At 32.8% G+C, this 124,113-nt stretch overlaps 14 protein-coding genes across 28 annotated transcripts in view; 4 read left to right on the top strand and 10 right to left on the bottom strand.

Annotated features, from left to right (window-relative positions):
* Positions 1–7,389: 7,389 nt before the first annotated feature.
* On the bottom strand, positions 7,390–17,380 carry LOC133318006 (uncharacterized). Of its 7 annotated transcripts, XR_009752414.1 has the most exons (15): positions 17,220–17,380; positions 16,439–16,523; positions 16,000–16,051; positions 15,894–15,914; positions 15,756–15,809; positions 14,652–14,702; positions 14,385–14,447; positions 12,593–12,658; positions 12,368–12,406; positions 11,915–12,037; positions 11,700–11,792; positions 10,995–11,194; positions 9,830–9,952; positions 9,117–9,741; positions 7,391–8,050 (listed from the first exon to the last, which is right to left on the bottom strand). XR_009752414.1 is itself a non-coding variant. In XM_061519933.1 (13 exons), coding segments are annotated over exons 1-13 (936 nt in total). In that variant the 5' UTR covers positions 17,308–17,379; the 3' UTR covers positions 7,398–8,049. The 7 variants fall into 7 exon arrangements, 2 of the variants coding, with proteins under 2 accessions (XP_061375917.1, XP_061375916.1); XR_009752413.1 differs by having other exon boundaries at positions 7,390–8,050; positions 9,103–9,952; XR_009752415.1 differs by having other exon boundaries at positions 7,390–8,050; positions 9,117–9,952; positions 16,434–16,523; positions 17,220–17,268.
* A 3,997-nt stretch (positions 17,381–21,377) lies between these two features.
* Positions 21,378–25,124, top strand: LOC133318003 (uncharacterized). 3 transcript variants are annotated; one of them, XM_061519928.1, is made up of 6 exons: positions 21,378–21,512; positions 21,857–22,266; positions 22,727–23,034; positions 23,124–23,180; positions 23,420–23,853; positions 24,659–25,124. In XM_061519928.1, the coding sequence occupies exons 2-6, from the start codon at positions 21,881–21,883 to the stop codon at positions 24,902–24,904; spliced, it is 1,431 nt and encodes a 476-aa protein (XP_061375912.1). In that variant the 5' UTR covers positions 21,378–21,512; positions 21,857–21,880; the 3' UTR covers positions 24,905–25,124. The 3 variants fall into 3 exon arrangements, with proteins under 3 accessions (XP_061375912.1, XP_061375911.1, XP_061375913.1); XM_061519927.1 differs by lacking the exon at positions 21,378–21,512 and adding an exon at positions 21,549–21,613; XM_061519929.1 differs by lacking the exon at positions 21,378–21,512 and adding an exon at positions 21,549–21,613 and having other exon boundaries at positions 24,663–24,869.
* Positions 25,125–25,487: 363 nt separating this feature from the next.
* Positions 25,488–27,708, bottom strand: LOC133318002 (pentatricopeptide repeat-containing protein At2g44880). The gene has a single exon (XM_061519926.1). The coding sequence runs from the start codon at positions 27,706–27,708 to the stop codon at positions 25,879–25,881; it is 1,830 nt and encodes a 609-aa protein (XP_061375910.1). The 3' UTR covers positions 25,488–25,878.
* A 3,202-nt stretch (positions 27,709–30,910) lies between these two features.
* On the bottom strand, positions 30,911–32,734 carry LOC133317986 (uncharacterized). The gene is made up of 4 exons (XM_061519908.1): positions 32,701–32,734; positions 32,506–32,620; positions 31,666–31,726; positions 30,911–31,429 (listed from the first exon to the last, which is right to left on the bottom strand). Exons 1-4 carry the CDS (start codon positions 32,732–32,734, stop codon positions 30,911–30,913), a joined length of 729 nt encoding a protein of 242 aa, XP_061375892.1.
* A 2,355-nt stretch (positions 32,735–35,089) lies between these two features.
* LOC133318010 (ranBP2-type zinc finger protein At1g67325-like) lies at positions 35,090–43,297 on the bottom strand. Of its 2 annotated transcripts, none has more exons than XM_061519938.1 (7): positions 43,115–43,297; positions 42,964–43,009; positions 41,323–41,435; positions 40,494–40,695; positions 37,096–37,209; positions 36,154–36,260; positions 35,090–35,549 (listed from the first exon to the last, which is right to left on the bottom strand). In XM_061519938.1, exons 1-7 carry the CDS (start codon positions 43,127–43,129, stop codon positions 35,415–35,417), a joined length of 732 nt encoding a protein of 243 aa, XP_061375922.1. In that variant the 5' UTR covers positions 43,130–43,297; the 3' UTR covers positions 35,090–35,414. The 2 variants fall into 2 exon arrangements, with proteins under 2 accessions (XP_061375922.1, XP_061375921.1); XM_061519937.1 differs by having other exon boundaries at positions 35,091–35,549; positions 40,494–40,698.
* Positions 43,298–44,441: 1,144 nt separating this feature from the next.
* LOC133318004 (uncharacterized) lies at positions 44,442–47,981 on the bottom strand. 2 transcript variants are annotated; one of them, XM_061519931.1, is made up of 5 exons: positions 47,811–47,981; positions 46,721–46,836; positions 46,027–46,317; positions 45,474–45,501; positions 44,442–45,172 (listed from the first exon to the last, which is right to left on the bottom strand). In XM_061519931.1, the coding sequence occupies exons 2-5, from the start codon at positions 46,826–46,828 to the stop codon at positions 44,643–44,645; spliced, it is 957 nt and encodes a 318-aa protein (XP_061375915.1). In that variant the 5' UTR covers positions 46,829–46,836; positions 47,811–47,981; the 3' UTR covers positions 44,442–44,642. The 2 variants fall into 2 exon arrangements, with proteins under 2 accessions (XP_061375915.1, XP_061375914.1); XM_061519930.1 differs by lacking the exon at positions 45,474–45,501 and having other exon boundaries at positions 44,442–45,200.
* Positions 47,982–52,534: 4,553 nt separating this feature from the next.
* Positions 52,535–54,037, bottom strand: LOC133317985 (zinc finger BED domain-containing protein RICESLEEPER 2-like). Its single transcript, XM_061519907.1, has 5 exons — positions 53,800–54,037; positions 53,391–53,633; positions 53,227–53,306; positions 52,959–53,120; positions 52,535–52,879 (listed from the first exon to the last, which is right to left on the bottom strand). The coding sequence occupies exons 1-5, from the start codon at positions 54,035–54,037 to the stop codon at positions 52,535–52,537; spliced, it is 1,068 nt and encodes a 355-aa protein (XP_061375891.1).
* Positions 54,038–60,347: 6,310 nt separating this feature from the next.
* On the top strand, positions 60,348–62,670 carry LOC133317984 (F-box protein At3g07870-like). The gene is made up of 2 exons (XM_061519906.1): positions 60,348–61,792; positions 62,526–62,670. The coding sequence occupies exons 1-2, from the start codon at positions 60,348–60,350 to the stop codon at positions 62,668–62,670; spliced, it is 1,590 nt and encodes a 529-aa protein (XP_061375890.1).
* A 6,464-nt stretch (positions 62,671–69,134) lies between these two features.
* LOC133317983 (pentatricopeptide repeat-containing protein At4g19890) lies at positions 69,135–71,255 on the top strand. The gene has a single exon (XM_061519905.1). The coding sequence runs from the start codon at positions 69,135–69,137 to the stop codon at positions 71,253–71,255; it is 2,121 nt and encodes a 706-aa protein (XP_061375889.1).
* Positions 71,256–78,553: 7,298 nt separating this feature from the next.
* On the bottom strand, positions 78,554–79,168 carry LOC133318015 (ethylene-responsive transcription factor 1-like). The gene has a single exon (XM_061519947.1). It carries the CDS (start codon positions 79,166–79,168, stop codon positions 78,554–78,556), a length of 615 nt encoding a protein of 204 aa, XP_061375931.1.
* An 8,056-nt stretch (positions 79,169–87,224) lies between these two features.
* Positions 87,225–87,908, bottom strand: LOC133317982 (ethylene-responsive transcription factor 2-like). The gene has a single exon (XM_061519904.1). The coding sequence runs from the start codon at positions 87,906–87,908 to the stop codon at positions 87,225–87,227; it is 684 nt and encodes a 227-aa protein (XP_061375888.1).
* A 3,752-nt stretch (positions 87,909–91,660) lies between these two features.
* LOC133317981 (MDIS1-interacting receptor like kinase 2-like) lies at positions 91,661–96,411 on the bottom strand. The gene is made up of 2 exons (XM_061519903.1): positions 94,620–96,411; positions 91,661–92,182 (listed from the first exon to the last, which is right to left on the bottom strand). Exons 1-2 carry the CDS (start codon positions 96,409–96,411, stop codon positions 91,815–91,817), a joined length of 2,160 nt encoding a protein of 719 aa, XP_061375887.1. The 3' UTR covers positions 91,661–91,814.
* A 1,420-nt stretch (positions 96,412–97,831) lies between these two features.
* On the bottom strand, positions 97,832–105,978 carry LOC133317972 (COP9 signalosome complex subunit 7). Of its 4 annotated transcripts, XM_061519885.1 has the most exons (10): positions 105,612–105,978; positions 104,888–104,963; positions 103,244–103,332; positions 102,059–102,148; positions 101,372–101,416; positions 101,174–101,244; positions 100,564–100,699; positions 100,249–100,268; positions 98,682–98,810; positions 97,832–98,280 (listed from the first exon to the last, which is right to left on the bottom strand). In XM_061519885.1, the coding sequence occupies exons 1-10, from the start codon at positions 105,771–105,773 to the stop codon at positions 98,259–98,261; spliced, it is 840 nt and encodes a 279-aa protein (XP_061375869.1). In that variant the 5' UTR covers positions 105,774–105,978; the 3' UTR covers positions 97,832–98,258. The 4 variants fall into 4 exon arrangements, with proteins under 4 accessions (XP_061375869.1, XP_061375871.1, XP_061375872.1 ...); XM_061519887.1 differs by lacking the exon at positions 100,249–100,268 and having other exon boundaries at positions 97,833–98,280; positions 98,682–98,773; positions 105,612–105,977; XM_061519888.1 differs by lacking the exon at positions 100,249–100,268 and having other exon boundaries at positions 97,833–98,280; positions 98,682–98,790; positions 105,612–105,976.
* Positions 105,979–116,941: 10,963 nt separating this feature from the next.
* The window catches only part of LOC133318000 (leucine carboxyl methyltransferase 1 homolog), a 13,190-nt gene continuing 6,018 nt past the window's right edge, over positions 116,942–124,113 (top strand). Inside the window, exons 1-6 of one of the 2 annotated variants that reach the window (XM_061519923.1) lie at positions 116,942–117,086; positions 118,463–118,551; positions 118,649–118,791; positions 120,098–120,145; positions 120,384–120,465; positions 123,134–123,236. In XM_061519923.1, the coding sequence (XP_061375907.1) occupies positions 117,007–117,086; positions 118,463–118,551; positions 118,649–118,791; positions 120,098–120,145; positions 120,384–120,465; positions 123,134–123,236 (545 nt within the window). In that variant the 5' untranslated portion in view covers positions 116,942–117,006. The remainder of the gene's footprint in view (positions 117,087–118,462; positions 118,552–118,648; positions 118,792–120,097; positions 120,146–120,383; positions 120,466–123,133; positions 123,237–124,113) is intronic. The other variant, XM_061519924.1, reaches the window with a different exon arrangement.

Genomic DNA, 124,113 nt, shown 5'->3' with positions numbered 1-124,113 from the left:
TTGAGATATATAGTCTCACATTGGTGGTATAAGCAACTACTGTGGAGTTTACAAGGCCTTGGGCACTCTCATTCTTTGAGCTAGTTTTTGGGATGGTGTATTCAAAGTATCATTTTAAGTCAGAGAAAGAGATAAATCATGAAAGAGAGAATGGGAATTTTTTTTAAAGATGTGAGTATCATCTCTTTGTAAGAGTGAAATGATGTAAGGTGTGTCATTTAAAATGACACATATTTTTCCATTTTTTTAATTACATAATTGTTATTGATATGTTTATAATAAGTAATAAAGCTTTTCAGTTAGAGACGTTATTTTTTTATTTTTAATTTACTTGAAATATATTCAAGATGTAATGATATTAACTATACCTATTATTTTAGGGTACAAATCTATTAATTCATAGTCTAAATGGAACATAAGAGTTGAGCCGTTAAAGATGAGAGCATGTATTTAATTTTTTCTTAATATTATTTTAAAAGGGTTTAAAGTCTTAACATGAACTTGTCCCAAACTCTAAATTAGTTCATAAAAAACTTACGAAATTAGTGAAGGATAATCTAAAAAAATAAAAAATCTAAGAAATATTGCATGGAGGATCTTTGAAACAGTAAATCAAATCATGGTAGTTAAGAATTAAGATATTGAAATTGTGGTATCCATTATACAAAGAGTATTAATTTGAATAACTAATTGGCAAGAACCTTTCCATTATACGCCACTTCATTTTTCAAAAGATCTGAGCTTCTAGATATGTTACAGGTCTCAAATCACCTTAAAAAGAAAAAATAAATAAATGAATATCGGTTCTTGATTCTTCTACTCAGGAAATTATAAAGATTTTGATGTACGACTAGACGACTTGTTGCCATAATTGAATCCCTTAGTGGCAGACAATAACAGATTAGGGTGTCATTGCCAACCTAAATCTTTGGATGTTTGATTCTTTGCAGCCATCCAATAATGCTTCGATTATATTATATTGAGGGACAAAAAACCATTTTGCTGATGTGCCTCCCGTAAACTCCAAGAAAATATGTAACTTTCGCTATAAAAGCAGGACCAAAATTTCAATTCCGTTTACAACAAGTAACAAAGTTTAGCCATATATCAGGAAGAGTGGCTATTTTTTTCTGGCAAAAAGATTTATGACACTGTGATGGTAACATTAAATTTTATTAAAATACCATGCGATATATTTCGCTACACTGTATAGCAAAATATGTTTGCATATAATTCGCTACACGGTATAGCGCAATATGCCATGTCAGGCTACACAGTCAGCAAAAATGACACGTCTCAAGTAGGTAGAATCCAAGCATAATTCGCTACACAGTGTAACGAATTTCTGCCTGCTTGACACGTGTCATTTTTTCTGACTGTGCAGCCTGACATGGCATATTTCGCTACACTGTGTAGCGAATTATATGCAAACATATTTCGTTACACAGTGTAGCGAAATATGCCGCGTGACATTTTGACAAAATTTACTGTTGGCGTGACAGTTTGGTAAAAAATTTTGTCAGGTGTGGCAAAATGGTCACTCTCCCCATATATCATATATGCATATATAAAAAAAGGGATATGTATTTATCATGTTACATGAATAAAACTTTTTTTTTTCTTGCAAACATAAATTTGGATGGGAGTCATTGATTTTTTTTTCTTCTTATTTTCACTTTCTTTCTCTTCTATGCTTGTGTCGCAGGATAAATTTTTTTGTTCCTATCACATTATAGATATATAAAGAAACAACTCAATAAAGTAGCTTTGTACAAACTTAAGTTAATGATTGATATTCATCAATATCCACATTATTTTTTATTCCAAATTTGTTGAAGGGATCATTTGTAACTGTAGATCAACAAAATCACTATTCAAAGAACTTTAATGTAGGAGGAACGACTTTAAATGTCTTTTGATGGAGATTGTTGTTTTCTTTTCATAACCCTCCGAAAGTAATGGGAACGGTTTTGGAGGAACAAAATCAAAAACAAAAATATTATTTCAATGAAATATTTGTATGAGAAATATAAATACATATAAAAACTATCTATTTGATTTTTATTCATGAGTAATTGCTGCTTAGCATTTTTTTCCAAAGCCCAAGAATTCTAAAAGATCCATTTCCTTTTTTTTTTTGGCCACTTAAAATAACCCAAGTTACATTTGTTATATATACTGCACGAAAAAGGGAAGTGAAAAATAAAATAAAATTTTATATAGAGTTTCATGTTTTGTAAAAAATTTATTGGGTCAGAATTATTTTATATACGTATAAGTTATATTCTTTATCTTATATGTTGATTTAACTTATAACTAACTTTTAATTTTTTATTTATGTAAGTCATTAGATACAAATAGGTTAATAACTAAGAATGAACATAAATTTTTTTATTCTTACATGACAATCTATCCCAATTTCATTCCTTTCCTTATTTCTCTCTTAAAATTATAATATCATATTACTGTTGGTTACTTCTGGATAAATGAGCGGTATCAACTACTTTGATTTATTCAATAACTATCCTTGAACCAACTACTATATTCTTGCCTACAATACGTAGCTTACGCTTACCATCTTACCGGTCGATCTTACAGGGTTTTTACTATATAAGTGGTGGTTTGGGCAGGTTGTAGGGATATTTATCAACCGATCAAAACTAATTTAACTCCTGGTGTTTGAATCGAAAAATCAATAATCAAATAAATCAAAAACTGAAAATAAATAAATAAAAATAAAATCGCAAATTTTAATTGAATTGGATTAATTTTCGATTTAGTTAATGAAAATTGATCCAATATATTAATTTTTCTCTACCTACTTAGCATTTCTCCAATCATAGCCCAAAAAATTTTAAACCCAAGACTCAATACCCATCAACTAAATCCAATAAAAAACCTAGTCACATCTCATTAACAAAATTTCATCTGTGTATAACTTCATATCTCATTGTCCATAAAAAAACTATAGTATCGTTTGCTAATACTTTTGTATTTGAAAAAAAAAAAAACTTTATAAAGCCAATATATACAAAAGATATGTTATTTGCACAATAATCATTAAACAAATTTTAAACTTTTCAAAAAAATAAAAATCAATCCAATCCAATCCAAACCGAAATTTTTTGGATTGAATCGAATTTGAAAAAAAAAAATCCAAACCGAAAGGATTGGATCAGATAATTTTTGCTTCCAAAATCGATCCAATCCAAACCGCAAACATTCCTAATAGTTTCTATTAGGTTATGCATTCAATTCCTCCTTATATCAAAAAAAAAAAAAAATCTTCCTTTTTAAGTTTGAAAGATAAGTTGTTAGGCTTTTTCACCCTTTTACCCCTTATTAATTAATTAATAACCATTTTGCCCCTGATTCGAAACTATTTATCAATCTGCCCCTCTTTAGTCGACTACTTTGCATTTTTAATCGACTAAATGGCCAAAACAGACAAAAAAATGGCTGCTGGGAGATTTAGTCGACTAAATCTCCCTATTTAGTCGACTAAATCTCCCTATTTAGTCGACTAAATCTTCATATTTTACAAAAAAAAAAATAAGACAGTATGATTTTAATCGATTAAGTATAGAGATTTAGTCGATTAGATCTCCCAACAACCGTTTAGTCGATTAAAAATGCAAGGTAGTCGATTAAAGAGGGGCAGATTGGTAGATAGTTTCGAATCAGGGGCAAAATGGTTATTAATTAATTAATAAGGGGCAAAAGGGTGAAAAAGCCTAAGTTGTTATCAAATAACACTTAAAGCATTTTTCCAATTTATCCAACTTGAATCTTAAGATTTACGTGTAGTTCCGGGTCACTTTGTATAATAGCTTCAAGGCATGAGTACTAATTTTTCATCTTCATGCCATTGCTAACGTAATTCTATCTTAATTACATAATTATTATCGATATGTTTATAATAAGTAATAAAGCTTTTCAGTTCTGATGTAGACAATTTTTTTTTTATTTACTTGATGTTTAAGGCAGATATGCAAAAATATATTCAAGATGTTTAATGTCAGTGGGCGGAGCTAGACTCTAATTTGAACCCGGGTTAAAAAATTATGTGTATTTTTTTATACAAGTGAAAATTAGACACATAACCTAACATAACTTATCCAAATCTTTCACTAAAAATATTTTAAATTTTACACAGAGCCAAAGTACAAATTGTAGTCCGGACCAAATTACAATTTTAATCCGGGCCAAATTATAATTAATTATATAATTATATATAATAAGTATAATTTGTTAAAATTTAACCCGAGCCGAAGTCACACCCACGCTAGACGTGGCTCTGCCACTGTTTAATGTTATTAATTATCCTTAATTTTTTTATTTTATTTTGATACAATGATGACACTGAGATTTAAATCTATAACTTTATGCAAATTATCCCAACCCCTCTACTAGATCAATCTTAGTAGCTTTTATCCTTTACTACTTTAGAGTACAAATACCTTCAACAGAGTACAAATACATTCAACATGTTCCCTGCTACTCCATGATTTCTACCTAAATCACATTAACCCACATGGGCATGGGGTCTATAGCTTTACATCTTCATGCTGAACCCGTTTAATATGATCCGGGAGCATAAACTCCCATGTTAAAAGTAGAATTTTTTTTGGATTTAGATGGAATTTAGAAAAAAAAAAAAGAGTATAAATGAAAGAAAATTTTCCTTTTTAAGTAAAGGACCCTAGAATAATGTTGTAGGCCTGGAGCATATTAAAAAAATCCCTTCATGTTGCTCTATGATATTCGAGTGAGAAGACTGTGTCCATAGGATAATAGGGCTGGTCTAGGGGCAAGAAGAATGGGATTTTTTCTCTCAAAATTATGAAATATATTTAATTGTTGTTATTTCATAGTGGGAGAGGAGGGGGTTAATTGTTTTGTTTGAAAGTGTGGGTGGTCTTTTGAAAAAGACCCTAAATAGAAGGTGGTTTTATATAATTTGCTCTATTTGAAATATCTATTGTGAAGACCGTGGAAAAACATTAATTATGAGGGGAAATATTATAATTACCATAATAGTGTGACACTTTCGAATTTACTAATAATATATATAAAAAGTTTAAGTAATTAATTACATTATTTTGAATTTTATTCTTACTTTTTATTTTATTTTATCATGCTTCATGTAAAATTACTTACAGATTTTAATATATTAGGAAAAATCATTGATACTTTTAATTTTTATGAGTTTATTGATACCATTAATAATTAACGATATATAATCACAAATGTTCCTTTTAAATAAATGAGTTATAAGTACAAAAATAATTTATCTATTTATATTTGTAATAAGTAGACAGATAAGCAAATATTAATTAGTAATTGTTAAGAAGATATGAAAAAAAATTATGGATTATTTATAAAGAAAAATTTTAATTATATTATTTTACATATTTTTAAATAATTGATGAGTTGAACTTAATAGAGAATATCAAATAATCTCTTAAATTTTGTCCTTCTCTCTCCCTTAATTTATATTATGTATGCTTTTTAAACTTGTAACATAAATCTAAATAAATAATAATAAAGAGATTAATATTTCTCATACGAACCTGTATAAAGAAGAGAGACAAAGTAAAAAAGTGAAATCCACATACGTTTACTACTTTTATAAATTATCTTCAATTTATCGGAGAAACATTAAGCTGATAAATATATGCGGTATAGTTTACCAAAAATAAATAAATATGAGTATAAGTTTCTCTTGTTATTGGATAAATTTTAAAAGTTGTGGGGCTCATCAATTAAAAAAAAATGTCTCTCATATGTAGGAAATAAAAGTAACTTATACACACACATATAAACTTTCAAGCAGTGTTGTGACGCATTTAACTTCTACAAGCCAGTAATGCACGTTAATGGCATTACACCCACCTATATAGCAAATATAAAGGGACATTATGGATCATTACATTACACAATGAAAACGATGAGGTCCTGCCACCGGCTTTTGCTATTGTAGAAGATTGGACCTTGAAAGTTTGGGAATATTTTTTGGTTTCCATATGTCTATTTGTCACATAGAAAAAGTATATATCTTATTTCTGATCAACATTTGAGCATCTTATCGGTGTTTAAAAATATTCACCTTGGCTAGCAACCCCCAAACGTGTATCATGTCTTTTTTCCTCCACTATTCTACAAGCAACTTTAAAAAAATAAAATAAAATTTCAAGAATATCAAATTGAAGGAGGACTTGAAGAGACTAGGTATGTAATTAAATTTTGGAAAATGTATCTGTGCTGTCGCAGGAAAAAAATTTTGTTTCCTGCACAGACATCGAACTATGCGCTTTCTTTCTGTTTAATTTTATTGTTTTTTAAATGTATGGAGCCCACTTTTGTGTCTCAACATGACAAAATGCTCTAGTTATGTTACATGACCAAATGTAATCCCTTAAATTTTCACTAATTCTGATTGTATAAAAAATTGAGTATGCTATGTATCTCAACACTTTATTTTGTATGTAATTTGTGCGTATGAAGTGGACAGTTGTCGATACAGTCATAGGATAAATAATTGTTTGAATGCGTAAATAGCATCTTCAAGAGATCACGAGAAATGTCAATCAGTGCTATCGTCACGCATACATATAGTAAACTTGTTCACTACTTTGTCAAGAGAGCGCAAGAAGCAGTGTGAGTGTAAATAGTGTAGGAAATTGACAACACACAAATCGAAAACGGAAAAGAAAAAAGAGAGAGAATAGACACAACGATTTACCCTGGTTCACCCAATTTAGGCTACGTCCAGCTTGTCTGTACTATATTCACCTCACCGCCACTCGTTACAAGTCTCTTGGTTTACAAGACAAATATAAATAAGATTACAAAACTGCTATTCATGGACCCAAGCCCAAACTGCTAAGAAAATTACAATAAAACAGAAGCCCACAACAGTACCTAGCCTCTACAGGCCTGGGGCGCTGCCCCCCGGACCCCCGCCCGCTCACCTAAGAGCGGAACCCCAGTTGCCTTTCTGCTGACCCTGATAATTAGAGCCTTCATCAACATGCGAAGTATGAACCATACCCAACAAATAGCAGTGCTGGTATTCTGTTTTGTCATAAAATCATTCTTGCCATTCGAAGGAACCAGGAATTTCCTTTTCGCACATTGTTCGTGGGTACGACGTAGAGTCAACCATTTTTTAAGTGGAAGAGGCATATGACCCACTTACAGAGAGGCAAAATATATATCAATTGCAAGAATATATGTCATAAATAAAAAAAAACATTTTCCGTAAATAAATAAACATAGTCTATAAAATGAAATAAACATACAAACGAAATTTAAATCAGCTATCTAGGAAACACAAATACATGTAGAAAGAGAATATGTGCGTCTACTTCTTGTGATAACAAAAGTGATCACAAATAGATGCTTCATAATATTACTTAGAAATTTTAATTCAGTGAACATTATAAACACCGGAACAAAAAAATCATCACGATTCTATCCAAAACATTAAAACACAATTGATCCAGCAACACTGGTCCGAATTGAGTTTAAGAAGTTTATACATACATACATTTTAGATGCCTCAGAAACAAAATTTTATGAAGTTTTCTCACAATTCATGCAATCCAACTTGGACAAAGTCTTTACCAAATGGTGGCAGCATCAACTTCATCTTGAATTTTGCTTTCTGCAATTGACAACTATAAATAATTCTTGAACTCTTCATTCATGAGCTGCTGCAATGAGATTTCACCCAAAGGAATGCTTAATGGTTTTGGCTGAGTTAGAAAACATTGAGACACGTATTTCATTGTTGGCCGAGAGCAAGGATTGGGATTTAAGCATGCAAATGCTGTAATGGCAACACGAACTACGTCTGGTAAAACTTCCATATCTGGTTGTGGAAGGCGTTGATCCAGTACTTCACAAAATGTGATGGCATGAGTAGATGCTGATTGAATTGACGACAGTATTTCCTTAGGATGACTTCCCACTAAAGTTTCAAGTGCCACCATTCCAAAGCTATAGACATCACATTTTTCATTCACAACCATACTATAGGCAAGCTCTGCATTGATCAGATGAACATAAAGCATGTTAAAGGATCAAACAGAAAAAGAAAAGAGAATAGTTGAAATTTGACTGGTTTAAATAAAAATCTTTGATTTCTATAAACTCATCAGCATGATAATAACTCATAAACAACGAAACTTCCCCTGGAATAATAATAATAGCAAATACGGTAACAAAAATCAAAATTGGGCAGAAAACATAAACACAAGATCTCCTCAACTAAAAAAATTACGATGAGAATAATCAAATCATGTAAGTGACTTAAAACCACTCCCCGTCAAACCCAATTAACGAGTGTGGAGTGGAGGAAATCCTTGTACGCAGTGGCGGATCCAGAAAATTAATGAAGGGTGGGCACTTAATAAGTTCCGTATATATAAATTTGGATCTGAACGCGACTTGCGAGCAGCTGCTTACTAACTGTGTCTTGTTTAGATCTAGATCTGAACAGATTGCGACTCAACTGGATCGATGATGGAAGAAGAAACAAATGTTCCAACTTCCAATAATGGAAATTGAGGTTTGAGAGGAGATAAATTAATATGTAGATGCAAACGAAGGTGGAGGAGAAAAAAATACTCCCTGAAAAAAAATAAAATAGAAGTAGAAAAATTAAATTGAAAAACTTAAATTTTAAGAAAATGACATTTTCCTATTTTTGGATCAGATTTAAGGGTGGGCACTTGCCCCCCTTCTCAACAACCTGGATCCGCCTCTGTTTGTACGCAGCCTTACCCTTGGATAATTGCAAAGAGACTGTTTCTTGGATTCGAACCCATGACCTTTCAGTCATGAAGGAACAATTTTACCACTGTTGCGGTTCGCCCCCTTTTAAGTGACTTGTAATCCGTGTAAGTGACTTGCTTAAGGAAAATGGGTTTGGCCTCAAAAAGCAGAGAACCAAACCAACACAGCATTACAAATTAGTCCAGCTGCCTGTTATATGTATATAATAGGCTTCGAATCAAGTAAACACAAGGGCCTAGGGAAAAAAGGAAATGGAACTAAAAAGAAACAAAAATGGTAAGAAAGCTATGAATAATTTACATGGAGCTATATACCCAATGGTTCCAGCAACTATAGTTCGATAGGATGACTCATGTTGGAGGAGTCTGGCCGTGCCAAAGTCAGAAACACTGGGCTGCCACTCCGAATTCAGTAAGACATTGCTGCTACTCATGTCTCTATGTACTATTGGAGGGGAACGATCATGATGAAGATATGAAAGAGCATTTGCAATGCCTTTAACAATGTTAACCCTCTTTCTCCAATCCAATTCCATTGCTTCAACGTCATCATACAGCACAGAAAACAAGCTTCCTTTCTCCATGTACTGATAGATCAAAAACATGATTCTTTTGTGCAAGCAGAATCCATGAAGCTTCACAATATGTCGATGCTTTATTTCTGATAACACTCTCACTTCATTTCTAAAACTCTCATCAAAAGCCGGAACCTCTGCTTCAAAACCATGAAGTTTTTTCAAGGCAACAACCTTGCCACCAGGTAATTGTGCTTTGTAAACACTCACATACCCTCCAGTTCCAATGCAATACTTCATGTCAAAGTCCTCTGTAGCTCTAATTAAGTCTTCACATGCCATGCTTCCATCATAATTCCATATACAGAAGAAATCACCATTCTTAGTTGCTGCTGTGTTTGCATGTTTGTTGTTTGTAGCACGTACTTTATGCAGTTTCAGATACACAAGCAGTAAGAGGGCAACGATTACGGGAGGAAGGATGGGAAGAACTATGAGCAGATGATGTTTTACCTTTATGCTTGTTTCAGACAGACAAGGTTGAAATTTGAATGCCAATTGGTAATTCGGAATGTCGCTACATGCATCCTTGTTGCCTGTTAGCGCATCAGGTTTGAAGCCATCTGGAATTGGACCCTTCAAATAATTGAAGTAAACATAGGAGTAAACATAGCAGATCCTCCTAACTCGAATAATGGAGTAAACATAGGAGTCACACTCACACTCACACTCACACTCACACTCACACCACAAATAATAAGAAAAAAGGCTGTCCATATTTCTTGCCCATGCATTGTGTTTGCTTTAATTTGCACAGACACCTAAATGTTTAAACTCCTACTTTTATAAGTAAGACACAACCAACTCCAACTTTGTTTATCAGTTATTATTGTGTTTATGTATCACAAACTAAACTTGAATGTTATGTGACTGACTAAACTGCTCGTTGGTTGGTGGTGACTCTTTTATTCTCAGTCACACCCCGCTTGACTTGTACAACACGCGTCAACGTAGGATTTGAGGCATTGCCACGTTGACTGAGCCTACTTGTATGTTACGCCATTGCTTGACTTAGCGTCAACCCTGAAGAATTTTAAACGCAAGTTTCTCGGAGCATGGAAGTCTATGTGCGTGGGTGGGTCTCCCTAGACTAGTAGCAAAATATTTATTAGTATTTTTGTAGAGTTGCTCGAAAGCATTTCTGTAGTGAAGTAATTTGTTTGAAAATTAGTATCTCATATATTGTACAAATATTTTTACAATTAAGTAAAATTTAAATAGTATAAATAAAATAAAAAATATTTGAGATAAATAAATTTTAAAATTATAAATGAGGTATATATATATATATATAATTAATTCGGATGTAATCTAAAAAATATAAATTATAAAAAATTGAATTAAAATTTCTATAAAGGAAAAGTAAAAAATAACAAGTAAACTAAAGATAGGAGTGGATAATAACGTTGAATGCCAAAGCAAGAAAAATTCACTTGAGACCAAACGGGCTTTTTAAGGCAAGAATCAAGTTTGGAAACTGTACCTAACAAACAAGAAAAAAAATAGGCAAAAGCGTGTTTGAGCAACCAAAAGCTCGTTTGGTCAAATACACCCAAAAATACCAAGAATAGAACAGTATTCCACAGGTTAATAACTATTCTACTTCATTGAGACCAACCATTCCCAACCATCAGAAGAAGGTTCTTCTATTTTAGGCCTTGTAACTCTTGATGTCTGGTCCTTCAAGTATGGCACTATATAAGTTTTCATTTCATTACGAGAGATATCAAGATGATCTCCTGACACGCTAACGTATTTAACTTTCCCAGCTTCATCTAGAGTTTTTAAGCCAATCCAGTCTTCAGTGTAGAGCTTAGTCTGCATGAAATAAAGCATGCTATTGATATCAAATACCTGAATATGAAAAATGATATAACAAATATATGTGAAACGATAAAATCGGCTTGGTGGAATGCACTAAAATTGAAAAATAATTAACTGCCTCAATATATACCATGACAAATAGATGGATGATAATGTAATTCAATCACTTGGTAAGAAATTACTCATGTGATCATCCTATTACTGCTTCTAAGCATCATGACCTTCAGGTAAAATATGTACTAGTAGCTAAGGCAAAAGAACTTTAGTTTACCAACAATATTGGTTCAAGTGGGAATGAATTTGTTTTTCTTAACCAGAGAGCTCGAGTTTGAATCCTAAGAATGTAGAAAATGGTATTGGGAGAGCCTCACTTTACATGGGTTTGACAGTGCTTGAGCCGCACTAGTTAGGTTCCGATGAACCAATTGAAAAACAATAAATACAAGGCACACATATCATCTTGCAAGAATAAACTACAGATATGGAATTCTTAAATTACCTGTTGTACTGGCAAAACAGGATGGAAGGCCCCATCTGGATAATAACCAAACCAGGATGTTTCTTTTGGTATTAAAATTGTATCTTGCTCAAACTGGTTTCATTGCAGACGAGACAGAGCAAGATGGATCAACCAGATTGACACAATAGTTGTAAATTGGACAAATCCAAATTTAACAAGAGAGATTAGAGGAAGATTATATAGTTCTAACGCACCATGATAAGTACCAAATTCTGTAAGCTAGCAAATCGTTGCTTGTAGGTAGAATTCCTCTTATTGATAATTTCATTATTAAGCTTAGGAAGGAACCTACACCCCTTAATGTAGTCAGCAATATCCTGAAAAAGATACAAGAACAGATTATGTTTCCTTTCATCTAATTTGAAAGCCATGTGTATTTGATGGATTTGCTGCAACCGAAATAGTTTATTAATGTGTCACATGCGATTAGACAAGCAAAAGGCAACTTATATCAAATGATACTTCGGTAAAGTGAATGCAATTGACAAAGGCAGGTCAAGACTGCATTGTGATCCAGTATAAAGAATTGCATCTCCAAAATCTCCCTATATGCATGGCTGAAATTGTTTGAATATTGAAAAAGCAATCTCGATGAAAATATCATCCAAAACAGAAGTACATGAGAAAAAAACCAAGATCATACTCACTATTGGTATTTTAACATATCCACTGGGAGCCAGATGTTCCTGCACCAACGCATTGGGCAAAGAAATAAGGGAAGTAAGCCATCTGTTTTAGGAATGGATTGCAGAAGGAAAATATTTTCAAAATGAAAGTAAGACTTAAATAGGGACATGCCAACATCCATTTTGTAAATGACCAATAGTTATCATCTCAAAACAATAAAAAGAGTGAAAAGTCAAAGTCAAAACCTGGACAAGGCTGCTGTAGACCTCAAATTTGATTATATCATCAACAAGGGTGCATACCAACTCAGACTGAAAAAATAAAAAAATAAAAATAATGTTACACCATACTAAGACAACTCTTTATAACAAAATAACAGATAAATTAGCAGCTTAATTATTTAAATGTTTTAACTCAAATCACAGATATGACATGTTAAACGTTCAGGATCAAGGTCTCATGGTCTGCCACATGTAAATAAAATAATTTTGATAATGAGAGTGTTATACCAACCAATGGCTAGGGCATATACTTATTATTTATTGGCATACTATAATAAAATGATAATGTTTATCACTTAGGGATATAATCAAACCATTTATGTTCCTTCACCAGACAACTTGAACTTTTGGGAGAGTTGGTTCGTTACATCAAATCAGAGCTTCTTCGATCAAGTGGTCTAGAGTTCGATCCTTTTTGCCACCCATTTCCATTCTTCTAATAAAAAGTTAAATTTCAGCACTAGATAAAATAGGTTTGTGCATTATCCACGCTTCAAAGCTCAAAGGGTTCGTGAATGAAGAGGCGTGCAAGTGATATAATAAAATCATTCATGTGCCTTCACCTAACAACTTAAATTTTTTGGGAGAGTTGGTTCATGACTAAAAGTTTGAATGATTTAATAAAGGAATTGAATTGTTAGATGCCCACTTATCACTAGGGTATATGATATGAAGAAAGGGAGGGACAAGAAATTACGAGTTCACATGGGCAGTGAGGGAAATGTGAGAGATAATCATCATGGGGGGATTTCCAAGTAACAACCCGCAAACATGGCAGGAAAAGAATTGGCTGGAATGAAGGAGTGAGTTGAGAGGAGCAGGGACAGGAGAAGGGTAAGCAAGTATTCAGTGAGCGGAGGAAAGGGAGTATGGAGACCTCTTGAAGTGTCTGCAGTGCCTTTATTTTCTTTTCTGTTTTTGTGTGTGTTTTTCATCAGTCAAAAATCTCCCTCTGATAAGGATATCACCTTAATATCAGTATAAGGGAAGAGATTCCAGTAGTGTTATCAATTAAACAATGCTCTGTTTTCCAGTTTTCTATCATGAATCAAGATGGGAGATCCTTTGCAGCCTAATTAAAGAAAGGCAGTGAGATGTGTGGATGGACTTTGGTGTTCCAGTGGATTAGGAACCAAGGTGGTACAACTTTGGACAGAAAAATTGAGGCACTAGAGAATGGGCAGGCTATGAGAAACTAGCTTCAAAGGGTTTGGTTCCCCTGGTTTACGGGAAAAGGGTTTGTACGGTGCAGGTGGCAATAACCTAAGCAACTGCAGAATCGAAGAAATGCAGCTCAACAAAAATCAAGAGGATCCGGACTCATGCACAGACTCAAACTTTACTCTAGTCTTTTTATTGTTCTATAATCATGATTTGATTTGATCCTTCCAAAGGACCTTCAAAACAAGTATATCTTCCCATTCTCTCTGTCACTGCATGCATTATCATTGAGACCAGATCTAAACTAGCAATTTCCTGATTCATTGCAATGTCTACAACAAATAAAATAATTTGGCAATTGCTATTTATTTATCTGATGAGGAAAATATGTTTATTACACCTTCAGTAAAGGCAAAGCATTTTGCCCAAAGAATGTTTCATTAGTATTTGCACTTCTATATAGAAAGCCAACATCAGGTGGATCAAGTTCAAGTTCATCTACAAAGTTTACCGATCTTAACATTAACAAAAGACAAATAGTATCCAGAGGAATAACAGAGACTTTCTAAGCGCAGTAAGTAAAATAAGCACATACTCCACAGAGTGGAATGGAAGCGGTTCCAGCATGTGGACCTCCCACTGATACAAAATTCTTAACCTGCATCACATACAAAAAATAAAAGTATAATACTCTACATTAAAATATTGTTACAAGTAGAATAAATAATAAGAGCTAAAAGAACATGTTCAAGGAAACAGATGCGCACAAAAATAATCAAACATTCAAATTCAATGTCAGGATTTCATTTTCCTTTACAGGTAATGAAAGTACAATATCATAGATCATAAAGTTAATTCTTACAGGAGGTCCTCCATCACAAAATTCAATAATCCCTCTACCAACCAAGTTTCCCTGAGAACCAAAAGAACTGATATGTTGTTAAGACAATCAAAGTAAGTCAAAAACTGAAAGTTCAGGAAGACAATATTAAAACAAACAGAAGAAAATCATACAGGAGGAGGAATATCAAAATATTATGAGGTGCAATGAAGATATTTGAGATATTTTTCGTATATTCTAATAGATGAGTACTACTTTGAGGGAAACGTGAGAGCGGGACAGAAGGGGGATTTGGACTGTAAAGGGCTCTAACAACCTTGCCTATGTGGCAAGGAGTGTGGGAAAAGGAGGAAATTGGTGAGGAGTAAGGATAAAAGGGGGGCAAGGAAGAGACAATTAGGCAAGAATTGAGCATGGTAGAGAGGTTTTGGAAGGGATGGGATATTCTCGGTGACTGCAGAACTTCCCTTGTTATTTTCTTTCCTTTCTTGCATTTTCTATGTGCTTTCAGTCCCAACAAAGGGCTACTTCTGCTGGTATGGAGCTAGATCTCCATTATTTCTACTCTAATTCCAGGTTCCTATCACTATCATTTTATTTCTTGAAAAAAAAATACCCAGGAAATATTAGAACATGAAGGTTGAATGAGATGGAAAAAAACTTCCATATCTTGCCAGTTTGATTGCAACTCTGACCCAATAGGGTGAACTGGCCTGATCAAAGGTCTGCATCACTAGTTAGCAGTAATCAGAAGGTCAGACCAGGTTTAATAACTATGCCTATCGTATTACAAAAGGATTTCATAGCTCATCTTCCTTTACATAACTACCATTTATTTCAACTGTTAATTCAACATCAACATCAACATCAACAACACCTTTATCCCAAAATTAATTGTTAATTATTTATACAATTGTTTATACAAAACAAATACACATAAGAATCTGCAAGGTCTACAAAGGTCTACATATAGATACATAAATATATACATAGATCTATGCATTTAATCTGTAAATGTTACATTCTTGCAAGCTTTGAATGTTCCACATACATATATGAGCAAAAAACATATGCAATATGGCATCTTACAAGATGTTTTTTTTTTTTTGCATGGAATGTACTCACCTGAGAAAGTCCAACAATGTTGTAACCCTGACTTAGATCACTCATCTTCTTCACCTATAGATAGAAACAAACACTTGAAGCAAAAAGAAATTATGAATAAACTATCGGGACAAAAAAATTACCAAACATCTTCACCACCTTCTCACAGGCAATAGCTGTCTGCAAGGATATAGAGTAAATAAATGGTTACTAAATTTCAAACACCACACATCTGAAAAATGGAAGCACTTCCTTCAATAGTCACCTGTTTTAATAGGGGCATCGTAAAAGAATCCCATGATCCATTTCCGATTTCTCTACAGATAGATCAAGCACATATAACGAATTAAGGATTTATTACATCCCTAAATTCTTTTTTTGTGTGTGTGTGTGTGTGTGTGTGGGGGGGGGGGGGGGGGGGGGGGGGGTGTGTGGAGGGGTGTTTGTGAAAGAAATCCATATGTAAAATATCTATTTCTCAGGTTATGAAAGAACAAAAAGGGGTAACATCTGCAACAAACCCTCTATCTCAATGATTTTCAGGCATACTGCAAAAGATTTTGCACAACTGCCTCCACCTATAGCAGATTGGAACCAAGATTACTTGGCCCTTGGATTATGCTTTAGGATAAGGATTTACAACCAAACAGTAAATAATGCTCAAATGAGTATAATAAATATCAAGAAATTTAGCAATACCATACAAGCAATATCCTTGAGAACCGGACCAGTCACTTAAAAGCTTAACGAAGTTTTGGATTCCTCGATTCTTGCATTTATCTCCAATACCTGACACAAAGTTCAAACACAAAATCAATGTATTATGGCAGAGTATACAACAAATTTGTGTAGATAGATTCGTTCTTGCTAAAACATGCATTGAACTGTAAATACTTCTCTCTCTTGGCTTATACAAAAAAACACCATTTCTTGATTACTCTTTCCTAGGTTCATTTCCTTGATTACTTCTTTTCAAGATATGTTCGGCCCCACCCATGTAACCCCCTTCCCAGGAATCAAACTTGAACAAGAATCCTTTCCCATTAGAAAACTTCACATCCATATTCTCTCCCACTATTAATTCGTTAACATAAATAGTAAACCTTTTCTTAGAATTTATTTTCAAAAGGATAAAAGTAAAACATGACGTCTTTTTCACAGAATATCAAAAGCAGTAAAATATGCAACAGCCTAAGCAACATGCAGTCTAATGTCATAAATTCAAATATCCTAATCCATATGAACTCTGGAAGCAAAAGGTTTACGACAGTGGAGAAAAGGTTACACAAATCCATTGGAAATCAGTAACTAAATGCTCATTTCAGTATGATAACAAAATCAGGCATCAACTGAATCTACAGTCAGGAATTTAAAGTTTGAAACCCATTATCTCATTGTCCACCACTTCTGACAAATCTAGACAAATTTTTTGTTTGCTGAAGAGAAGAAATAGAGGTTGAGGAAGAAGAAGAAAAAAAGGCGTACCGTGCAAAACAATGAAGGGAACAGATTGTGCCACTGTGATGAATGCGATAAAGAAGAGCACAAACAGCACTCTTGTTGGGTTACCCATTTTAATCCAAAGTGACACAACCAATGACTGAAATCCAATGTTCAAGATTTTATGGTTTTTGTGGGTCGATTATTCGATTTGTTCGATGGCGTTATTTTATAAGACAACAACCACTGGAAATTGAAAAATTGACATCACTCGTTACCACCTGCGAGTCTCCTTTGACTTTCGGTTTGGATCGTATCCTTCTGTCCCCAATTCCTTACTCTCATTGGCTGCCCTTATTTTCAAAAATTAATTCCCTAAAGTAATTATTCTAATTTTGCCCACCTTTGTGTGTGATTGCGGAATAAAAAAAAAAAAGAGACAAAGGGATAGAAATATACTTTTGGATAATTTTTTAAGATGGTTTTTTTTTTTATCAAGGTGGTTATATTCTTTTTTTTTTCTTTACAGTCTCTCACAACTAAGTTTTATTATTGTTGTACCAAAATAAAATTAACAATTACAATATGATATCAAACGATAGCTAACAATTGGATTTTGATGTAACGATAACAAAATGGTTGCAAAGAAAAAAAAAATTATAACTGTAATCTACCTCTTTTATTATTGTATAAATAATTATATAGAGCTAACTATCATTACCTCATAATCACTCACACACACATTTGAAAAAAATAATGTGTGGGACACGTACGGACACTTGTCCAAAATGTGGTTAATATTTTGAAATATATGATCAATGTTCTGACACACGATTTACATTTTTTAATACGCAGTCAACATTTTCTGACACGCAGTTAACATTTTTCGACACACGGTCAACATTCATACAAATCTATATTTTATTTTATTTTATTTTTTTACCTAAACATAAAAAATTAATTTATATATCAAATATTTTTTGTTATGAAATTTGACAAGGCATGAAAAATTATTTTTATTTTATATTTATGTTATGAAATTTGAATATTTAATTGATTATATGACTTATTATGAGCTGCTATATATATTATTATATTTAATATATTAAAAATATTATTTAATATCAAAATGTGTCTTAACGTGTCGAAATCTAACATTTTTTAAAATTAACGTGTTGGTGTGTCATGTGTCGTGTCATATCTCGTATCGCGTGTCAGTGTCGGTGCAACATAAATCATTACTAACCGTTTGGACTCTCCTAAATTGAAGAAGCTGACCAAACATTCTTTTAGAGAAATTATTACCAAAAAATATTTTATGAAAGAAAAGAAGAAAATTCTAGATGGTGCTTAGAGATAAGGGTGGCAATTCGTGTCTCGTGGATCATATTTGTAGTGTGTCAATGTGTAACAAGAATATGAGTACACTTAACTTGAATATGACAATAATTGTTATTTGTGTCGAGACTTTGGACACGAACATGACATGCTCATTTGGCAAGTTAACTTAACACGATACAAATAATTTGTTAGCTTGAAAGAGTCTTGTTTGTTATTTGAATTGACAAAATAGAAAACGAATAATATGTGTACTAAATAATTGTTGTACTCGCCCTAAATTGTCTAATATATTTTTCTTTTTGTGCTATATATGAAGGGGTAAGTTATTCTACCTACCTTTGTCTACCACTCTCCAACACTGTTAGATCAGAATCTTAACTAATATTTTTTTTCTTTTCTTAAGATTCTGATTTAATGGTATTAGAAAGTGGTAGGCAAAGGTAGGTAGAAAAAATTGTAGGTAGAATAATTCATCCCATATATGAAATGATGGTAGTTATACTTAAAAAAGGCTCTTGTATACAATTGTTCTTGAATTGTATGCATAATTATATCTTAATTACATAATTGTTATTGATATGTTTATAATAAGTAATAAAACTTTTTGGTTCTGATGACATTATTTTTTTATTTTTTATTTTCTTGATATATATTCAGGATGTTCAAGGCATATATGCAGAAATACATTCAAGCTGTAATGATATTAACGATCCTTACTACTCTAGAGTACAAATATGTGATGGAACTAGGTAGATATGTTGTTGGGCATAACATAGATAGAATAGAAATTCTTTTTCCACTTCAAGGTGAAAAACAAGATAAGAAGAACGAGATAAGTTGATTCGTTTCAAATTTCAACAACAAAGTAGAAACGTCACGGTAATCGTGGATTAATTCAAATGAAGGGTTATTCGTAATTTTCGTTTTTTTGTAATTTTGTAGTTTCTGCTGTGTTCAATTATATCAGATTCAGGAAATTTTGAAAATTGTATTTATCTAACAGAACTATCATGCCATTAATCATTGCATAGATTTAGATTCAAATATAAATTCAGGTTGTAAATTATGTAAATCGATAGAGAGAAAGGGGAGGAGAGAGAAAAAATGTGGGAGACAATGAAGAGAAAGAAAGAGAAAAATAATTTATTTTAATATGAAACTCTCTACTGTTGGATGAGATTGTAATCTAATGGTGTTGAGAGAGGTAGGTAAAGATAGGAAACATAAGAGTAGACACAATAACTTATCCCTTATTATTTTTATAAATTATCCCCAACTTATTGTAAAAATATTATGCCGATAAATGTGACATTGGAAATATAATAGGGAAAAAAGTTTCCGATGCTACTTTAGATAACTTTATCTAATGTTCATCGAAACGACGTTGTTTTGGGTTGAAAAATTAAAAAATTAGAGTGATAAAGACTATTATAACCCTGAAATAAATTAAAATTACAAAAATACCATGATTTCCGTCCCAAAACGACGTCGTTTTGATGAACATTAGATAAAGTTATCTAAAGTAACATCAGAAAAAACAAACCCAATATAATAACTCTTCCTTTTAGGCATCTCTATACACATATAAAAATAGGTAGGCTCATATAAGTACATTTTAATAAATTAATAATTTTAATTTTTTTTAAGTATAATATATTATTGTTACTACTTACTATGGATTTTTTTAATGTGCTCCATGAGCAAAATACAGGTTTGTGATCCTTTATAAAAAAAAAATATTTTCTTATTTATGGGTTTGATGTATGTCATTTTAAATGACATAAGTTATGTCATTTTAAGAAAGAGATAGACACAGAAAAATGGAAATCACGGAAGAGAGAAAGTGAGTAGTTTTTTTTTTTAATTTAAAATTTAAATAATTTTTTTTCTGCGTATATCTCTCTCTTAAAAGGACATAATGTTATCTCAATTAGAATGACAAACACTTTTTCCTTTATTTATACTCCTCGTTCCTTTTAAATTTTTAATCAATCATTTTCCTCCTATGTTTGAAAAGAGAGCACAAAAATTAAGCCCGATATTGTGATGTATATTATATTATATATTATACGAGTTTAATATATCTTAGATAATTTATTTCTATTGAAGTGAAACGATGATATTTTGAGATTGAAAAAAAAAATTATTTTTATAATCTAATTTATTCTATAATTATTTAATTTTTATTATTATAATTTTTAAATCTTTTGCTTTTAAAACGACATCGTTTTGAGTTGACTAAGATAATAACTTTTCATATTATATATACGAGGGGAGGTTATAATTATTACTTCTTTTTTTTACTATCTCTTATTACCAAATCTTAACCGTTGATTTCTGTCAATCTAAAGGTTGTAATTTATTGGGTCATACTTATTAATTAATTAATAATTTTTAATAAACTATAACAATTAAATTGACGAAAATTAACGATTAAGATTTGATATAAGAGATAATAAGAAAAAGAGATAATAATTATATATATTATAATTATTAATTACAATATATAATAATGATAATATATATATATATAATAATTATAATATCCCAATATATATATATATATATATATATATATATATAGGGAAATGTTATACTTACTACCTTTTTTTTTACTACTTCTTACTACCAAATCCTAACCGTTGATTTCCGTTGATCTAACGGTTATAATTTATTGAAAATTAATAATTAATTAATAAATGTAATCCAATAAATTATAACCGTTAGATTGAAGGAAATCAACGGTTAAGATTTGGTAGTAAGAAGTAGTAAGAAAAAAAGGTAGTAAATATAACCTTTCCCATATATATATATATATATATATATATATATATATATAATATCTGGTCAAAAGAAACGTAGGGAACATAGTACAAACAAGGCCTGACGGCTGACGCAGAGTGTTTGTGTTGTGAATACTACGCAGTCGCAGCTCATTGAAGAACAATCCTACTTGGCTAAGGAAAATCAACCTCACTCACCCTTCTCTCTTCTCTTGTAAGTGTTTTTTTCTCTCTCTCTGTGTCCGGTGGTTACATTTACTCGATTGATTCGTGGGTTTGTGTTGAATTTGGGGGAGAAGTTTGAATTTTTTGTCGGTAATAAGAACCCCTTTAAGATAAGATAAATTTTTTTTCTTGCACTAACCCAGTTCTATGAAGATTTTACTAGTTTTTTTTTTTTGGGGAAATTATTAATAAATTTTACAACTTGTAGCATGCAATTTCTTCTTATGTGTTTGTGGGGCATGCTGATTTTTCAGTAAACTGGGTAGGGGATTCATATGCTTGCAATTCCAATCATAACGTTGTGGTCTGTTCAATGCTATGATCTCTGAACAGGGAAGATTGCATGATTTTGGAAAAATGGGCTCAGACTTGGAGATGAATGACAAGTCAGAAGAAGCTGCCCTAGAAAAAGAGAATATAGCTGTCCCTGCCACCGCGTTTTCAGAATCAGAAGAACAAAAGGTGGTTCTGCGGCCTGGAACTAACTGTAAGGGAATTGAACAAACTCCTGTGTCCTGTGGGAATGAGGAGGATGTGCAAGTTAATATTGTTGGGAGTGGGTGCATAAGCTCTGGTGGCAAGGTGGTGGAAGATGCCTGTGATGATTTCAGTGAGAATGAGTCTTCCAGTTACAGTTCTTTTGGTGATACTGATACAGGTTCTGACGTGGAGAATGCCTCAGGCTCGGCATTCAGCAATGCCGAAGATGAATTGCCAATGTTTGATGTGCCACTTCAATCGAGGTGTGTTTCAAACTCAGTTTCAATTCTTCCTGTATTGCCTGTAGAAAGCAAGAAAACAGACTTAACAAAAAAAATGGAAAAAGAACTCACACCATGCAGAAGAAATGTGAATGTACATTACAGTTATCATTAGATCTTTCCTGCTATCAATTTCCATGTTTTTTCCATAATAAAATGCATCTCTGAAGCCCTGACTCAACTCTTGTTTGGGATAATTTCTAATAGGCATTACAGAAGAATCATGTTTTAAATATACTTTTTTTATTAATATTATGTAATGCAGTCTGCTCAAAAATAAAAATTTTAAATGTATCGGCTATTTTTGTTGTCATGATTAAAGTTTTGATGTGTGTTATGTAACTTATGTTTGTATTCCAAATTACTTTGGGTTGGTTGCTATGTGTTTGATTGGAATATCAATTGCTTGTGTGTATAACAACTTACACTGTTGACCATTCAGAAAGAAAAAGGTGACAGATCATTGGAGGAGGTTCATTCAGCCAATTAGGTGGCGCTGTAAGTGGTTAGAATTGCAACTGAAGAGACTGAACTCTCAAGCACAGAAATATAATAAAGAGCTTGCGGCATATGATTATAGAAAGAAGCTCGAGTTTTCGAAGTTCACAGTAGATGGATGTGGTGTCAAGTCAGTACCTATATCTGATGGTTTTTGTACGGATAAAGTTATGAAGAGAAAGAAAAGGAAGAGAGATGAAGAGTGTGATTTATCATCGTACTTGTCAAACCATAGTATATTCTCCTACTATGGTATGACGTTTCTTTGTTGGTTATATTAATTTTTGCCAATGTATTTCTCCTATATAATAATTTTTTTTCTCTCTTCTTTCATTGTCCAGAGAACAAAGACCGTGCTCATGGTGCTTGTTTGGAAGATTTTGGTGGTGTTGCCACGAGTGAGTAACAGTAATGTACATAATGGTGTTTTTGTTGATCACCTGACTAGTGAAATTTGTCTCATTTTTAAATTGTGAATTGAATAAGGTGAAACAATTACATAAACAAGTTTTCATCATTATTTTAATGTGTTAACTTTTAAGTATATGAGTATAAACCATTTTTACCAAACAGGTTTTAATCAATTGTTTCCACTTTCCATGAGATTCTAAATTTTTAATTCTACATTTTGTGTCAGTGAAATCAGGAGATAATGCCGATAATTTAGATGAGTTCCAGTTCAAGGCTTTGTGGTCTTCGGTAGATCATGAAGATAACAAATCCTTGGATGACATCATTGAAACAATTGAAGCAGTGATGTCACAAGTTCAGAAATTGAAAACTCGGGTTGATAATGTGGTTAGTGAAAACCCAGGAAAGTTCTGTTCTGTAACTCAATTGAGCATGATTAGGCCATCTAATGGATTTAATCATTTTGGTCATAATTCTGCTACTTTTGCTGGTAATGGAAACACAATGCCAGTTAGTTTTGTCCATGCTTCATCCCAGCTTAAATCTGAGCCATACATGGAAGATGTGCTTACGACTGAAAATACACTATCAACTCGGGAAGGGATAACTCCCTTTATTGAAACCACCAATAGGCCGCTGCGTGAAGTTCCATGGGGAAATGTAAGCTTTTTTATACGAAAGTAATTTCAACTTGAATGTATTGTATCTTCTATTTTGCTTGTGTAAATTTATGATAATTATGAACAAGTATATGTGGTTATGCTTGATGTTTTCTACCTTTTTAACAATGGAATTTTTCACTGCTTGCATCATGCTCTTGGTTTTGCAATTGGTAGTGCCATTTATTTGAGTTTCGGTTACATGATCTATCCAAGAAGGAAAGTTGGTCACAAGAATTGAGATGCCAATGAACTTTTATAGTGCAGCTTATGGTTGTTTTCATTTCTTGTTATCCAATTCACAACAGAAAATTGAGGTGTATAACTTTTTTTTTTAACCTTTCAAATGAATGTCCTTGGTGGTTGATTTTAAAATTTTCTTATGCATGTAATGGTAAAATGTTTGTATCTGAACACGCTTGATTTGCTGTATCCCTGCCGTGTTGTATTTCAAGGATTATATATCCTCCTAGTTCTGCCATGTCATGTGCCTAATATATATATGTGCGTGTGCGTGCGTGCGTGTGCGTGTGCGTGCTTCTTGGAAGTACTTTTTGGTACAAAATTGCAGTCCTCATTTCCTATTGCAGGATAACACTTGTTAATGCTATGTTCTTTGATGTCTATTTTTATTTGAAATTTTGAGTTGATAACAAGAAATTTAAAATTCATGGATCCAGACATCCATCTACTAAGGTTGTATGTTGGAAGGGCAAACTTTGATCAATCTCTGAGTCTCTGTGTTTTAAGATCATTAGAAACATTGTAAATTTGTAATGTTGTCCTTTTCTTGTATGCAAAATCAGGCAGCTAAGGAAGAGCCTCATGATTTTGAATATGTTGGAAATCAGCTTGTGGAGGAAGCCGAGGAATCAGTTGAAGATCTGAAATCCATTTCCCCTGCACAAGTTTCAGAACCTGACTTGTTCACTGAGAATGCTGCACATAACACACATTCTACTTTGAAAGCATGTTCTACATCGAGGTCAAATTTTCCTAGGAACACAAGGAGGGGAAGGAAGAATTCTGGCCCAAGTTGGAGCCGGAGGTAATGATTATTTCTGGAGACAGCTGGAGGAACTTAAAATTTATATAAAAAAAATGCTGCAGCATAGTAATGTGTAAATTCTGGTTATGTCATGAGTACTTTTTCTTACATCAAGAAATGAGTCCAATTTTCCATGACGTGAATATACGTAGGATGCTCTGTCTTCATAGGAAGCTAGTTTATTCGAGGATTCTTATTCAAGGGAATAATGTTTCATGATTATCTTGGGGATAATGAATGTTTTTTCTTTTTGCTCCATATAGTCACTACATATCCTTTATGCATCTTGACAAGAATGATCGTGTTCTTTTCTCTGAACTCATTGTTGAGACTGAGCCCTCGACTCCTCTATAGAGCCTGGATATATGTTTAGTAAAGATGCATCTTAGGAATAAACAAAATAAGACCAACATGTGAGGCCCACTCAAATCTGACTCAATTAAAATAGTAATGCAATAAAGTGCAAAAACAAGAAGCCAATGAATGAAATTCACGAGCATTCCCATTATGTTTTGCATTTTGTCAGTAAATACTTCATCACAAAAAGCTATCATAAGCTCAATACATATTGCATTGTAGAAGGAAAGGGTCTATAAAGAAGATAGTATCAGTGTATGGTTCTAACTTCCTACGGAGTCCACTAGAAAATAAAAAAGGAACCCTGTGTAACTCAAGTGAAGACATAGTAAGTAGGAATGAATGAAGAGTCATAATTCTAGCATAGCCATATAAGTCCCGCAACTAACATGTAATTTGGGTGCCGGCTCTAGTTAACAAGGTAAACTTCCAGATTTGTTTTCAAATCTTGTCACCGTTTACCTGCCAGTCTATGACCAAAGATTTCTGGTTGAGTTAGGAGCCATGATCTTGAATGGACCTAAAATTTTAAAGGGATACAGAAATACACATGTTCTTGTAATTTTTCCAATTTTCACTTCCTCTAGACCCCTCCCTCTTTCAACTCTCGTGTTTCAAAATTCAATATATTATTTCAACATTCATGTGCTTCCATAACTGCTCCAAGGTTAACTGAATAACCTCCCTATACGAATGCAAGTAATCACCAGCCACAAACTCTCTAAAGCTACCATCAACCTCAACAACACTGCAAGCAACCTCTTTACTTGATTCTCTTTTCTTCATCATTTGTTTAACATCCTCCACATCTGTCCACCTTTGTTCTGTAGCATACAGATTTCTCAACATCACATAGTCTCCAACACATTCCTTCTCCATTTTCACCGCCTCTTTTAGCACTCTTTCAGCCCTTGAAACATCTTTGAAGTAACCACAAGCAAATAAAAAAGAACTCAGTATTATCCCATTAGGATTGTAAGGCATGGTCTGAATCAATTTTTCAGCCTCATCTAAGCATCCAGCCCTTCCTAGAAGGTCAACCATACAACCATAATGCTCAACCTGAGGTACAATTCCAAACTTCTCCATTGCTTTGAAGCATTGTCTTCCTTCCTCTACCAAACCACAATGGTTGCAAGCAGATAATGCACCAATCATTGTTATCTCATTTGGTTTAAACCCTTCCTGTATCATCATTGCAAATACCTCCAACGCTTCCTTTGCACAGCCATTGACTGCAAAACCATTTATCAAAGCATTCCAGGAAGCTATTTCTTTTTCAGGCATCTCCTCAAAAAGCAATTTTGCTTTATTAATTTCACCACATTTTGCATACATATCAATCAGGGCAGTACAGACACGAACAGATCCATCAAGCTTCTTCCTTTGGGCAAACTTGTGAACCCAACGGCCCAAATCCAAAGCACCCAAATCAGCTATAGCAGGAAGAACACTCACAACAGTCACTTCATTTGGTTCCACGGACGCACTCGACTGCATTTCATGATACAACTTCAATGCCTCATGGGGTCGTTTATTTTGGCAATAGCCCCCAATCATTGCATTCCAAGTAAACAAGTTCTTTTCAGGCATAAGATCAAACATCAACCTAGCAGATCCAACATCACCATTATGGCAATACCCAGAAATCATACTAGTCCAAGAAATTACATTCTTATCAGTCATCTTGTCAAACAAATCCTGAGCATAACCCATACACCCCAACTTCACATACCCATCAATCATAGCATTAAAAGCAGCAGCATCCCTATCAGGCATCTCATCAAAAAGCTTCCTGGCCTCACTCACATCACCACACCTAGCATACCCGACAATAATCGCTGTCCACGATACTCTGCTTCTCTCAGACATTTCATCAAACACTTTCCGCGCACTACCCACAACTCCAAACTTAACATACATATCAACCAACGAAGTAGCCACATACAAATCTAAGCAAAACCCATTTTTTACAACGACCCCATGAACCTGTAGGCCTTCTCCGGTGGCCATGCAGGCGGTGCAACCCTTTGCAAGGGCGGTGAAGGTGTAGCCACCAGGTGTGAAAGCAGTGGTTTTTCCCCTGCAAAGGTCCCTGTAGAGGGTGAAAGGCTCAACGAACTGGCGAATGGCGAAGTGGGTATTGATCATGGAGTTGCATAGGAACTCATCGCGCTTGTGGGTGGCGCTGTGGTCGAAGAAGCGACGAGCGTGTTGAACTATGGCAACAGCGTTGTTGGGGCGGGAAGCAGAAGCAGAGGCAGCGAGGGAAGCGCAGGTAGTGATGAACTTGGTGAGAAGGTTGAGGTTGTTGTGGATAGAGTTTCGGAGCATAAAGGCATGAACTTGGAGGAGAATGGTGATGCTCTTGTTCTTCCTTTGAAGCAAGTAAAAGCATTTTCTTTCTGCATCGCTCCACAGGGTTCGCTGAGGTTGCGACTCATCACCCATAATAAACCTATTTAACTAAAAATAATGGCTGAAACTCAAAGTAAGGTTATCGGATCACAATTTAAATTGTGAATCAGTAAGTTGGTTTTAATCGGAAATACTAAGTATGTGTAATGTGTTACCTTCAAATTAATCAAAATGGATATAGATATATGATTTGATCACAATCACTTATTTAAAAATTATATATTTTTTTCGGTATAAATATATATTTGGATATTTGGAAGGGCGGTGAATTTTAACCAAGTTCCGAATTAAGATTATTAGAGATTAGTCCTAGATTTATAGTAGGCATGTCCGGAGGGAAAAAAATTAATATATTATTATTTCAATAAAAAATTACAAAAACATAATTATCTTAAATTATTTTATAAATCTATTACAGTAAGTCTTGCCTAATTTGGATGAATTCCTTTTGACAAACTCGTCTTTTTTAGCTAGATCACTCTCGTTTAATTTGGGCGAGACCAAACATGTAACATCCCGAGCGTTGACGAGGGCGAGGAGTGATCGCCGGTGCAAAGAGGCACGGACAACGAGCTGTTCTTGACAGACTTCTAGCGGGGGTTACATGCATGATGAATCGAATCGACACCCAAAAGAGAGGGATTCTAATGATTGTGCAGGTGTGAGACTGCACAGTTTGGGATAACTTATAAGAATTAATTGGTACTACCTATACTAACAAGATGCATCTACTTTTCGGTAGCTCGGAACGGAAGAACTCCATAGTTAAACGTACTTGGGGAAATTCTGGGATGAGTGGACTCCTGAGAAGTTTTCCTGGAAAGTGTGCGAGTGAGGAAAAAACACACTGAAAAGTTTCGTATTAGTATGTGGGGATAGTCATCGCTTCTTGAAGCGGCTGGACGTTACTGGTGACACGTGATATAAAAAATGAGTATTTTGACCATAAAATTTCAGAAGATCATAACTTTTAAATTGGGTGTACTAATCAGGTATTTTTTTTATTCAATATAATTTTTTGAGATCTACACAATGACATCTCAATTAAAGGAATTTGGTCACATATTATTAATTTTTTGTGCCACATGTCACAACGTAAATGACATTGGGTCTCGTCCAAATTAGACAATAACAATATTGCCTTTTTTGGATGAGTTCCTAGGGAGAAACTCGCCTTAATTGGACGAAAGTGGTCTTGCCTTATTTGGGCGAAATCCACTCCAATATATTCGTAAAATAGTTCAAAATAATTATATTTTCATAATTTTTTATTAAAATAATAATAATAATATAATTTTTTAGCCCGATAGTCAACTCGTGGTAATTAGGTCCATATAAAAAAAATTAGAGTGGATCACGTTAGTCCAAAAGCCAAAAATTATAGAAACACAAGTTTTTCAAAAGAGGAACGATTGCCTGTTTGAAATATATTTTGAAAAATAATTTGATTTTCAGAAATAAAAAATAAAAAACCCCATTTGATAAGTCATGCTTTGTAAAAAAAAAAATTAAAAATTAAAAAATAATTTTTTTAGAATCAAATTTATAGCATATACGAATTATTTTTAATTTGTATTTTGACTTTTATGTTTCAAAATAAAAAATACCTGTTTTATTTACTATTCTGCAAAATAATTTTAAAAACAAAAAAATCAAAACACAATCAAACACACCCACTTAAAAAAAAGGATAAAAATTAGAAGAGCAACTATATATCACGAATGAATTTTTTGAAATGCATCACGAATAAGATGCGTAGAGACACAAGTTGCTTTTTTTTTTTTGTAAGCTACTTTCTTTTATTTCTTAATTAATCGAAATTTAAACCAAAAAAAAATCTAAATAAAAACTTCAGGCATTCATACTCGTTTTGCGAATTTCGCAGAATTCATCAGTTCTTAAAAGAGAATAGATGTGCAAGGTCAAGCAAGGATATGCACTATGTTCCACCGACACCGTCACGGGATACGAGATACGACACTCTGATACGTTAATTTTAAAAAATGTTAAAATTTTGACACGTTATGATAAGTTTTGATATTATATAATATTTTTAATTTATGTAGTGTATGTTATATTTAATATTCAATAATTTAACAAAAGAATAAAGCTAAACTTATAATACCCATCAATTTTGCAAAGAAACATAAGATATCCCAAATATTTATATTAAACTCAATAAAATAGTAATCGTAATTTAACAAATCTAATAGTTAGAACTCAAAATGCAACACTGTTATGGACCAGAATGAGGCCCATGGTTAGTAAGGCCCATGGTTAGTAAGGCCCATGATCAGCACAGGCCCACAGGTAAGCATTATAAATAGGAGCTAAACGCTACAGGTATGACCTAATCTCTTTTTACCTATGTACGCAGCCTAGATAGTACACACACACCTCTCCCAAGGCTAAGGCCATCAGATAGTGTGTGATCTGCTGTCCTCAAGATACCTAACTCATAGGTATCCAGAGAAGACACTTGAATCATAGATCAATCATCCAATCCTAATTGGACACATCTGCCTAGGGCAGAACAAACACAACATAATTTTTGAACTTTTTTTGAGTCTTTGCAACGAGTATTGGAGTGTCAGAATGTCGAGAAGTGTCGGACACGACACATCAAAAATTTTGAAGTGTCGCTGCTTCATAGGATATGCAAATCAAAAAAATTAGCATAATATATATATATATATATATATATATATATATATATATATATATATATATATATATATATATATTATACTCCTCCTTTTAAAGAAGAATAGCCTTATTATGTTATAGATATGTTAAATGGTGGAGTTCACTTCAATTTTTTTCTCTCACTTCTTCTCCTTCTTTCTCTCTTAATTATTGTGTCAGCTGCAAAATAACAACTCTTTCGGCAACACGAGAAGTTGTTATTCCTATATATACATATATATTGAGGGAGGTTTTTGATATTTTGTTTTATGATTATAATAATAGGAAATATCTAAAAATTAATCTTACATACTACATATAACCAGTGACTAATAAATGTTCAAGGTATCAAGACTATCCGTACATAGTAAAATGAATATGGTAATGTAAGTCACTTATAAATATCCATATGATATGAAAGAGAGTTAATAAAAAAAAGAAGAAGTAACGTTTTCTTCTTTTTTGATGACATATTTTCTTCCAACATGAAATGATAACAATAAAATAACATATATACATAATGAGGCACAGGTATATATGTGAATGTTTTTCAATGGTATTTTTCGCAAAGTTTACACCAGGTATTGTCCTGGTGGGGTGGATGTGAAGGGGCAGTAGCTTGTGGAACAGGTTCAATTTCCAATATTACAGGTTCAGTTGCTTGTGGAACAGGTTCAGTTTCAAATATTACAGGTTCAGTTGCTTGTGGAACAGGTTCAGTTTCAGGTACAGTTGCTTGTGGAACAGGTTCAGTTGCTTGTGGAACAAGTTCAGTTTCCTGGGACTCTGTCTTAAGTCCAATGAACCTTAATCTTAGAATCTTGACAGCAATGAGAGCCAAAACTGTAACTGAGGGCACAAACAAAACATCAGGAATTGCATTCATAAGTTTTAGCTGAGGCACTGTTTGTCCTGTTCTCTTAGCCACCATGGCTGCTGGAGGTGCCACTAATGCAGTCATTATCATAGATTCATCTACTTTGTTGATATTCACATTCTTAGTCATAAACTCACTGAACATCTTGTTTCTGGTTTCCTCATTTGCTACTTTCCATTGCTCGTAAAAGTCCTGTGCAAGATGACAATATGTGAGTATAGCTGAAAATTTCTTTGCTTTATGCAAATGTTTGAATAAAGAGGGCGAGTCTAGTCTGAAGTAGTGATAAAAAGTTTGAATGAAAATAATAAGAAACAAGGGTGCTGGGTTTAAGAAGCTTAACTGATGCAAATTAAAGAAACTTAACTGTTTAAGAAAGTTGGCATGATGCATGCAAATGACGTAAGTTATTTCAGAAGTTAACTAACCTTTACATTATTATGTGTTGGTGCATCATAATGCTTGCCTGGTAAGGCCATGTTGATAGTGCTGCATAAAACTTGTATTAGCTAGCGAGTACGAGTTAAAATTGTTGCTATATATGCTGATAATGTGAAACCAAATTGTGAGAATCTGCGGATATTTTTAACAAAGATTAACCACCCTTCTGAAAGAGTGGACAACAAGAAAGACTTCACAAATTATGCATTGTATCCCATTTAAAACGAAATCTTCTTTCAAGATTCCTTGGCTAATAGTCTAATACTTCTGCATTTTCAATGATTTAGTGTAGAAAATGCATGGCAAAATAAACGAAAAGAAAGTTTATTATTTTATTTCTGCGATGGCTAAACTTAATTTGATTTTTAAAAAGAGGACATCTTTTCCAAAAAGTTAAAAAATTAAAAATTAAAAAATAAAGTAAAATATTTTCACAATTAAAGATGGGATTAAAGATTCTCGGAGAAACTTTTAATCTCCATCCAAACATATCATGTTGTAAGACTCATCACTTAAAAAAAAATAAAAAATAAAAGTAAAACTAAAGGAATTCACTAATTTTTTGAACAATTTCTCCAACAACACAAGAAATTGTTTTCCCATTAATGATTATGAAAATTATAGATTCATGTAGTCATACAAAAGTACTAGTTATGTACCCAATCAAATTTGCGTATAACAAAATTATAAGATACAATTATAAAAAAGTCTTACTTATCACCATCTTACGAAATTTTTATCTTCATTTATATATGTCCTTTTCCTTATCATTCAACGCTAAGAAATTAACGATAGATTATATTTTCATTTGAATTATATGTGCTTACGTGAATGTATCTAGAATGGCAACATTGAATGCATCAAACTCCTTGATATCTTTCTCAACAAATCGCGTATGAAGTTTATTCGTTACCAAACTCAACATCTGAGACGTTGAAAGTCCTGAGATGCAAAATCAAAATAACAAAGCATTAGTATAAAACAAATGAGTATTATAAAATCAAAGAAAATGAATGAATGACCTTCTCCTCCCAAGTAACTTGTGTTCATCCCCATAATCGTTTGTATTTTGTGAATACTTGAAAACAAAAGCAATCAACTATGATGAGTTCTACAAATATCGTAAAAAAAACAAGGTGGAGGTGATAAGAAAGTGGGCTAACGATATCTCTCTTAATTTTTGGGTGAAACGGGTTAACTTCTAATTTTGCCGTTAAAGGAAAGGAAAGGACCTTCAAATAATATATTATCAATTATTTTAACTTTAATAGGCCGATTCTTGGCGTGGAATTCCTTGTGACTTAAAGCAGAATAGCTTGTTTCTTCTCTTTCTATTTTTTTATTTTTCAATTCCTTCTGAAACTGTTGATTGGCTTGCCAACCATTTGATCTACCCCAGTCAGAACTCTATCTATAAGGAGTTTAGTCATGTCCTTCCTGGACTTAGCTGTTTATTTTTTGCTGATATTTGTGCTGTTACTAGCATTAGGAATGTTTTTATTGTCTAGTTGTTTCTTGGGCTGTTAAGCCCTTTCTTTCACCAAAAAAAAATACGACGAATTCTACAAACACACACTAAATTAGCGTCGAACAAAAGACCAATTTCAGAGAGAGGAAAGTTAAAAATATACAAACCATCAGTATCAACATTCACGTATGGGATGTTAGTAAGTCAATCTGCACAAAAATTGTCTTTTCTGTTTGTATGCACTAGCTGAACTCTTTAGTAAACAATACTCGTATACGAGACATTAGATGAGACTCACGGACTGCTCCACCATTATTAGTGAGCAAAGCAATTGCTGTTGTAGAATCACTTTCAGCTATTAACCTTCTCCAACCCCGTGAGGATACCCCACAACTCTGCACTAATTTCATTACAGATACCAATTCTGTATGAGAAGTCTTTAAGCTAATGTCCAATTGCATTCCTCATGACACCCCCACAAGTTGCCAAGAGGTACCCTTATCATGTGAAGATTTCCAATAGATGAGAATATCTGAATGAGGCTTACAGAGATGAAGCCTGTTGGTTCTATAAAATGCCTTGTGACTTTCTCGAACCTTAACTGCTATTGTTATTTCCTTATAATGCTGATCAGTAACTGTTTTGCCATGGTACTTTTCATTCCTCCACTTCTAGCAAGCCAGCATGTGGTAGCAAAAATAGAGCACCAAGGAATGTCACCTGTAAACTTGCTGAGCCGAGACAAATTGTTGTTTATCCAATCTAACAAGTTATCGGAAAATTAAGTATATCTTGCATGTTGATTGGCACCAAAGCTATCCACAACCTTCTAATATTTCTACAATGTTTATATTTATTATATAATAGAATATAATATGCACTAGTTTTGAATATATTTTAGTCTTTATGCATAATATTTATTTTTTTAACGTCTTATACATACAATTATTTTAACATTCTCCACCATCATGACGACATAGTGGTAATGTGAGGCAAAATGACCGTACTAAGAACATTTTTGAAATGTTTCTCTAAATCAAAGCATATTTGGAATGTATCTCCAAACTAGAGCAGTCAAACGCGTTAGAAAACATGACGCGATCAGTCCTATCAAAATACCTGACGTGATATCCTGCTACGTCGTCGTCTATATTGACAAGATTAGTGACATCAGAGTGTAATCCCGCCATCTTTGTTGACGGGACAACTGCTGATATCCAACATGGCCGCAGACACATGGCGTCTATTGTGTTGACGAGAGTAATCCCGTCACCTTAGTTGATGGGACTGTTGTAGAAATCCTACGTGGCAGGAAATTAATGTGAAGTATAAGGACTAAATTAAAAGTTATTGACAAAATTATTTCATTTGTATTCCGATATGTGACATTCCTTTTTAGTTTCGTCTCTACACTTCATTATATGTTATTTTAGTAACGGATATCGCATATAAGGTCAAAAAATATATTTTAGATCGAAAACAATTACATATATTAAGACTAAATTTAAAACTTTTTTCGTATATATCAAATTAAAAATGAGTGTATATATAAAGTCCAAAAATTTATTTTAACCTTTGTAATATAACAATTACTAGTATTTAGTACCTTCATAATTTGCCAGTCAATTGATACAAATTTTATATTTATGAAGTAATTGAAATTATAAGTGAAAGAGTATTTTGGAATAAATTTATATTTAATTAGTTAAATCTTCGAATAACAAATTTGCTTTGAATTAATTTTATTATTATTCATAAAACTTTCTCACCCGTGCTGTAGATATTATTAGTATGTTTCATAAATTGCTTTCATGCAATGTAAAAGTGGTAGAGAGTGGTGTTAGAATATCATTATCCTAATTCCATTCATATCAGTATGTCGTTATCTTTCAAATTTAGTTCAAAGAGAATCACAAAGGCACACATGCAGTCTGTTTTTCAGGGCAGCACTAAAGAAATCAACAATGATATGACTTACCAAAAGAATAACACCATGGAGACTAAGAAGGATATGAACAAAGGCTAACAATGAATGCCAAGAAAATCCAAATCTCAGATGATACCATTTTCAGTATCTTCTTAATGTAAATTGCCATAACAAAAAAAATGTCATCAACAATGAGGCCAAAATTATCTGTAGGGAAACTCTTCCATCAAAAAGTCAGTCAAGGCTATCTAGTTCTCTGTTCCTAATCCACTCCAGAGTAATTTTTCCTTTACAAAAGGAGACAGATGGACTAAACCCTCCTCATGTAAAATACAGTGATGTCACTTGGCAGAAGCTGTTTTCTCACTTCCACAGTCTTTTCGGTTGCATACATTTCGAAAGGGATAGTTGAGGTTACCGCATTTTTTACAAGTCCAACTACCTTCAGGAATACCCTTATTTGGTTGGTTGGAGTCCTACAATGAAACATGCAAAAAATCACAATATATCATAGTTTGATGGCATGATAAAAACTATTTTACAAAGTTAAAATAGAGTAGTTAACTAGAAAAATCATTCAAACTAACAAATAGAACTTGAAGGGTACAACAGTGAGCTAGTCTAACCAATCAAGAATATCTCTCATCTTTACATGACCTGTTATAAAAGCAACATTCGAATGTTCAACATGAAATGCTTATACATGTAATGAGATGGAACTATCCATGCTAGATGCTGGTGAGGTTTTACTTTATCCGAACCTCAGGCTAAAGTGCTTCTGCATTTTGATTATGCTAGAGATAAAAATCTTTCTCTCAGCTTTCAGTTACAGTCTTAGGCTTTTAGGACAGGATTATTAATTGACACGAAATTAAGAAAATAAGCTATTGGTATCAGAAATCATGTTTTAATATCGTTGGCATCCATTTAGCGGTTTCATAATTGGATTTTTTATTCGAAGCTTATAGGATTAAAATGACATGTAGAACTAAGCTCGCTCTTAAAAGTAAGGATCACCTACAGGCTACATGTGCGATATTCATTCATCATTAGAGCATTAACACAGATGAAAACACTTACAGGTCTTGCAGCTCCACAGTGTTTCATGTTGCAAGTGGTTCTAAAGGCAAAGTTAACATTGTCACATTTTGGACAGATCCAGTCCCCTTCAGATAAACCATCTGGCCCTGCATAGATAATGCAAAACAGATTGGTGTCGTTTCTTTCATGTTTCTTTTCTTTTGCTCAAAGCAGGAAAACAGTTAAGCTACCATGTTACTGCAAAGCTCCAATACATGCAAAGTAAAACATACTTTCTGATTTCCTTTGCTGCCCCACCATGTCAGAGGGCGCTGATTGGATATTTATAATAAACATTTGAGCCTCAAAGTTCTGTAAGTTCATTATGGACAATAAGAACTATTCTAAACACTAAACAGAGAATCAGGTATAGTAGATAAAGGCTAGAAGGTTTTAGCTGGGAATACAGGCAAATTATAGTGAATTTCACACTCATCAGATTTCTTAACCACTTTTCTTTTCATATTTGGGAATTGGGATACAATTCCATTTTCAATTTTTTAAATATAATATGGTGAAAAGGTGAGCATTTTCATGAAAATTTGATTCTTTTATTTTATGGAACAAAATTTGCTTCTTAAAATGAAAAGATCTTCAATGTTACTTATTTAAAGGAATCTATGTAAAAGCTAGGTTATAAATACTAAGCCAAGTTAATCATTTTAATAGACTATTGAGATAACCTTTTGCAAAGGCCAACTGATCAAAGAACAAGCAAATTCTTAAGGCAAAATGATATATGAGACCGGACAAAAACAAAGATACTATGATAAGCTAACTTAACAAGAAGATCCACTTCTTGCAATAGCAACTAAAACAAACTAAAAATAAGTAGTTATTATTTGAAACCAAGAGAATAAACCACTACTAGATTTGACATATAATTCAATGTTGGAAGATTGCCTAAAAAGATAATCAAGAAGTAAAAGATCCTGAAAATACCTCCTCTGCGTTTCCGAGATGCAAAATTATCAGTTTCTAATCCTTCAGCCCATGGAGGACTTTGAAAGCCATATCCATAGCCATTGATTCTAGGCCTTGGACCATAATCAAAACCTGAGTCAATGGTAACTTAATTATAGGTGCACAAAAGAGACACTGATGTAGAATGAACGAAGAACCAAGATGAATCAGGTATCCTCGGGGTTCCAACAAGAATCAAAACAAAACCCTTCAGATTCAAGACTTAATAATCTTATTAATCAATACCAAAGCTGAAAAACATAGATGCCTATAACATGAAATCAATAATAAACCTTTTAAAGTATTCATAAAGTAGTCAAAATCCTAGTCAAATCCTATTAAAATACGAAATCCTAATCAATAACTACTAACTAGTGTCCTAAAAGCAAAAAACATAAAAATTAAGATCCAAAAAATAAAGATAACTAAATAACACAATTATTGTAAAATTCCAAAAAAATAATGTAAAATCATTAAATAATGTAATTATCTAAATCGCACGCTTCTATCTACATCACACTGACACATTGAAATGCCTGACACAATGATTAAACGATATCAGTGGATAATATCACAGCAAAGCATGACGCAGAAGTATTCATAAATTTTGTATAACTTTATACCTGAATTAAGTTATTTAGTTTCACTTGATTTACCTTAACTCTGCTAAATATCTAGATTTCTTTAAAATTAAGACATTATAACCCTGGTAAAAAAAATATTACATATATCTTTGAATATTAATGATACCCCTCATTCAGGTTTCCACACAAAAGTTTTCCTATAGCTTGTGTTCTTTCCAGTTGCTAACTTGCCACTATTTATTCCTACATTACTTAAGTTTTTCTTTCCACATAGTTTAACAATATCTTACCAGAATACTAGTGCTGATTAGAAGAATTTAGCCTAAAATACACCATGAATCCCTATACTTCAATTTAGCTATGAAACACAAACATGGACAATTGAAAAAGCTCAACGCATAACAAAGATACAATGACGGTGAAATTCGGAAAAGAAAAATGGCATATTGATGCAGGAACAAAACTATTTCTTTTTGTTTGAACTTTTTCCCTGTTTTCTTTTCTGTTTTGGTTTTAACTTGGCTCTTAGTGTATCATGTAATCACATGAATACAAGACTAGAATGTGACTTTGTAATGTTTTGGGATTGGAGTGACCAAGTCTCAAATCTGCTGAACTCTAATTGAAAGAAACTGATAAAATCATAAAAACCATATTAGACTAGCAAGACTGGCTGATTTTGTATGTCTAATGGATTAATTTTTTGTAGAACTTATGTAATTAACCTAGTACAAACTATAAATAGCTCTTAATATTTTTAAGTGGTTTCTACTTTCTAACCTATTTTAAGCGTTAACCATAATTTTGCTAGAAATAACTGTCTACCAACTTTTTCAGCATCACACACACACACATATCTATAAAACAACTGCTATAAATACCTAATTATTGACATTTACAAGTATGGAAGAGCACTGAGCATATACGACAACAATCTCAAATAAGATAAGAATATTTTAAACATTTCTAGTCAGCATCTTAACATTGTCAAACATTCAGATTAATAACAATTTTAGTAATTCATATTAATGTTTAGACATGTCAGAGTATCTGATATAAACCTTAGGAGAATCTCACCCCAAAAGCTAGCTTGTAAGGTAGGAGAGCCCAAAGGCCATATAAACTCTACATTAGAACCCTATGTTTCCGTTGTGGGACTCCAAGTCCCGTACCTTGCAATTGGATCATAATATTCCACCACGCTCTGCAGCCCTGACGCCCATGCAGGCTGGCTTTGCGCCATAGTAGTTAATTGCGCCGCAATAGCGCCGCGAGCCGCGCCATATGGGCGTTGCGGTGCCTTGTCGCAAGAAACCGCGTTGCGCCGCACCAGAACGCAATAACTGCCATTGCGATCGCATTTGCGGCCAAATCACAGCCACATTGCTGTCATAAGGCAAAATGTCAGTTTTGTCCTAAATTTAAATGTGTAACAGAAATTTTTTAAGAGTTTTTTAATCTATTCGCGTCTCTCTCTGTCACTTCTGCTATCTCTGCCTTTAAAAAATTGTTTCTTTTTGCCATTATTTCTGTCATATATCTATTCCGCTATTTCCGCAACCGCAATCCGCTATAACGCTATAGCGTTTTTCGGGGTTGGCCGCGACATGCTGCAATCCGCATTTGATAACTATGCTTTGCGCTAGTCCTTTACTAGCCCTAGGTGAACACAGTAATGCCAGCGTCACCAGCCGCGTCGCTCGATTGCAACTGGGAAACATAGTAGACGGCTCTGATATCAATTAATATGAACCTTGGGAGAACCTCACCCCAAAAGCTAACTCATAAGGTAGGAGAGCCTAAAGTCCATTTAAACCTCACAGAACCCTATGTTTCCAATGTGGAACTTTAAGTCTCATACATTACAATTGGATCGCAATAGTATCACACAGAGTATTGATGTCCAATACAGTGTGCTTCCTTTTCTTGCAGTGTTAGTGCATCATATTAATTTAGTATTATGTTTGATTTTAGTTAGATGCTCATCCATATGTTAAAAAATTTAATGTGCAATCGGAACATTGCAGCAATGGAGTGTCATTTTAATACGAATTGGCAAGGTCTGTAGTCTGAACATGAAACACAGGCCTCAAGTTAGGAGATTTTTCTATATCAACTACACTTTGTTCCATATTTAAAATCTGCAGATCTAAACAGGAACCAAAGGAAAAATAATTACTTTATTGAAGCTTGCCTCAAAATTCAGGGACAAATTGTGTACTTCAACTAAGTTTATGTTTATTACATCAGAAAAATACTAGAGAAATTAAATAATCCAGTCACCAGTTCCACTATAATATAAAATATAAATGAGTACGCAGAAAATTTTCAAGGATAAGATTTGTGAAATTTGAATTTTGAAGACAAAATGGCTTCTCTGTCAAATGATTATTATGTCTGTGACTAGGTGTACTGAATAAAACTTTTCATGCTCTTTGAAACATGACGTAACAAAATATTCCCACTTCTACCAGAGTCTTTGCTTGTTTTTGCCTCATCATGTTTTCCCTTCTTTTGGGAAGAAAACAAAAAATTACTACCAGTTAATTTACTTGCTCTCTATTCCATTCTAGAATACAAAATATCAACTATATCTGCATCAAAGTGTAATGTTTTTAACAATAATATTGTCCTATATCTTCATAGCAGCCTTCTCTATATTAGAATCATACACTCAAAGGGTTTCTTGGTAAGCTTCAGATTCTAAGGGGAATTATCTAGTAAGAAAGAACCAGAGGAGAAAAAAAAAGCAGCTTGACAAGAAATTACTGGTAAGAGTTACTGAGAGAATACCTCCAAAGCTTCCAGGTAGGAACATGGGTACCAGACTAAATGGTACATGAGGCCTAGCATACAGACCATAATCATACTGTACACCAGAATGTGGTACCGGGGATCCAAACCTACTCGACATTCCATATGATGGAGGAGGAGTGCCAACACCACCATAGTAGAAGGGATGACTGTTTCTATATGGGCTTGCAACTGGGGCAGGCTGCTGATCCCGATCAGTTATGCAGACATCAAAATTAAAAGTTATCAGGCATAAAACAAAATTTATCTAAATTCTTTATTTATTGTTGTCACTTTAAACTAATCTTAACAATAAATAAGCTCCGTCGTGTAGGCCCCATATCTTAACTCCATACAATAAGGAGAATCCATGTTCCAATTTTTTTGAGAGTGCATTATTATGTTATGAAGATGATCCTCATTCCTCTTCTAATCTATTTCTTATTTGACCTTAAACATCATAGATAGGAAAAAATTGATATGAAGATATTCCATTGATTTTTCATCCAGAAACTATTACATTAAGTATTACCGGAACTCTGGGCCATTTGCTATTCAAGTTGCAAGAAAAAAGAAGAAATATAGATTTGTTTCAGCAAACAAAAAATTCAAAAAATGAGAAGAAAATAAGAAACATGATAAGAAATAGGGTCCACACTTGATTCTTTCAGGTCATCTTTTATTTTTATTTTTATTTTGGTCATATAGGTCATCTACTTGTACACATGCAGTGCACAGGAGTTTGCCCATTGGATGCCTTTTCAAATAAAATTGGCCATTCACCAAAACAGAGAATTTCATGTGACGATCTAAAAACAAATATACTTACTGGAGTTAGGGATGGTCTTGGAGCACCACAATGCCCCTGGTTGCAAACAGTTCTAAAAGAAAAGTTTAAGTTCCCGCAATTAGGACAAGTCCAGTCTCCATCTTTACGTGAAGCTGATTACAAGAGAAACAAACAACCTCTTAGAATTATAAACCTTTGAAAACTCACATGCCAGGAGCATTCAGATAAATAGTCTTTCAATAGGCCAATGCAACAGGTGCTGTCCCATATAAAGTAGGGCTCATCAAAGCAGCTAAGAAACAGAAGATTAAGAGTCTGTTTGATTATGTTCTGATTTTTTTTGTTCTTAAAACTGTTTTATAGAATAGTTATAGAAACATGTGTTTTTTGTGAGTATTTTTTGTTGTTTTGAAAGTTAAAAGTCAAAATACAAAACAAAAACAACTCAGATATGTTCTCTAAATTTAATTCTAAAAACAAAAAAGTTACAATTTTTAAAGTTTTTTTTACAAAATAGGCCTTATTAAACAAGTTTTTTTTTTTTTTTTTGAAAACCAAAAAACTATTTTTAGAAGCAGTATTCAAACAGGGCCTAAGTGCTCATTTGTTTGTCTTGTGTTTTGATCTTCTTTGAGGAAGATTTTTTATCCTCTAAACTCTTAGCATTTTCTTCCTTTCTCTTAAGTTTGTTTTTAGATTTTTACAATTTTCCAATACCCTATTTAATATAAGCACGTAATAAGTGCATGTTGAATAATTGATAATGATATAGCACATTATACACACAGAGAGAGAGAGAGAGAAGCCAAAACTTTTCAATATTTTACCATGGGTGGAGGCTAATAATAAAGACAATTGGAGCTAGAAAGCACTTAGTATATATTCATAATGAGTAATAAAATCATCTTTTACTTCAAAAAAAAATTAATAATACAAGAATTCCAATGTTGAAACTCAATCAAAGAATTAGCGAAGAGTTTCTTTTTTATTTTTTGTTTTTGCTCCATAGCAACAAATTAAGTACCCTAGTGTAATAAAAATGAACAGGGATTTAATGGTTAAAGTTAAAGCTCAATCAAGCAAAGTAGTTTAGAATTGTAATTGTTGTGATGCCCCTTAATCACTGTAGAATCAAATTACCCATCAAACAACACAGAAAAAACCCTTTTAGTGCAAACGTTTTACCCATCTTTGACCTATGCTGTCAAGAAAATTTCCCTTTGCAAAAACTTTCATTTTCAAATATAAAGAAGGCTACCACAACCAATAAAACAGGGTCCCAGATTTGCCCCATGACTACAAAACCTAGCTTGCACCTCTAAATGATATGCAAAATAATGAGAAGCGCACTTTCTGAGACACATGCCTATCTCCCACTATTTATTCACAAATTAAAGTAACATGAACATATCCCAGAGGACCCAGATCAACAAACAGCTCTACAGAGACTAGTATGCTTTTACAGACAGCACAAAACACTACATTACATGCTTAACCAAAAACACATACACCATGAAAATTTGAAGCAATTCACACAGGCCATATATCAGAAGGGTAGTGCTAAATCCTCTTTATATAGCTAAAACCAGAACATTATTGTAACCCCAGATAAGGAAACAAGATTTCAAGAGAGGGAGAGAAGCTACTTGCAACAGAAAACATTATAAAATGATAATTTACCGTCGTTCCGAGACCTTTTTGATCCAAACGAATATCGATTATCGTCCTGAAACAAAGTTACACAAAACCCAGATAGGAAAAAAAAAAAAACAAGACTTTAGTATGAATGACGTAGATATGGAAAATTGCATACAAATTGAAGCAAACCAACCTTTGTAGAAGACATTAGAAGGACTCAGAAGATGAGAGAGAGAGAGAGAGAGAGAGAGAGAGAGAGAGAGAGAGAGAGAGAGAGAGAGAGAGAGGAAAGTGAAGTAGTGTAGCTCTGAGACAGAGACAAATAAAGAGACAGGGACAGCGTGAGCGCCACCAAAGAAAACGCGGTGTTCCTAGTATTCGATTTTCCCCATGAAAAGGGAGGGACCTGACTGGACCGCTTTCGATTTAGCAACCTTTGAACCGGATGGACCGGGCCAGTTTGACCTGAGGACTAAAAGTTGTTCCGGTTTGTTAGAATGTGGTGAGATATATAAAATCATTAATATAACTCCAATCAACAGTTTAAGTTTTTGGGTTAAATTAATTTTTTACTGAATAATTTTTAAATTTAAAATTTTAAAGCCATATGATAACGAGGAGGATTATATTGACAATTTTTTTTTTTTTTTAGTATATCTTACTAGTAAAATTTCACTGAAAAGTATTTTACTAATAAGATATAATATAATTTATAAGAGTTTGTAAATTAAATATAATTTTTTCCTATAATAATCTAATTATTTTAACGATTAGCGTTAATACTACATAAGATGATAAAGGAACCATGGATCAAAATACTATTTATTTGTGTCCCTGTAAATTTTTTCTTAATTATCCATATAAAATCTCATGAATCATCAAAACAATGGAATTTTTTAATATGCACCCGTGATCCTTCCATTCAAAAATTGATACCTGTATTAAATTTTTTTTCTTTTTTTTCTCTATTCTCTCTCCTCAACTTTTCTATCTTTCTCTCACCTCAGTCCCACCCAATTTTCTAAAGTCCCAGCCCACATTAAATTCACTCCAAAACAACATAACCTGGATCGATCTTTTATCCAATAAATGTATCTTTTTCAAAAGTTGGGATTTATTGTACTTGTTAACTCTAGAATTACTACCATTATCTACTATCAAACAAATTATAACTTATTTAATGAGCCATAAATCAAACAAATTATAACTTATTTAATGAGCCATGAGGAGTACATGGTGACTGATTGTTAAGGGGGCTGTGAGGATTTAATAGGAAATGTGATTATTATTATTATTAATTTTATCCATATCCAACGAGTCTCAAGGATGATGTTTTTAAACCCAACTTTCCAAGTTAACTCCGATTGCATGAGAATTCCCTTATCTATGCCACTAAAGTAGTGCCAACTCCGATGTCGAAGATAAAGCCCACCTAACCCGTTTTCTTTCGTATCCTGTTAACTTCAGTGCAATATTTACATTGTACATTATTTTATCAATATCTAGTAGAATACATCAAATTGTTCTTACACCCAAATTTACATATTCACTTCATGTTGCTTTTGACACGTCTAGTGAGATTTGAATAATCTTCAAGCTTAGATAAGAGAAAGTCACATTCACTTTTCCTTTTTGGAATATTCCAGCAGTACACTATTTACAATCATCCTGATAAGTAAGACATTTTCCAGAGGACCTGCCCTATCAAGTATAAAGAAGTATTAACTTACGTCTAAACTTTCAATTATTTCAAAGTGCATCTGCATATCTGGAGGCTTATCAGCAAAATAATACCTTGCACACACTTCTAATTTTCCCTCACTCTTGTGGGCTTCAGATTCAAGCAGATGCAGCATTTTGTCCTTTTCGTTCCGAATCCAGTCTCGCCGTTTGTCACTCCATTGTCTCGGAGTTCCATGAAGGATAAAACGGAGTTGAGGAGCTCCTTGTATGAGCCTCTTGGAGATTCTCTCAAACACATCATGGTTAGTTAAGTAAGCACCAGGAGAGTTCAAACCAACATCAACATAATGAATCTCAGTGATGCTGTTCAGTAAGCTTTCCTTTGTTTTAGGTACTATATAAAACCCCTTAGATCCCACATTGGGTGAATTCAGATTAGATCCAATATCTGAGAAGCCAAGCTCAGTAACTATCTGGTTAAGCACAGTTCCACCTTTGCTAAATCCAATGATGAATGTCTTGGGTGGATAGAAACAGGAGGAAGGAGTGCAGCCAGACTGTGTATTCACTTGCCTTCCTAAAATGACTTTTTTAACCTACATTACAAGAAATTCAAAGTATGGAAAGCATTCAAAGCAAGCAGTGATTACAAGTTACAAGAAATTTAAAATAGGGAAAGCATTCATGTTGCATATTGGTGTCATGTCTTTATCAACATCAACATCAACAGCACCTTTAACCCAAGCTAATTGGGATCGATGGTAGATGAACTCAATGATAAATAAGAGGAGATTAAAAAAAATAAAAATAAAACTTAATTTAGAGAAGCTAAGGAGTGAGGAAAGTACCCTTAAAACTTATGACATAACATAGAATATCCAAACCTAGCAATAAAACCTTGATTACATAGAATGCAAAAATATCTTTCTGCTTTGCTTCTTGAAATATGGATTAAGAACCAAAACAGTACTTGGAAGTTAGAACTGTTGAGATATATAGTCCCACATTGATTAGATGGGCAACTAATATGGCCTTTATAAGGCCTTGGGCACTCCCACCCCTTGAGCTAGCTTTTGGAGTGGTGACCTCAAGGTTCTTTACATGGTATCAGAGCCTCACCGTCCCCCGCTTTAAAAAGTGGAATTAAAAAAAGCACAAAAAGGTAAACCAAAAATGGGCCTGTGCAATTTCCACGCTTCTAGCCTAAAGGGCTCTTGCGTGAGGGGGCATGTTGAGATATATAGTCCCCCATTGATTAGATGGGCAACTAAGCCTTGGGCACTCCCACCCCTTGAGCTAGCTTTTGGAGTGGTGACCTCAAGGTTCTTTACAAGAACCAATAACTGCCAGAAGTATAATAGTTACAGTCATAGAAAAAGGAAGGAATTTGTAGCATATAAGAAGGAGAAAAATGGGGCATACTTCTTTAAGACAATTAGATAAGAGTGAGACGGTTGATGTAGAAGCTGGGAATCCAATCGGAAGGTATGACCTTGGTTCTCCATATTGATTCACAGATGGTATGAAGTCCTTATAGATAGCGAAAGGTCCATTAAAATCAGAAGCTTCAATAACCCAAGCATTGATGAAAGAACCAAATTTGGACACCACAATTTCAGATAGTTTCTGTAAATCTGATAGCCTCTCAATCACTGGGTTACCAGTCCCTTCAACTCGATCACCACAAAAAAAGATAGCATTTGCTATAGGTACCTGCAACGAATCAGAAGAATTTTAAGTAAGCAATGCTTCGTATGCAAAAAGGCAAAAGTGATGTAAATGTTTAAAAACATCCTTATCCAAGATTATGCAACAGCGACTTCAGAATTTGAAGCTGAAACCACATTAAAATGTTCAATTTCACATTTTCCAAATAGTGGAAATCCCAATGAACAAAATTCAACCACAGTTTTCTACTTTAACTTGCATTGAGTTCATAGCACAATATTCTACTTTTGTAAAAAGCAAATGTAAGCTAGAAAATCAAAGCTAAAACATAAAATTAAAAGATTATGATACTCATAGTAAGAAAATTGATCCACTTTGCATAATTGATTTGAAAGCTCTACTGTTATCTATATAAGCTTAGGGGTTGAACTAGAAGGAACTAACTTACACTCAGTGTTCTCGTTCCAGGCGAAAGGCAGAGAGATGCACCAACTCTATGGTATGTCCTCCTATTAGGATGCAAAGGGACTCTCAAAATTCCACTCCAACGATCCATTTATAGATCTGCACAGAATTTTTTGCATCAAGCACAATGAATGTTGGAAGTTGTGTGTCTTAGATAAAGGGCCATAAAACTAACAAGTCCAAATGTCCAATATAGGCATCCAGAGAAGTTCATTTCAGACATCTTTAAGATCATACACGTTTTTGCTTGCCATGCTAAAGTATCAGAAAAAATAATCACATTTCTATCACATTTTGAAATGGCAATAAATAGATATTCTTCCAAATGACAGGAACCATGAACTTCAACATAAGAAGTAGCATTCAACCGTATGAATCAAGCCTTATGCTTTCAAAATATTAACAAAAGGGAACATTATAACAAAAAACTTTTTAATTTTTATCAAACCAACCCAATTAAACAAGAGATATTCAGTTGAACTCCTTGTGGAGTTAGAGAGAGACACACAAGGGGTGAGTTCCATATACATTTATATAATAATTGTGGGACTCACATATAGGCTTTTTTTTTTTTTGAAAAAGAAGTTTCTTAACTAAATACAAGTTTAAAAAAACAGTTTGTGTTTTCTTTTGAAGCTAAAAAGATTAGTCTCTAAAAAAAAAAAAAATTATATCATAAAAACACTCTTTTTTATTTTTCAAAGGTTATGACTGCACATGCTGTTCAACTACAGGGGATCCAGTTCCCGGCATCCCTCTCACACAATTTATCAAACACAACATAGGACAAAAACGCTTCCAAACCCTTAAACCATACAAGCATCCTCGTAAACTGCCCATGATTTTAGGCACAAGAAAAATTAAGGTTGATTGGATGTAATCAAAGGGGGAAAAAAAATTAACCACTAGACAATACACTAACATAACATAAACTTTATAAGAAAGACAACCAGATCAAAATAAAAGACAACAGAATCAAATGTAGCACCAAATTGCGAAGAAAACTGAGAGCCGAAAAAACACAGAAGGCGGACCATCAAATTTTAACAAAAATTCAAAACGAAATCAGTTACCAAAAACGAGGTGGCTTTTCTTCATTCTCTGATTCTCATGGCTGCGTTTGCTGGTTCTTCACTGGCAGTAGATTTAGGAGCATGGAAGAATTGAATCATTATTAAATTAAAATTTAATTCCATGTTAGAATGACTTATTAGGGTGCCAGTGATTTGTAAAAGGAATTTTTAATTGTTCTCAGGGTTTGAGCAAACTCTTTACCTTTGGAGATTTATAAATGATAATTTTTATCTCCTAAAACATGATAAAACTAAAATCTTTTAGATAATCCTTTAGTCGATTTCTTTTTCAATAACCCAAATCAAAAAAAATTACACTAAGAATTTTTATACTTTTCCAATAATGCTGATATGTTTTTAAATCATTTTCCAGTTAGAATTTTGAAATTTTATTGTCAATGATCAATCTATTTATTTGTTTAACTTTGCTTATATACTTTATTATTTAAGAAAATATTATATTCTAACATGAAGGGTCATGGACCTCTCCTAGAATTTGATAGAAGACTTGATTATGTAAAAAAAATCATTTAATTACATAAGAAAGATACTCATTTCAATTAGACACGAAGGAAGATAAAAGGAATGATGCTAGTATGATATTCATATGGTAAGAATCCGTACTCTTAAATTGAAATTTTAGAAATTTAATAATAATTAAATAAAGATTATTAGATAGAAAATCTAATTATTTAAATTAAACCATTTTTTTTTTTTTTTTTTTTTTGATAACAAAACCATTTTTTTTGAAAAGTGAGGATACTGCGTATTTCGCGGAAACTGCGGTGAGTAAGATTACCAGAAATTTAAGAAAAAATTAATAAGTATCACTTTTATTAAATTAAAATGACAACAAAATATTTATGGTAATATTAGTGGGAAGTATTAATTATTGGAATTTAGCCATTTTCGATGAAAAATGTTGATACCGCAGATACCACGGTAGAAATAGCCGATATAGAAAATAAATTATAGATTTATGCATCATAAAATTTATGAGACACTATAGTTTAAAATAAATAGAGGATTAAGCGAGTGTGGTGTATGGGTTTATACCGATTCAGTTAAGTGAGTCTACCCTAAATAACCTAAACTTAGTCCCTCACTCTAGCATGACATGAGACATGCATTGCTAGCATTGATGTTTATATACTTCCATGAAATATGATTACTTTTTTACATGCTATGTGTTGTTTGTATTTGGGAAGAACATAGGTGTTGTCTATGCCTTCTTGAACAAGCTTGTTTATTTCTGTCTCGGAACATGTATAAGTTTATGTTATTGAATATTTGTAGTTGTAATATGATGTGTATATGAGATGACCTAAGTAACAGATTGCTAGGTGCCAAGATGTATGCATGTATCACTTAATCAAATCCCTTTAGATATGATGATTTAGGTGTCAAGGAAGGTACTAGATAGCTTAATTAAACCATATATATGGTCTTTCACAAAAAAAAAAAAAAAACCATATATATGGTCAACACTTGTTGTATGTCTTAGGTAAGGGGACAACTAAATACAAGATGAAGTGATATGGGATAAGGGGTTGAATGCTAAACCTCCAGCTTCAATAGAGATATTCAATTTCGCCACTACCATGGAATATCCAGATATCAAGTATCCGGATATGATATCCGGATATGGCATATTCATATGTTCCCAATAAATATTCGGATATTTTGGGCGAACAGAAGCAAAAACAAACGTTTAAATGAAATGCTTGTACCTTATGAAATTTAAATATGGAAGACTTAAATCTATCTCTACGGAGTGTGGTACCTTAATAAATATTAAGGAAAATGAGAGTAGCTAAAATAAATAATTTAGACTTGATTGGATGTCCTAGTGTATGTAATTTGTTGAGACATTACATTGGAGAGGGTTCTCTCATAGTACATATAGTTCAAGTAGTTTAAATAAGAATGAATGTAATTAGTAAATGAGATAATTGGGAAACAAGTAATGCATAATGCTATTAACTTGACATACAAGTAATAATTATAAAAGACTGTAGAATGAAAAAAATTTATCCGCATTTCCACTTAATAATTCTAACATTATTTCCAATGCAAGTAATTAATATTAAGCTACACTTAATACAATTCTGATAATAATACACCGGATGCACACGAGGTGTTACACATATCATAAAAGGTAGAACTTAATTTGAAAAATGAAAAAAAAATATTAACATTCATATTTTAGTCAAAATAATGTTGCAAAGTCAGATAAGATCTGCCTTCTTTTTTGGTAGAACTTAATATCTTAACATTCATATGCAACTTGATGCATGAAAGAAAAAAAAAACATATCTATAAAATCTTAAAAAAATCAAAGATTGGGTGGTGCTATGTCTGGATGTTCTTAACATGTTTTAGACAAAAATTTATTTCTCTAACATTCAACATCATTTTAATCTCGTATTTTTTATAACATTTTTTCATAAACTAGATTCATTATATGCATCTTGTATAAATTTTAAATAAAAATTTGGAACCATATAATTAGGGTTGGCAATTCAAATCAACAGACCCAACAAACGAATTTAAAATTGAGTTAAAATATTCGATACAAACATAATTAGCTTATTTTACGGGTAACACAACACGACATGAATAACGCATAAATATATAATGCATCAATTATTATGTGGGTTGACACGAAACTATATAGCGAATAACATATCAATTATAAATTGTTACTTATTATACGGATTGACACAACATGATAAGTGAAGATAACTTGTTTACAATATGACACAACGAGAATAACTTGCAAGAAAATTAATGCGAGGCAATTTCAGATTTCATATTGACATATGACATGATACCTATTTTTTGGGGTCAATTTTTGCCAACCCAAACATGACATAAATTTAAAAACGAGTCAACTCGAATACAATTTTGTCATGTTATGCTCATTCATGTATCGTTAGCGAGTCGTGTTGAAAATTGTTACTAATTCCAGTTTTTCAAAGATGTCATAATACACGCCAGTTTTTGTATGCTGACCATAAATTCATGCAAAATTCATATATTTTATTTTTCGGACTAAAAAGTTTAAGCAAAAATATTTTCTGATAGTAGTCTTAATTAACTTTCAATCCATTTAGGGGTTGTATCCATAATCAAAGTCTACTATTCCAAAAAAAAAAAAGTTTTATAATTTGTTTTTTTTTTTTAGTAAACTCAAAGGTATCCCCACCCCCGACGGGAGTCAGACTAATCTCTTTTCGAGCATCGATCAGACCCTTTTGAGGGTGGCTCTACGGAGGGTGTAAATGGGCTGGGCTAGGCCGGGCTTTGGCTTTTCTGGCCCAAGCCTACGTAAAAAAAAAATTAGCCTATCTGACCTACTGACCTATTAAAGACTTTATTTGTAGGCCAAGCCCGACCTATTTTTAAAAATAAGAAAGCCTGACATGGCCTATAGGCCTTGTAGGCCTCCCACTGTAGATACTAAGCAAAGAAAATAATTGTATAGAGCAAAGAAAGTTCCATTCATGCATGCACTAGTACTTCTAATAAGAAAAAAATTACAAATAAGAAAGAGTCAACATAATACCCTAGCTCTAGAATGTATATCATAGAGGAATAGAGTCAAAGAAATGGGAAAAATAAGAAAAATACAATTATTGGGTGCTGAAATAAAGTCTCCAAGCAGAGGTGGCTGTCGAAAATGGCCGGCTACAAGCACAGGGGTTCTAAGAGAAAAGACAAAGTCGAGAGTGAGAAGCGGCGGTGCACATAAAAATTAGGGTTGGTATTGGTACTTTGCCACATAAAATAAATATTCTTTTATTTTAATAAAATAAATAGGTCAGCCTACAAGGCTTTAGGTCGGGCTTGACAAAATTGGCCTATGGCGTATTTGTTAAAAAAGCTTTTTTATAAGCCTAAGTAGAGCTGTCAAAACGGGCCACCCTGGCCCGTTAGGCCCTAGCCCGCGTGGGCCAGGGCCAAACAGCCCACATATTAACCAGCCCGCACAGGCCAAAAAATCATATAACCCAACGGGTTAGGGCCAGCCCGCGGGCCACATTAAAAAATATTTTGCACCATTTTTCTATCGGTCTTTACGTAATCAAATGTTATGATATTTTGCATGTTATATGATCCGATCGGATTTCATTTCAATTCAAGTTGAAATTTCAAACCGCTTTAATAATTCCAATGCCAAAAACCATGTTCAATCATATCAAAACCGATAGTTTCTGTTTCTCCACTAAGCTAAAATATGGATATAGCTGTGTCAAAAATAAATAGATCATGGCTTTCCTTCAAACTTTGTTTGCTACAGAACCAAATGAACTGCAATAATTTCCAAACTTTTTTCCACAGATAAAGTGATAAACAACACTTGTGCCATTTAGTTGCCAACTTCAACACAGCTGCCTTTGCCAAATCAGCTCCACCTGAACCTGATTTTGAGAAAAAGATAAATCCACCCGAACCTGATTTTGGGAAACAAAGGAAGGTTTTGATTAAAAAAGTTGACAAGCAAAAAGGCTCAACTTTGGAGACAAAGAAAACTATCTCTGTTTCCATGAAAGGTAAAAGGTAAAACTATCAAGAGTATTGTCTCCATTTAGTACATTTTTTTATCTGAATAAAACATAGTGCATTTGTTAAAAGACACTTAATTAGACAATCACTTAATTAGACAATCAATTCCAATATAACCAATCAATATTACATTTATGTATAAAAGACAATGAAAATTAACGCAAAGCGTTGCCATTATGATTGAGAGCAAAGCCATGCAACCAATTCCTAGTGCAAATCAATATTTGAAGATTTTCAGGAAGAGTTGAACTTCTATACTTGGTAGGAACATGTCCACCAATACGAAAAGCAGATTCTGATGCCACTGTAGCAATCGGGATACTTAGCACATCTCGTGCCATAATACTAAGTGTCGGAAATCTACTTTCATTTAGCTTCCAATAGTTAAGCACATCAAAATCTTCACCTTGACCAAATTTAACTTTTGGTTCATCCAAATAAAGATCTAATTCAGTCTTACCAGCAGCATACATGCTCTCGCTCTCAAACATTTCAAACTCCTACAAAATATAATATATCAATTATCTAAATGAAATAATAATAAAGAAAATATTAAATTAGCATAAAAGAACTTCTTACCTTGATATATAACTTTGATTTTTTGGACCTACTCCCTTCTCCACTTGACTTGTGCAAGATACTGGATTTATTGGATGAAAGAGAATGAGAAGAACTTGATCCTTGGAGATTGCTTGCATATTCTTCATAAAGCTCATCAATCTTTTCTCTCACATATCTAACCTTATCATGAGAGGTTAAAGGATCCAATTTTGTATAACAAAATTATAAGAAAACAAGCTTCAAGCGTGGGTCAAGAATAGCTCCAAAAGCTAGGACTACACTGTACTGCTTCCAATATTTCATCCAATAAGCACTCAATCTTCCAAACTTGCATAAAATACAAGTTAGAGGTTGGATAAGATGAACCTGAAATCATGTTTGTAGTCTCATAAAAGGGTTCCAAAAATTCACATATTCTCTCCCCCCTTCTCCATTCTTCTTGTGACAAACAATGTTTATAATTCCTATCTAACACTTGGAGAATCTCAAATGCTTTTTCATACTTAAGCGCACTTTCTAGCATCAAATATGTTGAACTCCACCTGGTTGACACATCTGTTCTCAATCCAATGCTTGTGTCTATACCAGCTTGTTCCACGCAATCTTGAAATTTAATCATCCTCCCATCTGATACTTTCACATACTTAACACTTTCTCTAATTTTATACAGTGCTTCAGCAGCCACTTTTAAACCTTCTTGAACAGATAAATTAAGTATATGTGCAGAGCAACGTATATGAAAAAACTCACCATCACACAACAAATTATTTTGCAAACGAAGATGATTTATTAATATAAGTTGCATGCTCATTCGCAGCAGCATTATCCAGTGTAATGGAAAAGACCTTCTTCTCAATACCCCATTCCTTCAAGCAATCAAACAACGTAGTCTCCAATTCAACCCTAGTATGTGGAGGCTTCATTCGACAGAAGTTCAAAATCTTACTAATTAATCTCCAATTATCATCAACAAAGTGAGCTGTTAAACAAATATAACCCTCACTATTAATTGTTGTCCAAACATCTGAAGTTAGACACACTCTATTAGGAATCCTCGACATGATTTGCTTAAGTTTGTCCTTTTCCTTGACATACATTTTTTGAACATCTGACACAATGGTATTCCTAGAATGCATCACAACACCAGGACTAATATAATTTTCCAATCCCTAATCATCTCATACTCAACAAAATTATAAGGTAGATCGTGATAAACTATAGCTCGAGCAAGCTTTTCTCGATGAACCTCGTCATTAATCTGTATTGTACTAGACTTTCCATGTTGCTCATTAGATTCAGACCTTGCAAGAATCTTACAACCAAGAATATGAAGACCCAAATGTGAAGTTCCAAGGCTACTTCGGGTCTTAGGATGCCTACCAACTACATATTCAGCAGCACAATAATTACATGCAGCCTTTTCAAAACCATCCTTGTCTGTACCAATCTTCGTAAAATACTTCCAAACACTAGAGATTTCTTTTCTATTTATCCTAAAACTTTCAGACACTTCAAGTGGAGTTTCAGATTCAACTTCATCATCCATAACTGAAGTAAAGAATAAAATATTAGGTGTAAAGAAATTATGGAGAAGATAATATGTCTAGTAATCAAATCTTTGGACTTCCTCTTTAACCCTTTTTATTTTCGAAACTCTAAAAATGACTGAATACAGAGAAATCAGAAAACTAAATGCAGAATTATGAGTCAATGAACCAACAAAATATCAATAAAAATCCAATTCAACATGGTGGGTAGCGCATAAGTATTACTACATTGAAAACAAATGCTCCTGAAACTAACAGAAGGCATCTCCAAAAACATGATGAGACTTCAACTTTGAAAATGAGATAGAACAAAGAAATTGAGAAAAAGTCCCCTCAGTATATATATATGGGTCAGGATCATTTTACACCAGTGAAAGTTACACTCTTAATCTTTTCCGTTTATCCCATTTATATCTAAGGGTTCTAATTTTTTAGTAATGTGAGTCATTAGATACAAGTGGATCAATGGTCAAGATTGAGTGTAAGACTTCTAACTCTTACACTGGTGTAAGAATATCCTGCCCTATATATATATGTATGGGGAAGGATCATCTTACACCAGTGTAAGACTTTTAGTAGTACACCTAATCTTATCCATTCACTTTAACTTAAATCAACGACTATGATTTTTAGGAATTAGTAATCACGTGACCCCTACTTTCTTCCTCCTCGAATTCTTTGCTCAACGTTGCAAGCGGAACACCACATTCCTCATAAGTCGTCGAGCTCCTTAACCTCTCCGCTAGCCTCCGTTGCGACATCAGCCTCTTTCAAAGGAAGTTGGTGTCAAGACTTCAAAGGTCACTTTGGGTTGCCGACATACAGAATTTCTGGAGCTCAATTAGTTGAAATTTTTGAAATCTTGGCCTCTTGTTTATTGCTCCCTTGCTTTAATGTTATTTTCTTTTCAAATTGGAACTGCCAGAACCCTGTGACTATGAAGGATAATTATTTTGTGGTTTCAAAGGTTTCATCTAGCTGACAATATGACATCCGAGTGGCGAGTGCTATGCTTTCAACATCGATGCATATGGAGAGTACGTATGGGTATACTTTGGAAGCTGAGAAATTCTTCATTTGGTGACAAGAGTTGAAATTAGGCTGACATACGGTATGATGTTATAATTTATGGAGTACTCATCAATGATTTTACCTTTTGATCATTTAGAAGTCTTTTTATCAAATATGGAGTATTATGAAGGCCAACATTGGCCAAATTAGAAGTATTAATGAAAAAGGATGTTTCCCATGGATATTAGCACACTCAAGTATGCTTGAAGTAGACTTGCAAAGTTTAGTTGATTGTTTAATATGAGAAAGGGACCAGGTTGAAAGCATGCCAAATGAACCCATTCGTTCAAAATTGAAATTTTCAAGTGCAGTGTATAATTCAAAGATAAATATACTTTAAATTATTTACTTCAAAGATAAATTCATTTTAAAAAAAAACTTTATCCTCATCTAACGCTTCTGAGTAACCCAAGTAAACTTGAAAGATTGTTTTAAACTTGAAAGAAAAAGTAAACAATGTTTGTTGGATATTTGTTATACCCCAATTGTTTAATTGATTTAAAATATGTTTTGATGATTACAATCAATTTAATGTTAATTTAATTAATAATATTTTATTGTCTTGAAATTACTAATGAGCTGATTGTTTGGGATTTCAGAATAATATTTATTCTGATTTGAAATAGTATTCAAGATAATTGAAGATTGCATGAAGATTGAAAAAGATATGGAAGATATCATGAAGAGAGAAAAAAGCATGGGATCAATATCCAAGATAATTAAAGATTGCATGCAGATTGGAGAAGATATGAAAGATATCATGAAGATATATAAAAGCATGGAATCAAGTATAGATTAGGAAAGATTTTATCTTTTTAGATTTCATGTAAGAGAAATAAAATATTCTTTGCCAAAGATTTGATTAGGATTGCATTGGATAATAGATTAAGATGTTATTATTATAAATAGGGCTCATTGCATATTATTCCAGTGTGGAGAAAAAAACAAGAGAGAGAAGAGAGAAAAAAGTACAAGAGAGAAAAGAGAGAAAAATATACAAGAAAGAAAAGAGAGAGTTAGTTTTTCAAGATTAGGATTCTTTCTTGTGCATCAATTGAAGAGCTTTCTCAAGAACATTCATCCTTTGGCAAAGTGGATATTTCTCCATAGGAATTCAGATTACCTATATGCTTGAGGAAAAGAAGCACTGAGGTAAGTCATTTAATTGTAAATTTCTTCTTGACCTTTTTGAAGGTCTGTACTGGGAAACTTGGATACCAGTTCTTGTGTTGGGAAACTGGGATACCAACATGTCTCTTTTTCTTGGAAATTGAGAGTAAGTTGAGAACCCTGGTGTGATAGAGTTTCGGAATCCTAAAGGGTTAGGGTTTCGTACTGGAAAACTAGGATACCATTTTGGGAAATTTGTGTAAGGGGTAGACTAGGAAACTAGGATACTAGAGAATTCTTTGTACACAAGTTTCATAGTGGAGTTGCCCGTCGAATTTCAGTATTCGATTTTAGGGCCCGTGGTTTTTCTTCCCTTGTGGGTTTTCCACGTAAAAACTATTGTGTTAATATCTCTCTACCCTTATCTTGATTTATTGCTTTGAGTTAATTTTTAATTAGCGAATTATTTTATAAACTCAATTCACCCCTCTCTTGAGTTCATCTGAGACCAACAATGTTAAAAACATAAGTTAAACTCCCTTCGTGTGAATGGACTAGCTTCAATATGTTGAAATTAATGAGGCCATTGACAATTTCATTGGGGAAAGATCACAAATTTTCCAACCTGCATCTCTGATCTCTCACTATGATTACATGGATGCCTTCTTACAACAAACGAAAAAAATAAGGCTATAATAATGGTGAAGAACCACATTATTCCAGGTCCATTCAAAGGAAGACACCAGCCATAAGAGGAACATCTTTTTCTTCATTTGGGAATTCAGACAGAACAACTTCAATTGTTTTCCTCCACCTGTGTAAAACATAATATATCATATCTGGTTGGAGGATGTGAACTAAGCAAACAATTGTCTATGGGAATGTACATGTTCCCTTATTAAAGTGGCACAAATAAATAGATAAATGTCATTGCTATCATAACAATGGAACAACCATAAAAGTATTACCTTTACCAAAAGCTCCACAAAAATTACGAAATATGTATGACATAGGCTGTAAGTATTAACTCACACAAATTTAGAATGTTAAATCCCTAGTTTCCTATTCAATCTTTTGCCATAGTCACCAATTCTGATATTGTTTCTATTCATTATTCCGTTTCTCCAAGTAAAAAAGAAAACAGTAGGTAAACCCACCAAGCTAGAGGAGGATTTTGCTTGTAACCACTTTCACAACTTCTTATAAGATGATTTTCTGATGCCTAAAGCCATCCTTCAAGGTCTACATGGTAGTAAACCTGCGTCTTCACCTTCGAAGCATTACTCGCCGCAACCAAAGCCTAAAAAAACAAACAAGATAGCGACATCAATTTAAGCATTAAATTTGAAACTACAATTAGTTTAAATAAAAGCCAATGCAATATAAAAAAAATGGCACATGAAGTGTTGAAGAAAACATGAACTTGTAACAAAGTTAATTATGAGGAATCAAGCAAAAAGAACAACAGAGACATAAGAACCAACCAAATCCCAAAAAAAAAAAAACACTTCAAAATCAATAAAACCTAAGATTGGAAATTAACAGCATAGTAAAAGGTAAAAGAGGATTGAAGAGAGGAATTGAAAACTCTTCCAAATCAAGATTTATTTCAATGTTAGAACCGCTTGGAGACTTTGGGGTTAGTCGGAGCTACCAACGCAGACACAGGCAGAGAGGAGGGGGAAGAACTGGCTAGGTCGCGATGGTGGATGTGGTGTGGGAGAAATGTTCATGGGAGAGGGTGCAACGAGAAATAAGTTTGAGAAAGAAAGTCACGTGCCCACTAACTTTTAACAGATAAGAACCGATGGATTGAAGTTAGGTGAATGGTTAAGAGTAAAAGTCTTACACTGGTGTAAGATGATCCTGTCCCTATATATATATATATATATATATATATATATATATATATATATGTATATATGGGTTAGGATCATTTTACACCAGTGTAAGTTACACTCTCAATCTTGTCCATTGATCCCACTTATATCTAAGGGTTCTAATTTTTTAGTAATGTGAGTCATTGGATACAAGTGGATCAATGGTCAAGATTGAGTGTAAGACTTCTAACTCTTACACCGGTGTAAGAATATCCTGCCCATATATATATATATATATATATATATATATATATATATATATATATATATAGGTAAGATACTTTGACACCAATGTCAAATTTCAAGTTTGACACATCATCTGACAACCATTAGTTCAAAAAAAACTACGTACTCTGATTTGTAAGCATGTAACACCATTGATCTTTTTTTATCTAACGACTCTCAGATTAGATGTTAAATTTCAAATTTGACACTGGTGTCAAAGGATCATACCTCAAATATATATAGGGTTTGTTTTTTCTAAAGTTACTTTAGATAACTTTATCTAATGTTATCCAAACGACGTCGTTTTGGGACGGAAATCATGGTCTTTTTATAATTTTAATTTATTTCAGGGTTATAATAGTCTTTATCATTCTAATTTTTTAATTTTTCAACCCCAAAACGACGTCGTTTCGATGAGCATTAGACAAAGTTGTCTAAAGTAACATCGGAAACTTTTTTCCCATATATATATATATATATATATATATATATATATATATATATATATATATATATATATATATATATATATATATACGAGAATTAATTAATATTAGACAAAATGTCCTGCATATTTTTATGACTAACCATTCAAACTTCGACAATAGAATAATATTTAATTAATTATATATATATATATATATATTCTTTGCACATAATTATTATTTAATAAATTACTTTGTATAGAATTCTAGTAAAAAGGAAAATAAAACCAACACAAAAAGAAATTAATTAAAATTTATTTTATCATAAAATGTTTAGGTAAATTTTATGTGGAAGGTTATAGTTACAAATTTTTTTTACAAACTCTTACAGATTACACTATGTTTGACCGGTCATACCTAGTGTAATTTGTAAAAAAATTTGTAGATGGATCCTTCTCCAAATTTCATATAATTAATTTTGTATTAAAGACAAATAATATTTTAACTATAAAATATGTAAAAAAAAAAATATTTGACAACATCCGTTTCTTTTGACTAAGATATATTATTAAAAAAATCATTTGATAACTGTCGTTTCTTTTTTCTTTTCTTTTTTTATTTCTTTTAACTATGTGAAGAACTTTAGATTAAAAAACCCAACACACAATCAAATTACAACGCGCAGGCTGCTCTTCAATCCTAATCAAATGTATGAAAATCCTACTCTCAATTTTTTGTTAGCATATATGTTTTCAATGTTTACTAGCATGATATGATTCTTTTTAAGAGTAGTTGATAAAATCAGCAAGATTTGATGCAAAAATTTGGATTTCCTAACCCTCTTTTTTTCACTTTTTGTTGTTTTTGTGTTATGTGAAACACAGGTCCATAAACATGAACACAATCAACAAGAAAAGACATCAAAGAGAAATCTTGGTGGATGAAAGAAATAAGCAATTCCGAGCTATTTCATCAAAATCAGATTCTTCTGAAGCAAACAAGAACAATGATGAGGAATTAATTCAACTCATACTGTCCATGAACACAGCAAGGGAGGTTTCATTTCTATCCCTCAACACTAACCAAGCTCATATAATATATAATGACAAAGAGGTGGTAGAATTTTTTGAATTTAAGATGTGGATTTCCATGGATGATAATTTGATAAAAACAGGTGACCTACATTACTTGCTAGAAAGATCTGTAACAGGAAAAAGATTCCTACTTGTGATTGATGATTTCTGGGAACATATGGTGGATAGAGATATGTTTTTGAAATTTGTGTCAAGAAATGGTAAACGAGGGAGCAAAATACTTTTGATAACTTGTCCTACTAGTATCACAGATTTACCTCATCATGTTCTTCTAAACATCTTCTCGAGGCTCCCAGTTAGATCTGTTCAAAGCTCTAAATGTGTTTGTAAAGAATGGAACGGCCTCATTAAGGAGCCATTTTTTTCAAAAATGCACTTTGATCGTGCAGCTATGTACCCAATGTTGAGAGCCTTTGAACCTAGATTTTGGCCTAGTGATTTGCATTTAATTGAAGCTACCAACCCAAATGACCTTGTTGCCCCATTGAAGCTACACTCAAAGTTAATACCCCCTCAAGTCCCATTGGTTGATGTAGCAAGTAAGCAATTGATTCCTAAGTTTGGTATAGTGAACTCATGTAATGGCTTGCTTTGTGTATGCACAACCCCATTCAACAACCCTATCTATGTTTGTAATCCCATAACGGGAGAGTATATAAATCTCCCTAAACCTGAGAGAAACCCTTATGATACAGATTATTTCATAATGGATAAAAACGAAATGGGAGAGTTATGTATGATGCACTTTGTTTTTTCTGGCTTTGGCTTTAGCCCAAAGACTAACCAATACAAAGTGATGAGGTTATTGGATTTGGAAACGGAGGAGAGTGAAAGATATATAGCTGTTCAAGTACTCACTCTTGGTTCAAGTTCATGGAGAACCGTTAGCTCGTTGGAAAGATGGAGAAACATTGGGTTAGAAGTATTACAAAGACAAACATGGGCTCCCATTGAAGCACCTTATAAGCGATCATTTTGTGTTTACCTGAATGGAGCTGTTCACTGGCTTCCTAATCGTAAATATGCTACCTTGTTCATAGGTTGCTTTGATTTTGATAATGAGAACATACGTGAAATCCTTCCACCTAAGGAGTTTATTGAAGGAGATAGGCGTGCAATTGGAAACATGAGATTAGGAGTGCTACATGATTGTCTCTACCTTACTGACACAACCCATTATGCTCATTTTCACATATGGGTATTGAAAGATTACAATGATCCTTTGTCCTGGACCAAAGAGCTGGTAATTGATACCCTTGTTCGTAAGATGTGGCCTACGGGTTTGTATAAACCAATAAGGTACCTTGACAATGGGGATTTGTTGATGTTTCATCCAAGCAATTCCTTGGTTTGCTATAGCCCTAAAGAACAAAGCTTACGTTATTTCAAGATTCAAGGAATTGATTCAGATTTTGAAATGGTTTTTCACATTCCTTCTCTAGTTCCCATGAAAGATGTTATAAATGTCGAGGACCCACAAGTTGAGATTTTGAATGTGAGGTAATATTCGATAATCTCCTATTAAATTATATTTTCTTATTATTTAGATATTGTGGATCTAGTGTGTGTGTGTGTATATATATATATATATATATTTGGAAATATTCCTCTAGTGTATATATAATTATTGTGTTACGTTGTTCTGTAGATCAAGTGCATAAAAATATAAACTTGCATAAAGTCTTAATTGCTAGTCTCTAATATCACTTTTGTTCCAACTCTCATATATATGTTTTTATTACCTTATATTAGCAATTACTTTTAGAATTGATTTGTGGAATACTCTTTATGAAAGACATCAATAAGCTTTTGATATTGTTTTACATGTTAAATCTCTCTCCTTCGATTCGATAGTATTTCTTGAGTTGATTGTGTGTGAATAACTACTACGCAATATACTAAACAGGTCCCTAATTATTTAGGCCTCTTTTTTGTTTTTGTATATATGCACTTATTTATTTTTCTATTTTGCATAATAAATTTTATGTTTTGTTTGAAACATTATTTTGCTATATACTTGATTTTACCGATCAATATATATTATTGTTCACTGCATTATAACTTATATTTTCCTAACTAATTGCAATATATTGTTTAGTTCTAAGTTTTTTTGTTACCACTAGTAACAATCTTGGCTTCGAGCTTCAAAGGAAAATAGAATAATCTTTCTCTCTCTCTGGGATTTTATTTATATTCAGATTGCATGCTGTTCTAACATAGCTGTTTGATTTAGGGATTCTGTGAGGCTTCATGGTTGGAAGGAGTTTTATGATTTTGCACTGGTGGAAAAAGATGAAGAGGCTATATCCGCTAAATATTCTAAAATTGTGGAACGTAATACTCCATTCAGTTCTGCATTCACAAAAACTCATATGTAGTGAAGGATGCTGAAGCTTGCTCGAGTCTTTCGTTAATGTCTCCCTTTGTGATTTCATCTTTGTAATTGACAAGGAACTTTTTAAGTGGTTTTTATTTTATATTAAATGCTATGTCATATTTACAAGAACTTCGTAATAAATTTCGTGGAAACTGTTGTGGTCTGTATGAAGATCCGTATCCAGCACAATTTGTTTATAAGTGCTCGCTATATTTACTTATATCTTATATCTAAGTATCATTAAATGTAGTGTTGAATTATTAGTTTGAAGCATATTTCAATTAATTTAGATTTCTGTCTTTATAACATTATTTTGGTTATGAAAAAGGGGCTGAGGAGAAGGGAATTTGTATATATGAGAATAACAAGTAAAAGTTAGAGAGTAATATATTACAAAAAAAAAAAAAAAAAGTTAGAGAGTAATACAGGAGAAGATGAGAGAAAAAAAAAAACTTCTATCATTAGCATGATGATAATAACCATTAATTTATATAGGGTTACAACCATAAAGGATAATTAAACAATTATAAATTGGGGGATAAATGCCAGCGGTACAATCATAAATTGAATTGTTGTATCAGAATACAAAAAGTCATCAGTCATCCATCAATATTTTGTAACACTCCCCATTGGATGACAATTTACTATAGATATGCCTCATTAAAACTTTGCTAAAAAAAAAAACCCGAGTGAGATAAAACCCTAGTGAAGGAAAAATAGTACAATATTCGTAATTAATATACAATCTTTTGTTATGCGCTAACTTAGACCATCTCATTAAAAATCTTTCTAAAAAAAATCCAGTGAGATAAAAACCTGGTAAAAGGAAAAAGAGTACAATGCATATAACTCCCCCTCAATTAAACCATATAACTACTGCTCGATATAAGGAAATGGAGTAATAGTTACAACTTTCTATAATATCCATTTATAAAATTTCACATAGGCATCATTGCACTAATATTCATGTCTCGTTAAAAACTTGCTAGAAAAACTCAATGGAAAAAACCAGTGAAGGAAAAAGAGTACATGATATGTTCTACTAAAGCATTACACAAACTATCACATTAAAAACCTTTAGCCAAGAAAAATCCTTTGGGAAAAAACTTAGAAAAGGAAAAAAAGAGTACAGTAATAAACCTTCATGGCTCCCTTCAAGGATAAGTATAACATTGCAGTGCTTCCACAGAGGGATGCATATCTAATATGTGATTATTAGACATATAGTCATCATCAAAATTTTCAACCAATGTAAAATATTATATCATGGACAAATCCTTGATAATAATCAAAATATGATTAACATTATTCCAATTTTATAAGGAGAAAAACTATGTCTTGCTAGAACTTTCACTGCAAATGCAATATCAGGCCTGATTCCAATTTGCAGAGTATTATTGTAACACTCGTTCTATAACCGATTTGTTATCATTACGTTTGACATTAAGCACAGTTACAATCACAACAGTTGATTAAAACACGGATAAACTTTTTACTTTTTCTTTTGAAAACATATTATTTTCTGATTAAAACACTTTCCGTATTTATAAACAATTCATATTGTAATTATAACTCATACAAATTGCATAAACATCTATTATTGCTTAAACATATTATACCACAATGAAGTTCTCATAAACAACATGGCTTCACACGAAAATGATGATAGTTAATCACACAAGGTGATAATCTCCTACCAACATCACTCAAACAAAAAGGACCAAGCTCTGTTTGTTTTTCAGACATCTAGGGCTAATTCTCATATGGTATCTCAACTGATAAAGAATTCAATAAATACTGACATCATCTCAGTCTATCTAATAGGCGTGTAAGGCCTTCCATCATTTTTTATCGAAATATATAAATGTCCACAGACTACATAAATAAGAACTTAACTAATACAAAACATATGATCAAAGTCCTTTACATGCATCAACAACATGAAAGATATCTAATAAATATGACCATAGGCTAAGTCCCTCCTCCATGCATCGACAACACATACGTTCAAAATAAAACTCTATAAACATATGATGCTACAGTCATCCAAGATAACATGCCATATGCAAGTCCATAATATACAAATGTAGTCTACTGTGGCCTACTGCCAACGGATATTCCTGCATCATCTGTACCTGAAAGGGGGTCCTCACAACATGGGGTGAGATATACATATATATCTCGGTAAACTAAGGGTTCTTGGAGAATTTCTCCACCCAAAGTTCACTTGAGGCATAAAAGCATAACATTATGATAATAAAGCATATAAGCATATATCAATTTAATGCGTGCACATATGAAAGAACTGGCCAGAGATCTATAATGTATGCATTACGCAAGAAAGCAATCATCGTGTAACATACCATGCATGAGGAAACAACCGTCTTATGCCTCACACAAGGAATCAACCATCTTGTGTGGCACACAAAATAACATATATAAAATGCTATATTTCACAATTCATGCAATTACATATACCACAGTCCCCTCGGTACTTGCTGGAATAGTAAAGGGATAAATCCTAAGATCCGAAAGTTTACCTGTAGTAGCTTCCTCTCTAGCTTTGCTCCAAGCACAAGCCAACTTCACTCACTTGATCATATGCAAGAATATACCTCACAAGTTAGCTATCTACTAACAATCATATATTTACAAGGTGAACATATAATCAATGACCAATACAATTCAATTGTAAGATAATGACACACATCACATGTCAACACATTTCCACATTGTTTAACAACTTACCTATACTTGAAATAATTCAAATTTCAACTCACACCTCCATAGGTTGATCCAATGATCGTTTGCTCACTAATTCACTCTAGAAATCAAAGGAACACAAGCCTTATCATCAACACATGGAGCATTGCTTGCATTGCAAGAAATCACACTAACATAGGCATGAAATTTCAAAATTCATGCATATGGTCTAACCAAACTTTTCAACATATTTCCGCCATTAAAATCATGATATAAACATTTTTCTCAACATGATTTAAGCTTAAATCCAACCCAAAACATGCCCATTTCGAGAATATTTCAAAATAGAAACCAAAAATTTAAATCTTCATAGAACTCATCGAAAGTCTAGTTTATAAATATGAACTTATCTTTATAGACCCTGATGATTCAAATTATTTCATCATAAATGGAGAAGAGATAGGAGAATTGTTCATAACCGACTTTGTTGTTTTTGGTTTTGGCTTTAGCCCAAAGACTAACCGGTACAAAGTGATGAGGTTATTGGATTTGGAAATAGAAGAGGAGGAAATATATAGAGTTGCTCAGTTACTCACTCTTGATTTGAGTTCATGGAGAACCACTGGGTATTTACAAGACTGGAAGAACATTGGTTTAAAAGTATCACATGTGGAACATTGAAGCCAACTTAAGCACCATATAAATGATCATATTTTGTGTTTACGTAAATAGAACTATTCATTGGCTTGCTAATTGTAAATCTAATCCCTTGTTCTATTGGTGGCTTCAATTTTGATAAAGAGAACTTCATCCAAAGTTCTACCACCATATTAGTTTGTTGAAGCTCATAAGCGTGCACTTGAAAACTGTTGGGCCCGCAGGAAGAACTTGTGGCCGGGGAGAAACTTTTGGTACTCACACATTTCATGAGAAAAACATATTTATTTAGGGTTCGTTTTTTCTAATATTATTTTAGAAAATTTTGTCTAATATTTACCGAAACGATATTGTTTTGGGTGAAAATCATAGTGTGTTTGTAATTTTAATTTATTCAATGGTTATAATAATCTTCATAATTCTAATTTTTTAATCTTTCAATCTCAAAAAGATGTCGTTTCATTGAATATTAGACAAAATTTTCTAAAGTAACATTAGATATTTTATTTCCTTTATTTAGACATATTTTTCTATTTTTTTTATTTAGACACTTTTTCCTTTTCTTTTTTAAGTCCTTTTTCAACCAATGTGGGACTACATTCAATCATTTAAACTTGAATTCCTTAACATTCCCCTCAAGTGTGAGTCTTAGGCCCACATATTTCCCCCGATCACCAGAGGCAAGCCAATCCCACCATTGTCTCTGATACCACATATTGGACTGTTCAGGGGGAGCTCATAGCGAGAAGAGACCACCAACCATTGACCAAGTGAGCAATAACATTAAGTGGGTTTGGAACATCACAATCAAACTCAAAACTTTAAAGCATTAGGTGCATAGATCCTTCCACTTATATGGTGTTTACTTAAGTCATTTTTAACCAATGTAAAAAAAAATTCACCCTTTCATTCATACTTGCATTCCTATCAATAGAAGCATGAGATTGAGAGTATTACATGATTGTCTCTCCCTAACCAAAATAAACTGCTATCATTATATTTTAAACTATGGGTGTTGAAATTAGATTACAACAACTGGTTGTCCAACCAAAGGGCTAGTAATTAATACCTTTTCTCTTAACATTTGGCCTAGGGGTTTGTATCGACCAATAAGGTAACTTGACAGGGAGGATTTAATGATATTCCATCCTAGCAATGCCTTGATTTGTTATAACTCTAATCTGTTTGGTAGGAGTAACTTTTTTGGAATGATAGGAAAGTGAAAGTGGGATTTATATTATATCATGTTTGGTAAGAGTTTTTTCAATATTTACCCGGCAATCCAATTTATCCTAGATTTCAAGTTATGTACAAATTGTGAGGGATTTTCATTTGTTAAAATACCACCAAAGGGGTGGTATTTTTGGTTTACCGGATTAAGGGATTTGGACACCAAATTTTTTGGACAAATGTGCCCTTCTTCTTCATTTCCTTGTCGTCGTTTCTTCTCTACATGACCCATTTGGTTGTCTTCATTTCTTCTCTACAAAACCCATCTGCACGCAGGAGAGGTAGTGAATATAAGGCAACAACATTATTCATAGATGGATGCAAAAGAGAGGGCATAAAAGAAATTGAATCCAGCCACCAAAAAATGCACAAATCACCCCAGAAAGAAAAGGAACAAGGAAAGAGAGTTGCAACTAAGAAAGAAAGGGGGGAAGGGGGAAGAGTGGGTCTCTGGTGTCTGCATTTTTTTTTTTGTTATTCTCAAAGATATTACGATGATGACCAAAATTGAAGCTCAGACCATCACGTGTTTATCTGTGAAAGGAAGAAATTCATTATCACTTTTTCAAAAAATAAAGTGAAGGTGGGGTTATTTTTGTAAAATAACCTCACATTCTCACTAATATTTCACGATCAACCAAACAAAAACTCAGTAAATTTAATCAAAAAATCTCAGTAATATTTTTGCATATCAAACAACTTTTTTATAACATTCTCGGATAATTCACTTTCTTATCATATTCATAGTAATTATGATTACAAGATTTCAAAAAATTTCTCCGGTATCAAACGCTCCCTAAAGAACAAAGTTTTCGTTATTTCAAGATACATGGAATTGATTCACATTTTGAAATGGTTCCTCGTATCCCTTCTCTGGTTTTCTTGAAAGATGCTAATGCGAAGGACCTACATGTTGAGATTTTTTTTTTTTATAAACACATGTTGAGATTCTGAATGCGAGGTAATATTCCATAATCTCCTGTTAAATTATATTTTGGGAAAAGTTCAAAAATTCTCTAAGTTATTGCTTTGAATCACTTACACCTTTGTATTTTTTATTTTTTAATTATTTTATCCCTGTGATTTTTTTCATCAACATTCCTATAACACTAGTTAATAACTTAATTAAGTATACTTACTTTACTTTTCTTAGAAGAAGAAAATAAAGTGATAAAAAAAATAAGACCAAATGTTATGAAAATTTAGAATATTGAATAAAAGACTAAAAGAAAAAATAGAAAAAATATATTAAATGTGTCTAAATAAAAAAATAGAAGAAAAAATAAGATTAAATATACTAAAAATCACAACAGTGACAGAAAAGACTAAAATTAAAAAAATTTAAAATTAGTCCAAATGAAAAAAAATACCGAAGACAAAAAATAGAAGAAAAATTAAGATAAAAAAATAAAATAAAAATAAATTAAACAAAAAGAATCACAATTTTGAGTTTTTAAATTAAACAAAGTAATGTAATATGATTATGATAGTTAAAATCTCAATTTATTATTATGCTTTTATATTTTTGTAAATTTGTTTACCAATATTTTAAGTGCTGTTATGTTTCTATATAAAAAAAAAAGTACGTTATAATTTTACATTTTATAATTTTTTATCCCCAATTTTTGTGTGTGTAAAATATCGTTTTTAACCACATTGAACACGACAACATCAGACAAATGGATTTCAAAATCACAGATTAGAACGCGACTGCTAAAGTACAAAATCCATCATTGAATAAAACCAATCAATATCATGAAAAAACTGATGTAGCTCCTAGACAACATAGAACTCCTATATCCTACTAACGAAATTCACGAATAACGCAACAACCCATTGTTCTTTTATCCATTTGATTCCATTAACACCCTTTTCATGGTGTCCTTTCTGATTCTCAGAACTCATGGCTTTCCACACAGATTCACCTCAGTGTTCATTCTTAGCAGAAAAGCACTGTGCTTTTGCTCTTCTTCAACACTACCCACATCATCATCATCTTCTTCTTCTTCTCATGTGCCTTCATCCCAGTCAATGGTCAAAAGGGTTTGCTCATTAGTGTGTGAATCTTACTATCAGCATGCCCACATGAGAGTGTCACCTCCAAGGCTCCATCTTGGCATTGATGCTGATTCCTTGACCCATGAACAGGCTATTACCATTGTTGCTTCACTTGCAGATGATGCTGGTTCAATCGTGGCCTTGAGTTTCTTCAATTGGGCCATTGGGTATTCCAAATTTCGACACTTTATGCGGCTTTATATAGTGTGTGCAACATCTCTTATTGGGAATGGGAATTTAGAGAAAGCTCGTGAGGTGATGCAGTGTATGGTGAAGAATTTTGCTGAGATTGGGAGGTTGAAAGAGGCTGTTGAAATGGTTATTGAAATGCATAACCAGGGTTTAGTACCAAATACTCGGACATTGAATTGGGTCATCAAGATTACAAGTGACATGGGTTTGGTTGAGTATGCAGAGTACCTGTTTGAGGAAATGTGTGCGAGAGGCGTTCGCCCAGATTCTGTTAGCTATAGGGTGATGGTTGTTGCATATTGTAAGATGGGTAATGTTTTGGAGGCCGATAGGTGGTTGAGTTCCATGCTTGAGAGGGGATTTGTGGTTGATAATGCATCATTTACATTAATAATCAGTAGATTATTTGAAAAGGGCTTTGCAACCAGAGCATTATGGTATTTCCGTAAGTTTAGTGATATGGGTTTGAAGCCTAATCTGATTAATTTCACATCCATGATTGAAGGTTTTTGCAAAAAGGGCAGCATCAAGCAAGCATTTGAAATGTTAGAGGAGATGGTTGGTAAAGGTTGGAAACCTAATGTGTATACACATACAGCATTGATTGATGGTCTCTGCAAGAAAGGATGGACTGAGAAAGCGTTCAGACTGTTTCTTAAGCTTGTTCGAAGTGAGAATCACAAGCCAAATGTCCTTACATATACTTCCATGATAAGTGGTTATTGCAGAGATGACAAACTAAACCGGGCAGAAATGCTACTCAGCCGAATGAAAGAACAGGGATTAGTCCCGAACACCAACACATACACAACCCTCATTGATGGGCACTGCAAAGCAGGAAATTTTGAAAGAGCATATGGTTTGATGAATCTAATGAATAACGAAGGTTTCAGTCCAAATGTGTGTACATATAATGCCATTGTTGATGGCCTTTGTAAAAAGGGAAGGGTACAAGAGGCTTACAAAATGCTTAAGAATGGCTTTCATAATGGGTTGAAAGCTGATAAAGTCACCTATACTATTCTCATATCTGAACATTGCAAACAGGCAGATATTAAGCTAGCATTGGTGTTATTCAATAAGATGGTCAAGAGTGGTATTCAACCTGACATTCATTCATACACCACATTGATTGCAGTCTTTTGTAGGGAAAAAAGAATGAAGGAGAGTGAGATGTTTTTTGAGGAAGCTGTGAAATTTGGACTTATCCCTACAAACAAAACTTATACATCTATGATATGTGGTTACTGCCGAGAAGGAAATTTGAAGTTGGCGCTGAAGTTTTTCAATAGGATGGGTGACCATGGTTGTGCTCCAGATTCTATTACTTATGGTGCTCTTATAAGTGGGCTTTGTAAACAGTCAAAGCTGGGTGAGGCTCGTAGGTTCTATGACACCATGATAGAAAAGGGAATTACTCCATGTGAAGTTACTCGGGTAACTTTGGCTTATGAGTATTGCAAGATAGATGACTGTATCTCTGCTATGGTTATTCTTGAAAGGCTGGAAAAAAAACTCTGGATCAGGACAGCTAATACCCTGATCAGGAAGCTATGTAGTGAGAGGAAAGTGGGTATGGCAGCACTGTTCTTCCATAAGTTACTAGACATGGACCTTCATGTAAATCGTGTAACATTAGCAGCATTTATGACTGCATGCTATGAAAGCAATAAGTATGCTCTTGTTTCTGATTTGACTGCAAGGATACACAAGGAAAATCGTTTAGCAATCAAAGTCACTAAATAGCAAAATTTACGATGTTCTTTGAAAGGCTGCTGCATCTGGGTCTGTAAATAGTCAGATTTTGTAGTTGATGAAGTATTTTGGGTCATAATTGCACTTGCTGGAGATGATGTGAGATTTGTGGAATCTTCATCATGATAATGTGATCAACATCTGGATTCATGAAGGCCTTCCAATTCTGTAACTCCTCTGGTAACCTTACATTTGCCTCTCCCCATTGAAATTCTGGAATATTTGAAATCTTTAGCTTGTGAAGTTCATTTCAAAATTTTATTTTTAGTTGATTTATCATTCCTTTATAGTTTCTCATTTAGTTTTTTCTTCCCTTTCTTATTTATATTGTTTTTGCATAACTGGACAGGAAATACAATAGCAAGGATTAAGTTTGTCCATGATATTTCACTTTTTGTAAGGTTCCCTTTGATGAGCTTGTCTACCTCTCAGACGCATCTAAGCAAGGTTGTCTCTGGTTGAAATAAAGTTGGAATGGAAAGGTTATTATATTATTCTCTTGATGAAGTTCAAATTTATATATAATGGAGAAGTCTTGACATTCGACAGTTAACCTTGACAATGTGGATAGTCCTCCCAAATTTTCTCCCTATGAATCCATTTCGTATATAGGAAATGGCATTTCCCAATTGAATAATGGAGAAATGGAATTCTCTTTTGGCTTGTTTAAATGACCTAGTGTCACCCACCCTCTGCAGATTTGCATATGCGGAAACAATTCAACACAATGTTAGTATGTGTAACCTAGTTGTTATTCTCTACAGATATTGGTTCAACGCCAAAGAATTTTTTTAGTCCACAGCAATATACACAAATGCTAAAATATAAGCATCTGCTACCACAAGAATTACAAAGAAATGGAGAGAGCTATCATTGCCATCATTGTTCTCTTGGTCTTTTTGTTCAATAAATGGTAATTTGTTATCATCAGAACTCAGTAGCATGCTGTTGCTGCACCAATCTCAAATGGTCTCAAAAGCAACATACGTTCTACTGCTGACAGGTGTACTGCATGACAATGTGTAAAGGAAGCTGCTCTCTATTTTGCCAATATAAAGGATGATGCTGTTCGTGTAATCAGTCTCTTATGCAAATGCAAAGTAAAGATGTCTACTATAGACCCTTCTCTGAACTCTGCCCATAGCGCTGATTATGCAGCACTAGGCTGCCTTATAAATGATGATGTTGCTGAAACTCCTCACAATAACAATTCTGGACTTCCAAACAGCCCCCTAAAGTCGAATGGAAAGAGTAAGTGTTGTTTGTTAGTATAGTTGGTTCAACTCGAGGATGAGTTTTGTAGCGTTAATAAAGTTGCTGTTTATGACTGAAAGGTCACGGGATAGAAATGTGAGGGTAAAGATGGCATATAATCGACTTTCATCCCATTTTCACAAAAGTCTTGTGCACCGGGATTTGCCTTCTATAATTGGTTCAACCGGCAAGGATGGAAGAACTTTGCTTGTAAGGCTTAAGTTCGATTTTTTATGACAGTATTCTCTTAAGGGGCGTTTGGTAGAGGAGAAATTTTTTTTTATCCGGGAATCTCGATTTTCAAAAATATGATAAAAACATTCAGTTTACGATTTAAAAATTTAGAAAAATTCAGTTTTCCGGAAATCCTGAAAAATACCGGCTACCAAATGCCTATAGGTTTTATGTAAATACTAATTTATGCCTTCTGTAAGGATTGTAGCTTGTTCTAGGCTTCAAATTGAGTAGTTTCTTTTCACTTAATCTTTTTCTCGTTTAATATATATCATTTGAAAAAAAAAAAATTATTAGTTCTAAATATTTTTGGAAAAAAAGAGAATTTTGGCCCTAAAATTTTAATCCTAAATTTTGTAATATAAAAATTGACAGCTAATGCATAATGTTTGAAACTGTTTCAATTTTACTAGTAGCGCTTAGGTTTGATTTTTGCAAGATCCAAGTATTACTATAAGCTTTTTTGATAGGGATATATTTTTCTTATGTTGTAGGAAAAGAATTATCTCATGTTGTAGAGATAAAAGTATAAGTGGGACCCACATGTAAGAGGAGAGAGAGAAAAAAAATGGTGGGACCCAACCCCTTTTTTGTGTGTGTAGGAGAGATGTTTATCTCATGTAAAATGAGATAAACATAACCCTTTTTGATAATGCTTGTAGCAAACGGCCTAATTTTGAATTAAGTAGCTTTCTAGTTCTCTTCTCCTAAACCTTTTTTCTTTATTAGCCCTCTTTAACTACCAAAAAAAAAACCTTTTTATTTACAAAAAAAAAAAAACCTTTTTTATAAAAAAAAATCAGAATAACTATTATTTGAAATGATTGTAATTCTTTTAAATGTGTTTGAATATAATATTTTAGGCTTAAAAATAGACAGTGAATTAATTCGTAATGTTTGAAACAATTTTCATTTCGATTGCTAGGATATCTTATGAAGGAACCTACTGATATTTAGTGTATATATATATATTGTATAAGGTTATACTTAATGAATGAAATTATATAACGCACGAAATGATTGCTGATAAGTAGATTCAGTAATCTTCACTGCACTGAACATTTTCACTTAATTTCATGTTTGACATGTGTTGAACAAACATTAATGTAAATCAAATTTAGGGCCGATCTTTTAATTTGAATATTGAGTTGAGTTTTAGAAAAGGCCCGTAACCTTTTTGTTTGTGCGATGGGAAAATTATTTGTGCGTAATTTATTTATGTTCTTTTAATTTTTTTTATTCTATGTGCTCCCGTTAGTATATAGTTATACAAAAAAATATTTTTGCAATTAATGCAGATAAGTTATTTGTATTTACTCCCAAAACGACGTCGCTTTGGGATTGAAATATTAAAGAATTATAATTTTAATTAAAGACTATAATAATCCTGAAATAAATTAAAATTACAAAAATATCATGATTTTCGCTCTAAAATGACATCGTATTAAGTTTACTGCAGATAACTTATCTGCAGTAATTGCAGAAAAAATGAACCCATAGTTATAATATGAAAAGTTTTTTTTCTCTCTTCAGTCACATCAGCACAAAAAGTGAAAAAAAAATTAATTTTTTATGTTATAACTATATACTACCGAGAGTACATAGAATAAAAAAAATTAAAAGGATACATACTAAAAGGATAGCCTTGTGTGATATGATTTCGGAATTTATATGTTACCTCTGGTTAGTAGTACCTCTCTCAAGCTGAAATATTATTTGTAGCAAATAATAATATTAAAGTTTTTTTCGTTCAAATTCAAAAGAAATTGTAACAGAGATTAATCAGTACTCAATCAAAACTTTAAGACTATCATATCAAGATAATTATAATTTCTACTTAAATATTGGTTGAAGATATACCTTTTTATTAAATTAAAATTCAATTAACTGATGTAATAAAATATAATTAAATGAGTTGTTAGAATATTTAAGTGTGATAGAATCTCATATTGATTGATATTGAGTCAAGTGAAATCTATATAAATAAAAAAATATATAAATCTAATATCTTAAAATTTTGAGTTATAAGATAATATCAAATTCATTTAATGTAATTTATCTAACTTAACTCATTTATAATGGCCTCCCATCATCAACTCCCCCTAAACCCGTGAGTATTAATATAAAAATTGTTTGATACATAAAAACACGGCCAGCTAGGCAAGGGTACCTTTGATAATATTATATCTTTCTTTCTCTTTTGGGAAGATATATTATATCTGATTTCAGCAAATCAAACAAAAGAATCAACGCGGCAGAGAGGAAGCGCGTAGATACTCACTGACTCTCCGTTCTTCTTATCCCTATCCTTATTAGGATATTATTTTTAATCTTGCAAAGAAATATGTAATTATGCATATCTGTGAATATTTAATAGGAAAAAGTATCTAATATTATTTTAAATAATTTTTTGTGATATTCATAGAAATGACATTATTTTGGAGTAAAAAATAAAAAAATAAAATGATAAAAATTATTATAATCTTGAAATAAATTAAATTTACAAATATACTATGATTTTTTTTCTCAAAACGATGTCGTTTCAGTGAACATTAGACAAAGTTGTCTAAAATAACTTTAAGAAAAAATGAATCCTATATTTAATATTTATAAATGTGAATTTTGTAATTTGTACATAAAATGTTAAAGTTTAACATTATACACCATTGTCCATTAATTTATAAAAACATATGAAATTAAAAATGTGTCAAATAACATATTAAGTATAATTATGGTTTGTAAGAATATGCACCACAGTATTCAAAAAAAAAAAAAGAGTATGCAACGCAATAAAATTGACACAGTTCATTTAAAATGTGGAGAAACCTGATAGCTCTAAAAACAATAGTTTTTGATATGTAGATCTCAATATCCTCTTCGAAATATGACATTTGCTTTATACGAGGCTTTCAGAAAACTCTTTTAATAAATAAATTAAATGAACGATTAAAATTGAATATAAAATTTATTAATTTTATATAGATATCATCATGTCTTTATCCTATTATTTATTTTTTATAATTTGAATCACTTTGGTAGAGCAATCTCCTCAATATACATAAAAGGATTGTGAAGTGAAAATCCAATGATAAAAACAGTGATCTGTTTGGATTTTTTTAAAAAAAATATGAATCGATATCCAAAATTTTAATGACCCCACTATTTTAATTTTAGGTTTGTATTAATTTCTCCATACTTTTTTGGAATTACAATTCTCAGAATTCAAACTCATTATTGTTTAAATAGGTCAAACCCTAAAATCTAACTAAATTTCCAACAGAATAACACCTATTGGATATCTGTTTGGATTTTTATCCCCCCTTCATTTATTTGTTTTTACTGTAGCGAAATTGAGAAGTATTAAATCAACAGTAACTCTCTTTTTTTCTTTTTCTTTTTCTTTATTTTATTTTATTTGCTGACGAGAACCTGAGACAATAATTGTCGTGTTGCACTAATTTCCTCAGTAACAAATGGAATCAAATCTTAATGTGCAGATTCTATGTGCTAAAAGCTCTCACAAACTATTGGAACATAGCAGATGAATGAATATTTTATTGGGGGTAGGTCATGACATTATATACTTACCAACAGCGCACACGTGCATTTGCACTTTTCTTTTTATACTTCTCTGAAAGGGAATCAATTCAAATTATGCAGAGTTTATTTATGCATATTAATTATTAGGTGACTAATCTACACGTATTCTCATATATATATATATATATATATATATATAGAGGTTGGATAAGCATCAAGCATCTCAGGCTTTGGAAACAGAATTCCCTGGTATAGCATAATGGTTACACATGCAAATGTATAATATAAATTTAAAAATTCGAGGTTATAAAATAAAATGAATTCCAAATGTACAAAACTCAAAGCAATTTGTTCAACTCCCATAAAAAAAAAAAAAAAAAAAAATCATAGCAATTGTATCATGAATTTCGGAATAAGTTAGATCTCTACTTGCTAATAACTTTGGATAATAGAGTTTTAACATAATATTACGAAGTTAGATTAGTGAACACTAATTCTCTTGAAAATTTTCTTGCGGGCCTAGGCTAAGAAATTTACAAAGTCAAGATTCAAATTCATAACAGTGTTTAACCATATACTATAATTCTTGTTTTTACTACTAAGCAAACCCTTGAAATTTCTGTAGGCGTACTCTTTGTTTAGTTTATCTCTTGATTTTGCCTATTTAACAGTGACTGTTAATTTTTATATTTTGGATTAAAATTTTAAAATGGATATGATCTTGAACCAAGTTTGAACTAACCAAAAGTAAAACAACTTTACCACCGTTTGTGTAAGTTTTCCCACTTAATGAGTTATAATTCTGAACATGTATGCGGTGTTAAAAACTTGATAAGAAAACCCACCAAGCACGTGGATTAATCAGCATAGAGTTATTTCAGCTTAGTTAGTTGTTATTGTTAAGAACTTTGAGGTCACCACTCCAAAAACTAGCTCAAAGGGTGGGAGTGTCCAAGACCTTATAAACCTCACATTAGTTGTCCATACGACCAATGTGGAACTATATTTCTCAACACGCCCCTTCACACGAGAGCCCACTGGGCTTGAAGGGAGGATAACATACAAGCTCACCTACATGTGGAAATTCCACTACAAAGAAAATGGGAGACGATGAGATTTCGAACGCTCTAATACCATGTTAAGAACCTTGAGGTCATCACCCAAAAGCTAGCTCTAAGGCTGGGAGTGCCCAAGGCCTTATAAACCTCATATTAGTTGCTCATACAACCAATGTGGGACTATATTTCTCAACACGCCCCCTCATACGAGAGTATACTGAGCTTGAAGGGTGGACAACATACAAGCCCACCTACATGTGGAAATTTCACTACAAAGAAAGTGGGAGGCGATGAGATTTCGAACGCTCTGATACCATGTTAAGAACCTTGAGGTCACCACCTCAAAAGCTAGCTCAAAGGGTGGGAGTGCTCAAGGCCTTATAAACCTCACATTAGTTGCCCATACAACCAATGTGAGACTATATTTCTCAACAGTTATGGACCTGTATGAAGGGCTCGTAGAATGACAAGTCCAATAAGAAGCTATCTAAGATGTAAATCTAATATAATCATGGATAGATATCCATCAAGGATACTAATCCTAATACGACAGCATAGCTAGCAGGCCTGAACCTTATCAGAGGTACTAAAGGTCCATCCACACTAATCACAGGTAACCTCTATAAATACACACCACATTGGCTAACGCTGTTAGTAGTATTCTGTTCACAGTGATCTGCTTGACTCAAAGATATCTCTTCCATAGATACCTTAAAGAGGACACTAGATCCAAGATCAATATACCAGTCTATTGGACTAAGCATCTCTATCCTTAGGACAGAACATTAGTGATCTTGAATTGATTACACAGTTGTGTTGAAAATTTGGCAAAGAAAATATTGTTGCTTCGGTGAAACTATCCAACTCGAATCTGGATTGATCGGTCATTAATAATCGAATACCAATTAATTTATACCAAAAGAAGGAAACTTAATAGGAAAAATTTTGCTCCGTGGAGTTCCATACCTGAAATCTTACATTATTTAATAATCCAATTTTTCAACAAACATATGACCCCAAGAAGTGTTCTATTGGAAATATTAACAACACTGCCATTGTTTTATTGATGCTTAGCTAGCTATTTCATAATTGTTGACAAACATCACCACTTGAATTTCATAGTGGTATGCAAAAATCAGGAACTACGATTGACAGCAAAAACCAAAAAACTTAGGAATTGCACAAACAAAAAGTACAAGTACACTACGAGCACCAAATGAGACTACAATCATTAAAGTCATCATTCAACCATTGCTCAACAACATTTCCCTCTGAACTCATTTTAACAACATTGGCTTGGCTTCTATTCTTGGCTAACTTATTAAGTAGATCAGCTAAGCTCTTCCTTCTCTTTGACCCTTGTGACTCAAAACTATCCTCAGATGAAGAAGAAGGTTCCGGCAAGCTCCGCTTACATGCCGCCGCCGCCGCAGCCGCCACCGGCGGCTCCGGCTGCACATCCGAGCCAATGAGGTGAGGAAAATTCAGCTTGGCTTTTGGGCCACGCATTTTGAAGGCAGCTTTGTCATAAGCCAAAGCTGCTTCCTCCTCAGTCACATAAGTACCAAGCCAAACCCTAGCGCCGTTCTTCTTCGGGTCTCTTATCTCCGCCGCGAACTTCCCCCACGGCCTGCGCCTCACGCCCCTGAAATGCTTCCATGTCGGAGGCGCGTTCACCTCACGCGCCGCCGCTGCAGCTGTGGGACGCTCGAAGCAGAGCACATTAGGGCTTGGAAGAATGGTAGAATCATTGTCAAGTAGGTATTGTTGAATATGTTCCAAATATGCGAACTCTGAATCCATGGTGGTGGAAGCCATGTTTTTGGAGGTGAATAGGTGACAATGGTTTTTCTCTTTTTTTTTTGCTGTCTGTGAAAGCACTATGCTACAATACTGTATTTATAGCAACTAGTATTTATGTTTGTAGAATTTGTATTATTTAAAAAATGATTATGGAACAACGTGGTGTTATTCCCTTAAATATTCTTTTCAATGTTGGTTCTTTGAAAGTTCGATGGGTTTTGGAGCGGCACCAATTTTGTCACGTGTGATTTGTTTAAAAAACTAATAGCGAGCCATGTTTGTGAATTTTTTTAATTTCTTCAGGTGTTGTTTTCAATTCCTTGTAATCTCCAAAAAAAAGTTATTATTTTGATTTCTTGGTTTCTTTGGAGATATGTGATATATTATTAAAATGATTATTGATAAAAATAACATAATATAGAAAATATTTAAGGGACAAGATCACATGATCAATTTAAATTGGTGTAAGAATAATAAATTTTATAATCAATTTTAACTGTTGATTTTTGTTTATCAAACAATTGTAATTGATTGTGTTATTCTTATTAATTAATTATTAATTTCAAATAAATTACAATAATTAGAGGTATATAAATCAATTATTAAGATTAAGTATAGAATTTATTATTCTTATATGCTATAATAAGATCCTGCCCCAATATTTAATATTATTTATAAATATTTAGAATTAGATTAGCTGTTATATAAATATATATATATATATATATATATATATATATATATATATATATATATATATATATATATGAGGTAGGATCCTTTGACACAATAGTAGACCTAGAAAATTTTATTTATGTCTACAGACTTAGAATAAAAGAAGGAAAAAAAAAATTAAATATATTAAAATACAAAAGAATATAAACATAAAAGAAAAGAAAACTTTAACTTAACATAAAAAAAAAGTAATTAAGAGTCTACTGAATTGTTACAATAGAACATTTTGGGTCCTCAACAAAAATTACAAGCCCCAATTAATCCCTTAGAAAAGAAAAGTCGACTCGTGGTTCCTCATAATTCAAAAATAGACCCAGATAATCAAAATCGTGGTCCCTCTGAAATTCAAAAAGACCCATATTAGTCCCTCAAAAGGACTAACATGGGTCTATTTTGGAATTGAGAGGGATCACGAGATTATTATTTTTTAAGAGATTAAATTGGATCCCGTATTTTTTTGTTGATGACCCAAAATATATTTTATTCTTTTTCTTTTCTCAAAAAATCTGTGTGTGCACTTGTACACATTTACACATATATAGGTCCGCCATTGCTTTGACACCAGTGTTAAATTTAAAATTTGACACTTCATCTGAAAATCATTAGATAAAAAAGATTAACGACTCTAATTTGTAAGCATGTGACACTATTGATCTTTTTTTATCTAATGACTCTCAGAAGAATCATATACCTCTCTCTCTCACACAGCAAAATTATTTCGTTTGGGCTTAATTCAACATATTGAAATCAACAAGTTGTTGTTTGTATGTGTTGCTTGCGCAATCCAAAATGAGAAAATCCAATCAAGAAAATCAAAAGTTATCAATAAACTTGGAGTATTCAATCCCCGGCAACGGCGCCAAAAACTTGTTGTGAATAATCGACAAGTGTACCAATCGTTCCAAGTAATAAAATGATGAGTAGAGTATCGTCTCCACGAGGATTGAGGAACCGAATTTATTATAACTATTCTTCTCTTGTTGGATTAATAAAGATGATTTAAGGACAAGTATGGTTTGTGAAATAAATGATAACAATTCAAGAAAATGTGAATAATTCAAAGGTTCTTTTAGAAACTGAAGAATAAAAGAGTAAAGGATGAGAAAATATTGCGGTAAAGAGAAACAAACACCTTTATGATCCCCACCCTGCAACTTGGATTACATTTACGTTTACTTATTCAATTGATCAAACGATTCATCATCTTTTAATTGATTAGTTAAGCCATAATCCCTTAGTGACTTTAACTTTATTAACTCTATTAGAATCCTAATCCCTTATAAATCACTTTTCAAGTTAACCTTTAGAATCAATGAATCTTTAACGTTTGCAGTTCATGTAGCCTATCCCTAGTGCATACATGAACAGTTATCTTACCCTTTGTCAGGAATTAGAATTCTAATATCCCTATTTAAAACTCTAACCCTCGCAATCCTAATAGATTGATCAGTTCCAAAAGAATTATATAATGAAGAACAAGGCAAGATAATTTCAATTTAAATAAATAAACATAAACTTCAACCAAACTACAAGGGGTTCACATCAAGGGTTTGTAACCCTTACCACAATAATAAAACTAGCTAGACATATTCATGTCTGACAAAATCAATACAAAAGAGAATAAAACTCAGAACCTAAAGAAGAGAAAGAAGATGAAGATCTTCCGTCTTAATTGTTCGATTCTCTGAAACTCCAAGAAGCTCCCAAGAATTCTCTCTCTTTGTTGTCTTTCTTCTCCGTCTTGTCAAAAAGTGTCTCATTCCTCTGTTTCTGATCCTTTTATTAGGTTTTAGGAAAATCTCCTTTCAATTGGCCTCTAATTGGGCTTCCTTTTTGAGTAATTCGCGTCAAATTAAAATTAAAAGTATCGCCTACGCACTTTGCACCAACTCTGGCGCAATTTGCATGGGAAAACAGAGTGGAAGCTGTCAAATGGCGCACTTTGCGCCAGGTCCCGCGCAAAGTGCGCCAAGCCCGCGCACATTGCGCCACCTCCTGCGCATTTTGCGCCAAGATACAAGGACGAAATAGATCAAATGGCGCACTTTGCGCCAAGTCCCGCGCAAAGTGCGCCCGCTGAAAAACTGCACTTCTCTCATTCACTTCTTTTTTTGGTGTTTCCTGCTATTAAAACACATAAATTGAGTGAGAGAATGATTGAGAAGGAATAATCAATATAACTTGCATTTATGACTTATTTTCACACATTTATGATTAATTTCTTACTTCTTTTAAGTTAGAAAACATCATATGCCACCTCACTTGCACAATCCAAAAGGAGAAAACCTGATGGGCCCATTAATGATTAAGTAGATAGCTGCACTAAGAAATGAATTATATAGAGATACACAGGAAGTGTATTAGTCAATTGCTTTTGTTAGAATTGCCTTTGTTTTAACATATAATTGGAGTCATGATAAAATCATATTTTACCAAATAAAATAAGAAATTGACAGAAAAGCCAACTAAACAATTTTGTTTTGAAAAGTTTTAGAGAGTGAGATGGAGAGAGATAGAGAAAGAGAGTAAGTGAAACGGAGAAAGAAATAGAAAAAGACAATATGAGACGCGTTAAGAGATTAAAGAAAGATTTGAAGGGTGATCTGCTAAGCCTTTTTTTTTAAGAGATTAGTTAATTTTTTATTTAAGATGAGATCAAAATTATTTCTTTTTATTTATTGTAACTTAAGCAATAAATAAAGAATTCATTTTTTATTCAGTCAATGTAGATAATTTATTTATATTGAGCCCAAAATGATATTGTTTTAATAGTGAATGTAGATAACGTATCTATATTCACGGTAAAAACATTAAGACTATAAATTAATAGTGAGAAATGTTAAATAAATTATAATAGGTCATATTATCGTGTCCTGCTTTTTTTTTTTTTTTGGCAATTTTGTGTCCTGCTTTTATATTCTTCATTGTTTGCTTATCGTGTGATAAATAACATTGTTTCTCCACTCTATTTTAGGTGATTAGGTCCGTACTAAACTAAGTAACATTTTTAGAATTTTAGTTCTATAACTTTTAAGTGAGGTTCTATTAATGGAGATCTATGACCATTTTTTATATTTATTTTGAATTAATATATATATATATATATATATATATATATATATATATATATATATATATATATAGTAGTGGCTTTGATAAGTTTTCTGGTTAAATTTTAGTTGATGATTTTGAACTGTCTGGCCTATGTAAAATCTTAGTTAATTATGTCTTGATATTATTTTGTTTACTTCTTATGTTGTTATATTATTTTGGGATTTCAATATTTCATATAAGCATAAATAAAATCCATTCTTATCAAGATACAAGAGTGAATATACCAAGAGATGATTCAACTTCTGTTTTCCAACTATTGTTCGCGCGTGATACTTAGACTTTAATTGAAGAAATATGTTTTTGGCTTGTTAACCTAAATTATTGGAACTCAATAATTAGAAGAAACTTACAATTTTAATATTCTTTCATTATTATTATTTGTAGTAGCAGTTTGTTGATTATGTGTAGAAAATGTTCAACCCATTACTTTGCGATTATTTATTTTCTTCTCATTTTTTACTCTTCAATTATAAGGCATATACTATATTATGTAGAGATAAATTTTATAAATTAACTAGAGAAATAAAAAAAGGAAATATAATTGATTTACATAAACCAAGGAAATTTCGTAAGGTGAGGAAAACTGAGAATGCATTCCTTTTATATTATGTAATAATATATATTTAACCAATGAGGGAGCCAGAAATTTTTTTGAAGTGAAATAAAATTATAATATAATTTTTTCTTCGAAGTTATAATTATTTATATGACAAAAAAAATAAAAATGATGGTTATAGCTAATTTTTTTTAATAAATTTTGAATGGGGCGAACATTAGTTATATAATTTTTGTCTCAAATGCAGTGGTGAGGCTCTTTTGAGACAAAAAATAAATTAAAATATTAAAAGGGGCGAAGCTAGGGACTTCATATTCGTTTTCTTTGCTTTCTTTTCAATTCTCAAAATCCAAAACATATAGAAGAAAAGATCAGAAAATATACTTAAAAAATGGATCCGTAAATATATTTTAAATCATTTAAAGATATATATGTGTATGTCTTCTTACATTGATTATAATCAAATTCACCTCTTACCACACCAAAAAAAAAATAAAAAAAAATTCACTTCTTATAAATATCTTTTCACAATGCCAAATTAACTTCTCGTAAGTTTTTCCTCAGGGATCATGTCAAGCATTTTTACATTCATTGTCCACTTAGCTTGACTCGCTTGTATTTGGACAGCCAACTTGAAAATTCATTCATTTAGTTGGCCACAAAATTTATTTTAAATTTTATCGACAAGATTTCATTAAAAAAGACTGAAAGTTTCTTGGCAGGATTAAATTATTAAATATAGTACAAAAAACAAATTAATTTTTCCGGTACATTATATGAAAGATGTTAAAGTACCAAACAAGCATGGGATTGAGTAATGAAACTTTAGTCTTATCCGGCGCAATATACGTCACTCGCAAAAACAAATAATCAACCAACAACACTAGAAACTTCGAAAATTGTAGAAATAATGCATTAAAAAATAACATGAAAAAGTAATGGTAGCTTAACTATAACATAAAATATAGGGGAATAACACCTTCGACGATGTGACAAAAGCTTGCCCCACTCACATGGAAACAACCCAACTACCTAAAGATTGTCAACTAATGCATATATATAGTCTCACATTAACGATGTGTTTGGTATAGTAAAAAAAAAAAAAATTTAGTCAAAAATTTCAATTTTTAAAAATATAATTTTTACATTCAGTTTATGATAATATCCGTAAATTTAAAATTTAGAAAAATTCAATTTTTCAAGAATCTTGAAGAATCCCGCATACCAATTGTCAACTAAAGAGCAGAGATGATGCTCCAGTAAAAGGCAGTAGAAAAACCCAAGTGAATAGTAAACCACACAACTTATACACAGTATATGAATATAAGTTTGTTCGCCAAAAGATATATGCTTAATGCTTGGCCAGGACAATGACCAAAATCAAGTTTTTTATTTGAATGTCACGTGAATAGTGTTATTTTTCAAGCTGTCACGGGAGCAAATTTGCTACCCGATATAGCGAATTTGGTTTGCTGATGTGTCGCGTTTCTAGTGGACACCAAGTTCTCTACACGAGATAGCGAACTTCATACTTTCTTTTTTAACTTGGTACTTGTTATCAATTAGAAATGTGGAACGTCCAAACCGAGTTCACTACACCAGGTAGCGAACTTGTCCCCGTGACAGATTGAGAAATAACACTGTTCGCGTGACATTTAAGTAAAAAACTTGATAAAGAGTGACATTTTAATCGGTATTCGATGCTTGGGCTTAGGACCTGTTTGTGTTTTGCCGTTCAAGTTTCAAAATTTTACTAAAATCTAATCAAATGTACGCTAAAAGGGGGAGTACAATTCGGTAAATCCCTTCACTCTGAGTCTGAACTATAAAGCATAATGTGGGTCCATGTAACCCTTTACACTAAACTCCCAAATTAAGCGTTATCATTTATGGGCTAGTGTTCCACTTTCCCCGTTCACGTTATTGGGGTATCGGGAAACTTGAATCACTCATAAAAATAATTAGCCTCACCACAAAACATGTGGATGAATTGATTGGGGGTTATTCTAATTTAATTAATATTTTTATGTTGAGTCCTGAAAATTTAATTATACTAAAAATTTGATAAAATTAGTTCTATCGTCCTGCCCAACTCGATCGGATTAACCGATTAATCAATTAACGATAGATATTCTAAAACAAGAATATTAGAGTTGTGGAGTAAATAACAAAAATAACCCTATCCGATTTTGCATAACAGCTAGCTAGAACTATGCGTCTAAAAATTATTAAAAAAAATAGTAAATAGATATGCAGGTAAATTATTATTGCTCTGTAGATACACTATTCAGCCTAAGCTCACAGAAAATTTGGTTCCACATAGACTATAGAATAAAATAACTTCATTGTTAAGAAAAACAAAATAGAAGATGAAAAGATCCATTTGATAACTCCCAGAATTCAAGTCTCAGCTTTTTCTTTCATCTTAAAGGGACAAAGAGTGGACACATGATGTTCTGCGCAGGGGATGATCACAATCAGAGTGTCAACTGTGTTTGGCCACTTCAACTTTTGGTATGTCACCCCCATCCATTTTCTCATAATGGCTCTGTCATTTTGGTTACAAGATGAAATGAAAGAGCCAAAATCTTTATTTTTTGTCTAATATGACGAATTGGTTATTTTATTTTTCAGACAAAAAAGTTCATACATCTAAAAGATGAACTAAACTTTGCATAAAGAAAACTTGGAACTTCAGAATCAGGTATGATATAAAGCTTACAAAGGGCCATTGCATTTACTTGAGCATGACAAGTAGGAAAAGAAAAGAAAAAAAAAAAAAAGCTAATGGAAAGAATTTTGGCTGAAGTAATGATTAAAGAAACCTATGAAAACATGGAAGCCTATAATGTGGCTAGGAAGGACAAGGGTTCCCACTTCCCATGGTTGGCTAGCTACATTCTTGTTGTTCTCTGTTGAGTTTTGGTTAAATCTTTCAGGGGCTTGAACAAGAACTGAAATGCATGTTTTGCTTGGGAAAGGTGAAATGGTAAGGTGTACTCAAGTGCATTGACATGTTTAATATCAGATTGCCCAAACTGCAGAGCTCCAATTGTGGGTTTGATTGTTGATATTGATTCATAGAGTGATATCCAATTCTCTCCTGAGGTTATACTATTTGCAAATAATCATGTATAGTTACATGACATTACTAGATAAATGAATTAAGTATCATATTACTAATAAAACATTCTTAAACAAAACTGGATCTGGATCCTGTGAAAAATCACATGAACATGTCATGTGAGAAATCATAATCATGTAAAGGTAGATCTATGGTAATAAAGGAGAAGAGAAAAAATATATTAAAATAGATAGTTACAAAATCATAAACCTTTGTATGGTTGTGATCTTCTCACATGACTATGTCATGTTTTTTTTCACATTAGAAGATCCATTTCAAACAAAACTTGTTTAGAAACAAGTAATTTTTTTGTCAGAATTAGAAGGTGGAGCTTGCTAAAAATAAACTTTTGGATAAATAGATGTCGTTTTGGATAAGTTTGTACTAACCAAATTTTACTTTACATATTTGTAGTATTAATTTTACAACTAATAATCGAACCATACTAAAAAGGGGTAACTACTTAAACTTCTTCAATCATATATAAACAATTCCGTCAAACTTAAGAACTACCCAAATTAAAACAGAAGCAAGGTTATACTCTATGAACACCATACTAGACTAAAATCATTGAGGTCATTCATGTTCAACCATTGATCAACATTTTCCTCTAACCCCATTTCAACCACCTTGGCTTGGCTTCCTCTATTCTTGGCTAACTTATTCAGTAGATCAGCTAGATTCTTCTTCCTCCTCTTTGTCCCTTGTGAAGTTGAACCATCCTCCGAAGATGGCGGCGACGACAACGGCGGAGGACTTTCCGATAACCTCCGCTTGGAAGCCGCCACTCTCGCCGGCTCCGGCGCCACGTCACAGCCGATTAGGTGAGGAAAATTCAGCTTGGCTTTTCGGCCACGCATATTGAAAGCAGCTTTGTCATAAGCCAAAGCTGCCTCCTCTTCATTTTCATAAGTCCCAAGCCAAACCCTAGCTCCGTTCTTCTTCGGATCCCTGATCTCCGCCGCAAACTTCCCCCACGGCCTCCGCCTCACGCCCCTATAATGCTTCCATGTTGGCGGCGCGTGAACATCACGCGCGACCTTAACCATTGCATGAATGTTATCCAAATTGCCATCACAATTAGGGTTTGAAAATGAGGTGTGAGATGCAGATTTGAGGGTTTTAGGTTTTGAAACATCGATCAGATTTTTTGAATCATATCCAAGTAGGTATTGTTGAATAGATTCTAAGTATGCAAACTCGGAATCCATGGTATTGGAAGTCATGTTTTGGAGCTAACTTTGGTGTTGGGTTTTGAATGCACTTATGAGCCTTTAACTATATGCTTCATTGTATTATTTATAGCACCGAACTCTCATTATATAATTATATTTTTCGAAAACTGACTATTGAACAACGTGATGATATTTTATTTTAAATATTATTTTTTTTTTAAATATATAATATATATTCTTTTAGTGGTTGTTTCTTTGAAACTTCATGGATTTTGGAGTGGCGTATATCGAAGTTTGAACTTTGAAGTGGCACTATTTGTCCTCACGTGTGATTTGTTCACTTGAATAATAATAAACCCTATTGATGAATTTTTTTATTCTTGTCTAGTTGCCATTTTTTTAATGCCATTTAATATTGAATATTGATGTATTGCATTATGAGGCACACCTCACCTTAATTAACTAAGCACCCACCGAGCTTGTCTTTAAAATAATTATTTTTAATTTTATTTTCAGAAACCGATATCATTTTATACTAAACTCTGCATAAAAGGTTTTATGTAAATAATATAACCTTTAGCCAGAATCATTAAGCATGCTAGTTTACTTTGCTATTTTGATTAAAAAATTTATTAGATTTCACTCAAATATTACGCCAGTGTTAAATTTCATGATTTCAGTCATGTTTCGAGATTAAATACTTGCATAAAGTAAGGCTACTATATCTTGGGTATGCTTTGCATGTTTATCTAGGTATTTTTCTATGCTGAGTTTCTGGTGTGCTTAATTAGCTCCATTTCTCACCAAAGCGAAAAGTAGATATATATTTTTTTTTGAACTATGATGATTCTAGCAAATATCCATTAAAATTTGTATTTAAAACAATACTCTTTTATTCCAATATGAAATTCCTAACATATCCATTCAATATTTGTTTAAAAAAAAAAAAATTTCTTTTGATATATCCACCAAGGGAACGATTATCCAACTAATTCAATTGGAGCGATGTCAGACTTAATACCATTTTTTTTCATTCCAGGAATTTTTTATATATATAAGATTCTTTTAGGTTGTTGAGAGCTCTAAAGCACGGAGTCGTGCATTTTTAAAAAATGTGCGTATCGGATACGTGTCCGACACGGACATGCTCCGAAACGTTCTGACACGCGTCCGACACGCGGTCAACATTTTGGGACACGTGGTCAACTCTCTGACACGTTCCGACATGCAGTCAACTTTTCTCGACACGTGATCAACGTTTCCACACACTTGGACATGCTCGGACACGTTTTTTTTTATATTTTTTTTTAGTCTAAATTTTATTTTATTAACTAAAAATAAAAAAAAATCATTTATAAATCAATTTTTTCTATTATAAAATTTGACATGAAAAATTAACAAGATACGAAAAATTATTTTTGTTTATATTTATGTTATGAAATTTGAATATTTGATTGGTTATATGATTTATTATAAGCTATTGTATGTGTTAAATATAAATTATGTTATATATAAAAAATATTATTTAATATCAAAACATGTCACAACGTGTCAAAATATAATATTTCTTAGAATTAACGTGTCGGCGTGTCGTGTCCCGTGTCAGTATCCGTAAGAGTGCTGAGTTTATTTAATTATGTGAATGCTTAAATTAACTCACCGCAGTTAGTGGCTATACTTATCCATAAAGTTTTCAATCGATGTGGCAGTCATGATTGGCTAGAGGCCTGAGAATTTATAAATTCAGGCAATGAAAATGACAATGTAGGAGAACCAACTACAATGAGAAAATGGCAGATAATATATAAAATTAGGTTTCTTTCTTACATAGTGCTTCTTCTTTTTTTATTATTATTTTATATCATTAGAAAGTTTGCATAATATTTAAGCATGTGTAATGTGTTACTCTCTTCATCATGGATAAAATGTTTCCTTTATCCATGAAGCAAAACAACTTCTACATTCTTCACCTCTAGAGTATCTACTCTCACCACAGTTGCATTGTTAATTGATATAAATTTTATTTTATCGTCAAATGTCAATACTTTATTTTCTCACCATAGTTGCATCATATAAGATTCTCTCGTCTAAAATGAAAAGTTTATGGGCAGGATTTAGTTAATAAATATCTCATATAAAATTAGTTAAAAGATTAAGCAGGCGTGGGTTTGAATGATGAAACATTGCGCCTGTATCAGGTTCAATACGTATGCAGAAATCGTAATGATATTGATATGTAATTAAAAACATTTGTGGGAATAACAACTTCAAGCATGTGACTAAAAGGAGCTTGGCCCATCCAACAAGGCAACCACTTTCGTAGAACTACCTAAAGTTTGTCTAGTTACATAATTAAAATAGTTTGTTTAATAAAACAGTTAAAATCATCCAACAAAATTATATCACTTTTATATTTTGAAATACATAATAATTTATAGAACAAAGATGACTATCAAGTATCAACATCATAACCGTACATATCATTAGATTAAATTTAAAATACTATTAAAAGTATTACTTTGGAATACACAATTAAATTCAAAATTCTTGCAATACCCTAAAGATAAAAGAATTAATTATAGTATCAAAAATATTTGATTGAGGCAATTTCGATTTTTAAATTGAGAGTTTTAATTAAAAAAAAAATCTTCTTTACTTTAGAGCAAAACTTAACACCAAAACAACATAGCTAAAAACCCTCCGGTTCAGGTATGCCCAAACTTTTCCATTGCAACATGGTAATTAGCATGACAATGTTTTAATATGTCAATTGGTGAAACAATCGAGAAAATGGTAATCAGCCAAGCTAGGCTCAATCGAAAAGAGTTTGTCTGGATCTCTTCTCTTTAAGTTAGAAGTTATTTATACACTAAAATTAAAAAAAAGAACTAAAAAAAAAGTTAAAAACTATTTAGTGATTACATAAAAAATTTAGTTTAAAAATATATATTTCAATAAAATTCTTTCTCTCTTCCTATTGCTCTTCATTTAAAAAAAACACATAATTCAAGAGAAGTTAATAAGAGCTTAAAAAAAAAACTCTTCCTAAGAAATTTTGATTTTAAATTTTTTAATTTATTATAAAAAAAAATCATAACATATTTGATCTAACTTCTGCTTATAAGTAGTTTCTAATTAAAAAAAAAATGCAAACAGGCACTAACACAACTGCCTTTTTATGAGAGAACAATTCAACCGCTAGCTAAAACAGCTTTTAATTTGTTTCTCTTCAAAATTGTGAGTAGCATTGAGCAAAAAGAAAATTAAGTGAGCCAAATTAGATATAATGCTCCCATCCAAGCAATATACTGAGTTAATTAGAACCTGTTTGGATGGATTTAAAAAAAAAAAAAAAAATCAGTCTCACTACAACGTAGTGTTAATTTGAATGTCTTCTATAAAATAAAAGGACACACAAAAAAAAACCAAAAACCTCCTTTTTTAAATCTAAAAATTTTATATTCTAAAAAAAATAAAAATCAAAAATCAAATTTTTTTTCAAAAACCAATTTTTTTTTCAAAATCTAAACAACTATAACTTTTGTAAAAAAAATACTTCTAAAATAAACAAGGTATAAAAAATCTTTTTTTCAAAAACTCATTCAAATGGGCCCATATTCTGACGAGTGTCCTGAAACACCAGCTACAATTTTACCAAGATGTAATCATTCTTTTATGCTAATATGTATCTAATTATTGAAATATATAATCACCATATAAAGCAATGCAATTGGGCCAGCATATACTCAGCATAATACAAAGAAAAACATTAAAACTCAATTCATCCATCAACACCGGTCCGAATTGAGTTTATGAAGTTTATACATAAATGAGATACCTTAGAAACAAAACTTTATGAGGTTTTCTAACAATTCATGCAAATCAACTTTGACAAAGTCTTTACTAAATGGTGGCAGCATCAACTTCATCTTGAATTCCGCTTTCAGGAATTGACAACTATAAATAATTCTTGAAATCTTCGTTCATGAGCTGCTGCAATGAAATTTCACCCAAAGGAATGGTTAATGGTTTTGGCTGAGTTAGAAAACGTTGAGACACGCAGTTCATTGATGGCCGAGAGCAAGGATTGGGATTTAAGCATGCAAATGCAGTAATGGCAAGACGAACTACGTCTGGTAAAACTTCCATATCTGGTTGTGGAAGGCGTTGATCCAGTACTTCACATAATGTGATGGCATGAGTAGATGCTGATTGAAGTGATGACAGTATTTCCTTAGGATGCCTTCCCACCAAAGTTTCAAGTGCCACCATTCCAAAGCTATAGACATCACATTTTTCATTCACAACCATACTATAGGCAAGCTCTGCATCGATCAGATCAACATAAAGCATGTTAAAGGATCAAACAGAAAAAGAAAAGAGAATATTTGAAATTTGACTGGTTTAAATAAAATCTTTGATTTCTATAAGTTCAGCATGATAAAAACTCATAAATAAGGAAACCCCCCCCCCCCCCCCCCCCCCCCCCCCCCCCCCCCCCCCCCCCCCCCCCCCGGAATAGTAATAATAGCAGCAAACACAGTAACAAAGATCAAAAGATGACCAAAAAAATCAGACACCATATTTAACATGGAAAAATGTCCTCAACGTAAGAGTTGAAAAAACCATGGTAAAATCTCCACAGTCAACAAACAAAACTGTAAGGATTCTTACAAGCAATCTACACACATATACAACCATTTCACAACATCAAATGGTCACCTACAAAGGAGTGTTACAAGCAATCTAAACACATGCTCCTCTCCTCTTTTTTCTCTCTTCAATCCTCCTAACCTCCTCTCTTAATTCTCTTTGTTTGGAAGTTGGTTTTAGGAGAGGAAGGAAAGAAAAAATAGGATTTTAGTAAGTCCTTCCCTTTCTTTGTGAGTTTAAAAAATTGAAGGGAAAGAATTAGAAATTTTTACTAAATTCTCCAAAATCCTCATTCTTCCTAAAATTAAAGTTCTCCCAATTTGAGGGTTTAAGAGAAAAAATATTAAAAATAACTTATTTACCCTTAGCATTAAAATGTGAAAACTAGATAAATGTAAATCATTTTTAAATGTGACATTATTAGAAAAGTCTCAAATATCGACAGAATTTTTCGATGAAAAATATTTCGACAAAAATAGTTATGAAATTTTTGATGAAAATCATACATGTCAAAAAAATTTCGTCAAAACTAAAGACGGAATCAGAGTTTACCATAATCATTGACATAAATTTTTTACGGAAAAAAAATTCAGACAAATCATTGATAGAATCTAAATTCCGTTAAAACTTTCAACGAAAATATTTTCTTCCAAAATTTTGAGGAAACACATTTCCATCGAAAATTTTTGACAGAAATGAATTACGTCAAATTTTTTTAGGGAAAAAATTTCCATCAAAATTGTTCGCAAAAATTTTCGACAAAAAATATTTCTTTCAAAATTTGTGATTAAAAACAGTTCTGTAAAAAAGTTTGACAAAAAAAAAAAATTTGTCAAGATTCTTTACGGAATCTAAATTTCTTTAAAATATTTGCCTCAATTTTTCACAAAAAAAATATTCATCGAAAATTTTAAGGAAAAATATTTTCATCAAAATTTTCAGCGAAACACATTTCCATTGAAAATTTTTGACAGAAAAAAATTTCATCAAGATTCTTTACAGAATTTAAATTTCGACGAAAACATTTTCGTAAAATTTTTTGTTCATCGAAATTTTTAACAAAACACATTTCCATCGAAAATTTTCAACGAAAAATATTTCCATCAAGTTTTTTGATAAAAAACTTTTCCATCTAAATTTTCAACGGGACACATTTCAGTCAAAAAGTTTTGACTGAAAATATTTTTGTAAAAATTTTTGACGAAAAATATTTCGATAAAAAATATTGAGGAAAAAATTATTCTGTCAAAATTCTTTACAGATTCTAAATTTCGCCGAAAGTTTCGAACGAAACATTTCCCTCAAAAATTTTGACAAAACAAATTTCGTCAAAATTTTGGTCAGACCACATTCCCATCGAAATTTTGAACGAAAAATATTCCGTAAAAATTTTTGACGGAATTCTTTTTCGTTTAAAACATTTGATGGAGGAAATCATTTTCGTCAAAACTTTTGAAGAAAATTAAATTTCGTCCAAAATTTCGATAGAAAATTTATTTTTGTAAAAATTTTCATCCAAGAAAAAATTCCGTCACTTTTCGACGTAAAATATTCTGACGAAATTTTCGTCATTTGCAACATAGAAATTTTATCGAAAATACGATCTTTTTTAGTATTGCAAAAAGTACATAAATAATTTTGTTAGAAATTTTAAATTTAATTTAATTTGTAAAATGTAATAATTGTATTAATTTTTAAAAAAGGATAAAATGGTAAAAATATCTCATTAACCCTCTACTTTTCTCCCTTACCATTTTTTTAACTCCCAAGTAAAGGAAGGAAATACCCTTCAATTTTTTTCTCCTTCATTCTCCTTCCTCCCCCTGGATCCCCTTCTTTCCCTCTCCCTCTAAAGTCCCAAACAAAGCCTTATAGCAACTAATTAGGGTGAGAATAATCAAATCATGTAAGTGACTTGCTTAAGAAAAATGGGCTTGGCTTTAAAAAGCAGAGAACCAAACCAACACAGCATTACAAATTAGTGCAGCTACATGTTACATGTATATACTAGGCTTCGAATCAAGTAAACACAAGAGCCTAGGGAAAAAGGGCAAGAGAACTAAAAAGAAAAAAAAATAAAAAATGAAAAGAAAGCAATGAAGAATTTACCCGGAGCTATGTATCCAATGGTTCCAGCAACTATAGTTCGATAGGATGACTCATGTTGGAGGAGTCTGGCCGTGCCAAAGTCAGACACACGGGGCTGCCACTCTGAATTCAGTAAGACATTGCAGCTACTTATGTCTCTATGCACTATTGGAGGAGAACAATCATGATGAAGATATGAAAGAGCATTTGCAATGCCTTTAACAATGTTAATCCTCTTTCTCCAATCCATTTCCACTGCCTCAACATCATCATACAGGACAGCAAACAAGCTTCCTTTCTCCATGTACTGATAGATCAAAAACATGATTCTTTTGTGCAAGCAGAATCCATAAAGCTTCACAATATGTCGATGCTTTATTTCTGATAACACTCTCACTTCATTTCTAAAACTCTCATCAAAAGCCGGCACCTCTGCTTCAAAACCATGGAGTTTTTTCAAGGCAACAACCTTGCCACCAGATAATTGTGCCTTGTAAACACTCCCATACCCTCCAGTTCCAATGCAATATTTCATGTCAAAGTCCTCTGTAGCTCTAATTAAGTTTTCATATCCCATGCTTCCATCATAATTCCATACACAGAAGAAATCACCATTCTCAGTTGCTGCTGTGTTTGCATATTTGTTCTTTGTTGCACGTACTTTACGCAATTTCAGATACACAAGCAGTAAGAGGGCGGCTATTAGAAAAACAAGGATGGGAAGAACTATGAGCAGATGATGTTTTACTTTCATGCTTGTTTTTCTGTGAGCTGAGCAAGGTTGAAATTGGTATGCCAATTGGTAATTTGGAATATCGCTGCATACATCCTTGTTGCCTGTTAGCGCATAAGGTCTGAAGCCATCTGGAATTGGACCCTTCAAATTATTGTAGGACATGTCCACGAAATCAACATGAAGGAGATATTGGGGAACCATTCCCGTGAGATTATTGTAGCTTAGATCCAAAGAGGTGAACTTTGGAAGATATCCAAGCTGTGATGGCATTTCACCACCAATGCGGTTGTGACTGAGCTCGACAGTGGTTAGCATTGCAAGGCTTTCAGCGAACAAGGATACTATGTTCCCACTGATCGTGTTATTAGAAAGATCTAATGTAACAAGATTTTTGAGGAACCCCAACTCATGAGGAATGGAGCCATTAATGTCATTGTCAGCGAGGATTAGGGTCTCTAATTGCCTAAGATTTCCTAGTGAAGGTGGCATCTCACCTTCAAGTCGATTGATGGAAATGTCAAGATTTTTTAATCGAGTGAGATTTGTAAGCGAAATAGGCAAGTTCCCACTGATCATATTAGCAGATAGAACTAGTGTAACAAGATTTTTGAGGAACCCCAACTCATGAGGAATGGAGCCATTAATGCTATTGCCAGCGATGATTAGGGTATCTAATTGCCTAAGATTTCCAAGTGAAGGAGGTATCTCACCTTCAAGAGCATTGTTGGACAAATCGAGATAAGTGAGTTTAGGGAGAATACCGATTTCTGGTGGGATCCTCCCTCGTATTCCAATTTCGAAGAGCTCAAGCTGTTCTAAATTCTGGAAAGCAGAGAGGTTGAGTGTTGCAAATTCAACCCTTCTTTCATATGAGTACCGGGGTTGGATTGCTGTTATGCTTCCAGCGTCGTTGCAAACTATACCTGTCCAATTACAGCGTTCGGAGATATTATTATCGTAGTATGATCTCCACCATCCACTATTGAGTAAAGCATTTGCTTCAAAGTCAAGCTCAAGCTGGGATGATGATGCAGCAGCAGCAGCAGCAGATCCTCCTAACTCGAATGGAGTCAACATAGTAGTCACACTCACACCACAAATAAGAAAAAAGGCTGTCCATATTTCTCTCCCATGCATTGTTTGCTTTAATGTGCACAGACCGAAATGTTTAAACTCCAAACCAACTTTGTTTATGAGTTATTATTATGTTTATGTTTATGTATCACAAACTAAACTTGAATGTTATGTGACTGACTAAACTGCTCGTTGGTTGGTGGTGACTCTTTTATTCTCACAGTCACACCCCGCTTGACTTGTACAACACGCGTCAACGTAGGATTTGAGGCATTGCCACGTTGACTGAGCCTACTTGTATGTTACGGCATTGCTTGACTTAGGGTCAACTCTCAAGATTTTAAAATGCAAGTTTCTTAGAGCATGGAAGTCTATGTGCGTGGGTGGGTCTGCCTAGCCTAGACTAGTATGAACCCTTTTACCCATATTACGGGTTTTTTTTTTATATACATAAATAATTAAAAAGATTAAACAGCGTGGGTTTGAATGATGAAACATTGCACCTGTATCAGGTCCAATACGTATGCAGAAATCGTAATGATATTGATATGTAAATTAAAAAAATTTGTGGTAATAACAACTTCAAGCATGTGACTAAAAGGAGCTTGGCCCATCCAACAAGTCAACCACTTTCGTAGAACTACCTAAAGTTTGTTTAGTTACATAATTAAAATAGTTTGTTTAATAAAACAGTTAAAATCATCCAACAAAATTATGTCACTTCTATTTTGAAAAACATAATAATTTATAGAAGAAAGATGACTATCAACATCATAACCACCATAATAATTTATCACATATCATTAGATTAAATTTAATTCTGACTACATTCATATTCTAAATGCTCATCGATCTTAACGATCCCATAGCAGGGCCATATAAGTAAAAGATTAACTGGTCTTACAATAACATGCAAGACAGCAAAGCTAGGCACGCAACAATCGAGAAACACAAACACAACTGCCTTTTTATAAGAGAACAATTAAACCGCAAGCTAAAACAGTTCTTACTTTGTTTCTCTTCGAAGTTGTGAGTAGCATTGAACAAAAAGAAAATTAAGTGATCCCTGTTTGTATGGACTTTTTTTCCTTCAAAACTGTTGTTTTTAATAATAAAAAAAGCCCTTCTCGCTGCAACTTAATATTTGGATGTTTGCTTCAAAAAAAAAAATTCACAAAAAAAAGTCAAATACTTGCTCTCTTTTTTTAAAGCTAAAAAATTTAGCTTAAAAAAAATAGAAGTCAAAAGTCAAATTTTTTTCAAAAGCCAAACTTTTTTTCAAAATCTAAATAACTTTAACTTCTATAAAAAAAACTTTTGAAATAAGCAAGGCATAAAAAAAACCCTTTTTCCAAAAAAACTCATTCAAACGAACTCTTCTGACAACAAGTGTCCTCAAACACCAGCTACAATTTTACCAAGATGTCATCATCCTTTTATGCTAATATGTATCTAAATATTGGACTATATAATCACCATAATGTAAAGCAATGCAATTGGGCCAGCATATACTAAGCATAATACAAAGAAAAGCAGTTTAGCATATAGCAACCAAAAACAAAAGCCGCACCACCATCTCAGCTTGTTCTTGCCAACTCAATATAGGATTGACAATGGTTCAAGAAACTATCAATTTCCAAAATACAACCCTGAAGAAATAAACAGGTTTTTCCACCTTTTATCCCTTGTTCCTATCTCGGCTTGGTGGTGTGACAGACAAGTGCGATAATCGATGATAGGTGTACTTATCTCCAAAAGCTGATATTTTCTCAATTGACGCATGCCATGAATAAAAGTCAGGCAAGCTATTAAAACACCCATCCAAGGAGCTCCTTTATCTACTACAATCTTCAAGATATTGGATGCCGCCTCCTGCAAATTTTCCAAGCCGAGGAATAATTTGCAGCATTTAATCATATTCGAGATTGAAATGGATGCTACAGAACACATTTATATCTAACTTCCTTTATAATGTCATATCTAATATCCATTCCCATTTATGGACTCTGCTTATGCAATACAAGTTTAGCATTAAAAGACTACCACCACCAAGAAGTTTAGCACTAAATATTTATACAAAAGTGACTATGATATTCAAGTAACACCAGCTTCATTCATTTTTTCAAGATCATAGACCCTATCAGCAACCAAAAACATTTTTAATATTGCAATCAGGTGATTTCATTGCAAATTTCAACGTAGAAAATCAATTGTTTTCAAGAAAATTAATCAAAACACTTGACTTTGATATACACAAAGTTGTCTCAAATTACCTCTTTGGTCGGCTTCGGTCTTCTTCATAATCCATCACTCCACCAGATTCAGAGCAGATCTCCTCATGACCTCTGAAGTCAATGTCGGCCTGCTTATAGGGTGTAACTTCTGCCACGACGTAAGTAAGACTCGTCGACCAATATATTCCAAAAATAAAGAAGAGCAGGCAATTATCTGTGCGTATAAATAAGACTGATACTTCTATATTATCTGATAAAACTACAAATCCACACAGAGGACAGCCTCGATGTTGGAGCCGCATACGTTATGGCTAAACACTCAACTGAAAATGTTATTTTGGTTATACTAAAGAATAAGAGCGTTTGCGCAACACAATTTCCCTAAAAATTTGAAGTCATTAATATGGAGATATGCAGGCGGTTTGGATATTGCTTTTATGCAAACAGTTATCATCCTTACCTACTATTTTTCCATCATAATTTTGTTCCCTTCCTTCGTAATAGTACATGGTCTTTTCTCATAAATGTCTTTCAGTAGCCAAACTTCGCCATCCCAAATAACTATATATAGTAGCTAGAGTGGACCGTGAAGCAGACCAACCCAATCAAACAAAACTAAATCATCAGATTGACATTTTTTTCTCAAAATTAGAGACGTTCAATTTTGGTTCCAAATATATTTTTTAAATACAGTCCTGTCCACAGTGGAAAATTTCCAAATTGATTTCACCAATCCAATCCAATATTAATAATAATAATAATAATAATGTTTTTCCTCTTGTATTTGATAAAATAATGAACAAAGTGAGGCTTTTCCTCCTCAGACGAACAAAGTTCTATAAACCGTTCTTTTGCAAAATCTAACAGATAATGATTGGTTCCATTCAAAGATAAGCTTAAAGCCAAACCAATCCCACCCACGAATGCCAGGAATATGCAATGACACTAAGCTATAATGAAAACAAGAATGCAGCTTGACTGCACATACTTGGCTTCTAAGCCATCATCAGAATAAAAATGGGACATAAAATAACAAAAGGATTAGTGGGTATCACATTTTTAATGGTTTGACAATCAGTTAGATATTTGAGTTAGACTAAAGCAGGGATGCTATACAGAAGCTGTCAATAGCAGTTTTCCTGGATAGTAGTTATGATGACTAGCTGCTATGATGGTAAACTTGAGATGGCTTAGTAGGATTCTGTTATTGCTATGATTAAGATAAAAAAAAAATGTACTAAGCTTCACTTGCTAAGAGCTAAAAGAAAAGATAATATGGATTCGGCTTCCACTCCTACAAAACAAAATGATCGAATTCAATTGCTCAGATACAACTCCAAACCAAAGATTATTGAGCATAGAAACAATAGGACAAAGGATGGAAAAATGAATGGGAAACCTTGCTCGTGAATATATTCAAAGTCCTCAGACAGAAATTAATCATTTTAAGTGGTCAATTTGCATCATGTTTATTTTATGTTCACAAATAGTGCTCATGAGAAATCCAGCTTGCACCATACACCCACCAGATATTCGAACACCAAACCCAGAACACACACAGATAAACAAAAGGATATATGAAAACTTCAACATATTCAGTACAAACCCTTTATAAACAAAACCATCCTGCATCAGTCAAAGGCACAGAAGCGAAGGGTAGAAATATCAATTCTGGCATAGAGAGCCACATAATGGAGAAAATGTATACAATATCAAAATTACATGAAAGTAAGCCACTAGGATTGGTCTAGTGGTCAGGGGTTTGGGTAGTTTATATTAGGTCACGTGTTCAATTCCCACCATTGTATCCAAAAAAAAAAAAATAATTACATGTAAGCATTCTTATGGGACATTTTCTCATCTGTATTTAAGAAAAAAATTTGTTGAAGAAAATAAAGAGATAAAAATAAATTCAACCGACCTTGAAAATGGACTTCTTCACTTCTTCTACCTTCTCTTCCACATCCTTCCTGTGCTTCTTGTCAATTTCACTCATAGCATCGGCCCATTTTATCTTCTCTTGAATTGAAACAAGCAGATTTTCTGACGTAGATAACCTATATTTCCCAATCATGAATTAAATTTTAATAGTAATTGCCAGAGAAACTCCACATATCACATCCCAAAAATTAGCATAATGTAGACAAAATGCCATTTTGAGAAGTTTCGAACCAAAGAAACAACACAAGCAGAATTGCAAAACAAGAATCAAAAGCTTCCGATAAAATACAAAATTGTGACAAGCTGATAATTGGAAGTTTAAACCAACTTCAACCGAGTTTGGATGCTAAACAGACTAAAATACAAGCTGTTTTCAAAAGTGGTAGTTGAAAATTTCAAAGCTCTGAAGTAACGAAGCAAAGAAATCAAAAGTTTACACTCATATTACAGCTGTCCAGTATCACTACCCATGTTTACTGTCAGATAAAGAAATTTATATATTTTATTTCCAGATATCGGTAATTGATTTACTATTAATCAGACATATGACTACAACTTAATTAAGCCCCAACTTCAAAAAGATAGATTACCAGTTAGAGAGAGTCTGTATCATGCTCCCCAGTTGACCAGGCCTCAAATCCCTACCTGCTGCAAATTGGACCTGAAATAACCCTCAAAGATCAACTAAATTCCTAATAGAGGACTCATTAAATGAAAAAAATTAGAAAGGGATTAAAAGAGCATTTTTCCAAAAAATAAAAAATTAATAGATGATGATGATCTAGGACCTCAAAGCATCTCCGCAACTGATCCAGCTTTCCTCTGACAATTCCCTGAAGAGAGCATGATAAGTTAAAAAAACATATCCGCTGATCATTAAATATTGTTTCCAATTAATTAATTTGACAATCCTTAGGAGAAGGACAGAATGAAAAAATAACACAAAATGATAAGAGCAAAGAGCAAGTATATTAAAATTTAAACAAAAAAAAAAAAGACAAGTACCATATAGGCACTAAATTATTAAACAGAGATTAATCATATAACAATTACAGCGCTGTTTTATAGATCCCATTTAGTGTAAAGCTATTCTTGGGATTGTAATACTGAATAGGATAAAGACAATTTATTTTTTTCATAAGCAAAGACCTTATAAGGCATAATCCCCAAACGTTTCCATTGTGAACATTTCCTTGGCAGATTTTGAGTGATTTATGGATTTCCTATAGTTTTTGCTGATGGTTCTTGCATAAGAATTGGAGAGCTTCAGAATAGATACATTACTTTTTCTCTCCGGATTCCATCGGAAAGATGTGATGTTATTACCACCCTAATATTCCTCTTCCTCTACTAGTGAATCTTTTTATTGTAATAAAAATAAACAATAATCATCATTATGATAACATAAATGCATATTCCATTAATTTTTCCACACTTGAGCAGAAATATACTCTCTGGAAGGGAATGATGCCTACCGCATACATGCATTCATTAATTAGAAAATCTTCAAGTTCACGAACATTGGTAACATCTAACTCCTGCATAAGTTGGTCATAGGGTAGTACCTAAAAGAAAAATCAAAAACTATGAATTTGTACAAATTAATTTCTAATATTGGAAGACAAGGATAAAAACTCAAACAGCAAAACCAAATATAGCAACAAGACATTCTACAAAAGTTCAAAGAAAAAGAGAACACATTTTTAAAATGATGAATTGGATGAAACAATCCCTATACAAAAAATCAAGGAATGGGTTCTACGGAAGATTTATCCATTTTTTATAGGAAAAGAAATATGATTAAAGTAAAGAGGACTAAGTGGAAGATAAGATATGCTCAAAATTAGAGAAAACTAAACCCTCAAACAACCTTGAGCAAAACACCATAGAGAAACCATAAACGCAACTTTATCCTATGATAGGTCTAGGGGCAAAGAGACACCATTACAGATGCAAGCATTGCTAAACGGATCAAAGGACAGAAAAAATTGCACACTTGACACAATTTTAGCCCCCCCCCCCCCCCCCCCCCCCAAATGAGAGGTGAGACATTTCATTTGTATAACTACAAGCAAGTTCAGCAATCTAGCAAATCAAACATATCAAAATGAATGACCATGAAAAAAGGGGCATCTTGGGTTAACAAATACAACACATAAATTAAATATGAAATTGATGGCACAAAAAGAAAACTTATCAAGTCCCTTGATGATGACCCAGAAAAAAGAAGATGCTTTTATTTAACAAACATAATAAATAAAATAAAAGTATGATGGCAACCACAAACAAATAAATTCCTCCCTATCTCAAACAGAAATTATTGTTGAAGGGACGTAAAGGGAGATGGGGCAAGCTCTAAAACACAAAGGAACATCAAGAAAATTAAAAATGCTGCAAGGCTGCCCAATATCTACATATCCGAGAAAATTTCTTGAAAAAACCATGACTGGAACACAAACTAAAATGAAACATTTAGACGTGTCTAATAAATTTAAATTAGTTTCCACTTATAACATAACTTATACCAATGATAGAAAAGCAAGTCATCTGGACCGGAGTAGGTCACATGGTGCTTGCTCTCACATTATAATGGATCAGTAATCACCCTCAATCATTAAGTCAAGCAAAGCAGCAAAACAAGGTAGCTAATAAGACAATACCTTGTATGTCTCGGCCAGTGTAAGAACTGTAAGTTGCTTAAGCTTTAGGATCTGCTCAGGTATCAATTGTGGAAGACGATCAGCATTACCTGTAAGCCACTTAAACTGTTTAACAAGTACCATTATGCCTTTTCTATTTAGGCATAAATAGTTTTTTTATAAAAAGCACAGACTCACAAAACAAAAATAACAAATTATGAAATGAGTTTAAATTTATAAATTCTCCTAATGATATTATTCACATAGTATATGTAAAGAATCACTTCAATCCAAAACCTTAAGGTGTTGGGTGAAGGCCTTTTTAATGGTTTATATTATTCTCTAACACACCCTCACGTAAGAGCCCTTTGGACTTGAAACGTGAATATTGCATAGGCTCAATTTTTTTTGTCTTTTGGTTTTACTTTATGCTTATTTAATTCCACAAGTGAGTGGGGGGCGGTGAAGATCGAACTCGTAATCTCGTGATCACTGAAGCTCTGATACCATGTAAAGAACTACTTAAAAAGGTCTTCACCCAACACTTTAAGATTTTGGGTTGAAGTGGTTCTTTACATGGTATCAGAGCTTCAATGACCATAAAAGGTCACGAGTTCAATCATCATCACCCCCACTTTCTAATGGAATTAAATACACACAAGATAAACCAAAAATTGGACCTACGCAATATCCACACTTCAAGTCCAAAGGGCTTTTGTGTGAAGGAGTTGTTAGAAAATAATATAAACCATTAAAAAGCCGTCACCCAACACCTTAAGGTTTTAGATTGAATTGGTTATTTACAATATAAAAACAATGCAAGATGTATACTTTAAAGGCTTTTTACATCACAAAACAATATGCAGAACCTATTGGGGTTCAAAACTAGTAGGATGTGATTGTTACCAATCACAAAAATGAAAAATATACCTCCATCCTGGCATGCATACCTTATAATAAGCCCGCATGTAAATATAAGTAACATTAGAAGTAGCTATGAGAAGAAGCAATAAGAGGCTAGTGAAGTCAATAACAAATGGCAGCAAGCCAAAAGCCATAACTGTATGGTGGATAGTGTTGGCCAAAAGTAGAAGCATGGCGATGAAGTTAAAAACAGTAGTTAAGACTGTAATATATATTAAAATTTAAAAGCCTGGCAGAATATATTTAAAAAAAAAACTACCAAATAATATCGAGGATAATAAACATGATAGAAACATTTTCCAGCAAATAAAATTCACCAAAAGTAGCACAAATAATAAAATACGAATGCATTATAAAAGGAAAAAACGACACACAGAAATTCTAAAACTATCAAAGCAGGATCTAAACATGATAATGTCACCATAGACTAACAAGTAAGAACAATTCAAAAACCCAAAACAACATAAATGGCTAGACTATTGGTTCTCCTCATTTCTCAATCATCCTCTTCCATATAATAATCCTTATAGAGGTCATGGTATACATTATTAACATCAAAATACATTATTCACCATACACATGTCATGGTATAGTGCTGGGTGGTTGCTACAATATTGATCGAAGCTATCAACAACATTCCACGGGAAAAGAAAAAACAATCAATGAAGTTGGGAAAAATTCACCCAGAAGACAGAAATGCTGGAAGAAAAAGAAAACAGAAAGGTAAATCCTTAGTCTTACTCTTGTAATCACTCCATGTTCCATGTGCAAACAACCGAAGCATATCAAGGTAGACTGCATTCTCAGTTGCTTCAAGCTGCAAGAAATCATGAGTCAAAAAATTACAGCAGACATGAATTTCTCAAATTGAATAGATAAAACGGAGTTCTCATGTTACTTAGAAGTTTTCATATTACCTCGAAAAGTTTATTTGCCAGCCGAAAGAGCCTTAACAAAATAATGATTTTATAAATTATAATAATAATCTTAGACAAAATCATCAAATATATATATATATAAAAATATTTCTGCAGTTGCTGCATATAAGTTATCTGCATTTATTCCTAAACAGCCGTCGTCTTGAAAATAAAATATTAAAAAATTATAATTATAATTATAAAACACCTTTCGTCCCAAAACGACGTGGTATTGGCTTACAGCAGAAAAAAAAGCGAACTCATATATATATATATATATATATATATATATATATATATAAATGCCCACCACAAAACATGGTTGATTTTATAGCACCCAAAATAGAATAGACTCAAATTCATGATCACAGAGAACACAAACACCCTAAAACAATTAAAATATATATATATGGGGAAAAATTAGCAATCAACATCCACGCTTAGATGCAAACAAAGCAATGTATACAAAACGTTAAATAATAATAATAACAACAAAAAGAGTAAAAAAAAAAAATTGAAGCGGAGAGAGAGAGTAAGGAAAAAGGAACCTGTAGAAGATTGGGGAGGGCGAGAATCTCGGAGAAAGCGAAGAGGGAAGGATGAGAAGTGGCTTCGACAAGGACGGAAGCGAGTGCGGCAGCGTTGGCGGCGGCAGAGGCTTGCTTCACGAAGTGATCGATGAGCTCCGATTGCCTCTGCTCGATGTCCATCTTCGACGAAGAGGAACGAACTAGGGTTTTGAAAGGGAACCGATTCGATAAAATCGAAGGATTTCAGGATTAGGGTTTCGGTTCAGGATTTGAGCTTTTGGAATTTAATTTTGATTTTAGATACTTATTTTAGGGTTTTTGGGTATTTGAGAGCTTGCCTTAATCTGAAGAAACGCTCTCCCGGAAGAGCTGTTTGTGAGTTCAAGTTGTTATATACTAGCGCTTACTTAATCCGAAAATTTTCTAGTAATTAAATTAAGAATTCCGTACGAGGGAGGGAAAAAAACAAAAGAAGAAGGAATGCAATAAAATTTTGTTGGCTTTCTGTTACTAATTCAACCGAATTAGTTTACAATAGAAAAATCTCAAAAAAATATCTATATTTAATTACAGGATATCTGAATTATAATACAAATATGTTGGATAAATTAATTGAGCGTTTGGTAGAGGAGAAAAAAAATTTATCCGAGAATCTCGATTTTCAAAAATATGATTTTTACATTCACTTTACGATAATATTTAAAAAATTAAAATTTAGAAAAATTTACTTTCTCAGAAATCTTGAAAAATGACGCGTACCAAATGCCCCATTAGAGTAAAATATTAATGTTGTTTCTATAAGGTATATTATTCATTAAAATGTAACAGTGTTAAGTGTTAACTTCATATAATCATGCTTGTAAATTATTATTTTTTAGTAAACTCGAGGTGTTCCTATCTCGTACGATAGGACTAATCCCTTTGTAGATTGGAGTAACAGTTTTCACCAATGGCTCCAAAGTACTTTTCGTATTAATCGAATCCATAACTTCATCAGCCATAAGGGAACGCCCTTGAGCTATAGTCTGTTTATCAACTGAGCTACACCTTGGAGTTTGCTTATAATTAATTATGTTATGATATATCAATTCAAAGAAGTGAAAACACATTATTTGACTCCATTTTCCTTTGCACATTCATCATTCATTCTCACTCTTAGGAAACCTTATTATCTCCATTAATGCAAAATCTGATTTTCTTTTTTTGGAGGTTACAGGAATCGAATACAAACACACACTCACACACACCCTATTACACACACCCACACCACTAGGCTAGCCAACGAAGCACGGACACTCCAAAAAACAGGGAGTGTCGTGTCCGACACGCTCTAACACGTTCCAACACGGTGTCTGACACACGGTCAACATTCCCGACACGTTGACCATTTCGACACACGAATTTGACTGTGTCCGACACGGTCAAATGGCATTTTCGTAAAAAAAAAATTACAAGTTTAAAATATATTAATAAAGCTTCCACCTGATCATATCAATTTTTTTTTCCCCTTAAGTAGATAAGAGATCATCTCAGCATCATTGTTGTTAATTCCTATCACGCTCTTGTTGTATCTCCTTCTCTCTGATCTCTCTCTATATGATTTTATCTCTCTATCTGATATTATCTCTCTCTCATCCGAGTTCCTATTTTTTTTATTAAAGTTCCCACCTCTATAACGTGTTGATGGGTATTATTAATTTAGTTTCATTTTTTTGTTAAATTATTGAATATTAAATGAAATATACGCTATATTAATTAAAAATATAATTTAATATTAAAACGTGTCCTAACGTGTCGAAATCCATATTTTTTTAAGATTGACGTGTCAGAGTGTCTTGTCGTGTCGTGTCACGTGTCGCGTATCGTATCGGTGCTACACAGAGGCTAGCCCTAGTGGTTCGCAAAATCTGATTTTCTAATACATACAATACTAGTGTACATACACATTTCGTAACTCGTACACTGACAAGGGAATAAAGAAAAGTAGAAGAGAGAGAACTTTAACTAATCCACGTAAGCTACGCTAACTATACATGGAAACATAAAATAGAAAAGTTAGATCCTGTTTGATTGTGTTCTGGTTTTTTTGTTTTTAAAACTGTTTTGTTAAAAGAAGAAGTAATTTGAAATATAACAAATTACAATCAAACGCAAGTTTAAATGAAGCATCAGACATGATTGTGATTTGTTTGACAAGAAAAGGAAAGCAACACATTTGGCATGATTTGAGATATAAGATTTGGAAAGTATTTTGAATGATTTAATTGTAATTATTTATTTATTTTTAGAGGTTAGTTGTCGTTATGTTTAATTTAGGAATTTTCCTTATTTTTAGGATTTTAGAATTTTGAATTTTGAATCAATTTGTAATTAGTCTATAAAAGTGTGCTTATGACCCTTATTTTAGGAGTTGAATTTTGATATTTTGTTAATAGAAATTGAGAATCGGAGGGTTACTCTTTTGAGAAAATCTCAACTTTCTGTTTAGCCACTTTTCTATGCGCTTTCGGCATCATCCTAGCTTGGAGATAATAGTACAAAATGGAGCAGGGTGCAACGCCTTAGTGGGGATATCAGCGAGCTGACCAGAAGATGAAATTGGCAGAAGCTGGAGTAAACCACTATGAATTAATCTTCTTACGTATAATATGACAATCAATTTCGATGTGATTAAAACGTTCATGAAACATGGGATTCTTACCAAGAAAAATGGTTGAACGATTGTCACAAAAATCATTTGCTATCTTAAAGTGGGGGACTAAAAGATCATTGAATAAATAACATATCCATTGCAGTTCACATGTCATAACGGCAAAGGCTCTATACTCTGCCTCTGAGCTAGTAAGGCCTAGACACCGTTAACTATTTCTTAGAGCACCAAGATATCAAAGCACTGCCAAGAAAAACACATAAGCCAGAAATGGGTCGTATTTGTCGGGGCAGCAAGCCCAATCGGAATCTGTAAATCCATAAAAAACAAAGAAGGTGTTCACCAGGAAAAATAAACCTTGAGCAGGAGAAAGCCTTTTACATATCTTAGGACCTGCACAGTAATAGCTTGATGAATAAATGTGGGCTTAGAGACAAACTGACTTAACTGCTTTAGTGCAAATGATAAGTCTGGGTATGTTGCAGAAGGCATCTGATTAGTCTTCTGTAAGATGAAGCCTCAAGGTCATACAATATGTTGCCCCAGTGGCGGACCCAGAAAAAAAAATTTATGTCCGCACAATCAGTGGCGGGGTTCGGGGGCAGCGCCCCAGAATTTTTTTTTTTATATAAAAGTTTAAATCAACGCTTGAACCCGCTCATAATCTAGTTGCTTCCATAACAAGCTGCAGACAATAGTTTGACCAATTATTTTCCCCCTAAATCTTATCAATCCTTCAAAACAAATATGAGAATATACTCCAGTACATCCATACATCATCATTCTATTTTGGGATATGTTATTTTACCTAACATTTTTCTGCCTACCTTTGCCTACCACTTTCCAATACCGTTAGATCAAAATCTCAAGAAGAGAGAAAAAGATAAATGTTAGTTAAGATTCTGATCTAACGGTGTTGGAGGGTGGTAGGTAGAGGTAGGCAAAAAAATGATAAGTAGAATAACCTATCCCTTCTATTTTATAGTGGTGAATAAAAAAGTTAACACTACCTATACAGAAGTAAAACAAAATCACAGTGAAAGTCTCGTCTCTAGATATTAACTTATTTGAGAATGTCAGACCTACAATCAATAATCTCTTTTTATAAAAATAAAAAAGGAAACAAAGGATGAAGAGAACGTGGAAATGAGTACGTGACAAGGGAGGAAGAATAAGTTTTCTTTCTAATCAATGTGCGTTGTTGCGTTGTTTTAATCATCTTCGTACGTTGTTACGTTGCTAACTAATATAAGAATAAATATCCTTTTTGGTCCCTAAAAAAAATTTGGTCCTCACTTTAGTCCATTATAAAAAAAAAATTAGTCACCTGATCCCTATGGACCCACTTTGGTCTTTCTGTGGGACTAGTGTAGGTCTTTTTTGAATTTGTGATGGACCACGATTTTAATTAAATTGATCTACTTTAAATTTTTTAAGGACCTCGAGACTAATTTTTTTTTTGTAAAGGACTAAATTGAGAATCATGTTTTTTGTTAGGGACTTAAAAAATTATTTACTCCTAATATATATATTGAATCAAGAGACAAATAAAAATCTACAAAAAAAAAAAAAAAAAAAATTAAAATCAAAAAGTTTATGACCGCACTTGCGGGCATTTGCCCGCAAGTGGGTCCGCCAATGTGTTGCCCTAAGAATGAGTTAGATGTAGAGGGTGGTTTAGCAGCAAAAACGCCAGCATCTTTAAGCAACTCGAGGGCATATTTTTGTTGGTTTACGAAAATACCAGATGTTGAACGAGAAATCTCAAATCCTAAGAAATATCTCAGGTCATTGAGATCCTTTATTTTGAAATCATCATAAAGGAATGATTTAACCCAATTAATCTCATCTAAGTTGTCACCAGTGAGCACTATATCGTCAACGTAGATAAGTAAGACGGTGGAGGAGGAAGAAGTGGACCTAGTGAAGAGCAAATGATCAGCTATGGATTGAATGTAGTCCAAAGAAAGAAGAACAATGGTTAGTTTAAAGTACTATTGTCGACTAGCTTGGCACAGACCATAAAGGGATTTATGAAGGCAACAAACTTGACCAGGAGAGCCACTATCACTTTGACTCTTTATTGTAGATCCATGAAGATTTCTTCGTACTAGTCCCCATATAAAAAGGCATTATTCACGTCCAGCTGCTTGATGAACCATCGATTAGCTGCTGGAATAGTTAGAAGGACACAAATGATTAACAATTTAGCTAATGGTTGAGTGTAGCCTTTTGCCATTAACTATGCCTTATACCATTCTATTATGCCATCAGCTTTTTTATCTTATATACCCATTCGCCACTGATTGAGTGTTTACCAGGAAGAAAATGGACTAAGAACCAGGTCTTATTCAAGTTTAATGCATCAAGCTTCGTGCGCAGTGCACATTGTCAACATTCATGCTTGGATGCATCTGCATAAGAATGAGACTCTTTTTGGGAAGACACACTTGAATAGAAGTGAGTGTATGAGGCAAAACAATGATCATAAGATAGCACTTTCGATTATAGGTACTTAACAAAAAAGGAATAAGTGAAGAGGAAGTACTTGACGGTATGAGAGGTAGCTGGGTGGACGTCTTGGCCGAGATGAACATCAAGGTTGGGCTAGATGTACTGGTGTAGGTTTGTTTGAGAGCTTAATATTGGATATGACTAGGTCATTGGTAATAGGTGATGTTGAAGAAATGATATATTAGTTAATATTACTGGTTGTAGTATGAGGTTATTCAATATTGGGTATGATTGGGTTGGTCATTGGTAAGATATGTTCCTCGAGAGATGTTGTATGATGGTTTGGGTAAGAGGGAAAATCATACTCAGGAGTCAACAAAGAATCAAAGGAAGGTTTAGGTTTTAAAGAAACTTCTGTAAATGGGAAGTGTAGCTCGTGAAAAATTGCATTTCTTGAAAGAAAAAGATGTCGAGTTGCAAGTTCTAAAAAAAAATACATGAATGAAACGAATCGGATCCAGATGTTGTACATGTGTAAGACTATACAATTGAGTTGCGGATGGCTTTAAGAATTTAATACGTACTACATACCTATATTAACAAGATGCATCTATTTTTTAGTAGCCTATAACTTAAGAACTCCATAGCTAAATGTGCTTAACTTGGAGCAATTCTAGGATGAGTGATTTCCTGGGAAGTTTCTCAGGAAAGGTGTGAGTGAGAACAAAAGCACGCTGAAAAGTCTTGTGTTGGTTTATGGAGACAACCATTGATTTTGCAAGTGGTCGGGCGTTTCATAAACTGACCCACCGAATTTTGGGTTCAGACGGTAATATTGCAAGGGACGCCTTAGTTGTCTTTGAGTTCGGCCAATTAGAACCTTTCACGTGCAGAGACCATCAGAGAATGGGATTTAGTAGTTTCAGTTAAACATTACACGTTCTTTTCTATGTTTATTATTCCATATATTATTTTCTTATCATGAGCATGTTTTGAGAGAATGATATTTTTCGTTACAGTGGCTGAACTGGTTATAGTTTGAAAACCTCAATATTACTGAGATTTATCCTCTGTGGGTATGTTTGGTGCATAGTATTGGATAAGGCCTGATAGTATAGGACCTGATAGTATAAGACCTGATTGTATAAGACCTGATTAAATTTTAATACTATCCAGCGTTTGGCATGATATTGTATAAATAATGTATTGTATAAGATAATACTATCCAATGTTTGGTATAGTACTCTATCATACTAGATAGGATAAAAATAAATATTTTTGACAAAAATATCTTTTAATAAAGAAAATAACAGTAAGAAAATAAACCAGCTTTTCCAAAATGATGGCTTATATATTCTTGCTTAACTTGAAGTAGATTGATATCATTGAATCCAGTAAATAACAGTAAGAAAATAACTTAGCTTTTCCAAAATGCACTGATGTAAAATTACATTGGAAAATTTGAAAAATGGAAGAACATTGATCATTAAGCCGAACATAAAGAACAAAACACATTGATCTTAACTTTGCAACAACAAAACAAGTAGCAATTTTTAAGCCTCCAAATTTAGCCATTCCGCATCATTTCATCAAATCCTATCATGATTACAAAGCAACCTAAAAGCGCTTAACCATAACAAAGTAAGCAATAATTGCAGGAAAAAAATGAAGAACACAAACTCAAGTTGTTTTCAGCTTCAAAGTTCACACTAATAAACAGCTACGTTTCTACAAAAGATAATTGAAGAAAAGTCAACAAATGTTTACATTCACATTCAAAATCGTAACTTTACCGCTCTTTCACCACCGCTCTTTGTTAGGCATTTCATCAAACACCTTTCGTGCATCCAGAATTTTCTTGCAAACAGCTGTAAAAGTTTATCAGATTGTTATCAATGTAGACATCAGAGTCGAAATCATACTTAAAAAGGTTTGCTAGTGAGCCATAGCATGTTTGTAACGGGATTTTGGGAGGAATTAAAGGGGCGGTTTTAGGGGAGTTGTTGGGTGTGGTGGTTTTGAGGGGTTTGGAGGGGGGCAGAAATTGCCAGGCACGGTGGAGTTGTTGGAGTCCGGCGGTGGTTTTAGAGAGAAGGATATGGTTGTTTGTGGCGGAGGAGGAGGAACAGTGGTGTTGGTGGGTATGGAGAAGTGTGAGGTGGAGAACGAGAAATATTCCATTATTATTGACATCGGGTTGCTCCGGTGACAGATGGTGGCGGAGGGAGAAGAGAAGTGAGGGGCAAAGGTGATTGGGAAAGAAAGGGGTAGAAGGGGAAGAGACAAATGAGACCTAATACATCATCCCTTGTCAGGTCTAATCCCACCTCCTTAGACCTGATTATCTTATACATCATTTTGATGTATTAACTGATCTTGCTGTATAAACTTATACTATACGATGGTCACCCCAAACAACTAAAAATGTCATAACGTATAGTATAAGCTTATACTATCAGGTCTTATACATCACACCAAACAGACCCTGTGTGTTTATATTTATGCTAACTTTTTCAGAAAGAAAGCATGCTTAATCTATGTTTGATGAATGAAAGGTGGGGAATAACAATATACTTTTTCGATCAGTATTCTTCTTTTCATGCTTGTACTTGGCCATTTTCTTTTTAGATTGTTAATTCTGTGTTTAAGATGGGAGTTCATTGTGTTCACTCTCCATCTTGAGGAAAGGTATAGGTACGAGGGTAGTTTAATATTTTAATAATACTATAGAATTCTCTATTTCCTCTTTTGCTCTTCTATACAAGAGCTTCAATTATCTACACAATTGATCACCAATCAATGATATAAATATTTATCCTTATTTTTCTTTTCCATAATTCTAATAATAATTATTATTGTGAAAATTAATTCTTACTGGCAGGGAAAAATCAAAAGAAGATAATTCTAATTGTGCATTCAAAACTCAAAATTTAGGGTTTTTTAAATATTCATAAAAGTATTGTTTGAGATTCAAGTGGGTGTATTGGATTAGGATTTTAAAAGTTTTTTTTGAGATACAAGATCTTATAGATTTTAAAAGACTATTTAGAATTGGAGGGACTTTAAAGATTTTTTTAAAAAACTTTTTTTACGATTAATATTTCATAAGATTGGATTTTAAAATATTTTAATACAATTTATAAAATTTAAAAGGACAATATAAATTTATAAGATTTTAAAAAACCATATGAATTTTTAACAAACATTCAAAATTACAAGAGTCGATAAAAAATAACAAAGAAATGCAACGATCTTAATAGGAAAAATTAAAACCTAATATAATTTTCTTAATCAGAAAAATTCATGGTAAAATTTCGTTTGGAATTTTTTGCAATTGATATTGTAAACCTTAGAGTTTTTGTTCTACGTGACGAGAGTCTTCTAACCATATACCGTATGCATGTTTTCGTTGAGTTTTTCAAGAAAATTTTGAATCTGAATTTATGGATTTTATTACATGAAAGTTTAGAAAATTTCTCAAATTATTTTCAATCGATATATTGAAACCTTAAATTGCTTTGGGCTTTTGAAAAATAAGTTTTTAGTGATCTATTGACACAAAAATTGTTTGATGTCGTTTCCTATAGCGAAAGAATTTTGTTCATAGATGTATTGTTATTAAACATAAGGTTCATATTACGAAAGTTTTAATATTTTTTTAAATCGATCTTGTTTCATTGATGTAAAACGAAAATTGATTTGGGGGATTTCTGTTCTCCTGTTGTTTTCTCACTATTTTATGTTATTTTTAATATAAAAATCACACATTTTTGTGCCAAGAAAAATCGCGACTAATAGCTTGAAAAATTATTTTTTAAACTTCCAAAACTCTTAAAAATTGCTCAGTAATCTGCTGTTTTTGTGATGGATTATATTAAAATCTTGTTGGATTGTTGTTTTTGGGTTATTTTGTGATGAAAATTGCTCAAAAATTTACTGTTTTTGAGCTTTGACGAAGCTCCCATGGCGGAACTCGATTTCGAGCATGTCGACCAGGCAAAGGAAGAAGAAGACTGCAGTAGAGAAATTTCATGAAATCTTAGGGGTTAGGGTGAAATTGTAAGAGAGACATCCTATTTATATTTCTCTTTAAAAAGTTTTACGAAATCCACACTAATAGAAAATCTATTAAAAACGTTAGATTTTTGAATACCATAATATTATTTTTCTTTGTTTGAAATTTTGATTGAATACCAAAGAATTTGGATGGACTATGAAATAATCATTACAATCCTAACTGAATATCGCATGAATTTTTTTTAATCCTTTATAATTTTAGTTGAATATCAATAATTTTTTTATTCAAAAATAATCCATCAAAATTCTTTAAAATTTAAAATCTCAATCCAATACACTGAGTTAGCTTTCTTTGTGGTTGTTAAATATAGCCTTCCCGGAATCACAACTACAAAATTTAAACTACAACATTTTCATGAACTACAGCTCACTGCAGTTAGGACTTGGGAGTATTTATCATCATCTTCATACTTATTTTGCTTTTACTACAGGTTTTAAAAAATTAATAAAAAAAATACATTCCACCTGGAATAATCACGCGTGTGATATCTGATCAAATGGCAATGCCATTTTTTTTTTTTTTTTTGGTAAATAATTTTTTTTTTTTCACTTTACCGGTGCATTATCCAGCTCAACGCAGTCACTGTCAACAAAAGGCATGCGAATAAGCCTTAATGGTCAGTCTTCATGAAATATATCACTTTATATTTGGATATGCAGTATAATTAAAAACTATTAATTTGCTTAAAATAATGTGAAGTTGGTTATAATTAAATGTTGATAAAAATTATAGTATCTCTTTCAACATCACTTGAACTAGGCTCAACCATATGTGGTAAGGCCTACTTTTTCTTGAATTGATCAAAATTGATGGATTTTTTTGTGACTTAGGGGACAATTGAGATATTTGGCACACATTAAGAGATTGAGTCAAGAGTAGATCATATCTGTGGGAGCTTGAGGTAATAATCCATAGTAGGTTATTTATTTGCCCTTTTCAACTTTAGATGGCTTAGATAATGTAAAGAATATAAATAATAAAAAATGCATGCAAATATAGTCTTAAATACTTTTTATGTAGTGTTAATTAATTTTAGAATGCAATTAAAATAGAATAAATAAAATTAATAAAGAAATTAAAATAAGTCTAAAAATTCAAATATATGACATGAACACATGCACAATTTTAAACCAACTCTATATACTTTATAAAACATGAATTGTTATTATTTGCACAAGTAAAATTTGGTGATCCTTTAAAATTTATAAAAAAAAGTTTTTAAAAAGTTACAAAGTTACACAATAAGAAAGCAATGATTATGCTTGTTGCGTTTAAGGAAAATATTCTATTCAATTTCCTTAACTAGGAAAAAAAACAATAAAACAATTATAAATTCTGTTAAAAATTAGGATAACATATTATTTTTTAAAATTATAAAATTTGTAATTTTTAACATTTCTCTTGCAAAATAATAAAATTATCTCTTGTAATTCCACAACAATATTATTTTTCGGGTTTGAAAAAAAATACAGAATATTTTAATAAAAGTCATAATATAAGAGAATTTTTTTTCAAAATATTATGTATTTTTTTTAAATTTGTGACGGTGTTTTGGGGCTCGACGAGATAATATTGTCTTATATTATATTATAAGAGAAATATTTTTTTTCATATATATATATATATAATAAAATTATTTACTTTAAATGTTTATGTGATTAATAAATTAAATTTTTTGAGTATAAATAAATGAATGAAATTCATAATTCTTCCATCGATATATATTAATAATTTTAAATTATACGTTGAATGTTAAATATATCGTAAAAGTGGAAATAGTAGTGTGATGAATGAGAGTTAACTAGGTGAGGGTGATAATATGTATGATCTTTGTCAATATAATTTTTAAAATAGGTTCATAGTGGTTTATTTAAAAATAAGTCTTAAGAAGAATGTTATATTTATAATCTATTTTTTTTATAATTTCTTATAATTATATTTTAATAATTGATTTCTGTTCATCTAATGATTATAATTGATTCAGTTATATTTTTTAAATAATTATTAATTTTTAATAAATTAAAATTAACTCTCAGAATTGACGAAAATCAAATATGGCTTTCTCCGAAATAAATGTGTTTTGTAACAAAAAAGTGGAAATCGTTAATTTATTTTATTTTTAAGCGTGGAGCTTATGTGACTTTTTCGACGTAGCTCGCAGGACAGGACCTGGTTCTTCTCTATTTCATATTCAAAACCTAACAACAGAATATCACGTTTGTTAGAGAACGATGGCGAACTCAGTGGCCGATTCACACAGCAATACTGTAGCGGTGCAAGCCACCAACGATGACGCTTCCGCCAGCAAATTGTATGCACATTCACTTTCTGATGTAAAGCTATGCGAAAAGTTGCTTTTGTTTTTGCATTTGGAATCATGCAATTTGTTCTATGTAAAGCTTTTTGTCTGTTCTATAATGGGTTATGAGCATGATTGTCCATCTGGGTTGTTCCTAACATGAAGTATGATGAAGCTTATGCATTTTTTTTTGACGTTTTCAAGTTAGTGTAAAAATCAAATTTTGCTTGCCTTTTTTTCTTAACTCTTTTTTAGGATTTTGCTCATTCTGTACCATTGGAGATAACCTTCATTGGGTTGTTGTTGTTCTGTCAATTTCTTTATTTTTATTTTTTTAATCATCTTTTTTGGTAGATTAGGAACAGGTCTATCTAGAAGCTGCTGTGTGTAAACATGATGCTGGCCTGTGATGGAGGCAGTGGCTAGATAGTGGTTAAATCCCTTTTCTTAAGGGACAGTCCTAATTTTGAATCCTCAAATCATCTTAAATTGATTTTCTAAAGAAAATGAGAGATTCTGTTTTGTTCATTGGAACTGCTTCATCCTTCCATCATATTCTTTCTTACGCCCTCATTTAGATTTTAGAAGTAATGAGTTTTTCATCGTTTATTCTTTCTACCATTTCTAATGCTTTTATATATTCTGGTCTACTTTTGTTTTACCTGCTTTGGTGCTTTGTCTAAAAGATGGCTCGTCAGGGGGTGATGCAATCAAAGGTTGTATTTGCACATGTAAAGATGAATATTTTAGAAGTTAACTGAGATGTTTCCTATTAAGGATGTCAATGTGGATATTCATCGGCACTAATCTAGCTGAATCTTGTCTCAGTACCTTAAAGCACTTCAGTGATAAAAAAATGCTTTTGGTTTTTGTTGAAATGTAACAATGCATTGCATGTAGAGAGAATGTTATTTATTCATAGCATGCCATACGCAAAACATGGTTCTGAGGAAACATTGGCTGGAAGCTGGATAAATTCCTTTTCTTGGAGTGACTGAGAAGTTTTATGTACTTAAATTAATATCACGCTTCCCCTTAATATGGTACACCTAAGACTTTTTATCCACCATGAAACACATATTTCCTCTGTTAATAGAATTTGTTCAAATTCTATTATGATAGACCATTTGCATAATTTGTTTTAATTTTAAACGTTATACTAATACAGTTACCTACCACACATGCAATGTGTGTATTGAGAAGCATGCTTTAGAAAGGAAAATTGACATTGTCCTTAATTTTGTGTATTGCTTCACTGTTCAGATATTATTGATATTATTCTTATTCATTTTGGTCATAACTTTTCATTAAGCTTTTATCAGAGTTTAAATGAATTATAGTAGTTATTGTTATATGATGAATATGTATTCTTCATAAAATGGCTGTAGGTCATGTGTGAAAAAGGGATACATGAAAGATGATTACATTCATTTATTTGTGAGAAGGCCTGTGAGGAGATCTCCAATTATTAATCGTGGTAGGATTTAGCTTCTTTATGGAATTGACTCGTTTAAGTACCTGTCCCTCAACTTAGTAGTTTGTTAATGCTTTTTTTATTGTTTGTGAATATAAAGGTTACTTTTCTCGTTGGGCTGCTATTCGGAAACTTCTATATCAGTTTCTTGATGTTGAAAAGAAGACAGATGAAAGTTCCCCAACAAAGAAGCAGATATTATCACTTGGAGCAGGCTTTGACACAACATATTTTCAGTTGCAGGTGCCTTGGTTTCCTTGTGAGTTGTCATAAATATTGTGCAAATTGTGCTTAAAAAGTTAATCTACTTCTGCCTTTGAAACTATAATTCTGCTATAATTTTGGAGGCATGTGGGTTGATTGAAGTTTGGGATTGAATTAATACTGATCCAAAGCTTTTGCATTTAAACCTTGGTGAAAATTTATTATTTTGTGTTTTAACAGGAGATGAGGACAGTTGATTTCATTCTTGTTGGGCTCCTGTGCTAACTGCTTGTTACTTTTACAATCTTAGTCCTTAATAGACAGAATGTAATACTCTGTGCTACAAAGTACAAAGACATTGGGAGTCTGAATTATGTTGAAACTTAAGTTCTCATGCCACTGATGTGTTTTTAGCTCAAAATATATATATAACGTGCGCGTGCTTGAGTGGTGGATATCCATACCTTGTGAAGAATTCTTTGCTATTAGAGTGTGTATTCAAGCTTCAGCTTTGCTTAGTTGTCTTATGTATCTTACTTATTGTAATGCTGGTTATATGTGATTAGTGCTCCCTTTCTGTTAGTTTGTTAATACAGCTGTCTCTAATCTGTTAGAGATCTGTTAGTAGCTTCAGCTCTATAAATAGAGCTTCCCTGTACTGTGTTCATTAGAACAAATAATACTGATCAATGACTTCATCTTCTCTCTCCCTTTTCTCTCTTCTCAAACTCTAATATTTGCGACTAGCACTTTTGCTTTCACCACTACTTGTGTTCTTGTTCTTTTTCTTTTTTCTATGTTTATCGGAGCAGTGATATAGCTGTTCTTTCATGGCTAAAAGGTCATGGGTTCGAATTATTGCCTTTTATAAATACTGCACACATATTTTAGAATGGACTCATACTTAAACGGACTTTTGGGTGTATATTTCAATTATGATATGACAATGTGTGTGCAAAGCTTACACTATTTGTAAGCTTAAATTGAATCAGCTGGACAACTACTCTAAAGCTTCCGTACAATTATTTTTTTTATCATTTTGTTATTTAAATTATCGAAGTATTGTAGCCTGGTAGTGAAGAAGAATGTTTCATTCTTTTCCCATGCACATCAAAGATGCAAAAATATATTTGATATGCAGCTTGGTTGGAGCCTGAGGCTTTTTTCTATAGCTTAAATCCTCTTGTTGACATGTTACTCTAAATATAGAAAGAAATTGTAAAACTCTGTACTTTGTTGCCAATAGGTCCAGTTTTTGTTGTAACTTTTTTGCTTATCTTCATTCATCTATGGTGTGTGCCAATTTACAGTTGTAATTTAAATTTTAAAAATCTTCTCTTGGCAGGATGAGGGGAAAGCACCATACTTATACGTGGAAGTGGATTTTAAGGAGGTAGAAACTTTACTACCTTTCAAAGGTTTTAGTAGCCAATGAAACTTTTGTTTCTGTGTAGGATTGATCGTAGATTTTTGTCAAGAAACTCTAGATTAATACTATCTGGTTTGACTAAATATATATCTAATTGCAAAATGAAGAGAACAAAAAAACTGTATACAGTTTTTGAATCTTTAGTTTCTAACTGCCATTATCGGTATAGAAAGTTAAACCTTCTATTGTATTTGTAATCTAGGTAACTAGTAAAAAGGCAGCGCTTATTGAGACTTGCAGTCAGTTGAGGAATAAAGTTGGTGAAGCAGCAGCCATATCAAGAGGTAAGCAATTCTGAATATGTGCTTTATACTGAAGGGACATTTTTCTGATGGTTTTTATTCTCATGGTGTCACAGTGCCAATATTAATTAAGATAAAAAAAAATTACGTCCTTCAAAGTTTTCAAACCCTACACATTTAGTTCCTCTAGTTTTGCTGCTTTTGCACCCACTTCCCCTCTCCTATTGTTTAAACATATACAGTGAAAGGAAAATGCGTAATGATACCAAGTGAATGGATTTAGCAATCTATGTACCCCAAGATCACAGTCTTGCATGTCTAGTAATTCCCACTTACCTGTTGTGCCTGAGATTTCCTCGCTTTAAATCAAATGAAATTATTGGATTTTTTGGCTTGAAAAATCAAATTGAGCAGATGATTATTTCCACTGCTGAAACAACATTAAACAATGAATTGCTCAAGGTTCAAGCAAGTAATCATTTTAAAGGATTCACTTAATCTTTTGTTTGCCAAGTAATGACTCATGGGGTTCTCTGCTGGTGTATGAGTAAATTGTGAATAAGAAACTTTTGGGCTTGTTTGCTAATAATGGTTGAGGAAGATCATTAAAAGTTTTAGTTTGATTTGTGCTGACCATCATCCAAGTTTGTTTAAATTTGTTTTATCATGACAATCATTGTCGTTCTCCAACTGCAACTGGAAGATCTAAAGAGAGTTAGTCTCCCTCATTTGGTTGCTTCTTAGCTTTGGGTTTACTTACTGAAAAAAGTCCCGAGTTTTTTTTTTTTTTTTTGTAAAGAGCCAATTCAACCCAAAACCTTAAGGTTTTGGGTGAGGACCTTTTTAATGGTTTATATTATTCTCTAACACCCCCCTCACGCAAGAGTCCTTTGGGCTTGAAACGTGGATATTGCCTGCGATGCACGGACACGCAATTTTTTTAAAAAAATGCATGTCGGAAACGTGTCGGACAACGACACGCTCCGAAACGTTCTGACACGTTCTGACACGCGGTCAATGCTCCGACACGCAGTCAACTTTTTCCAACACGCGGTCAACGTTCCGACACGCATCCGACAATATTTTTTTTTTTTAGAACTAAATTTTATTTTACTAACTAAACATGAAAAAAAAATTTATAAATCAATTTTTTTCTGTTATGAAATTTGACATGAAAAATTAATAAGGTATGAAAAATTATTTTTGTTTATATTTATGTTATAAAATTTGAATATTTGATTGGTTATATGACTTATTATGGGCTGTTATAACTTATAAGTATTAAATATAAATTATATTATATATATTAAAAATATTATTTAATATCAAAACGTGTCCCAACGTGTCGGAATATGACATTTTTTAGAATTAACGTGTCGCATGTCGTGTCCCGTGTCAGTGTCGGTGCAACATAGGATATTGCATAGGCTCAATTTTTTTTGGTTTTACCTTATGCTTTTTTAATTCCACAAGTGGGGGGCGGTGAGGATCGAGCTCGTGACCTTATAGTCACTGAAGTTCTAATACCATGTAAATAACCAATTCAACCCAAAATCTTAAGGTGTTGGGTGAAGGCCTTTTTAATAGTTTATATTATAGTATACTTAAAGAAGCATAATTGCAATAAAGGTGGTCAAGTCTCTACTGATATGACTTTGCCATTTTTGTAAATCCTCTTCTGTTCGTTTTCTTTACTAAAAGAAATCCATTTGTGAGCTTTAAACTCCATTTTTGAAAGTGATGCTCCTTTGCTTCTTAAAACAACTATTAGTATTCTGAAATCATTAGCCATCATAAAGTCGAGAATAGACTTCACCTAATCATTTGATTTACCAAAAACCATATCTACTATGAAGCTGTGTATTTCCATGTGTCTTACACTACATGACCATTCTGATCCCCTTGTAGGAAAATATTTTATTCCCATGGGTTTTTCCCTTCCAAATCTTCCCAAAATTTTGAACTTTTTTTTCCTGTAGTTGTACTGGTGGTGCACACACAATTATGACGTTGAATCCTTACTGTTCAATGACAAATTTTAAAGAACACATTATTGTTCCAAGTCATTTTAACATTGTACTTGAGCCATACAGAATGTTAGAAAAAGTGGTTTTCCATATGTCCATTAGAGATATCCACTCCACCATTAAACTGCAAATGCTTGGTGTAAACAATTGATTTCTTTCATTTTAGATGGTGTAGGAGATGGATGTGGAACTGTGTTTGTGAGGAAGGATGATGACAGTTTAGAGGGTATTCTAGTTTCTTAAAAGTTGGAATGAAATATCTATAAATTCTAAAAACATTTTAGTTAATGATTGGTCATTATAATTGAAGAAACCTAAATGAATTATCTGTAAGCAAACTGGAGTTGGGATCGAGACTCATCAAGTGATCTGTCAGATTAAATTAGAGAAAAATAAACCTCAAGATACTATAATCGATATCCCGTCAAATCTCCACATTAAAACTAGATAATTTTCTTTTTGCTTGAATAGACCGAAAGCGTAGATGTCAGAAGATTAGAGAAACTTTGATTGTGCCACTGAGCCTAATCTCAGAACTACAGACATTTTAGAACTGATTTGACGTGTAGCATTTTAGAATGAAATCAATATGATATTTTCAGTGTGATTGTTGTAAACATCAATACTGATAATTAGCATGCATGATTACTGCTGATCCGAACTGATGCTTGTAAATTTGCCAGAGAAAGGAGAAGTGATCAGTGATCACTATAAACTAGTCCCTGCAGATTTGCGTGATGTACAACAGTTAAGTGATGTTATAACTCTTGCTGATATGGATCCAAGGTATGTATTGGGAGTCAGCTCTCTTTCTCTCTTGTTCTCTTGTATACAGTTGTGAAATTCTGTTACAATTTGGATATATTTGATAATTTGTTTGAGGAAAAGATATGAAAATAAACAAAGGGTTTTATGATTGTTATGTTGTAGGAAAAGTGATTGTGTAATGTTATAGAGATTCGTTTTGCGTGCCATAATTTTTTATTTATTTTTTTGTTTTAAAAAGTGTGGGGCCCACAAAATGTTGTGAGGGTAGGAAAGTTTGTTGTGTTATGTTAAATGATAAAACTAAAACCCATAAACAAAACACCTCTCAGAACCTGAAAGTTCTAAATAAAAAATCGTATTAAAGACAGTGATGATATCTAATCCTGTGCTTCTTCTGTACATCTTTCTTTCTCTTCTCTTTGGAATTTTGTCTTATAATTTTTTGTGAAAGGCAATGTTTCTGAATTTGATAATTGCACAGCAATATTGTGTTTCTTCATATAGCTTACAATTACACAACTTCGGAATATTTTGAAATACTTTTACTTTTTGAATATAATTGGATAACTTGTTAGAAGTTGCCAGCATCTCCCGGGAAAAGAAATAAATATAAATAAAAAATTTCTCATAGAATCTTGAAGTTATAAAATTGAAAATGATTTTAAAGACAATGCTTCTGAATTTTATAATTGGAAAGTAATGTTGTGTTTCTTTATACAACTTACAATCATATATTTAAGAAAATGGAAAGTGACAGGAAGAAACCAAGTTTGAGCATCAGAATTCTTAATTTCCATTTTTTTATGGCTTCATGTGCTAACTACTTGTATAAATGTAGTTATTGAATTCTGTGATCTCATATTTGCTAATGAAATTGATATGTTGCATGATATAT

This window comes from Gastrolobium bilobum, unplaced genomic scaffold (assembly GCF_033153095.1).
Source record: "Gastrolobium bilobum isolate Gb01-03AN ecotype WA unplaced genomic scaffold, APGP_CSIRO_Gbil_v1 utg26319, whole genome shotgun sequence".
Taxonomy (NCBI): domain Eukaryota; kingdom Viridiplantae; phylum Streptophyta; class Magnoliopsida; order Fabales; family Fabaceae; genus Gastrolobium; species Gastrolobium bilobum.
Note: the sequence above shows the minus strand (reverse complement) of the source record. Positions and strands in the feature narration are given on the sequence as shown.

What these genes read in the sequence shown, in the direction of transcription:
- LOC133318004 (XM_061519931.1), bottom strand. Translation starts at nt 46,828, where the DNA reads ATGGATCGTTGGAGTGGAATTTTGAGAGTCCCTTTGCATCCTAATAGG. An exon ending in TATCTAATTGTCTTAAAGAA is followed by an intron (nt 45,502 to 46,026) that starts GTATGCCCCATT and finishes TATGTAATCAAG; the next exon opens with GTTTTATTGCTAGGTTTGGA. An exon ending in GCTAGGTTTGGATATTCTAT is followed by an intron (nt 45,173 to 45,473) that starts GTTATGTCATAA and finishes TAGGAAGGCAAG; the next exon opens with TGAATACACAGTCTGGCTGC.
- LOC133318015 (XM_061519947.1), bottom strand. Translation starts at nt 79,168, where the DNA reads ATGGCTTCCACCACCATGGATTCAGAGTTCGCATATTTGGAACATATT.
- LOC133317986 (XM_061519908.1), bottom strand. Translation starts at nt 32,734, where the DNA reads ATGGGGATGAACACAAGTTACTTGGGAGGAGAAG. An exon ending in GCCATTCTAGATACATTCAC is followed by an intron (nt 31,727 to 32,505) that starts GTAAGCACATAT and finishes AGTTTTATGCAG; the next exon opens with CACTATCAACATGGCCTTAC. An exon ending in CAACACATAATAATGTAAAG is followed by an intron (nt 31,430 to 31,665) that starts GTTAGTTAACTT and finishes CATCTTGCACAG; the next exon opens with GACTTTTACGAGCAATGGAA.
- LOC133317985 (XM_061519907.1), bottom strand. Translation starts at nt 54,037, where the DNA reads ATGTATGTCAAGGAAAAGGACAAACTTAAGCAAATCATGTCGAGGATT. An exon ending in TGATTGCTTGAAGGAATGGG is followed by an intron (nt 53,634 to 53,799) that starts GTATTGAGAAGA and finishes CTGTTCAAGAAG; the next exon opens with GTTTAAAAGTGGCTGCTGAA. An exon ending in AATCAAAGTTATATATCAAG is followed by an intron (nt 52,880 to 52,958) that starts GTAAGAAGTTCT and finishes TATATTTTGTAG; the next exon opens with GAGTTTGAAATGTTTGAGAG.
- LOC133318003 (XM_061519928.1), top strand. Translation starts at nt 21,881, where the DNA reads ATGGGCTCAGACTTGGAGATGAATGACAAGTCAGAAGAAGCTGCCCTA. An exon ending in TTTTGGTGGTGTTGCCACGA is followed by an intron (nt 23,181 to 23,419) that starts GTGAGTAACAGT and finishes ATTTTGTGTCAG; the next exon opens with TGAAATCAGGAGATAATGCC. An exon ending in GTGAAGTTCCATGGGGAAAT is followed by an intron (nt 23,854 to 24,658) that starts GTAAGCTTTTTT and finishes ATGCAAAATCAG; the next exon opens with GCAGCTAAGGAAGAGCCTCA.
- LOC133317981 (XM_061519903.1), bottom strand. Translation starts at nt 96,411, where the DNA reads ATGTTGACTCCATTCGAGTTAGGAGGATCTGCTGCTGCTGCTGCTGCA. An exon ending in CATTGGATACATAGCTCCGG is followed by an intron (nt 92,183 to 94,619) that starts GTAAATTCTTCA and finishes TGATCGATGCAG; the next exon opens with AGCTTGCCTATAGTATGGTT.
- LOC133317983 (XM_061519905.1), top strand. Translation starts at nt 69,135, where the DNA reads ATGGTGTCCTTTCTGATTCTCAGAACTCATGGCTTTCCACACAGATTC.
- LOC133318010 (XM_061519937.1), bottom strand. An exon ending in ATCTCGGAAACGCAGAGGAG is followed by an intron (nt 36,261 to 37,095) that starts GTATTTTCAGGA and finishes TTATCTATGCAG; the next exon opens with GGCCAGATGGTTTATCTGAA. An exon ending in ACTGTGGAGCTGCAAGACCT is followed by an intron (nt 35,550 to 36,153) that starts GTAAGTGTTTTC and finishes GTTTCATTGTAG; the next exon opens with GACTCCAACCAACCAAATAA.
- LOC133318006 (XM_061519932.1), bottom strand. Translation starts at nt 17,307, where the DNA reads ATGGGTAACCCAACAAGAGTGCTGTTTGTGCTCTTCTTTATCGCATTC. An exon ending in CGATGCCCCTATTAAAACAG is followed by an intron (nt 15,915 to 15,999) that starts GTGACTATTGAA and finishes ATATCCTTGCAG; the next exon opens with ACAGCTATTGCCTGTGAGAA. An exon ending in GATATGTTAAAATACCAATA is followed by an intron (nt 12,038 to 12,367) that starts GTGAGTATGATC and finishes TATCTTTTTCAG; the next exon opens with GATATTGCTGACTACATTAA.
- LOC133317972 (XM_061519885.1), bottom strand. Translation starts at nt 105,773, where the DNA reads ATGGACATCGAGCAGAGGCAATCGGAGCTCATCGATCACTTCGTGAAG. An exon ending in AACATGGAGTGATTACAAGA is followed by an intron (nt 103,333 to 104,887) that starts GTAAGACTAAGG and finishes AGTGGCTTACAG; the next exon opens with GTAATGCTGATCGTCTTCCA. An exon ending in GATGGTTTTGTTTATAAAGG is followed by an intron (nt 98,811 to 100,248) that starts GTTTGTACTGAA and finishes TTGGTCGACGAG; the next exon opens with TCTTACTTACGTCGTGGCAG.
- LOC133317982 (XM_061519904.1), bottom strand. Translation starts at nt 87,908, where the DNA reads ATGACTTCCAATACCATGGATTCCGAGTTTGCATACTTAGAATCTATT.
- LOC133317984 (XM_061519906.1), top strand. Translation starts at nt 60,348, where the DNA reads ATGGATGATAATTTGATAAAAACAGGTGACCTACATTACTTGCTAGAA. An exon ending in GTTGAGATTTTGAATGTGAG is followed by an intron (nt 61,793 to 62,525) that starts GTAATATTCGAT and finishes TGTTTGATTTAG; the next exon opens with GGATTCTGTGAGGCTTCATG.
- LOC133318002 (XM_061519926.1), bottom strand. Translation starts at nt 27,708, where the DNA reads ATGGGTGATGAGTCGCAACCTCAGCGAACCCTGTGGAGCGATGCAGAA.